This window comes from Miniopterus natalensis, chromosome 7, assembly GCF_054644295.1.
Source record: "Miniopterus natalensis isolate mMinNat1 chromosome 7, mMinNat1.hap1, whole genome shotgun sequence".
Lineage (NCBI taxonomy): Eukaryota > Metazoa > Chordata > Mammalia > Chiroptera > Miniopteridae > Miniopterus > Miniopterus natalensis.
Genome location: NC_142087.1, coordinates 79,276,527 through 79,420,705, shown reverse-complemented (window position 1 = coordinate 79,420,705; position 144,179 = coordinate 79,276,527). Strand labels below are relative to the sequence as shown.

General features: G+C 50.3%; 1 pseudogene; it reads left to right on the top strand.

The window, feature by feature from the left end:
* Positions 1–84,859: 84,859 nt before the first annotated feature.
* LOC107538075 (armadillo repeat-containing protein 10-like) lies at positions 84,860–142,687 on the top strand (annotated as a pseudogene).
* Positions 142,688–144,179: the final 1,492 nt, after the last annotated feature.

The following is a 144,179-nucleotide window of genomic DNA, read 5'->3' as shown; positions in this document are numbered from 1 at the left end:
AATAAATAAATAAATAAATAAATAAATAAATAAATAATAAATAAAAGCTTCCAGGTGATTCCAATGCACAACCGCATTTGGGAACCACTGGAAATGCATCATCATTTCTAAACCCGGCCTGACCCTCAGAATCATGGGAATGCAGGTTTCCAGGTTGCTCTCTTAGTGGTTCCCAACCTGGAGGTCTGGGTCAAGGGTCAAGGCCAGGGCATGTGTATTTTTAGGAAAAGTCCTGAGGTGAGGCTCTGAACACACCAGGTACTTTGGATGCATTTTCTTGCTTGCTCTTTGCGGGCAACTATGAGAAGGGTCTTTTCACTCTTTTTGTACTATGAAGAAGAGGGGCTCAGATAGGCAGAGGCGCTGGCATCGAGTCCCAGGTCTCTGGTCCCAGTCCCTGCTTGTAACAGCAGTGGAGACACCGGCGATGGGGGCGCTGGCTTTCCTCACTCTGTGTCCCTTATCTAGTCCAGACCTCTCCTCGGGAATCAGGGCGCCCCCGCTGAGGGACCTCCGAGGACAGGTGCACTTTCCTCAGTGGAGGCCAAGCTGAGCCTTGGGGAACTAGGAACTAGAAGCCACCCCAAGCCCGGAGCAAGGGCAGGGCTGGTCTCTGGGGGGCTCCCGCAGGCCAAGGACAGCTTCCCCGTCAGCGGCACCTCAACTCTGAATCTGGAAAGACCGATGTTCTCGAAGGTTCTGAGCACCCTCCTCTGGCTCCAGCCAGATCCTGGGCTGGGACAAGAACTAGGGGTCTTCCTCACACCCAGTCCTGCCCCACGGGATGGTCAGGGAGCTGCAGAAAAACCCTTGCTTGGCTGCAGCATTGACCGACCTCGCCACCAGGTGGCACAAGTGAGGTGTTCTGAGTTTTTCTTTGTTTTTCTTCTGTATCTTGATGAAAATCATTTATTTAATCCGAGCAGCACAGAACATATAAATGTGTGCTGTGTGTTCCATGGCCAATGGAGACACTTCGGGTACTATTTTTTGGAAACAATTCTTTTGTGTTTCTAGTTTGTCACTGCTTCCTGCTCTGCAGGTTGGTGGTGGCCCCAAGACCCTACCCTACAGCTGCGGCGCCTGGTGTGTAGTAAACGCTCAAATATATGTATTCAGGGAATAAGTGAACAGAGCTGTGAAGGAACCCAAAGGTGCTTCTCCCCCTTTCCTGGAACCGCCTCTCCAGTGCCTGTCCCATCGCTGGCTCTGGGGGCCAAACTCTGGGGGCAGGTTTAAGGTAGCGGGGCTCGCCCGCCTGCCCCCTGCCAGGTGCTCCTGTGAAGAGAGCTGCTTGAAGAAATCGGAGTGAAAGGGCAGCCCCGGGGAGCATCCACCTCGGCTTTGGCTGTGTTCCCAGGAGGCAGGGTCACAGGTGCTGAGTTGCCACACTTTCTCAGTGACGCGGGGTCGTTTCACTCTGACTGCCCCTCACCCCACCAAGGGGCTCAGGCCACTTCCCACCTGAGAGCTGGTTTAGCTCCATGTGTGAGTGGACAGTTGACCCTTGAACAACATGGGTTTCAGCTGTGAGCATCCACTTATACGTGGAATTTTTCAATAAATACAATAAATGTATTTTCTCTTCCTTATGATGTTCTCAATAATTTTCTTTTGTCCAGCTTACTTAAGAATACACCCTACAATACATATAACATGCAAAATACGTGTTAATGGAACTGTTCATGTTATTGGTAAAACTTTTGGTCAGTAATAGGCTATTAGTCGTTAAGTTCTGGGGGAGTCAAAAGTTAATGTGGCTTTTTGACTATGCAGGGGGAGAGGGTTGCACCCTTAACTCCTGCACTGTTGAAGGGTCAACTGTATGCAATATCTAATTGCCTCCCAGACCTAACACATCTCCAGTGGGACTTTCACTCTGGCTGCCCTCAATCCCTCTCCTCCCCACCAAACCTTCGTCCTTTCCATCAGCTAATCCCATCAGCTGCCTTTAAAACAGACCCAGGAAGATGGGCGCCTAGGACACTCTCTGGCCTTGTCTTCCACATGCCCCACACTCACACCCTCCAGCCTCCAGCACAGTCAGACCTGCTCCTGCCTCAGGGCCTTTACACTTGCTGCTTCCTCTGCCTAGAATGTTCTTCCCCCAGATCTCTGTGTAATTCCCTCACCTCCTGCAGGTCTTTTCTCAAAGTCACTTTTCCAGAGAGGCTTTCCTTGACTATCCTATTTAAAAATAAAACCTTCCCTTCTGACATTATTACCTCTAGTCAATTGTCAGAGTCACCCCACTAGAACAAAGCTCTCCAAGGGCAGAGATTTTTTGTTTGCTCTTTCCCCTGCTGTATCCTCAGCACCTAGAACTGTTCCAGACGCCTGGTACAGGCTTAGTGTAGCTTTTTAAGAAAGAGTGTATTCACGCATCCGGATCTCTGTCGGTGTCTTTCCCACTTTCACAGCCGTGCTCCTTCACTGTGCGGGGAGGTTCTGAGGCGGGGTCCCTGTTCTCTTCATTTCTCTACAGACACAATGAGGCTTTGATGCACTGGATAGAAATGAGTGATCGCCACGCTCAAAGGCAGTCTATTTGGGCAGAAGTGGTTAAAATTCGGGACTGGCCAGCCAGAGCCATGGGCTGGGTAGCCATCGCCTGTTTTTATGTAGCCCATGAGCTAAGAATGATTTTTACATTTTTAATGTAAAAAAAAAAAGAAGACGTCAGTCTATCAGGGAGAACCGTTGCCCATTTTTGCTTCTTAGCTGACAGAGCCTGAAACATTTCATGTTGGCCCTGTACAGGAAAAGCTTGCGGAGCCCTGGGTTAGGTGGCGCGTGGGAATGGAGCGTCAGGGAAGCCGCAGACGGGCAGCTGTGATTAGCCGCCCAAAATGGGGTCTTCCTGCGCCTTATGCAGAGGCGGGGTCGGCAATGGTGTCCCTGCCTAATCATTTATGTCCTAAAGGAGCCACACAGCCGGGTCCGTGGCCCTGTGAGTCGGGCAGAACAGGTGGAGAACACTGAGCGCCCGGAGTGCGTGGTCGGCGCTCTCCCAGCCTCCACTCTGGGCAGGCTGGCCCATGCGGCCACCAGGTCTGGCTTTGCAGGGGTCCCCTGGTGCTTATCAATGACCCAGATTCCGAGGCCACTCAGCCGCCCTGAGTCTCGGAGCATGGGGTATGCAAGCTGTCCTTTCAGTGTCCCAGACGTCTGAGCGCTGGGGAGCGTGCCTCCCACCAACTCGAGCCCCCAGAAGCTGCGCGCCGGAGTCTAGCCCCGGAGACAGCCTCATGGAGAGACGCACATCTGGGTCCTGAACACACCCGGCCTCAAACCCCACCCCTGTCTCTTCCTCGCTGCGAGTGAGTCACTTAAACTTTCCGTGCCTCTGTTTTTTCATTCATACAATTAGGAAATTTGCTGCCCCATAAACTGCTCCCTAGTGTAGGGATTAAACATAATCTTGCACCCAGGTTTCTTGTACAGGGAATCAGGGTTCAGAGGAGCTGGGTGGGGGAGGGGTGTTCAAAGACTTCATTTTCATCTAGAATGGTCTAACGTTTCCAAAGACAAGATTCGATGCAAAATTAAAGTAATAAAAATCATAAGATAACCTCACGCCCCTTCCTTTACCCCAGAAAATGTTGGACTTGAAACAAGGAGGCCTTTCCTTGCACCCTCGGGGTCCAGCTCTGAAATCCAGAGGGCGGGTAGGAGGCGGGACCCCCAGCTATCCCGACACTGGCTCCAGCAGGACAGCAGCGGCCTGTTATTAGACATGATTTATTATTAACCCCAACTTTGCTGTTTAATTTCCTACCTACCTCATGGCTCCGCGGAAGCACCCAGCAATACTTCTCCACAGACTCACTCATAAACGTCCGTTTACGGCTGCGCTTACATCATTTGATAGTAAATGTAACCGCCTGGGCCCGCGTCTCTGACATGCCTTGATGTGCAGCCAGCCCCTCAGCTCCCAAACCGATTTTATGAGATACTTTACCGCCCATTTCTCCTCCTGCCAGCTTCCAGCTGAAAGTGACGACCACCTGGACTGGGATAACTAGTAACTTTTCTAGAAACTCATGTGGTTGTTTTACGAATGGGCGGGACCAGCAGATAATCCTCCCCCAACGCTGGGAGTCCCTGGGGAGATGGCTCCACTGGTTTGTTCCCCAGTTGGCTGCTGGCTCTGCAGCGCACTCACTGGCTCCCTTGGCAAGGCCGCCTGCCCTGGGCCTTCCCCAAGGAGCCCCGCGCTCTCCTAGGACCTCCACGAGGACAGGTGAGCTTCCAGGACAGCCTTCTCACCTTCAGCCCCTCGTGGCCTCGCATGGTATCTACATTAATAAAAATGGGAGGTGCTGCTGGCACCCAGTGGTAGAACCAGGGAGGCTGCTAAACATCCTACGGAGCCAGGGCTCCCCACAGGGAGAAATCCCCAGCCCCAAGTGTCAGTAGTGTGGTGGCCAAGGAGCACAGGCCAAGCTCTGCTGTGGCTCTGCTTCTGTTTACTGGGTGACCTTGAACTTACTGTGACTAAGCCTTACTAACCCTCATTTTTCTCACCTGCAAATCGGGCTGGTGAGGTTAAATTTTTTCAAGGACAAGTGTGAGGTCTCAATGCAATTATGTACATCCAATGCTTAGCAGAGGCTGGCACACAGTAGGCCCTCAATAAATCCTGGCTGCGATCGCTCTGTCTACTCATCTGCATGACTGTCTATCCCATCACCTACTGAAAGGAAAGGGGTCTTTGCAAACTTGGGCTGGGTCCGACGTCAGAGCAGCGGCCCGACACGGTGGACTCCCACGCCTCTGGAGAGTCGCTTTCAGGATAACTGGTGGACATCGCTTACTTTTTATGAAGGTGCCTCTCGGTGCCTTGAACTCATTTAATAATTATCCCATCAAACATAACACAGCCTTGGAGCTGTCAGAAGCAACCACTAATAAAAAAGCAGGCATCTTTCTCTCCCCACGCCCTCCCTCCTCACCAGCCTCGCTTTGATGTGAGCCTATAACTGATTATTTAATGGAAAAGAGCAGAGCTCGGCTCTGGGCTCTCGTGAACATGCCAAAGCTGGAGAAAGGCACTGGTGTCAGACACACGGAACGAGACTGCTCCCTTGGGGACAGGAGACTTTGATGGGCAGCGGTGCCCACTGGTGGGTTAAGAATCTGACAGGTGGCTGTCGGGTGTGGCTCATTACCCAGGAGAGCTAGGCAGAGGGTGTGGGCAGGAGAGGCAAAAAATATTAATAGATGGTGTTGAAACTTATTTGGCTTTCAAATGATCTGATCCTTTTGTCTATGCCCATGACAATGCAGGGGAGAGGATTTCTCAATTAGAGGAATCGGGGGCCTCCCCTGAGGGACTGGCGTGGGATCCAGGACAAGAGGATGGAAAGGCTCCCAGTTTTCATGAACTGAACTAAGTGGGGTCCATGATGTGAGCCAAGTCAGGTGGGCCCTTTGCAGGAACATCATGAAGGCTATGTTTTAGGAGGGGGCTCCACCAAGTCTAAATTGGAATTCAGTGTCTGTTGGAGTCAACAGACAGGGTGCCCGAGTTTATGTGCAAAGGGACAAGGTGTCACTGCTTTGGGTGTGGACCCCTGTGACAGAGAGTGTCTGTCCTGCTGAGGGACCCCTGCAGTGAAGCCTCACTCTACTTACAGAGAGGGTCTGCAGGGGAAGCTAAAGGAATTGTTTTCTCTGGGGATTCTGACACTCTAAAACAAGCCTCATTGCTCTGGGGCCAGGTGACCAAGAACAAGTCACCTGGAGTTTAGGAGATAGCCATAGGCTGTGGTGGAATGTTGGCAGGTGGGTGATGCAGGAGCCTGTGACATGGTGCCCGGGGCAGGGAAGCAGGGCCCTCACACAGGCACCCACGGCGAGGCCAGTGAGGCCACGGGACAGGGAAGCAGGACGGAGCCGAGAGCTGGAGGGATCTCACTCAGCCTCATTTTATAAAGATGGAAACTTAGGCCCACAGGGGAAGCTTCGACGACAAGTCACCATGAAAGTTATATAAGACCTAGGCCAGGCCAGGCCCAGTCAGCACTGTGTGAGTATCCGCTCACTTAGTTTGCAAGACAATAACAATGGTCTTATTGCCCCCACTTCACAGATGAGGAAACTAAGGCCAGGAAAGTCAGAGCATCTTGCCCAAAGCCAGCAGTGGCACCATGGTGTCCCAGCCTAGGTGTCACTGAAGAACACACAGAGAGCAACTCCGCTCTTCATTCTGGAAGTTAAATTTTGAGAAACATCTCTTCTTGGTTCTAGTCTGCAATTTTAACCTATTTTATTTAGCAACCGACCCTTACCTCAAACACCCAATTTGGGAAATGGGTCAAGATAGAGCAGATCTGATTTTTTAAAAAATCAAAACGAAGATAAAATGTTTTTTGCCTATCAGATTGGCCAGCGCTGTAAAGGCTGGTGAATCCGGGAGCTGGGAAGGGTGTGGGAAAGCCAGGGCCTTCACACTAGACTGTGTGCTGGGGGCGTGGGTTGCTGCAATATTTTTGGAAGGCAATTGGGCAATGTCTGTGAACCATCCACCACCACATTCCCTCTCACCCGTCAATTCCACTTCTAGGAATTTGCCCAATGGGTACACTGACAAGAGAATTCCAAGGTATGCACAGGACTGCTCAACACAGCTTCATCTGCAGCAGCAAAGAAGCTGGAAGCTACCTGAGCCCCACGTGCAGAGGTGCGGGTAAAATCACGCTGGTCCAGCAGCCTTCTCTGCAGACGGCAGATGGGCTGAACTAGCCCTGAGCAGGCTGAGAGCAAACGATAAGCGTCAGGCAGGAAAGTGCACCGATCTTCAGCGGGAAGCCTGGGCAAGTCTCCCTATGCACACACCTGGGGAACCACGTTTCTGTCACCCCAGGAGGCTCCTTGTATCCCTTGCCAGTCAGTCACCCTCCAGCCCCACCAGAGGTGACCCGTTTTTGGACTGCAGGGGCCGTGGAGGGGTGCTTCCTGCTCTTGGACCTCATGGGAAAGGAATCACTTGATAGCCGTGACACCTGTGTTCTCCTATCTGTTTCTTTCACTTAGCGTAGTGTTTTAAAAATGAAACCATGTTGTATGTGTATCATTTCCTGTTCTTGTTTTGTTTCCAAACAGTGTTCCACTGGGGGAGATAACACAATTTGTAATCCTGTCACACATGACATTTGTTTCTCCTTCCTTTTTAAATATGTTTTTATTGATTTTTTTTTTTTTTTGAGAGAGAGAGGAAGGGAGAGGAAGAGAGATAGAAACATCAATGAGAGAAAAACATCATCGACTGGCTGCCTCCTGCACACCCCCTGCTGGGGATCGAGCCCAAGACTGGGGCATGTGCCCTGACTGGGAATCAAACCAGTGACCTCTTGGTTCGTGGGTCGGGCTCAACCACTGAGCCACACCAGCTGAGCTGTTTCTTCTTTATGACTAATGTCAATAAAGCTGCCCTGAAGATTTCTTGGAGAAATCTTTTTGTGGACAAATTGCTGAGTCAGTGGATAGGTATATGAGTAACTTTAATGAAAACAGCCAAATCACTTTCCAAAATTCGGCCAGTTTACGTTGCCACACCGGCAATGTATGAGAGTTCCTGTTGCTCAGTGTCCTTGTAACAGTTGGTATTGTTAGTTCCTTCCCCCCTATATTTATTTTAGCCATTCCAGTCAGTGTGTTGTGGTATCTCACTGTGATTCAAAAAGTATTTTTAGTGGAAAATACCAATATGGAAAATAATGGCTATATTATTGAGACGGGATAGAAAGAAGTTAGGGAAATCTCCCTACAAGTGGAATGACGACATAGGAGTGGACATCACAGGCCAATAAGCCACTAGGTCCTCTCACCAGAGCCCCCTCCTCCACATGTGATCAAAGGGAGATAGTTTATGGCAGGAAATTACTGAGGTGGTCCCAGAAGTCAACAACAAGAACTGGCTGAAACCAGATCAATCCGAGATGGAGGAAAAATTGACCCAAGAATGACCCCAAAGCTCATTATTCCATTATTATAATGAAAATTAACACCACAGGTAGAAGGGGGCCCAAAGGGGCTAAACGCCATGACACTCCTGAACAGACCACATTAGTAACAAGACCCCCCCCAACCAGAAGGCAGAGACAGAATTCAGCACCACAAAGTCCAGGAACAACTCATCCTTAGAAACATAAAATCCCCAAAACTGACCGACCATGTGCAAAACTCACTGGAAGTCTGCCTGTGTCCACTCGGACATGTACTCTCACTTCTTTCAGAGTGGTGCCCGTGAGACTTGCAACCAGGGGAGCCTCAGGCAGCAGCAGCTTTTCCTGGGCTCACCCCTTGGTCCTGGCTCCAGGAACCTGCGTCCTGGCCTCTTTCTACCTAAATAAAACTTGCTTTCACGCTCGGTCAGGCTCGAATTTGAATTCTTTCTTGCACGAAGTCAAGAACCTGGCATTCCTGTAGTGCAGTGAGGAACAGCCAGTTCTGCCTCCAGTGACACCATCCCTTCTGAGTAATATTACATGTTAAATACGTTCTAACCATGTCTACATATACTGTATAAATAACTTCACAAAGAAAAAAATTCTGAAATAATACATAAGAAAATGTTGCTGTTCATGAAGGGAATTGAAGTGGGGTAAGCAGGAAGCCTTCCCTTTCTGTTTATTCCTATAAGGCTGAATTATCTCATAGTAAATTCAAGTTCTGAGCAGGACATGGAAATCATTCTATGGTAAAATACAGGGTACAGGGTGCTTGAAAAACCACTGGAAGTTTGGGGAGAGGGCTCAAGACTCCAGTAGCATGCAGAAGTGACCTTCTATGGGGCCACAACCTCTGAGGCTGCCAGTGGGACCAGAGTTCAAGAGCACACAGCAGCACCTATTTCTCAACACCAGGGGAGCCGGAACTGGAGAGGGGAGTGCGGCTTCAGCGAACCCCACCTCTCACATCCAACAGGCACAGGGCGATGGGCTCTATGTAGCAGAGTTTGAAAACCTCAATTCTATGATATCTGTTGATAAAAAGTCATGCCTTCTAGTACATTAGGATTTAGGTGCCAGAGTCCTTCAGCATTCAGCCTGCATCCTGCTTGATGCCGGAGTCACGGCTGAAACACTGGTGTGGTTTATCTGTGTACCAAGAATCATGCAAGGAAGAAAATAGGTGGGAAAGCTCCATCATGGGTGTCTCGATTTTTACAAACCACGTACAGCAATCGGAAACCACCCGTCCATCCTTCTGTAGCCAGTCCTGAAGTGGGGGTGCAGACTCTGGAGGAGGTCAGGCTCTGTAGGAAGGAGATTTCAGGAAAGGAGCTCCTGAGCTTCCTTCCTCTCCTGGAATATGTGAATTATGTGTGCACAGGGGTCGGTTTGTGGCTCCACTTACAGATGTGTGGCCTTTGGCGGGTGACTATGTCTCTGGACCTCAATCACCTCATCTGTAAAATGAGGCTAGTTATAGAACTCACGCCACAGAGCCATTTAAAGATTAAATGATGACACGTATGTAAAGCCTGTGGAGAAGCGCTTGCTACACAGTAAAAATTCAACAAGTGTAAACACTATTGTGCGCAAGTACTAGTATCATTCACAAGATACATATCACTGATAGTAGCGTTCTGACTTCACTGAGCTGTAATTTGAATTTCACGCAGGGACAAGAGTCCAATGGAATACCCATTTGTTCATTCAGGTCATATTTGTGGTTTAACAGTTCTAAAGAATACCTTAGTTTAGCTCTGGCTTAAGCAAGTTCCTGAGTGATTTTAAAAACACTCAGTCAATAAAGTGTTCATTAGTAGTTGTTCTTTGCAACCCCCTAAAGAATTTGACATTCTTGTCATAACAAGCATGACTATTTATTTTACCAAAATAAGAAAATTAGAGAAGTGGACCCTCTATGTCCTTGCAAGTACAGACTCTTATCAGGAAGTTTGAGGGCCTCCTCTGAATTGGCTTCTCAAGACCCATGAGTAAGAATCTGCCCACTGCCCACATGTTCATAGCTCTGTGCTGGGCAGCAGAGAGGGACACGGAGGGGACATTCTCATGCTTGCCCTTGGGAGTTCCCCATGGAGCCGGCCACATCAACCAGTGACAAAAGCTTGAGCCCCTGAGAATCCTGAAGGGCCAATGGCAAGGGCAATAACTTGAAACCTAGAGGCACAGTTGGGGTGAGCCTGTCACCCCAATACTGCGATGAATGGCTGCACATCGAGGAGCCACACAGGGCAGTGGCAAAGAGCCTGGGCACTGAGTCCCCACGGCCCGGGTGCACAGCCTGACACAAACCACTGCCTATGGATGGCCTTGAGCAAACTTCATGACTTCCTGGGCCTTGGTTTTCCTCATCTGTAAAATAGGGACGATTTTACAGCTCATAGGGTTGTAAGTAAGATCATGTGTGTTATTAAAGAGCACGTTTTTTTAAAGACAAAATCATGACTTCCAAGTTAAAAAGAGAGATGTGTCAAGGGTTTTATTTAACTCCTTAATTATCAAGGGAACCACTAACAAGTTAGAAATGGCTCAAAGGATCATTCAAACACACCCATAAATACTCCATAGGCAACCAGAAATGCTGAAATGAATTTACAAATCCATGCAAAACTGGTCAGTAGTCACAGGGCAATAATCCATTGTGTTCTATGGAACCTCATTTGCATTTCTATGGACAGTCATTTGCATTACTATCAACAAAGACAAGGACAGGGGCTGGCCCTGACGGAGTCATAGACCAGTAACCTCTTCCTGTCCACTTTACAGTTTCTTCTGACAGTGGACACCATGCAGCACGTGTCAAATTCTTAATGAGCACCAGCTACACGTGCATCATTCTTACATTGCCTTTCCTACTCCTCCTATATTTTAGGGACAGAAAGGAGGCGGGGGCTAGGTGAGCAAGGAGAAAATCACAAACCAAGCCCATAACATATTCTGGCTGAGTCTGACGCACTTTGAGGTTCAGGGACCATAGGCTTTGCTTTGGGGATCTCCTCTGCTCCTGGGTCTGTGTGGCTACTGGGCCTTTGTTGTTAGCCTGAGGTGCCCCGGACTGGCTCAGGACTGTGGTCTGCACAACCACACACAAACTCTTCCTTCCGCCTGGCCTGTGGACACTGAGCCACAGGCTAAGGTCTCCTGTGAGAGAGGGGGGACCTGTCCCCGGCACATGGCACAGTCCCTTCTAGCTATGCCTTCTTTCATTTATTAAATATGCAGGGAGAGCTAGTGACATGCTGGACACAGTACCTGGCACAGACCAGAACACAGTGGACATGATCCTTGCCCTCGAGAACGCACACTCCAGCAAAAGAGAGCAAACCGATGACAGCAAACACGCATTTTGTGTGTTTTATGGTTTTGTATTGTTTTATATAATTTCGTAGGTAAGAGGTGGGCATCATGAGCACTTAAGGCTTAGGATCCTTAAAGGGCTTCATCCAGCTGGTGTTGGGTCACAGCTCTTCCTATGTCCAAAGGAGCTGCTGAGTGAGGTTGCAGGGTTGGCCTGCAGGAAGGTGGCAAATTCCGCAGGGCTGTAATCATGCGCATGGTGAAAGTCACAGCAGATCCATGGGCTGCTCAGTGGCTAAGAGAAGCCATAGCCTCAGGCCTAGCACCTGACCTCCTTTTCCCTCAGTTTCCCCATTAGGAACAGAAAAAAGGAGGGGCTGTTGAGATACATAATTATGATTTGTTTACTGTGAGCTTTGAGCTGCTGGGATGAAAGCCTTCATGTGCGAGGTCCGTTTTATTGTTATAATCACAGCAGGCCCTGGAGAAAATTCAAAGAAATGTTTTATAACCCAAATTATAGGAGTTTCTTCATTCAAGAGGGAATATCTCAGTGTAATTAGTGAGGAAACTGGGTAACAGCCCTGACAAGAGACTCCAGCTGCAGAGAGCCATGTAGACCTTGTCCCTTGAAGGCCAAGAGGTCCCAGCGGCCTGACTCCATGAGCCAACTGGAGTGACCCCACAACCCCAAAGGGCAGGTCATAGCCCACAGAGCACTGGGAGGGAGAAGCTGCCAGGCACAGAGAGTGAACTTGGACTCTGTGAGCAAGCTGGATGACTCCGCCTCCCCTCACCCCCATCACTCCTGGGACCTGGGAGATTCCCCAGGGGAGTAAGCTAGAGGATCCCTGGGGTTGATATATCCTTCGAGGATCATACCAACTCCAGTGGAAGTAAAGGGTCCCCAGAGAGGGCAGAGGCATCCCACACAGTGTGGGTGGTCATGAGGATGGGAGCTTTCTATTTGCACTTGAACCCGCCTTGCTGTGCCCGCCAACCACATCCCCAAGACAGGCTACTTAGGAAGGCTTTTCACCCTGATTCAGATAGGAATGCCTTGGGCTGCAAGTAATAGAAAATTGCTGTTTCTCACATGACAAAAACCTGGAAGAAGGTGGCCTCAGGGACCAGTGTGGTGGCTCAGATTCCGTGGCCTTTCCCTCATGGCTGAGATGACTGATGCCCTCCTGGGCATCGCTTCTGCATTCATGGCAGGGAGCTAGGAACTAATGGTGCTGGACACACCCATCCCCTTTGTCAGAAAAGCAAATGCTGCCCAGAAACTGCCTCAGGGCCTTTGCCAGTGCTGTTCCTCCTCTGGGAATGCTCTTCCCTTCCCTTCAGTCCTGGGCGTCTACTACTCACCCATATTGCTGGTTCCCGTAGGACCCCAGGCGTCCTCCAGGAGCGCTTTCCACCGCTGCAGCTCATCACCTTTCACCCCTGCTCCCCTCTGGGATGCACGACCGGCGGCCGCAGGAGCTCTGCTCGCTCTTATAACCCAAGCTGGACCTTACAGACGCTGGAGGATTCTCGAATGTCGGGCCAGGAGGTAGCTGAGAAAACCTGGTCCACTTTCATTCTTCCCCCAGGTGCTGGGAAGGCGCCAGCCTCCAGGGGCCGTTTCTGCAGGCGCACGGCTGCTCCCCTCACTCATCCCACAAGGGCACCATGCTGAGCCCCGCGGGGTGTCAGGTGCTGGGTGGCTGCCGAGGAGATGCTGATACAGGACATGGTCCCCTCCCCATGGGGCTTCCAAGCTGGTGAGATGTGTGCAGGTTAAAGAGAGTGTGAGAGGAGTAAACGGGAGAGGAAGGCGTCCGCACCTCCCCCGGATGTCAGTTTCTGGAGCCACAATTAGGACTAGGGCGAAATTAGCCCTGGAAGGACATGTCAGTCTATCTCAACTAAAAAGTTTAAAAAGTTTAAGGGACAAAGAATCAGAAGAGCAAAAATACTTCCTGTTGTCATGCTCCTCCCCCATCTGACCCCATCTGACCTCTCAGGCTCTTCCCCATCTGACCCCTCATGCTCCTCCCCCAGGTGACCCCCCATCTGACCCCTCATGCCCCTCCCCCATCTGACCCCCTGTTCTCCCTAATGGGCTCTTTAGCATGCTTGCCAGGCATCACGGGTCCCTGGGAGTGGGACCTATAGGAGCCTCTCTTACAAATACTTTCTGGCTTTATCTCAACCCTTGAGAAGAAAATTAGTGTCGTAAGTCACATGCAAGTCTTAAGACATTTCTATCATTTACTCCCCCGCACCCCACCCTCCACATAGAAGCTGACTCAGAGAGCAGAGGAGTCTCCCCTTTGGAGGTGGGGGATGGGGAGGAAAGTAAGTCTTCCAGAAGTTGGTGTCAGACAAACATTCTCACAGATATTGTCCCTGACACAGGACAGCTTCTGTGCTTGTTGTGAAATCCCCAGCCAGTGCCTGCTTTTCCTGTTGGCTCATTTACATGGAAAAGACACAGGTGAGGGAGGTTTGGAAACTGGGCTAAGGGGCCCAGGGCCCAGCCAGCTTCAGCTTCGCTCTCCAGCCCCAGGCCCCCCGCGGCCGCCCCGCTGTTAGTGACCCGGGTCACTTCTAGCCACCATGTTATGTCAGAACGACTGCCTCTTCCGAGCCCAAAGATGCTTTTACAACCCCTCTGTTCAGGACAGTCTGTACCCAGCAACATCCTGGGTTGTGCAACTGGTGGCCGATGCTATTGTTGCCCCAAAAGGCCTGCCTGAGTCTCATTAAGTGAGGAGCGCATCTCGAAATCTCCGTTTCCATCCAGCGGCATCGTCTCACCCAGCCCCGTCCACCCTGATTCAGTCTTTGCTCTTAGTGAACCTGTTGTTCAGATTGAATGAAGTTCACGCTGGTCTGAACCCTTGTCCATCTACGCCAGGAGGGGGCAGCGTTTTCCTGCCAAGCAGAGGGCTTTAGGAGCAGGGCGCTGGGGGCGGGGGGCTGTGCCAGGACAGCAGGATCTGTTTCAATTGTCCGCAGAACTGTCATGTGATGAAACGGTTTTCTGAACCCCACTGGATACTTCTGTTGACTCTCAATTAAGGGGTGTGAGTGGGGATCTGGGGGAAATAACTATAAAACCAAGGCTCCATTCGTTCCTCCAATTCCTTCAAGAAACATCTGTAAATAAGAGCCAGTGCCTCTACTGTTCCAAAAATGAAAAGAAAACCTTCCAACGCAAATGATCATGAATGTGTGATGACAAACTCAAAACTGATTTCCCAAAACCTCGAAAGAACCCTCCAGAAAGCCGACCCGAGCCCACAGGAGAGCTCGGGGAAAAAAGCCAACACTTCATTTCTTTATCACTATTAGTGCTCTTACTCCGTTTTGTCCCTAGCAGACAAGAGGGGAGACTCAGCTGGCCGCAGAGGGACGCAGAAAGGCTGGGCCTAAAAAACTGTCCTTCTGTTGTCAGTTTCTGGGGTTGCTGGTCTTTCATCTGCCCCCTCCTCCCCGCCATCTCAGCAGGTTCCAGAGCCCAGCAGTTCACTGTCCTCCGAAGCTGGTGTCTGCCAGCTCACTTGCATGTCCACTAATGTCAAGAAAGGAGAGATTTCCTCGTTACTTTATGTCTTCACCAGCAGCTGGGGGCTTCGTTTATATGAGAACAAGAGCTGCCTCCCCCCCCCCCCCCCGCCTTTTTAAGCCCAGGGAAACGGGGTGGGGCCATATGGAGAGAAAGTAAACGGGTGAGGAGCTGGCAAATTTGGCAAATTGGGTTCCTCCATCTGTGGCCCTGGGAAGGCTTGTGTCGGGCAGCTCCGGCCCTCCCTGCCTCCTGAGAGCAGTACGGGGACAGTGTGGGTGACACCCCTCTGCTCAGTCACCGATCTCCAGGACCCGCTCCTGTTGGCCCCCATCTGACAGACTGCACCGTTGGACACTCGGGTATCTAGGAAACGCAGCCAGAACTTTCTAAACTGCGATGAGAACACACATCCAGGCTGATTCCATGAAGCAGTGAGCTGGGGGGTTCTTTGGGGAAAGGAGATCTGGGTTCAAATCCCAGCCGGGTGACTGGGGCAGGTGACCGAATCACCCCAAGATGTCATCCACAAAATAAGGACAGGATTTCCCAAGATTACCACTGAAACATACACCCTAGGTGGGCAGGGCGTTTGCCTCTCTCCTTCCCCCTTTTATCCCCAGGGGCTAGCACGGAGCCTGGCACACAGTGGGCACACAATAAACTCATCTACTGAACAAGTGAAGCTGCCTGCTTTGCACAGTGGTTATGATTAGCTGGGACAAGACATGCAAACTGTCAGGGACTGACAGGTGTGTGGGAACTGTTTGTCCCCTTGGTCCCCTTTTGTCTAACCTTTTGGATCCTGCAATGCATTGCTCATTTCAGATGAGACTACGCATGTGAGAAAGCCTGGGGGTGAGCCGCAAAATGCTCTTGATCAATGTTTATAAACTCTAAAGTGTTCTTTCTAAATATTTCTACCCTCTAGAGCACTGGGCAGAAAAAGAAGTGTTTTCACATTGTAATATCATTTGGTCTTCATGACCTGAGGTGGGAGTGACTATGGAGTTTCAGCATGTCAAATTATCTCATGTAGACATACAGTTTTTCTGTATACTTTAGGAAGGCCTCTGCTCCGCGTGGTTCCTACATGGAGGGGGTACAGCAGCAAGAACAGCATAGCCGGGGACCAGCCTGAAAACCGACTCACTCATGGAGCCGGTGCCCAGTTTTTAAAGCGGAAGGAGCTTATAAACAGCATTGCTTTTTAAGTACATAAGAGATCAAGATGAAGTACTAATAAGATAGGAACAGAAAATGACAAATGAACTGGGGAAAAGATATTTAAAATCTGTGCAGTAAAGAACAGGATAGGAAGTCCCAAGGGCCAAACAAATTGCATAAAGAAAAAATAAGTTCAGGTCATTGGTAATTTTAAAATGCGATGAAAACACCAGCCAGGATTTAAAAGCAAAGGCAACGACCCCAGGAGTCAGTGAGCAAGCAGGGCCTTTCAGACTTGGCCGGAGGGGCTGGTAATCACGACAGCCATCCAGGCACTTGTCAGTGTGTATCGACAGCTTTAAAGATGCAGTCCCCTTATCCTAAGGAAATAACTAGAAACGGGAGCACAGAAGCATGTTTAAGAATATTTGTCATATATTGTAATAGAGAAAAATTGGATACAACACAAGTATCCAGAGAGGCTTAGAGACCTGAAAGCCAGTAAAAGTCATGGCTTAAAAGTAAATCTCTGAAAAATGGATAGAGATGGACAGACTAAAAATAGCTGTACCCAAAATATTATGGGGGATTTTTACTTTAGTATGATTTTCCGTATTTTTCTAATTTTCTACAGATTTTGTTTTGTAATCAGGAAAAAAAATCATAAGTTTTATTTTTAGAGCCATGCTGTGGGAAAGTATGGTTTTAGCAATTTATTGTTATTTATTTTGGTTTTATTGAGCAAGAGGGGAGAACTAACATTTGGTAACTTTTGGTTATTGAACCTCCCAGTCAGCTTCATCATCGATAAAATAGAGTTTCTAACAGTACCTACTGTATGGCATCTGTGTGTGCGTATGTGTGGCATTAAAGAGCCCTGATCACTTAAGAGCCCTTATCACAGTGCCTGGCAAACAATTAGCTATTATGATTATTGCCATCTGGCTATTGTTGTAGCTGTTTCCTGTGCAGAAAAGGGGACAGAAACAGTGAGGGAGCTCCAGGCTTAGGGAAGAATCTGCAAAGGCCTTGAGTGTCCCGAGGTAGGCAATGAAGAGGACCCTCCAATAGGGAAGGTCATGGGTCATAAGGGTAAACATAAGATTTCACAGAGGGCTGGAGAAAGGGTAAGAGCCACCTGCGTGGAGAACAGCCACAGAGGTGAGGACGGGCGTGGGTGGAAGGGATGCCAGTGCTCCGGGCTGCCCAAACCAGGCTCTATCCTGGAGCGAGACCAAAATTTGCACCTGGGACTCTCCTGCTCCAGCCCCACCCCAAGAAACTCGACCACGCCCCCAGCCCCGCCTCCAGCAACGCCCCAAACGGCCTCCAGGGCCCACAGCTGCTCTAAGCAGGGCGCTGAGCCAGGTGGCGGGTGTGCACTTCAGGTCCCCCCCAGAGACGAGAGCGGGTGGGGATGGAGGCAGACAGCATGCTCCGGGGTTGCTTGGGGTCCCTGGCCAACCGAGCCAAGGTGCAGCCGGAGATTTGGAGAACAGAGACCGTGAGGCGCCCAGGGAAGTCATTAGGTTCTATTAGGTAGAAATGATAATACTTAACATTTATAACCCAAGATAGTTTTTTCACAGCAAAACGAGAGCAGCAGAGGGGGGTCCCATGTGGCAGCAACAGCAGCGACCTAACATCCACTGAGTGCTCTGTGCTTCCGAGCCTGCCAGGCTCATTCACTCACCCACAACCCTCTCGCGGGTCCTAGCCCACGGGTGCTGTCAGCATCCCCATCTACAGCGGAGCGGACTCCCAGCAGTTAAATGCCTTGTTCAAGACTGAGAGGTGGCAGAGCAGGGACTGGAACCCAGGCTGGGAGACTCCAGAGCTTGTGCTCCTAGCTACCTCCTTACACTGCCCAACATGCAGAGTTAGGATACACCTGTTATGTGGGCCGGCATGACGACTGTCCCTTACAACCCAAAGATGCAAATCAAAGCAGGATGCACAGCAGGCCCGTCCTGAGACCCAGAGAGGGGTCCATAAGAGAGGGCGAGCGCCTCCGCAGCAACACACCTTCCACACCTGGTCTTCAGTGCTCAGCCTGGCGGGAGACTGAACCAGGACTGACGCCTGCGCTCCCCTGCCCTGTGCTGGCCGCTGGGCTCGGCCCGACCCTGAAGGAACTGACCGTGTGGTTGGGGAGGCCGGACGCTGGATACTGCCCAGGTTTTGTCAGGACTGACTCACTATGTTTAAGCACTAAATCCGAGTAGCTCAGACACTGTGTCAGGTTAAATAACGGCCCCCAACAGATATCAGCTCCTGACCCCTGCAAACCCGTAAATGTTATCTTATTTGGAAAAAGGATTTTCAGATGAGTGGATAATCCAAGATTGTGCAGGTGGGCCCCTTGTAAGAGAGAGGCGGGAAGATTAGATAAACTCTTACAGGAGAAGAGGCGATGCGAAGGCGAGGCCGACACAAGCCCAGGAAGCTGGAAGGGTAAAGAACCAGAGCCTCCGAGGGAGTGAGGCCTTGCGACACCCCGATGTTAGCCAGTGTGTTCGTCATGTTTTCTGACTTCCAGGTCTATGACAGAATAACTTCCTGTCGTGTTAAGCCAAATTTGTGGCGATTTGTTCCAGCAGCCACGGGGAGTGGGGGATGCAGTGGAAAGAGCAGGGGCTGAGGAGCCCAGGGGTGGGGGCTCAATCCTTCCTCTAAGCTCCAGGGGCCTACAGCAATTAGCCTCTTTTTGCCTCCGTCTTTTAACCCATGCAGTGGAGGGGCTGTTCCTTACATTAGTGGGAAGGAACTCTTTTAGTTGCACGTGGCAGAACTCCAACCCCAATGGTTTGGCTGAAGTCAAAGATGCCAAACAGGTTCATGAGAGGAAAGAAGAGAAATGGTCTAGCTTCAGGCTCAGCTGGATCTAGGGGTTCAAAGGAACTTCCTCTCTGCCTCCCTCTTCCCTCTCATCTCTTCTCTTGCAAGTTAGCCCAGTGACCTCCTTCTGCAGAGGCCACTTTCATAAGCCTCGAGACTTGTTGATGACGAGCTCCGAGCTCCGTCTGTCTACCTTCCCGGCTTAACCAGTTCTCTTCATTACACAAAGAGCTCGGCAAAGGCTCTGAAGGGCCAGACCCCTGATGCCTGCCTGGTTCCCGGGCCTGATCGCTGAGCCTGGGTCCTGGGCCTTCCTGGGGCACAGAGTGAGGAGTGGGCTGTGGGATTGGCAGCGCCCACCAGAACCACACTGAGAGACTGCAGAGAGCAGACCCCCCAAGGCAGAGGGGCCCAGGGGCCCTTACCAGAAATGGGAAAGGGCAGACACACACAAGGGGCGTCCCCCACATTACCTCATGGAGCTGTTGCAAAGCCCGAGTGAGACGACACGCACGAACCTGCCCTGTGAAGCGCAAGGGCTTTGACGTGTTCGCTGTGCCATCTGTGATCTCAGCCGCCTGGCTCCACCCACACGTGCCCAGGCCCTTGGTTTCTGCACTGTCACCCACCCCTTCCTCCTCCTCCCTGACCCCCTCCCCCAGGTCTGGCCTGTGAAGGGGACCAAAGTTTTGCCACCCTGAAGCTGCCTTTTGGGATATTGATTTTAAGCTGTTTATTAAAAAACAAGATTCAGAAAGAACCTCCGACCCTCCCCACTTTCCTGCCCGAGATTCAGACAGAAAAGCCTGCTCCAGGGAGGGAGCCTCGGCTTCGCCACCTTCAGGATGGTCACCTAGCTGCCGTCGGGAGGAGGCGTCGGCCTGTTAGCCAGGTGCCCGTGGTGCCTCGTCGTTTCTGAGTTCCCAAGAATTGGCCACCATGTGGGCTCCCGTCTTCCTCAACTACCTGTATGTCGCCCGTTCTCACTCCTTAGTCCCCAAATGTCATCTGCACCCAGTGTTACCTCGCTGTCTTTAGAATGTTCATGCTTCTGTGAATTCCCTGTGCACAGGTATTAAACTTTTATTTTCTCCTGTTAATCTGTCTCTGTTAATGTGATTATTAGCCCAGCCAGAACTTAGAAGGTGGGAGGAACGGTATTACTTTTTTTAGCCCTCACACCTGCAGCTGCTTTGACTAAACCAGGGCAATGGGAGGACTGGAGCCGGTGAACTGGGATGGGTTCTGGCTGTGGGAGGGCTTAGAAGCCCGGGGAGTTCCGCCTGAGCCCAACAGACAAGGGCCATTGGAGGCGATTGAGCAAGAGACCTGGTATTTAAAATGCAATGACTGGGGGACTGTGAAACTCCCTACACAGGACTCATAGCAGTCACTTAATAAAATCCTTTGAATGAGTGAGTCACTGCTTAAGTCCCAGTTGGGCTGCTGAGAAATGCTGCATTTGCTTCCTATTGGCTTTTCCTGCAGACCGTGCAGGTGAGCAGCTGCCTGGGATTCTAAGCAGCAGACTTCCATCATCTGGATGCTCCCAGCTTGGGAGTTACTGTGTCTGGAAATTCAGTTTCCACTCCTCCACTGCCCTCTCTTCAAGAGGGAGAGAGCCAGAGGAAGTAGCGACAAGCGGATCTTGAGCACTTGACGTGTGGCTGTCGGAACTGAGGCATGTGGTAATGTAAAATACACATCCAGTACCAAAAAATAGATATGAAATGTGTATTTTTTAATTGATTACATGTTGAAATGGCACTACTTTGAGCTAAATAAATTTGATTACTAAAATTAACATCACCTGTTTCTTTTATGTTGTTAATGTGGCGATGAGAAGTTACGAGCACGTGTGTGGTTTGCATGGTATTTCTACTGCATGGTGCTGTGCTCCAGGGCTCTAGCTCACATGCATTCTCTCACTGACAGTCAAAACAACCCATAGTGTAGACAGGGAAACTGAGGCTTGGCAAGGCTGAGAGATGGCAGCGCCACTAAGGGGCAGAGATGAGTCCCCAGATTGGTCTGGTTCAAAAGTTGATCATTTATGCTCTATGCCAAATTATCTATAGCATTAGTCATGACGCTCCAGGATGCAAATAACAGAGTCCCAAACTCAAATTGGCTTTTTTAAAATTGGCATTTATTGTCCCACATGGGCAGTTCCAAGGCTGGTTAAGAGACTTCACGATCTCATCCAGACCCCAGGGCTGTCCATATTTCTCTCTGCCCTCCCCCATGTTGGTTTTGTCCCAGGTCATCCAGATGTGGTCAATCACAGTTGCAGCTGCTCGCCCAACAACAAAAGAGAAGGCAGCTTCTCTTTGCGTGTGTCCCTTTCTACAGGGGAGGAAAACCCTTCCCAGAAACTCCTTAGGACCTTGTCACTCAAGGTGTGTCCACAGCCCAGCAGCATCACCTGTGTCCCACCACATCTCACCAAGATGCCCAGTAACTCCTGGACACATTCCAGCTTGGGCAGCCCCGCCCTAGGGGGCTTCCCCTGAAATCTGATTGGCCAGGGCTGCACCATATGCAAATGCCGAAAGCAGCCATGGAATGACCATATTGGTTTAGAGCATCATCACTCACATCCGGGGCTGGGCTGGGGGCAGCCCCTTCCCTGAGCACAGGATGGGCCAGGATCCCCAGGAAGAAAAGACCGTGTGTGGGTGTCTGGGAAAGGAGTGGGGTGATGATGATGGGTAGGCAATCACGAGGCAACAATTCCTTGAAGGTCGGATGTAAAGATAAATGAGATAAAGAGCATACACTGACTAACACATTCATTCATTATTCCATCGACACTTTTTCAGTACCAGGCACTCTTTGACCCTGAGGTTACAGTGGTTCACAGGACACTGTTCTTACCGGTGTGGGTGGAGCTCACATTCCAATAGAGGAAAAAAGAAGAGGAACTACAATAGCAGATACCATAAGGACAACTGTGGAAAGTGCCATGGATACAAAGGGTGCTGGACAGACAATGCAAAGTAGCACTCTCAGAAAGGGAGGCACTCAAAGAGAGACCTGGCCCAGCCGGTGTGGTTCAGCGGTTGAGCCTCAACCTATAAACCAGGAGGTCAAGGTTTGATTCCTGGTCAGGGCACATGCCCGGGTTGTGGGCTCGATCCCCAGTCGGGGGGCATGCAGGAGGCAGCTGATCAATGACTCTCTCATCATTGATGTTTCTATCTTTCCCCCTCCCTTCCTTTCTCTGAAATCAATAAAAACATATTTAAAAAATAAATAAAAATAGAGACCTGGAGGTGATGAGGAGCTCACCACTCCCTGAGCTAGGGAGTGAGAGTGAACTCCCCAGGGGGAGCATCATGTGCAAAGGTCCTGAGGCAGGAAGAAACTTGGCAAGTTTGAGAAGTGAAAGGATCTATAGGGTCTTGGGCCTTATTTAGTGCATGTGTCCAGCTGGGTTGTCAGGACATCTGTTCTAAAACTGCTCTGATTCCACTTTCGACCCTCACGGTGGAACAGGATCCCTGCACACTATGCCTGATTTTATGGTCCCTGAGCAGCAGTTATCACACAACCTGCTCAGGAGCCACTTGTCATGTCTCTGCTCCTCCCCCTGAAGAGGCGGCCTCTCTCCTCACTGCGAGTATGCAGCCCTGTCTCAGCATCACACCGCATGGTACCTGTCAGTCTCTCCATCTATTTCGCAGTCGGGATGGGCTTCCCTTGATACTAAAAATGTTTATTTGTTCTCATTTGCATCCCTAGTACCTTGCATGGTGCCTGGGACTTGGTAGGTGCTTATGTAAGTTTGCTGAGTGGGTGGATGGATGCATGGTGGGCAGGTGAGTTGAGATGTATAGAAGCTCGGTATTCAAGGCTTGAAGGGAGTTAAGGAGCTTATCTGGGCCTACACCATGTCTTTGGTTATCAACTCATTTGACAGATGAGACAGTGAGGATAAATGAGGCCACGGAATTCTCCCAGGCCCCCAGGTGATGAGGCAGTGGTGAAGGTGGAAAACACGGCACACCGAGCCCCGCTGGCTTGTGACAGGCCACACTGCTTCCATGTTAACCTCATGGGAGATTTTTAAATCTCTCTGCCCCACACCTTGGGGTTTGAAAAGGGCCTCTGCCTCCTTGCAGGGATGAGAGGCATGAAGCAGAGGCAAAGGAGCAGGTAAAACGAGCTCTTCAAAGAGTTGATCCTCTTGGTGACAGGCACTCATTACCGACTGCTCTGTAATGAAGTCCCCAAACCTTGGTGGTCTAAAACAACAATAAACATGTATTGTTCCCCCAGCTTCTACAGATCAGGGACTCAGGAGCAGGTCAGCTGTGCAGTTGTGACTGGGGGTCTCTCACGAGGCTACAGTCAAGAAGTCAGCCAAAGCTGCAGTCAACCGAAGGATCAACTAGGGCTGGGGGTCCGGTTCCAAGGTGGCCCAGTCCAGTGGCTGACAAGTTGAGGCTGCTTGCCAGTGAGAGGCCTCAGGCCCTCCCCACAGGGCCCCTCCATAGGCTGCTTGAGTGTCCTTCCAATGTGGTAGCAGGCGTCTCCCCGAGGGTGCAATCCAAGGGGGAGAGAGACAGAGGAAGTGACACTGCCTGGTGGGAGCCGGTCTCAGAAGTCGTGGCATCAGCCTTCCACTTCCACAGGGGGAGTGTCAAAAAACCTGAGAACAAGCCCTGGCCTGGGCCGCTCAGTGATTGGAGCGCTGGCTCACAGGCCCAACTGTGGGTCAAGGGCGCACACCTGGGTTGTAGGTTTGATTCCCAGTCCCATTCAGGGCACGTGCAGGAGGCAACAAATCAGTGTGCCTCTATCACATCGATGTTTCTCTCTCTCTCTCCCCCACTCCCTGAAGATGCATCTTGTGTCAACAAGTTCTTCTACCAAGTGCTTGTGAAGTGGGGCCCTCAGGTTGGACACCGTCCTGGAAACAGGAGGGAGCTGGGAGAGCAGGGGGGCTCTCCCGGGCCAGCTAAGGAGCTCTCCTTCCCCTCCCCCTCCCACAACCTTCCAGGCCAGGAGGCTGCTTTGCAGGGAAGTGACCTCTCTGTCCTCATGTCTTTTGGAGGAGACAGAACTGGACCTGGCACTTCGTTAGGAGAATGTGCATTTCCCAGACCGCCTCTGGCGTCGTCGGCTCTCCTGGAGCCCTGGTGAACCTTCACTGCTCCGTGGACCTTAACAATCAGGCACCATGTCAAGCTGGACCCGTCAGGCTACTCGGGGTACGAACTGACGCAACTCCAACGGAGGACAATTAGGCAATAGATTTCTTAGTTAAAAAGACGCACATCCTTTGGCCCAGCAACCCCACCTCAAATAGTTTCTCCTACAAACGCAGCCCGCCTGTGAGGCAGGAGGTGTGCACAAGGATAGACTCCGCAGCATTCTTCCCAGTAGCCAGACTGGAAACACTCTAACTGGGCACCATCGGGGCTGGTTGGACGGATGAAACCGCTCCACAGAATGCTCGGTGGCTGTCAAAAACAGGAGGCTCCCTCTAGACACCGAAATGGAGCAATGCCCAAGACACGCCTTTGCGTGAACTAAGCTTGCGGAGAACATGGCACATGATTTGCCATCGTTTAACACAGAGCCTCTTTTAGTTTATTAAATAACTTAATTTTTGAAAGTACAGACACCAAACTTCCATGTGTTCCCATTGGAAAACTTTTAAATGCTCACTTTGAATCGTTAGGTTTATGTAGTTTTTAAAAATGTCGCCAGCAGCCCTGGCCGGTTTGGCTCGGTGGTTAGAGCATTGGCCCGCGGACTGAAGGGTCCCGGGTTCAATTCTGGCCAAGAGCACAGCACATACCTTGGTTGCAGGCTCCGAGAGGCAACCAATCAATGCGTCTCTCACATCGATGTTTCTCTGCCTCTCTCTCTCTCCCCCTCTCACTCTCTGACAAAGCAACGGAAAAAATATCCTCTGGTGAAGATTAAAAAAAGAAAGAAAGAAAACGTCACTAACAAAAGTGTAAGCACAAGACCTAAGAGCCCTCTGAATGAAACACTGAATAATCTGTTTTCTAGCACGTTCCACACATTCTCTTTTCAGAGAGATTTAGAATGAGGCTGCCGTCTGTGTCGCCGTGGGGGCACGTGGTAAAGGGCCAAATTGGGACAACCCCCTTTTTGGCAGGGATGTCGGCATTTTGTAGCAAACATTTAAATGCTTACACCTTTGATCGAACAATTTTCCTTGGTCGGATCTGTCCTGTAGAAAACGCGAATATGTGTGTGCAGATGCGGGTGTGAATAATTCCTGCACTGATAGGGGGATAGTGGAAACCAGCCCAAATGGCTGCGAATGGGAGGCTCCTAAGTCCTGACACCCTGAGCGCTGGGGCCTGATGAAAAAGCATCGTGTGAAGCAGGTGTGTGGGAGCTGAAGGGTCGGGACGCCAGGAGGTGCTAGGACGTGGTGCTGAGGGACTAGCCAGCTAAAGAACCACACCGGCTCCGTCTCTCCAACCAGTGGTTCTCAGTCGGGGCGATGCTGGCCCCAGGGAACATGGGACAATGTCTGGAGACATTTATGGTTGTCACAACTGGGGGATGGGTTGCTACTGTTGTCCGGGAGTAGAAGCCAGGGGTGCTGCTAAATACCCTACAGGCCGCAGGGCAGCCCCCGCAGCAGAGATGGATCTAGTCAGCGGTGCCTGGGCTGAGAGACCCTGCGTGATCCCTGGCACATACTGGAGTCTCAGAGAATGTTTGCTGAATGAATGAATGACTAATTACTAAAAACACTGCACATCCCACCCCAGACAGTCAGCAGCACGAGGGGAGGAATAAAACACAGGCTTGGGATACTTCCATGACTTACCTAATTCACTTTATATCATTAGCTTTCTTTTAGGAAAAAAAAAAAAAACAAAAACCACAGCTTTTATCAGGAAGGAAGGGAAGGAAAACTGGCTGAAGCAAATCTTTGGCAAGTTCTCTCTGCTGTTCTGGCCCCATTTTCTCGGCCCTACCGGCGCAGCGCTGGCCTCACTGGGCTGCTGAGAGAATTAAACGGAGTCTTTGTTCAGCTCTGGGACTCGGAAAGTGCTCAGTAAATGCTCGTCCGCATCATTAAAAAGGCACCTGAATGGCATTTTGGTTTGTGTCCAGAATATTCTAGGGGCCCTTGGCTGGCTGCTCAGGTTCAAGGCGAGCCCTGGGTGTCCCCTCTGGTTTCTGGAGTGGAGTTTGTGCAGGTGCCTTTTATGGGCCAGGTGGGTCGCAGGGCCCCAGCAGGTGAGTGGTGGCCTTGGTTTGCCCACGCCTGTCATCTCTCCAGAGCTGGGCCAGGTGAGAGAAGCTGCAGCCTCCCTTTCTCCTCCTGGCCGCCATCTGCCCCTCGGGCCCACACAGGGTTAATGGAGCATAAATGCATTTGTGAGCAGTGGAGGGCTCCCCCAGCACACTCTGGCCACAGCGGGGTTCTCCCCAGACACCAGGAGACCTGAACCCACATTTTCCCTGCTCCAGGCCAGACGTTGACCTGGGTCCAGGAAACCCCAGTGGCTGCAAAGGCGTTTTTAATGGAGGAGCGTTGTCCTGGGAGACGGAAAGCTTTCTAATCAATGCAAAACGAAGCCAGAGAACAGAGCTGGACAAGAAGCCCATTACTCCCCACCCCCTACGTGTAAGCCCTATTTAGCAGCAAATCCTTAAGCCCGAGCTTGTAAAAAGCAGCCTGTTTGGGACTGACCTTCCATTCATGTAACGTGATATTGCACGCTTGGCCGACCTCGGCGAGCAGCTAAACATATGTCATCAGCTGGGCACTGCTGCCCCTCTATTTAGATGGGTCTGGAAGCATATGTGGGAATGGGCCTGCCCTGGGGACTCGGGGGGACAGGCAGGACACAGGCAATTAGAGGAAGCCGCCCCGACCCTGATGCTGGGCTGAGGAGGAAGTTCAAGGCTGCCTCTCAAGAGCATGGGAACAATTAGGGTCAACAAATAATCATTCCTTTTAAAAATAGGAACCTGGTTAAATGACCCAGTAAACACCCACCCCTGCCCCCAGCCTGCCCTCTCGGGGGCGGCATCTGGGCTTCACGTGCATGGTCACTCCTCCCCTTCTCTGGATAATGACTTCCCTTTGCAATTTCCTGGAGGAAGCTGCTGAAATGATCTTCCAGTGGTAAATGAGCGGGTGATGCTTAATTTCCAGTCTAAAGTCTCCTTTCCCCTTCAAGCCCAGCTCCTCATTAACCTGGGTCAGCAGCTTCGTGCAGAAGCCCCCGTGTATGTGCCCAGGAGAGAAGGCCAAGCTGAGGCTGTTTCTCTCCACGGGAATGGGGTGGGCTGGCCCTGAGCTGTTGCTGGGGGTGGGGCACATGACCCACCTGGATCCAGTCATGGTCAAGGTCAAGGTCAAGGAGGAGAAACTTTCCAGTTCCTCTCCTTCTGCTACTCCCAAGAACAACAGCAGCTACCACTTACAAAGCGCCTTCTAGACGGTCTTGGCCTGTGCTGTGCAACACGGTAGCCACCAGCCACGTGACCACTGAGCCCCTGACCACAGGGCTTGTGTAAAATGGAAAAGCTGAAATTGAATAGATTGGGTTAAATAAACTACAATACTAAAGTTAATACCAGTGAAATCTGTTGTGCAACAATGTGAGTGCATACAACACTGCTGAAAACTGCACACTTAGAAGTGGTTCAGATGGTAAATTTAATGTCAAATGTTTTACACCACAATAAAAAAATTAATGTCACCTGTTTCTTTATATTTTTTATAATGTGGCTACTAGAAAATGTAAAATTACATCAATAGCTCACACTACATAGGGTGTCCCCCCAAAATGTATACACTTTCACAGCTGATAACTAACTTAATTTTCACTCCTTTTCAGGTTTAACTGATTTGAAATAATGGGTGAAGCCAGACTAAGCTTTGAACAAAGAAAATTTATCCTAAAGTGCCACTAGACTTTTTTTTATGTGGATACATAAAAGATAAAGTTTATGGTATAAAACCGGCAACAGTCGATGAATTGAGGGCACATAAATACTGCACAAAATGATTCTTGACGTTTGCGATTCCATTGCTTCTCATTACCAGAAGTGCCTGGACCAGATCGGTCATCACTTTGAAAACAGGCATTGACCAAAAAAATTATTGGTTACTGTATGTTAACAAACACTGACTTTATAATCATTCAAAGCGCGTATACATTTTGGGGGACGCCCTGCATTTCTGCTGGACAGAGCTGTGTATACATGACCTCCTTTGGTGGCCTACAGCCTCCCAGGTAGGCCTGTGGACAATGGCCATCCCCGCGCCCCCTGCTTAGGTGAGAGGGGGAAGGAGCATCACTCCGTATTCATAGACTTGAGGCAGCCAAGGAAATATTTTGGAATGGGACCTGGAGGTCTGGGATGATAACTTCCCACTACCCCTCATCCACCAAACCCTCTCTGCTTCTCTGTCCCCGGGTGGGCGGGAATTTAGAGACTGGACACCTTGGCTTTGGGCTCAGGCACAGTGCATGCGATTTGCCCAGCCCCTGTCTGCCCAGTTAATCAAACTGGACTCTGCCCCAGACACTGGTGCCTGAGGGTCCTCCCCGCCATGTCCACTCCGTCTTCTCCACCGGAGCTGCAGTGAAACACAGAGCTGGCCTTTGAAAGGAAAAGATTCGCTCCTCCCCGGTGCAGTTTGGAGCCTCTGTGGGGGGGGCTGTTATTTCCCCTCCTCGGACCCTCCCAGGGCTCCCTGTGTGCAGAGCCGCAGGACCCAGGGCAGCAGTGTCCATCCTGGGCTCTGCGGGCCGAGAGAGGGAAATGTAAGCCTGTGCCCACGTCCCCACCATTCTACCTATGAGACCCTGGCCAAGCCTCTTGACCGCGCTAAGGCTCAATTCTTAATCTGTAAAATGGGAACAATATAAACACTTCCATGGGGTGTAAAGAAAATAAGTCCAGCCCTGGCCCAGACGCTGTGCATGTCCGAAGGCCGGTCTGTTGGCTGCAGCCTGTCGTGTGGGTATCGGCCAGGCCCCCGGGGCCAGCGTGGAGAGGACCTACTATTTGTCTAATTGCAGTGCTCGCTGCCCTTGCCCTGCAGTTTTTAATTCTTGGGAACCATTCACACTAGTCCCTCTCCGTTCACTCCAGCTGTCCCAAGTCAGTGGTTGGCAGAGTGCCGGGGGCAGGAGAGATGGTGACAGAGGTAACCTCGGCCAGCCATCCTTGTCCTGCTCTCCTGAAACCCCCCCCACACACACACAGAGGTGGCAGCCGTTGTAGCTGGCGTGAGACCCAGGCTGAGCACAAGACATGCCTGGGGTTGGGCTGCTGAGGCTCTGTGTGGCCGGCGGTGACGGTAATGCACTCTGGCAGCTGTCACAACTCTCTTTGCTTGGGTCACTCTGCTGTGAAGGCTCAGAGCAGAGGAGTGTCGACTAGGGCTGGGAACAGGAGGTGCCCAGGGCACATGGCACGCTTGGTTTCCACATCTATTCACTCACGCACGCAGCAAATGCCCGCAGACCCTGTGCCCTGCCCCAGGCACCAGGCAGGCAGGCTTAAGGACTGTCCTAGTGAGCAAGCTGATGGGATTCTTGCCCCCAAGGGGTGTACTTTCCTCCTGAGACAAGGGGCAAGCAGACAGGCAAGATCATTTCAGGTTGTGACAAATGGTCTGGCGGGGACAAGTAGGACAGGCGTGCAGGGAGCCATGGGGCAGGCCAGGCTGACCGGCATGTTCTCCAAGCTCTTAGAAGGGGGAGACTTCACTTGGACCTGAAGGTTGAGAGCTGAAAGCTGCCAGGGAAACGCCAGCCCTGGAACCCTGGGGAAATGGGGAATAGAGCACCGAGGGCCTCCCAGGGCCCGAGCCACCCCGGCTACAGGGTGGAGGGGGTGGGGGTCTGGATTGGGGGTTTCTCTGCCCCAGAAAACATTCTAGGAAGGCAAGGATTAGAGAGCCTCTGCTCTGTGCAAGTTTAGAAAACTGCAGTGCACCATAACCTAAAGCGAAGGAAGCCCAGCAGACATTTCTCAGGACGGCCAGTTTGATTCCTTTTGCTTCTTGAATATCGCTTATAATTCATGTCCCCCGGGTTTCTGCTCCATTTTGGGATGCCTCCGCTTTGCTGTCACTTCCAGTGTGTGCTGTGACGGGTGGCGCAGGAATCAAAAGCAGGGGTCAGTACCGAGGATGGAGTGAGAAGCGCTCCCTGTACGGAAGCCTGGGTGCTCGACTTCACACCCGAGCTGCTGCGAGCCCCACCGCGGGTGGGAGCTGCCACAACCCCGTGGGACCGCAATGTCATCGGTGGAACCTGAGGCATGTGGGAGCCAGTTCCCGCCCCACATACGGCGAATCATGCTCCCCTGCTGGCTAGACACCTGTCCCCACGTCCCCACAGTGGGAGATGGGTGGATGGGTGGCCATGACTGACAATTGCTATGTGGGGCAGTGGCCCCTGTCCCAGCTCATTCACAACACCTGTCATCACACGCTGTCAGCAGAGCGCTCGCTGATGATTTAATTTATGCCTTGAGTGTCAGAAGCCAGCACAGACCGTGTGGAAGCCATCACGTGGCCTCTGTTGTTGATGAGCCGCGTCTCTCCTGACAGATGTTGGGGTGGACTCCCAGCCCTTCGGTCCTGGGACAGAGGGTGGTGGTGGGTGACCCTCTCCTGGAAAGCGAACAGCAGAGCTGCTAAGGGAAAGAGGGAGAGAAAGGGCCACCTTGGGTTTGGGGGCATTCCACCCACCACCGGCCACCGTGTGACCCCAGGAAGTCAGTGACAGCCCCCTCACAGCCCAGAGGCTGCCCAGAACGATGGCCACCTCCATTCTCAGCCATTTGAGTGCGAATTTCCCTATTGTGCTTAAAACCAGATTCTCACCACATCTCAGCGTCGCCAGGAGGCTGTAAATAGTCCTCGGTGCGCTGAGATGTCAGTGCATAATTGATCTTTTGAGAAACGCCAGCCGTGGAAATGCATGATTTACCTTTGACAGCCTGCACCCGTCTGAAATGTAAAATAGGCGACCATGGGTCCTCTGGATGCGCGCCCGCCGTAGTTTGCAGATGTCGATGGAGGGAGAGTGTTAGGATATCATGGTTTTACAATTCTAAACAAAGCTCAAACTTTCTATGTTTGAGTTCATTTCCTTTCTCCAAGAGCCAATTTCCTGTTTTACATAGGGTACTTGGGGGCATTTTTTGTGGTTTTTTGGTTCAATATGGGAGACGAAGGACAACTTGTGCACCAACTAGCTGTCATGTGATGTTACAAGAGCTGTGTGCAGGTGCGCTCCATTCCTTACCATAGCCCGGGAGCATACAAACAAAAAGAGATGGCGATCTGGAAAACAACCAACTTACCCAGTGCCTCCTGTCCTATGGCTGCCCTACAAATTATGGCTGCCTTAAAAAAACACAGATTTATTGCCTGACAGTTCTGGAAGCCAGGAGTCCAAAACCGGTTTCCCTGGGCTCTAATCAAGGTGTGGGCAGGACTGCGTTCCTCCTGGAGGCTCTCGGGAATAAAGTTCATTGCCTTTTCCAGCTTCTAGAGGCGCCTGCTTTCCTTGGATAGTGGCCCCTTCCTCTCAAAGCCAACAGCGCAGCATCTTTCCAACCGTTCCTGCGCAGTCATGGCATGGTCCTCTGCCGTCTGCCTCTCTCTTTCACTTTTAAGGACCCTGTGATAACACTGGACTCACCTAGAAACCCAGGATAATCTCTGCGTCTGAAAGGCAGCTGATCAGCAACCTTAATTCTACCTGCAACTTGGACTTCCCTTTGTCAGGGAAGGTTACATATTCATAGGTTACAGGATTAGGATGGACTCCTGGGGGGGAGGGGGGGGAGTATTGTCATATTTTAAATAAGGTGGATTCTAACACACTTTCCCCAGATTGGATGCTAAGAAAGGACCACGCATCACCACCAAAAAGGTTTTCTATATTTCACTCTCTTGCCTTGTTACGGAGATGTGTCCACAGCAAGCCACAAGATACCAGCAGCAGTGACGACCAAACGTGGAATCCGCCCCACAGCGCAGTGGTGTGCCACAGCCTGCCCTGGGTGTTGTCTCGCACCGGCCACGCCTCACCACGTGAACATATGATCCCACTGCAGGGCCAGGAACCCGAGAACTGGGGAGCCCAGGCCCACAGCCCGGGCGCGAGGGGCAACGCGAACCTGGGCATCTCCGCACCTGTGCACTTCCTTCTCACCCTGTCGCCCTCGGGACCCGCTGTCCAGACAAAGTCAGCAAACTGGGTGTCCCTGTCGGGTCTGCTCTTTCAAACAAAAGGGGAAGGAAAATCCTGAGTTTGAGGACGGGGCTGAGAAACAGGCCCAGCCCTCCCTTTTTGCCACGAGTCCTCCATAAATGTGCTGCCTTTTTCTCAGAAAAACGCCCCTTGTAGAGTTCCTGTTTCCAATCACTGGGGACAGTCCAGCCACCAAGACTCTCTGCATCAGTTTCAGATGGACTATTATTTTTTAATGATACAGCTTGTCATGAATGTTATCAAGAGAAATCAACAAAAAAGTTGCAGTAAGCAGACAAGTCAGTTTGTTATTTCAAAGAAGGCTCTTTAGAACCACACAGAACACCTGCCTTTCAATGTCCAGAGGGCAACTTTCCCCTTGCAAACTGGCCGACTCTTGCTTTTCTACTTCCTTTCTTGTCCCAATATGAAGTCATCCTTTGGAAACAGAAACCGCCCTTTGTTTGGGTGCGACAGGCGGTAGGGCAGAATGCCCGTCGGGCCTTACCTCTACACCAGAGCACATCGGACCCGACACTGCGGGAGGCCCAAGACCCGCCCAGCAGAACCGAGCCGAAGCCACTCCCGGCAGGGGAGGCAGGAGGCGGGCTTCCCGGCTGCAAGGCCACCTTCGTGAGATCCGGGCTCCCTTCCTCACTGTGCGGAGATGACACACTCCTCTTCGACGTCGCCTTCACTATTACGAAGGAAGTATTCATGTACCTTGCAGACACCTTTTAAAGAGAATGATGCCACAGGGAGGAGCAGGTACAGTGTGGGAGGTTTAGAGCCTGGGTGCAGGGTCAGTTAGACCTGCATCTAGAGCCCAGCTCTACAAGTCACTGCCCTAAGCCTCACTCTTTTCGTCTGTCAAGTGGGGACGACAATGGCCGCTGCCTCCGGGCTTGGTAGGGAAATTTAACCAGATGATGTGCCTGAAGAGCTCCACCGTGGCCAGCACTCAGTGCAGAGCAGGTAACGGCTTTTATTCATGCAGCCATTCTCCTAATTTCCCTCCAGGGCCTTTTTAGCCACCCTTTCCTTCCTCAGCAGGCCGCTTTACTGGGGCTCAGCACAGTCACTGCAGCCTCGCCACTTATGCCTACAACTTCACAACCCACATTCTATAATTTAAAAGCCGGTAATGATTCGATGGAGCCGAGGCTGCGGGGGATTGGCGAATCCAGCTGAGGGGGGGGGCTGGAGAGGGCGTGGGTTTGGTTGGTTTTGCGTCTTTCGTTACATTTCTTCCAAACGTGTCCAACCAGGAACTGCTCTGACCATTCATGCCTCCAGCTTCAGTTTAAATACAGATCCAGCTGGATGGCCGCGCTCGGCGCATACGCACTGCTGGACCTAGAAGCCGCCTGCTGAACCGCGTGGACATTGCCCCGGGGCACGTTTTCCGCGGCCCTCGGCGGCGCGGCTTTTCCGGAAGGAGCACATGGAACACGCAGTACAGGGAGGTGGGATCCTGCCCTCTCAGGAAGGAAAAGTCCTGCCTGGGCGCCAGAAGAAGCGGGGTGGTAACGCTGGGTGGTTAGCACCATGGGAAAGATGCCCTCCTCCTTGTGCCAGGAAGAGAACACGTTTTTCTGTGTTAATCCTCACGCCAGGATGCTTCTTCCCATTGATTCTTAGAGAGAGCGGAAGGGAGGGCGGGGAAGGGAGAGAGAGAAGCATTGATGTGAGAGAGACATGTGGATCGGTTTTCTCCCGCACCCCCCCCCCCCAGCTGGGGCCGGGAACAAACTTGCAACCCAGGTATGTGCCTTGACTGGGAATCAAACCCGCAACCCTCCGGTGCACTGGCCGACGCTCTAACCATTGAGCACGCCGGCCAGGCGAGGAGGGCATTCTTATCACTGGAGATGAGACTCGGCATCGGGCTGAACCTGTACAAGCAGACCTACGAAGGGAGCCCTCCCCTTCCGTTAGTCCCCCGGTATCACCTAGCCCTTTCCCACGACTTACTGCCCTGTGCCCCAAACCCCTCTCCTTTGTCTTGATACCTCCCCACAATTTATTGTTCTTTCTCTCAATAGCATATAACCTAACTTCGTCCTATGAAGCCCCCATGCCACATGAAGGCAGCAATTACAAATAACATCTGTATGCCTTTCTCCTGTTAACCTGTCCTTTGTCAGCTCAAGTCACAGACCCCAGTCCCAGGACCTAATGGGAGGGAGACAAGTCTCTCCTTCTTGACAGAGGCCAGTGCCAGTGGGAACCAAACGCCAGAGATGGGCAATGGGGGGAAGGAGAGCACGCAGGCCTGATGACATCAGATAGCCAGCCCTGGGTGCAGCCGAGCCTGAAGCTGTCCCCGGGCTTCCCATCTCCTTGAGTCAGTAACTCCTTTTCTTGTGTTAGGCCCGTTTGCAATCACCGGAGTACTGAGCACCATTTCCCCCCTTTTTACAAAGAGGATACGGAGTTTGAGAATTTAAGACTCTCCCTATGGCCACAGTGCAACTGGCAAAGCCGGAATTCAACACCAAATCTGTGCAACCCTAAAGCCAAAGAGATGCCCATGAAAGGAAACCCCTTGCCCTCCCCAATGTTGTCTTCAGGGGCTCAAGGACTTAACAGGACAGCAGAGAGGCGAGCAGTTACTGTTGGGGAGAAGCGAAGGGTGGGAAGAGACGGCCGCTCGTCAGCTCGGAGCCGACCCCACGACAGTGGCAGGAAGCTGTGTCTAGAGTTTTTCTTTAACAGTTAGCTAATCCCTCCTCCAGGGGAACGCAGCAGTTCTAATAGAAATGCAGTTTTCTCATTTGGAGGTTTTTTTTCTTTACTACGACATATGCCAAGACTTGGATTTCTAGGCTGGTCATTAATGATGTAATGTAAAACCGGGGCGAGGCTCTGAAGCCAAACAGAATGTAATATTCTGCATTTTGATCACGTTGGCCTAATTGCTGCCTTTATGGCGATTAGTCCCAGTGGGCTGGTAGAGACAACTTGGTTATGACTTTGAAATCCTCCAAAATTGCTAGATCCACCCGAAATCTGATTTCATTTTTTTAAAATGCATTCCAAACGTTAGCCGTGACTTTTAAGAATGCACATAAATACTTGCAATCAGTATCGCTTGGGCTCTAAAGATAAACAGTCATAAAACAATATTGTGACCGCATTTTCCCCTCCTGCTAAACAACTTCCTCCGAGGGGAAAGGTTAGACTAATCAGAAGTAAATTAACTGCAGCTGCAGCCAGCCCTGCCTTTCTGAGGGAAAACGGTTTGCCACGAAAGTGCCCGAGTCCTCACTGCAGGGCTGCGCTGCAAGCTCGTCGGGTCCAATCCGCAGGAGGGTGAGCCCCGGGCCTCCCGACGTGCTCTCCCTGGAGCACCTCGAAAGGCCCGTGGTGGCTCTCGCTGCAGCCGACACCCAGGGGCAGGTGCGGGGCACACAGCCAGCAGCTCTCTCTTCCGTTGACGGTCCTGTGACGGGTTCCAAGCTCGATGTTAATTCAAGTGTATGCATGTTTAGAAATATTATTTTAAAAAAACAGCTTATTGTTTTAATTTACACAGCCGGGGGCTGCCAGCAGTCTTCCACTCTGCTGCCAAAAGAAATTTTAGCTTCCAGATTCATGACTCTGTTGTCTAGCTCACTGCAAGTGCTCGGTTGATACTTTCGAGGCAATGGGGCAGCAGCAGGCATGCTGTCCCCCCAAACTCGGGTGGCCTCAGGCTCCTGCTGCCCAGACGACTTTCCAACCCACTGTGTCCAGGCCGCAGGCCACCGCCACCCCCTCCCTCTCCCAGTTAGTGGCTGAATGCTTTCAGGGCTAAGGTTAAGATGATGCATTTGTTCATTCATTCAACAAACATTTACCCAGTGTCTGCTGGTCACCAATGTACCATTTGTGTGCTGGAGACACAGAACAGCAGGCACCTGCTCTCCTGAAGCTTGCCTGCCAGTGGGGAAGACAAGCAATGAGCAATCAGCACACCGTGTGTGTGTCTGGGGGGGGGGGTAGTGCCAGGAAGAGAGATGAGGGGGGGAATTTGGAGAGTAGAGGGAGGGAGGTGCCATTTTATTTTGTACTTGTTTGATGGTTAACACTGGGTTATAATAGCTCTGTTACTTGCAACTTTCTTTGTTCAACGGGCCACATTTTTCAGGGCCAAGGGGTTCCGATTAGTCCGAGTTCCAGAGTTCACATTCTGGAACCAGGCTGTGGGTTCGAATCCACCTGGCCACTCATGAACTAGAAGATCCTGGGTGACCTGCTTACTGCCAAAGCACCTTCGGTTTCTCACCTATAAGATTAGGGCAGTGACCAAATCCGCTTCACAAGTGGCAGTAAGCACAGCATGTGTACAGAGAGCCGTCATTGCAGCGTTTGCCACAGAGAAAGTATATGGTCAGCATCCACTGTTACTGCCACTGCCTGGAGCTCCGATGACCCGTGTCAATGACTGTGCAGCCTCCGGATGGGGAGACCCCACCATGTACCTAAGCTATTGCCCGGCCGATGTGCAGGGTGTGTCCAGGGCCCCCGGCGGCGCTGTGTGAACTCCGAGGCAGCGAGTGCATGCCTCTGACCCTGTATTTCTTGGGCCTGCTCCCCAAGATGAGGACAAGCCCGTGTTCTAGTGGGACCCACACCACTGTTTCCCTTTCCCCAGCAGTCAGGTATGAGGGTGCCCATTTGCTCATCCCTCCCTAGCACCAAATGTTTCTAGTCTCTGAAATTCTTGCCACTCTGATGAGTAAAAATTGACATCCAGGGTGTTCGATGGGCATTTCACAGGCATTTGGTGGGGCTGGACATGCTTTCATACAGAGGGTTCTGACTCTGCATCTTCCCGAATGAATAACCTGTTCGTGGTCTTTAACTCTCCCCTTTCCTCCCCTCCCTTTTAAACTAAGCATGTTTTCAAGATGAAAATGCCCAATGTGCCCTGGCTGGTGTGGCTCAGCTGGTTGGGCATTGTCCATGCACCAAAAGGCTGCCAGTTTGATTCCCAGGCAGGGCATGTGCCTGGGCTGCAGGCTCCATTCCAGGTAGGGGGGAGCAGGAAGCAGCCGGTGGATGTTCCATTCTCACATTGATGTTTCTCTCTCTCTCTCGCTCTCTCTCAAAATCAATTTAAAATCTTAAAAAACAAACAAAACAAAAGCCCCATGCATCAAGCCAGCACATTAAGCCACCCTGTCATGTAAAGAGGTACCAGCTAATCACCTACATTCTTGAGCTCAGTCTAGATGCCAGGTACCGGGTTAAGCGCATTCCATGAACTCACTTCAGCATCGCAGCATTCCCGTAAGATGGACATAATTCCTATCTGCCCATAAAGAGATGGGAGCACAGAGAGGCTCAGCCACCGCCCACGGTCACACAGCTAGGAGGCAGCAGAGCTGGAACTTGGACGCAGGCAAGTCTGGCCCCACCTCATTCACGCTTCTAAACCACCCCTGCAAAACCACCAGTGGCCCCTCGGCCTTTGGCTTTGGGGTTCTTATGAGCTGGGCCCACACTACCTAAATAAATGCTTCCTTCATCACCTGAAAACCCTCAAACAACACCCTCCTCCTGCTGCTTACCTGTGAGGGTCCTTGTTGGGAGGCATTAGCAAAATCCCGAAGGAATTTTGCAGCTCACAGATCCTTTTTGGTTGGAGATTTTGCTTTGTTTTGTCTTTTTTTAAGCCATAGCTCTGAGCATGTTTGACCCAATCGAGAAGCTCTGATGTTTCTTTGCAGGAAAAGAGGCGCTATTGTTAAGGCAAATATTGATTTATCAGTTGTAACTACTGACGCTGGAAAGTGGAAGAGGGTCTTTCTTTGCAAGTGTGTGAGCGGTGAGTGCACATTCGGGAGCAAACGTTCTGGCGGGTTTGCTATGCACCGTGCACCACGCCAGCCCCTTTACCGCCTCTCTTACTGACTCTGTACAAAGCCCCTGTGCAGCGGCACGGTGATTACTGCTCCCATTTTACAGAGCAGGAAACCGAGGCTTGGAGAAGTTCAGAGACTTGCCCAAATTCTCCTGGCCAGTGAGGGGTGGAGCTGGGTTTGGACCCAGGCCTCTGGGTTCCCACAGCCAAAGGGCAATCTTAGCCTCTGCCCCAGAGGAAGGCACTAGAAGGCCCCGCTGGGAAGACTGCAAGATATTTCAATTTTGTTCACTGCACTGACCAAGTTTCTGTTTGAAAGAGCACATGTACCAAAGAGCAACAAAAACAAAACAAAGCCACAGCTGGCCAGTCCATCTGATGGGAGATCCAAGTCACAGTGTCCTTGCCCTGCCTTCCTGACCTCGGGGACCATGGGGTGTCCTGTGAACATAGACTTTGAACCGACACTTTCACAGGAGGAACCTGGCCACTGAAAGATGACGCTAAGGAGGCTGCACTTTATACACGAGGAAACTGAGGCCTGGACTGGGAAGAAACTTCCCCGATGTCACACTGGTCTCTATTTGAAGTTACAGTGTGGTACGCAGAACAATGGCTCCCCAAAAATGTCTGTGTCTTAACCCCTGAACCTCTGTGGCAACAGGGACTTTGAAGGTATGATTAAGGACCTTGAAATGGGAGATTATCCTGGATTATCTGGGAACCCAAGGCAACCACAAGGGTCCTTGTAAGAGGGCGCAGGAGGGTCGGAGTCAGAGAGAGACTGGAAGATACTGCGCTGCTGACTTTGAAGCGGGAGGAAGGGGCCGTGAGCCAAGGAATGCAGGCGGCCTGTGGAACTGGAAAAGGCAAGGACCGGATCCTGCCCCGGAGCCTCCAGGAGCGCCGACACCTTGATGTCAGCGGGGCAGATCTGTGAGGGCTTCTGCGGAACTGGAAGATAACGAACTTGTGTTCTTTGAAGCCACTAAATTTATGGAAATTTGTTACAACTGCAATCAGAAACTAATACAACGGCCCTTCTCCATCCCCCCTGCAAATGCACATATTGTTTTTGGATTATTAAGACATGAATGGTTCACTGTTCCTAACTCATTGACTGTTTCATTGGGGCCCATCCACACCCACTCGTCAACGTGCTATCTGTGCTGTTTCCCTGCTGCCACGGTGAAGCTGAGCAGTTGCAACAGAGACTGGATGGCCACAAAGCTGAAAATATTCTCCGTCTGGCCCTTTACAGAAGGAGAGCTCAGACCCCTGCATTATCACACGAGGGAATCAGCCTGAGAGTGAAAGGACAATGAACGAACATTTCAGTTCAATTAGACAGTGACCTAAAATACCATTTTTATTTTGCTACAGGCTAGTTCTCTTATTGCCAGACAATTGAGAAGGAAAACTAGTCAGGGGCCAAAAGGTTCCTGTTGGCTTTTGTCAGTTCTTTAAGTCATAGCTGGTGACCAGACTAATGACTTTTGACTAATTTGGTCAACTCCAGTTTTCCCATGGAATCGCTTCTTGTTCAGATGTACACTCTTGTCTGTGAGGGAGGAGTCTTTGAAGGTAGGTCACTATGGGTTCAAATCCCCACTCTATCGTTTCCAAGCTGTGCAACCTTGAAAAGATTACTTCTCCTCTCTGATCCTCAGCTTCCTCACCTGTGCAATGAGGTTATTAATTGTACTTTTATTATTTGCTAATTACTAAGTGTACCTATTCAGCAAAACCTAGAGAAATGGGGTGTTGCTTATTAGGATCATCATTATAAAGCCCCTGATCTGATGCCTCGCCTTTACAAAGGGCTTGAAATGCAAATTATACCCTTTTAAAATTCTACCCTTTTAAAAGGTAGGTTTACAGTTGTTTGTATGGAAAATAACACAATAATAAATAATAATACAGGATAAACTCTGTGTTTTGTATACTCACAACTGTAGACCTACTTTTGCCCACCCCTGTATAACCTTTTATTGATTGATTGATTGATTGATTGATTGATTTGAGAAAGAGAGAAACATTGATTTGCTGCTCCCCTATTTATGTACTCATTGGTCAATTCTTGTATGTGCCCTGACCGGGGGCTGAACCCACAACCTTGACATATCGGGACAATGCTCTGACCAACTCAGCTTCCAGGTCAGGGCCACCTCAGTATAATCTTACTAGGTGGTTTATTACGATCTCAGACACACAGATGATAGAATTACAAGGAAGCAGGATTTATGATTCCTACCTCTAACCAAGTGGCCAAATTAAATACAGGACACCCAGTTAAATGAATTTCAGATAAACAGAGATGAAGTTTTTTAGTATAAATCTGTCCCAAATATTACCTGGAACATACTTACACTGAAAAAATAGTCACTGTTCATCTGAAATTCAAATTGAGCTGGCTGCCCTGTTTCTTTTGTTTGTTTGTTTCTTTTTGTGTGTGTGATAAATCTGATTATTTTAATTCTTGCAACATGGGAACAGCTATCTTCATATTTGCCTTTCTCCCCAGAAAGAAATTCTAAGAAATAATTGGTGAGAACTTTCTTCTCTTTTAGATCCTAAACTGGCTTTCACCTGGGCTTCCTGAAGAAGCCAGCACGTCCCTGCCTCCCCACCCCACCCCCCCATCCTTCGACGGGAGAAACGCTGGTATCAGTGCTGTTCTGAGTAACAGGCAATCCAAACAAGTCACTCGCCCTCGCGGCTGGCTTTCCTTCCTGTTTATGCGTCTTCTACCTGAATGAAGGCGGTAACGATACACTTGCTATTCTTGTCATTTTTGCTCTGTTTGATGCTTCGTGATGTGCTCCTCACAAATGGCATTAAGGAACATTCCTTGTCTGTCACGAGCGCCCGGAGGCAACAAGCAACCCTGCTCAGCCCTCAGAAGTAATTAAAAACAATCAGCCAAAAATGCAAGGGGTTTGCTGGGACCCTGGATTCCAAACTCCACCTACTTAGAGAGGGAGCCAGAGGCCCTGCAAAGATGAGCTATTTACATTTAACTCTTTGATGCACACGGGCTTCCAGACGCTCAAAGCCACGGAGCAGCCACAAATACCTGAGAGCCTGGCAAAGAACGAATACTTTCCTTTTAAGAGATGGGATGGGAGGGCGTCCAGCCCTGAACACCAGGACCCCTTTACCCCCTTTGGCTGTTTTCAGATTATTAATTTCTAGCTCCTTAAAAAGACTTATAGGCAACAATGAAAATAATGACAGTGTGAAATTTTTCTTAAGCCACAAGAATGGTATTTTTCTGAACAACAGCAGGTGAAATTAGATTGAGGGGCTGTCGCAGCAGAAGTTCAACAGTTTAAAGTATTTTTTTCATGGCATGAAGGTCTGTACAAACCTCCAAATACAGAATAATGTTCCACCTCTGCGTCGATTTCCAAAACTCGGGCTGAGGGTCATTTTCTCCGGGGTGAAAGGAGCTGCGATTCAGAGAAGGCCACTGAGTGAGAGCTCAGTTTTCACAGAAAATGCTGCTGGTTGGGCCAGGCACACAAAATTGGGTAGGAAATAACTTGGAAGCAAAGCATGAAGGACTCCAGAGTTCCCCGGAGGTGTGCATCTAAAGGAAGCAAATGCAGGAGGGCTGTGAGCAATGAAAAGGCGGAGTGGTGCTTTTAGCAGGTTAGAGAGCCGAAACGCCCACCGTCCCTCAGTCACGCCCAAGTCCCGGCTGGAGGAGTGTGTTTCACACCACACCTCACAGTGGGCTTCACAAGCTGCGTGTAGACAGCAATTGAAAGGGTCACATCACACACAAGAGCACCACCCACATCTCTTTGCTTATGCTAAAGGAATATGCATTTTTATTCATTTCCACTGCAGTCTGCCCTGTTTATTAATCGGGCCTGGTGGAGGCGGGGAGCCGTGGGAGCTTCCGGAGGCTTTGAATGAAGACCCTGGGTGAGTGTGGAGATCCAGCCCCCTCTGTGGTCAAATACGCCTAAGCAGAGGCGTCATTCCATCACGGCTGGTGCCTTGGTCCGGTCCCTGTCCCGGGTTTGACCTTCCAATACAGCCGGGCGGTGTTCCTGCTGCTGGGATCCCAGGAGCTCTGCCCCCTCCCACAGTGACGGTCAGCGGCAGGGTGACGCCAGCCAGAGAAAGGGACACACCCCAAACAAGGGCACAGGCCCTCCCCCATTCATGCAGGATAAACAACCCACAGGCTGGTTTCTTCTTCCCCATGGAGAGAAATTCCATGGGACCAACATTCCCTGGAATTCCTAGCTCCTGGCTCAGTGGGGGATCGGAGCCCATCTCTGCACCCTCCCTTTGAGACTGGGGTCCGATTCAAAGTCACAGAGGCGACTCTGCAATCAAAAATATCAGTCAGACATTTTCACAGATCCGGCTGACAGACTTTTTAAAAAGTTGACAAAGCACTGAGTGGGCAGCGACAGGCCTGATTTGGGGAGTGCAAGTTGAGTGGATTTCTTTGGAGGGCAATGAACCCACGCACAGCTTTTAGCCAAGCATTTCCACAGCCAGAATTAACAAACAGATCTACCTGAGCAGCAGGAGAAGAGTTCTGTTTGTAATAACAAAAGACCGAGCCCAACCTAAGTGTCCCTTATCTGGGTACTGGCTAAGCTGGTTAATTCACACCAAGGGATATGGAGCCAGATGCTGCAGGGAAGGAGCAAAATGCAGAAGGATGCGTCCTGCACGCTAACTTCCCATCTGAAAGGCGAGGTGCCTCCACACAGACATGCCTGCGAAGAATATGGAAGGGGGTGCCTCTGGGGGGAAATCCAGAAATTGAAGGGGTGAGGTGGGGGGGTGGAGGTGATGTGGAGAAGAAACTTTTCACTGTTTGTGTTTGGAAAAAAATGTTTGCTATGTGCATTATTGTTTTATTAACATTGAACTGAATCTTAAAACACTGAAATACCACCTAATATTACACTTTTGTTTTCCGTTTGACGGTGACTTTATCCTGCAGACCGGACTCAGTTGGATATCATCGGCACGATCCAAGACGGGGTCTGCACTTAATTACGGCTGACGGTTCCATTTCATCAGTTCTAGATATCATTTGCTGTCATTTGCTGTGTCGAGTGTTGCTTCCAAGTCTGGCTTTGGGACCTTCAGGTAATCAGTGCTCAGCTCATCTGTGAAAGGGGATTGCTTAAATAAAAAAGAGCTCCATGCTGGAAGCGGTCGGCAACCATTCACTAGCAGAATGTACATCAATACCACTGATACGGAAAAAAGTCAGTGAGTGTGGGTTACATCGGGTTGTAAAATACTGCGTATCCTATGATCCCTGTCATGTAAAAGCAGGGCTGTGTGACACATGATATGTGATGTGTCATACAGAGTCTAACAGAGAGAACACACACATACCCACAGGTCTGGGATGGGGGTGGAAGGATTATTACTTTTCTTGTTACCCTGTTAGTATGGTTTACGTTTTCTAGAAACAGTGTTTTTTCTTTTTTTACTGCAAGAGAAAGGGGGTGAAGGAGATACTCCAGGCTGCGGGAGTGGCTGCCTGGAGGGGGCGGCCGCCGGCGGGAGGAGGGCCCAGCCGAGAGCTAGTAACCTGCTCTGCGCCCAGCTCTGCGTTCGCCCCTTCACTCCTTCCTGCCACAGACATTCCCTGCGTGCCTCTTCCGTGCCTGGAAGGCCCGGGTGAAGCTCTGTGTCAGTCCTAGGAACTGAAAAGATGAGGGTCCCGTGTTTGCAAAATCATTCACAAGGACCACGTTTGCCCCAGGAGCCGGTGCAAGCAGGGTCGCCTTAGGCTGAACCCCAGGAAACTGCCAGCTTCGGTGGGCAGCTGCGGTCGGATACCGGCAAAGCCCTGTGGCTCAACATAATCCGCTGAGCGTTCTGGTGAAATGGCGAATATCCAGTTCTTTCTCCCTCTTCCCTCCTCCGAAATATTTCGGTGGGGCTGCTTCGGGGCGCCCTTGGCAGGGGCCGAGTCCGCTCACGGGGCAGCGCACAAGGGCCTGGAGGGGAGCCGGGCCAGGGCTGCGGGGCTCCTTGGGCGCGATACTCTAGCAATTAAGAGGGCAGCTTTTGGAAAAAGTGGAAAGCCACCCTTCCTCCGGCCGTGCCCGGCGACTCCCAGCTGCCAGTCACACGCCCGCTCGGGTCCGAGCCGGGCCGCGCAGAGGGGCCGGGGCGCAGGGCTGGCCCGCCCGCGGCCGGCGGTCCATCTGCCGGGAGAGGGCCTCGGTCCCGCCAGCCCCTGACCTCCAATCTGTCACTCTCCCCGCTGAAAGGCGACCGCGGAGCGGGGCGCCTCCCGCTCGGCCTATTCAGAGCCTGAATGCAAAGTGGTCCAAGTTGACCCGCCGCCAGTCTCCGCGGCTCCAAGTCGCCGAGGCACCCCACAGTTTACACCGCCCGGCCTCAATGCAGCCTCGAGGCGCCCCATTCAGGCGGGCCTGCATGCAAAAGAGCCGGCCATTAGATCATCGTAATTATCCCATTGACATCGCCCGGGGCCCCGGGGGGGGGCGGGAGCCCATCAAACGCGCCCCTAATGAGGCGCTCCGGGCCCTTTGTGCGCCCCGCGCCCCCCTCGCGCGCCGCCGAGCCGGCCGCAGACAGGCGGTCCCTTTCAGGCCGCTCGCTCCCCCTGACCCCCGACCCCCGGGGTTATGACATCAGCAGCCTGATTTGTGATCATTTTTATTGGCACACACTCAAGGCTTGTTTCCTGTGTTCCCCTGCGCCCCCGCCTCCCTCCGCGCCGCCCCCTCTCCGGCTAACTTATTGGAATCTAATAGGCATATGCCCAGCACCACAAAGTGAGCCCGCAGCGTTCTCACAGGGCCCGGCCATTGTGCCAGAAACGACAACCAGGGCCTCATTATCTAGGTGCACGGACCCGCTAATCGCCGCCACGCTCGACAATCCCCAGCAGATGTCCACAACTTTATGAGTTTTAATTAAAATGTTCTACTTATTTTTATCAATGCACTTCCCCCCCACCCCTAAAATTTAAAAGATGTTACTCCCTGGTCGTGTTTTGCAAATTCCTTCTCCATCGCCGTGATTGAAAGACCCTTATTTGGAGCTAATCAGGGGGTTTTGCTCCTGTTTGAAAGTGCTGCTGCTGATTTTTTTTTTTTTTTTTTAAAGAATTCATTGAACTCGACGTTTAAAAAGATTCTGTTTTCGTATGTCACAACAACTCCATATAGCAGCGGAACTGTGTACGTTTCTTCCTGCTGATGCAAAAGATGGCAATTTACACGAATTCCTTAATTTCAAACGCAGTTTCACAGAAAAACTCGACTTAGTGTTTTCAATTCGTTTCCTTCCAAACTGTTTGACTCAGTGAAGGACGTTATTGTTGCTTCTTGACTCCAAGTTTATGAAAGATCCACTTAAAACAGAGCCTTTCGGGCTTTTCAAAGTATAAACTCGATACTCTCCACAAAACTTCTTCAGCACATATGGTTTTTAATGTAATTTTGTTTAACCGCAACCATAATTTAATTTGCCATAAAACTGAAATGAAAGGACATTACAAACGAGCTTTTGACTTGAGTGTCAGTTAAAATAACCATTTGCCGAGAGGCCAGAGCTTAAAGAAGGCATCATTTCATTGTAAGTAGGGCACCAAAATTCAAAGGATAAAAGAAAAGAATTTTTTTTTAAGGTAAATCATCATCTGTGATTGCAAAACCTTAGCCTGCATATGAAATAACATCACGACTCCAGGGGTACTGCCCCTGTGTTAAGACCCTCGGCCCTGAGTGAAAATTAATAAATTTTCAGGAAGACGTCTCAATCGGGAGAATATAACGTGCACTCTAAAAGTCATGGGTAACAATTTCCAGTTGTTAAAAATCACTACCAATCATTGCAGGAAGTGAAAAGTAAAGGAATAGGAGACTTTTCATTACAACCCCACCCCCCAAAAATTTCAAATAACCAGCTTCAGATGATGTCTCCATTAACAAGATTCTTGGGTTCTAACATAAAGAATCTTTTTTCGTAGCCACTAAATTGTTTTACCTTCTAATTATGAGTTGGTTTAAGTCCTGCAAGTTTTTCAGAGCCCTCGTCTTATTTGTGCAACCTGAGAGTTTGCAATCTGCAGTCCTACAGATGTCTTCCATTATCAACTGCCTCCAAGTCCCTCTTTCAGCACTCCCGATTTTTCCAAAAGTCCCTCTCCTGTGACCCATCTCCATCTACAGTCACTTCAAACGGGGACTCAGTGTCACCAGCCTCCCTACATGAAAACATCTCCCTTGGGAACTGGTAAAACAGAAAACTGGCCACAGAGCAAACGAATGAAATTTGGCAGCTTGAAAACTCACACACACACACAATTCTATGTTCTTATCACAACCCACAACAAATGAGTTTTCCTGTCCTTTAACATCGAACCAAAATTTTCATTAGCAGCAATTTTAAATCCTGCGCTGAGTCCCACTGGAGGGAGTGAGTACTGGGGTGCCTAGCCTAGTCTTAGAGTCTTTAGCTTTCCTAACTTTTCACTCCACAGCCAGGTTAGGAGAGTAATCGAATTTGACCATTAAAAACACCACTATTACTTCCAAAACTACAACCGTGGGGGAACGCCCCAGATCAGCCCCTGCCCTTTGCTGACCCTTGTGGCGGGTTCCCACCCAGATGTGGCCTAGGACTTCAAGGAGATGTCGTCAAATCTTCCTTATGGGGGCTCAAGGATTAAAGGCAGTTGAAATGGAAACCGTGTGCCTTGCCGTGATTCGGTTTACACAAAATCCACAGGCATATTGGAGCTGTTAGAAATGAAACCTCAGAACGGTAAATATTTAGCCATGCAAATCCCTCCTCAGGGTCTTCGGGGAATAGGTTTTCACGGTGGCACCCCGGAGCTCAGCGGAGTCCCTCCGGCAGGCCACCTGCTCACTCCCAAGCCAAAGATGTTTAAGTTCAAGCCTACAAGATGCTGTGGGACAACGCTGTCCAACAGAAACACAGCAAAGCCATAAATGGGAGCCACATGTGCGATTTTAAGTTTTCCAACAGCCATATTTCAAAAGAGCCGGGTAAAATTAATTTGAACGATATATTTTATTTCACCCAATATATCCAAAATACTATCATTGCAACATGTCGCCAATATAAAAATGAGTCAGTGGAGTATTTCTGTTCTTTTTTTGGTACTAAGCCTTTGAAATCAGTGTGTTTCACATGCAAGCACATCTCAGTTAGGACCTGCCACTTTCATGTGCTGAAGAGCCGCGCGGAGCTGCGGGCTGCTGCAGTGGACTGCGCCCTGCAGCACAGCGGGTGACAGGTGGCATGGGGATCTCACTGCCCAGGTTTAAACCCTGGTGGGCCACCTACCCGCTGAGACCCTGGCAAGCCACTTGGGCTTTCTGAGCCTCAGTTTCCTCACCTCCTAAGTGTGTCTGTGTGAATGTGAGTGTGGGAAGGGGGTGATGTTGATGAGATGGTACTGACCTCACAGTGTCAGTGTGAGGATGAAAGCAGAGGACACTTAGAACAGCCACAGGCACAAGTCTCGTTCAGCCCCCAATAAATCCTCCTGCAGATTCAACAGATACTCAGTGAGCATGGAGTAGGTGCCAGGTGCTGTCCCAGACATAAAGACTACAGCAGAGGGCAACAGATAAGGGCCCCGCCTTCACAGAGCTGGCAGCCTAGTGAGATGACAGATAATAAACCAGAAGAGAGCAAAATCCCACGTCAGGTGTTGCTATAAGATATAAAAGGGTTATTCTTTTATATAGTTGGACCAGGGAAGGCCTCACAAAAGGGTGACACTGAAGCAAAGACATGAAGGAGGCCCGGTTGCTGGGTACATGGCCATCAGCAGGAAGGGCATTCGAGGCAGGGGGACCGGCCAGTGCAAAGGCCCTGAGGCAGGAACATGCTTAGTGTGCAGGAGGAGCAGCTGGGAGGCCAGGGAGGCTGAGGCCGGGAGTGATGGGGGAGGAGTATGAGATGAGGTCGGGGAGCAATGTGCAGGCTGGTCGCAGAGATGCTTGTCCGTCTCGGTAAGGAGCTGGCTTTAACTTGCAAAATGGACAATCATGTCAGGGCTCTGAGCAAAGGAGTGGCTTGAGCTGTTCTGAGTTTTCAAGAATCCCTCTGCTGCTCTGTAGATGAGAGATGGTAAGGGGGCAGACACCGGGGAGGGGGCTCTTGAAATAATTGTGGCTTGGGTAAGAGTAGTTGCCACAAAGGGCATATGTTGATGGTAGAGCCAACAAGGCTTTCTGATGGACTGGGGGAGAGTGGGGGATAGAGGGGTCAGGGTGACGCGGATCATGGCCTGCACACTGGCTTGTGGTGTGCCAGTTAGTTAAGACGGACGACTTGTCACGGCAAAATCACTACCACCAGGGACTCTGCCCAGTGTTTCCTACGAGGGTTATGAACCCGGCAGCACTCATCTGAGGCAGGCGCTGGGGTTGCTCCCATTCCACAGAGGCTTGAGAGGTGAGACCACCCACCACACAGCCAGACTCCCTGAGGTCAAATACAGTTGTTATCTCCAGAGGCCTGAAGTCTCTCCTCCACACGCCCAGCACTCCTGCCCCGCCCAACATCTTACAGAGGAGAGTAAGGAACCTCATTCCTCTGCTTTTCTCTCCCAAGAACCCCCTGAGCAGAGAGCTGAGGGGGCTGCTGGGGCAAGACCACTCTTCCTTGGAGCCTTAAAACCTCCAATGCTGGGCCTTGCCTGAGAGATTCTGGAGCCATCACTTGGTACTCTGGGCGGATTTCCTGCTTCCTACAGGACACAAGACCCTGTCGCTGTAGTGACCCTTTTGCAGACCACTGTGACTCCTCCAGAGCGAGGACCCCACCGGGGGAGACACACACTTGAGGGCAGCTGTGATAGGCTGGTAATGGCCTTAAGATACCGAGGTCCAGGTCCCTGGAAGCTGGGGGCTGGGACCTTGCGTGGCAAAGGCACTTTGCGGGTGTGGTCAAGTGAAGGATCTTGAGACGGAGGGTTACCCTGATTGCCGCATGGGTCCTAAATGCCATCACAGGCCGGAGGAAGGCAGAGGGAGGTTTGACTACACGGAAGAAGCCGATGTGCCCCAGAGATGCTACGCTGCTGGCTCCGATGATGAAGGAAGGCCCACGAACCAAGGAATTTTTTTTTTAATTATTGAAAATTTCAAGAGAGCAACAGCAGAGCACTGAACCAAGCACCGGGCCCTTTTGCGTGTGCGCCGCGTGCAACTGCCTGGGTCACGCACCCATGAGGTCGGAAAAGAGAGGAATCCGCCAAGAGGTGCAGATGGAAAGCCCTCCCCCAGCTCCAGGCCTTCCAGTGAGGCGGGGATGGATGGGGGGTCTTGGGGACCTGGGGCGATGGAGCCAGGTCACGAGAATCCAAGAAGCATCTTTTCAAACAATTCAGCCCTGCGTGGGCACAAGGCCTCAGAGAAGCTGTCCTGGCAACTCGTGCTGCATACAGACCTCTGCTTCCATGACCGGGGGCAGCACCCGGAGAGGCACCATCCTGCCCAAGGTCACGATGCTGGTGACAGAGCAGAGCCCAGGCCCCGAAGGCTGGCTGGTGGGACAGGGTCACCGGCAGGTGGTGGGCTGGCCCCTGGAAGAGAGTGTGGGGTAACTATGCCACCTGCCCTTCCCCACGCTGACAGCATCACCTGGGCATCAGCCGTGTGGGCTCAGAGGACGCCCCAAATAAAGGAGCCCTGTCTGTCTGCTCGTCCCTGTTGTGTGTATTGTCCCTTACGTGCCTCGGCTCTGGCGCTGTCCACAGATCCTAGAGCCCTCCGTCAACCTGCATCCCGGCAGGGAGCCTGGGGCGCCCACCGCCAGACCCTGCCTGCAGACATCAGAACCCCCCAATCTGCAAAACTTCACTCCAGCCTAAACGAGATGCAGAGACTGTCAGAAACGCCCAGCTCTGAAGAGACGAGGGTCGGGGGAAATGTGCAAATGAGAAACAACCGTGCGGGCCGTCACCGGGAGCCCTCCTGCAAGACGCGGGCGTGGGGCTGTCCCAAATGCCAGCAGTGTGAAAATAAATATTGATGTTAATTCGAAGGAACAAGGTTTTGTTTTATTTACTTTCATCCGGAGCAGAACATTTTCAACATAAACGCATCGTCCCGACCACCACAAAGCTAAAGCATTTTCCCACACATGGCCTGGCCTTTTTCTCTAAGAAGGAGCGGGAGGGGGAGCATGTGTGGCTTTCTGTGTGCTTCTGAAGGCTGCTTTCAATGAGGGCGCTGGCAGAGGCTGGCAGCTGGGCGGCAGCAGGTTTGTGTGAGGTCAGGGGACTTTTCGAATTCGTAAAGCGCTGGAGGGGCAGGAAGAGAGAGGAACAGGCCTGACCGATCTGAAAGAGCCGGGGTGTGCCTGCCAGATAAAAATTAAGGGCTTGAGAGGGGGACACACAGGATTAGCGTAACAAGCTCATTCAACAAATATTGAACAAGCTCCTAGTCCATGGAAGGTCCCATAGAGCAGGTCCCTTGGGGAAAGGAAGACGAAATCCACCATCTGGTGGTTGTAATGGGCTGTTCACTCCAAAGTTGCAAACGGGAGCCTGGAGGGTGTTTTGCCTGTTCCACATGGTATTGGTACTTTTTAGAAAATAAGTAGTTTGCAAATATTAAATACAAAAAGACGTTCTGAGGAAGTGGAATACTGAGGAACATGAGACTGCCTTCCCACAGGGTAACCGCCGCTGAAGTTGGCTTGAGTGGTGGCTGCTCCCTGTAGACCAGTGTTTCTCACCCCTAGTGAGAAACACTAGTCTACACCCTCTGGGGACATTTAACAATATCTGGAGACATTGTTGTTTGTCACAAATTGGGGGAGGGTGCTATTGGCATGTAGTGGGTAGAGGCCAGGGAGGCTGCCAGACACCCTTTGCTAGCCATGTCAGCACCCCCAGAACAAAGAACATACAGCCTAAATGCCAACAGTGACGCCAAGAAGCCCTGCGGCAGACAGGCACGCACGTTCACCACACTCCCCACCACTCCCTATTGTTTCCCAGACAGGAAGCCAAGAGTCGGTTGTCTTTGTCAACTGACATGGCCCTTCATTGGTTTTCCTTACTGTCTGGCCCCACGGGGCCCTATCCTAACCGGCACTCCTGCCTGTGGCCCCCTGGCCGGCTCCCACACATGCCCACCCGCTCCTCACGCTGCAGGCGGCGATCTCTCTGCGACTTCAGTCTGATCCGGTGAAACCCTCACCCTTCAGCAAAGACTCTGAAACCGCTGCCTCCTATTGAAGAGGGAGGCGAAAAGAGAGAAGGGGCCCTGGGTTCTGACATGATCAGCCTGAATGACTACACTAGGCTACAAAAGAGAAAAAAGTTTCTGTGTGGCCTCAGCCACCATCACGCTGATCTTTGTCACGGCAGCTGCAATAGTCACCTAATAAGGTAAGTGAGTGCCAGAGGTCCAAGGGACCCAGGTCATTACCAGGACCTGACATCAGCTCACGGCGTGGCCTCAGGCAAGTCCTTTGATTCACATCTCTGGCTTGAGTCCCCCCTGAAATGGAAGCAGAGTATCTGTGTCCTTCCGCGGGTCCTGTCCCCACTCAGTTTCTAGGTCCTGGTTCATCGCCATTCCCACCCCCAATTTTCATAGAGACGCACTGAGTAGTGTCTCCTGTCTTAATGGGGTCTTTTCCAGGCACAAAACTTTGTTTTTCTAGTAACAAAGAACACAATTTGGGAAGCGATGGGCTGGATAACTTCTTCCTTCTACGCTCCTAACCCATCTTCCAAGGAAACCTGGGCAGAAGGGCTGCACTGGAGGCTTCTCCAACTGGCTTGGGGTCCTGTGGAGGCGGTTCCGCCACAGGAAGTGAGAAAGTTAGTGACACTCTTTCATGTATTCCGGGACAGAAAGGTATGGTTTGAACTTGAAAGACTGCCTCAAACTCTGATACCTGCCTGGAAAACCCAGACATGCCCAAGCCCGGGGCTGTGCTTTGCAAGCTACCAGTGGCGATGGATCACTCTTTATATCTGTCAACACGTTGCAGCCAACATGTGCCCTGCTGTGCATGGCTGGGACCCAGCATGCACCACATGGGCCCTAACCCTAGTGCTGTAAACTAGTTCAGTGGGAAGAGATGCCGACTGTCAGACGCTTGGCCGTGACTCAGTGTCAATTTGCTGTAAGTTTCTCAGCACACAGTCCCAAATTCCTCAAAGACAAGTAACCACCATTTCACAGGTGGGCGCTGAAACTTCAAACCACACTTTGAGTGGCCAAGGTCTAGGGCATCTGCTTGTGTGAGGGTGCGGCTGGTCACAACAAGAAGGTACAGACTGGGATATAAGCTGGGCAAGCTGGAGGCTGTGACTGAGTTAACCATCTATAACTTACATCCCGATACAGAAGAGCGCTGTATCGGATGGAACATGTTCCCCACAAGGAACTTACACCAACCTGAGCTTAACCAAAGAGACGACTGATCTTAAGGATGCGGTGATCTCTGGAAGATCCCAATGTCTGGGGTGCAGCCAAGCCTTGGGGAGGGTTAGAATAGGGTGTAGATTCCCACCTTTCTCTCTCCCTCTCTTTCTCTCTCCCTCTCGTGCTCTGTTCTCTCTCCATCTCAGATCTGTTTTCTGTTCCCTGTCACTGTTCCCTGCGGCTTCTCCAGATGACTGCCCAGCCTCTCTTTCCAATTACTTGTACCTTTGTGAGGCTGTACCTTTAAAGGGAAGAGACAAACTCTCCACTCAACAAATAGAGTTTGATCAAACTGGTGAAAAGGAGGAAACTTTCTTCTTTTAAGGGGCTCATGTGATTAGAGTGGACCTATCCAGATAATCTCCCTTCTGATTAATTCAAAGGCAACTGATTAGTAACCTTAATTACATCACAAAATCCCTTTTTTCATTTCAATAACACAATCACCGTATGCTATCTCAGCACAGTCACAGTTCTAGGATTAGGGCAGGAGGTGGCAGGGCCACTTTGGAATTCTGCCTACCACAGAAGGACATAACCACACCATCAGAGAGGATGGGTCTCTTTTTTACTGGGAGGCAGCAACAGTGTCTGCCACACATGCTTCGAACAACAGTCTCTGTCCAAATCATTTCCTTCAATTTGTAATGAAATGTTGATTCATTTAATCCTTTATTGTCTGTGGTCCCCCAAAGACTGGTCTTTACCTGTGAAAGGCTGCCTAAAAATCAGTACCTGTTACTCATGAACAAGGACCTTAATACCCACCTCCTCCAAATGTAGGAGGAAAGTGCTCTGAAATGTTGGCGCTAACTTGCATCAGTTAGTTAGCCTTTGCTGCGTAACAAATGATCCCAAGCTTTAGCAGTGGAAAACAGCAAACCTGCTCTTTAAACTTCTCACAACTCTGTTGGTTGGCTGGGCTGTCTTTCGGTCTGGGTTGGCTCAGTGGTCGCTGGCTGGTCTAGAACGGCCTCACTCACTGCTCTGAGGTCTTGTTTGGAGGGCTGGGCCGGTCACCATGTGCTTGTTCTCATGGTGGCAGAAGGGTTTCCAGCAGGAGCAGGGACAACAAGCCCAGTGCAGAAGCACTTTTCAGTCTTCTGCTACTATCATGTTTGATAAAGTCCCAATGGCCCAAGCAGTCACATGGGCAACCCAGGGTCCAAAGGGTAGACAAATAAACTCTATCGTGATCAGAGAAGCTGTAAAATATTGTGGCCATTTTCCCACCTCAATGGAGTGCTAACCCAGCCACTCAGTCATCTGGCCCCAATGGGAATGGCTCTTGCAGAACTGCATGGTGGGAGCCAAAAACACTCACATGGATTTTCCTAGGACAAATTCGATTCAGTTCCAATCACTTCCACTCAAGTTTTCCACTTTGGGGAAGATCCACTTTACACCCAAAGTCCTCACGTCTCAACATTCCGAAGTCACTACTGTTGACAACTAAACTTCTCACAAAACATAGCCGTACATATCTGTCAGGGGGAACGCGTCCTTCCAGACACCTTGACCGCCTTTCATCACAAGCTGCAGGCATCTGTCAAAATGCACTGTGCCTTATAAATATGTATTGTGCCAGTTCTCATATTTTGTGCTGGGAGAGGGTATCAATGCTACAATTAATGAGCCTAATTTGCATTCAAGACTATACATAATTAATTTCTTCATTAAAAGCTTTCAACATTTCTTTGCGGAAAGTGCAAAAGATCATTGATGAGGTTTGAAGAAGCAATTAGTAATAAAATACGTCAATGCCAGGATGGGAAACGGTACCACGGTAACCCATGCCACTCAAAGCCAGGATGATCCTGGGGCTTAGAGACTCTTGCTTTTCATATCTGTTCCAGACTGTCATCTGCAGGTAAAGACAATGCTTCTTGTTTACCCTTCCTCCCTACGCTGTTTCCCCGCTCCTGCACTCGCTGTCTATGAGATCCTGGAGAAGAACCCTAATCAGAAATATCCGGCGAACAGGTGGTTCTTGGCCCGTCCTCAGCGTTCTGATGGGCAGACTGCTGGGAAAACCAAGTGTATTCCTCCTCGTCCAGCCACTACAATAACAGTGATAAAAATAATAATAATAATGAACATTTATTGGGTGTTTGCTATTTCCCAAGGACTGCTAAAAGCTTTATATGCATTATTTCATTTAATGCTCACAGAACATTCTGAAGTTACTACTATTATAAATCCCTATGTAATGTTAGGACAGGAGTTTAGGTATTATGGCCCACGGGCCAGATCCAGACACACTCATTTACTCACCCACAATGACAGAGTTGAGAAGCTGAGCTAAAAATATTTACTACCCTGACTTGTATTAGTTTCCTGTTGCCGCTGTGATAAATTACCACAAACTTGGTGCTTTAAAACAACACAAATGTACAGTTTTAGAGGTCAAAAGTCTGAATTGGGTCTCACTGGACTAAAATCAGGCCAGGCTGTATTCCTTTTGGAGGCTGCAGGGGAGAATGTGTTTCTTTGCCTTTTCTGGCTTCCAGAGGGGGCGCCCCTTGCATTCCTTGGCTCATGGCCCCTTCCTCCCCCTCCAAAGCCGGCAGTGGCCGGGGGAGTCTTTCTCACACTGCACTCTGACACTTCTTCTCAGGCTCCCTCCTCCCCTGAGAAGGGCCCGTGTGATTACACGGGGACAATCTGGAGAATCCAGGATAATCTCCCCACCTCAAAATCCTTACTTTAATCACACCTGCAAAGTCCCTTCTGCAGCGAAAAGAAACATATTCACAGATTCCAGGGGAGAGGACATAGACATTGGGGGCCGCTGTTCTGCTGGCTCTTTGCTGGAGAACCTCTTGATAAGGAAGCTGTTTAGCCAGTTGACAGTCTTACCTTCCAGGAGCACGTATCTCCTGCAGCAAGCAACTCTGCTAGTTTTGCTTGGTGTCTGTATTGCTTAACACAGACACAGGGAGCCCTGTCGGTTTCAGTTCTCAAATGCCTAGTGCATAGTAGGTGTTCAATCAATATTTGTCGAGTGGGTGGGTGGGTGGGTGGATGGATGGATGGATGAATGGATGGATGGATGGATGGATGGATGGATGGATGGATGGATGGATGGATGGATGGATGGATGAATAGGTGGATGGATGAATAGGTGGATGGATGGATGGATGGATGGATGGGTGGGTGGATGGATGGATGGATGGATGGATGGATGGATGGATGGATGGATGGATGGATGGATGGGTGAATGGATGGGCTCTTAACCAGTTCACACTCTTCAATGTCCTTACAGCTGAAAGCCTGTTAGAGTAGAGGGAAGGCAATATTTCTTCCTCTCCACCTTCTTACATTTACTTAGCATTTATATCTGAACTATTTTCTTATTTAAAACTGCAGTGGACTGGAATTTTGCTGTATAGGCTCATAGACAGTCAGGAACAGCATACATTCCCCATAAATGCTAAATTGTTGTTAATTAGCTCACTTCCGCATTACTTAGGGCAAAGATGCCACCCGGACTAAATGACGCCATAGAACTAGAACCAGGAAGATGTGATCTTGCCTGTCGCCCTCTGCCCACTTGCCTCCTACCCCTCCCCTTCCATGCTTTGGTCTAGACTGTGTTGTAGCAGAACCTCCAAACAGAAGATGGTGGCTCTGTTATCCTCTTTGTTCAGTCAACAAACATTTGTCCCATGGTCAATACATCACCCGAGAGAAATGGATGTTCAAGTACCTCCTTTCTATTTTGATGGCGCCCACAGCACACTTTCCTCTCCCAATGCCCACTTATGGGAGGGAGAAGAAAGGGCGACTGTCCTGTACTCTCCTAGAACAGGGTCACCTGCTGCTCGTCAATTGGAGAATCTGCCTGAGCCACTTGTCCTTCCTGAACCTTGTTTTCCTCCTCAGTTAAACAGTGATAACTGTATCTCGTAGAGCGGACATAAAGGTACCCTCCACACTCCATTCTCAGTAGGGGTCCCAAAGACAAGGGCTCTCCCCGGACCTCTTCTCGTTCATCTACCTACAACTAATCTCTGACAAATACGTGAACTGAATTCGACCTACCCTTTTGCCCATCAGGGAGGCAGCTTTCAGAGCTGGATCACCGAGAGAGCACGCCTAGGTGCAGCCAGGCTTTGCCTGCCTCTCCACGACCTCCATGTCCCAGCCCTAGACTGTGCCTGGCACGCACCAGACACTCAACAAAGATCTGTTGGATGGCTGGGTGGGTAAATGGATTCCTTCAAAGCGGGAGGTAATGTGACATTTAGAAAAAATGAAATTGGAAAAACTGGAGTTTAGAATTTTATGCATCAGGAGGTTCGGGGGATAAAGGTGACCTTTGATAAAAATCTCTTGGACGCCTGTGCAGCTGAACTGAAGAACATGAAGGAGCTGGTAAAAGGGCGGGCGTGTCTCCAGCTGGCGGTCACACCTTTCACAAAACCCTTAACGGTTTGGCTTTTTGACTGACGGCCTTAGGAGAACCCTTCGTTTCCCTTCGCAGCTTAGGGGATTAAAGGGCCCTGTTCAAAGCCTCGAGGCTTCGCCCTGGCTCGGTGGGCCTGGAGCCCCAACTGCCATTAGCCGCTCTTCGTAAGAGCTGTTCTCAAAGGGCGCAGGAGGACCTGGGGTGTCGTTAGCCACGCAGGCAGGAAGACTCTCGCTCCGAGAACATGCTGGAAGGCTGGTGCTTGGGCAGGCGGTGAGGGGTGCTGAGAAGCGGGAAGCGCTGGGGCCAGACCATCGGGGCACCTGCCCCCAACACGTGCCCGGCCTGTGTGCATCTTGGTCCCTCCTCTGCGTGGAGTAAGAGGCTCTCATTTGTTGACTCACCGAACTGCACTGGCCACCGGGTTTGGGGGAAAATAAAGACGATTAAGATACAGTCTCTTCCCCAGGGAGGAGAGGCAATTTAGAAATGTTTAAATGTTTATTTATACAAATGTCCTTCCATTTCTGAAGTTTTCCCAAGTTAAATAATCTACATGGAAAGTTTTACAGCCCAGCCGGGCGTGGCTCAGCGGTTGAGCGTCGGCCTAGGATCCAGGAGATCGCGGTTCGATTCCCGGTCAGGGCACAGGCCCGGGTTGCGGACTGGATCCCCAATTGGGGGCGCGCAGGAGGCAGCTGATCAATGACTCTCTCATCATTGATGTTTCTCTCTCTCTCCTTCTCCCTTCCTCTCTCTGAAATCAATAAAGATATTTTAACAAAAATTAAGTTTTACAAATATAACAAAAAGAAAATCACAGTGGGCGGTGGGGTGAGGCTAGAAGGGGGTATCGTCTAATAAAGTCTAGGGCAGACATGAAAACCAAACCGCAGTCGCACCCCACCCCCGCCATCCTAAATAAAACAGCAAACAGCCACAAACCACATAAAACTGAGAAGCCATGAGTTTAAGTCCTGGCTCAGTCAGAAGAATGTTCCAGAAATTATCCCCTAGCGCAGCTTCTCCACTGGGGAGAGGAATTATTGGGTGGGAGCTTTATTGCACCTCACTGTCTCTGCCCTCCAAGGCAGAGGGGAGGGAGCCCCAAAGCATACGCTGTGCAGACTTTGTCAGCAACTCCATTTGTATCCCAAACACAACAGAATGTGCGAGTTCAGAATTTAGCATCCCTGAGTAGATCAGAGATGAGGAACAGCTCTCCGTGATGCATAATTAACCACGATGTCCCAGCTGGCAGAAAACCCACTGAAACAATAAAGGAATTTACTTTAGGCCTCAGAATCAGAAAAGTCAAGAATGTCGTTAGTTTCAGGCAAGGCTTGATCCAGCAGCTCACACCATATTACCAGGGATTTTCTCTCTCCCTCTTCTTTCTGCCTTCTGCAGGTTAGCTTATCCCCAGGTCCTATATAGCGACTACTAGCAGCTCGTCTTCCCCTCTTGGGCAGCAAAATGGCACACTCAGTTTTAAACTCCATAGGCTTATACTCTACACATGATGCAGCACAAGGGAGTTTTATTTTATTTGTGATAAGAAGGACTCAATAAATATATCTCCATATCAGTTGTGTTAAATAATATTTTTTAAAACTTTAGAATAGTTTCAGATTTACAGAAAAAAAAATTGCAAAGATAGTACAGAAAGTTCCCATATACCCCACACCCTGTTTCTTCATATTAACATCTCAGATGAGTATGGTACATTTGTCACAATTAATAACCAATACTGATACATTATTATTAAATGAATTCCAAAGTTTATTTAGATTTCCTTAGCCTTTACCTAATGTCCTTTTTCCGGTCCAGGATTCCACCCATGACGCCACATGACATTTAGTTGTCATGTCTCCTTAGGCTCCCCTTGTTGTGACAGTTTCTTAAACTTCCCTTGTTTTTCATGACCTTGACTGTTTGGAGGAGTCCTGCTCAGTATTCCCTAGACTGTCCACCCTTCAATTAAGATTTGGCTTGTATTTTCTCATTAATATCCTGGGGTCATGGGTTTGAGGGAGGAAGACCCCAGAAGCAAAGTACCCTTCTCATCACATCATATCAAGGATACATACGATCAGCATGCTTATCACTGTTGATGTTGACCTTGATGGCCCAGCTGAGGTCATGTCTGTCGGGTTTCTCCCCTGTACAGTGACTCCTTTCCCTCCTTTCCATATAAGCTCTTTGGAAGGAAGTCACTAAGTGCAGCCCACACTTACTGCATTGGGGGTAAGTTATGCTCCACCTCACTGAGGGTGGGGTGTCTACATAAAGTATTTGGAGTTTTTCTACACAAGAGATTGGTCTATATTTATTTATTTATATATGTATCCATTATTGAATTATTTATTTATATTCAATTATTTGTTTATTTATATGGATCCTACATATTTATCTTAGACTTTGGGCTATAATCTGTCACCACCTTACTTTTCTGCTCGAATTGTTCCAGCTTTGGCCATTGGGAGCTCTTTCAGTTGGCCCTGTGTCTCTTTTATGTGCCTCCATTATTGTGGGTGTTGTCTTTCAAATCAGTCCCTTCCTTTCTGGCATTACAAGATCCTGCAGGCTCATCTTGTGTATTACCCACCCCGGTCCTGGGACCAGCCATTTTTCTGAGGAGCCCCGGTTCCTTTCATTCGAGGATGGTGCTAGAAACTAAGACCTGGGCTCTGGATGTGCTTGCTGTTACTGGGGTGTCACTGCTTCTAGGTTCTCTCAGATGACAGAGCAAGGAAATACGTGTCAGTCGGGTCTTTTGGATGTGGGTTTGGCAATGTGCCCATTCACAGAGCCAGTCGCTGTGTCTTGGGGGGTGGAACTGGTTTTAGCCAGTCAGGGCCCAGCCTGAGGCAGGCAATGGGATATATCTTGACTCCAAATTCAAGACTAAGAATAGAGGAGGTGTGGTTTCCCCAAGAACACTCAAGGTGCTATCAAAGAAGAGGGGAAATGGGTGCTCAATAACAAGGACAGATACATTCGCCACGGGGGGAGCAGTCTGTAACAGACCAGAAAGAATAGCAAAGCTCCTGAGCCCAAACAGTCTGTAAGTCCCCAAGCCTTGGCGTGCGTGCTGGGCAGTAAGTGACTCGGGAAAATGATAAATTCCTCCAGCTTCCATTCCCAAAGTCACATGTGCATTAATGAAATATTTTTAATCTTGTCCTTCAAACCAGCTGGCTTGTCTCCTAATAGGTTCCAATTAAATCCCTTTTTAAAAATTACATTGTTGTTAAAGACTTTGCTATCTTTACATGATTTCCCCCCACCCTTTTCGGCCCCAACCCTCTCAAAATTGCCTTGCCATCCCCCTTTCCTATTAAAAAATGGAAAATTGCACCTAATTAGTCAAATCTGAATTGTATGTGGCTATCACAGCCCAATGGTTGAATTTCACACACCATTTGAAAAGATATGGTAGAAATGTCACTGCTGATTTCCTCCCACACTTCAGTGACACTATTCAATTACGAAAGGAATTATTTGGCTTTCTGTCATTGCAATGCTCTAGCAATATGCCATTAACCTTTATTGATTTTTGCTTAAATATATTCAAGATGGGTACATTTTTGCAAATCTAATGCGCTGGTATTTAAACGAAAATATTTCATTAAATGGATTTTCTTTTTAAATGAAACTTGCCAAATGATTATAAATGACGGGAGCTGAGTTTTGAACTTGAGCAGGATGTTGTGCAGAGATTCTAGGAAGCGGGTATTCTGCGCTGCCAAATGGGCCCGGGAAGTCAGAAAGGGTTTGGAAGAGAATGCGTGTGGCATAGAAGAAAAATTCCTGCCCTGACAGACACCTAGGCCAGTGATGGGAAAGCGGGTCCCCCGCAGGTTGCTGAGGGGCTTGGAGCGGGCACGGGGAGGGGTGCGGAACAGTGGCTGGCGCAGTGGCCGCCAGAGGCTGAAGGGGATGAGCACTGGCAGGGCGCAGGTGCCAGTCACTTGTTTATCAAACGCTGTCCCCATTACGAGACACGCCACAGTTCGAGGAAGCCTCGCAGAAGCGCTGCGCAGTCTCGTGGGGCGAGGGCCTCCTTCCTCTCCACGTCCCACCCTCCCTCGTGGCCTCGATTTACATTTACGAAGACTCCTCTGCTTTTTAAGAGGTTTTCTTCTTTGCCTTTGCTTTTGTTTTTGTGGTCAGTTCTGTACATTTAGGAAATTTCAGCTCAGCCAACCTGGGTGTGGAGGGGACACAGTAAAATATCCGGCGGATTTCACCTGAATATGCACCTACGTACATTTTAAACACACTGCACCTCTTGATTAGCACCATCCAGAGAGGGCAACATTTGTATGGAAAACTGCAAACACCCTGTTAGGTTTGTCCTTGGAATCGATTAAGTCTGAATGGGGCTGGAGAAGGAGCTACTTCCCGAACTGCTTTGGAACGTGCACAACTTGAGGAATATTAAAGCTGGTATTTACGAAGTCAGGAGTTGCAAGGACACCATCTTGGACAACTGACAGCTTTCAATGTTTTCCAAGAAAGTAGAGTTTCTGTAGGTGTGGACACAAAGTGATTTCCTCCTAACAGTAGGCTCCTACTTTTCCTGCTCGATGTCTTTATTTAAACTAAAACCCCTGCTTTCCTCAGGGCTGCCCTGGCCTACCAGTGAGCTGGGGCTGGAAGGAGCCTCTTTAAGGTCACTCACTGGCGATCACCATCCAGTCCTTCGTGCCCTGGCCCGTGGAGGGAAACGGTTCCACTTTCACCTAGTGAAACCCAAATCTTCGAGTCGCCACTGACTTCTCCCTTTCTGTGCTTTACCCCGCCTGTCAGCAGCCCTTCTCGGCTACATCATCAGAGCGGAAGCAGGGTCTGACCACCTCTCAGCACTGCCACCCCGGCACCCCTCTCCAAGCCACCCTCACTTCTCATCTGGACCAGGTGGCCTCCCAGCTGCGCTGTCCGCTTCACTGGACCCCCACATGCCTTCTCCGATCTCGATGAGTCTCCAAGTAAAGCAGATCCTGTCATGCCCTGCTCAAGCCTCCAGGGGCTCCCCATCCCTTGGGGGGCCAAAGGCAAGGCCAACAGAGCCCCTCTTCACTGTCTGCCCTTCTCCTTTCTCCTCGGTTGCTCTCATTTTGCTGCCCAAGCTCTAGCCACCCCAGCCTTGAACTTGAACCTGACAACCATGATCTCGTTCGGGGCTTTTGCACGAGCACCTCCCTCTCCCGCCAGAGCCTTCTCAACCCAAATATCCACATGGCGCCCTCCTTTCCTCTCATCACTCCCCTGAGAAGCTCTGCCCATCCTCTCTCCCTAAAAGTTCTCAGTTTGTTCCCCTGCTGTGTCCTGATAACAACAGCTCACCCTTACACACTGCAAGTCACAGGACATGCACCTGTAACTCATCTACCATTCACACCGACCCGTGAAGCAGGTTGTCTTACCACGCCCACGTTACAGGTGAGAAAACCAAGGCTTGGAGAGGTCAGGTGCTTGAGGAGGGTCCTCCACTCAACGAGCATTGAGCTACAGTGTCTGCCCCAGGAACCACTGAACACACCACACATCTCACTGACCCACCTTCTCGTCAACCCATCTGTGACTGGAGGGGGCTTCGTCGGCTTTGTTCTCAGCTGTACTCTGGAGGCAGCGCTCAGGGCACAGTAGGTGCTCACTAAATGCTTGTTGAATGAATACCAGACACCATGCTAAGGGCATGACACATACTAACTCATTTTATCCTCAAAGCAGCTCTTGAGATCTGACCGTCAGGAGGGCCATGGCTGGTTCTTAGAATAGCCCCCACGCAGGGACATTTTTTAAGCTACTGCTTACTGAGCACTGATCAGGTATTTTCCGTTCCTGGCAATAAGTGCTTTAGACAAAGGTGAGTGCTGCGCTGCACCAGGGCTAAGCGCTTCAGGAGTGATCATAGCCCAGCTAGGAGCCCTGAGTGCTCCTGTGCTCGAGGCCCTGGCTCCCGGCACTGCCTGTTCGCCCCTCCAACCTGAGAGCGAGCCCTCCCAAGACAGAGCCACAGCTCCCTCGGAAACCAGGGTCCTGAGGCACGGCCAGAGGAGCTGGAGGACCGCCGAGCAGGCAGAGAACCTGAAAGGTTGAAACAGGCAAGATTTTTACAGGACAGGATAGTTGGCAGGGCAGGGAGTGGGAGTCCGCCCCATCGGGGTCCTGCTCGCTCCCCGCTCTGCCTCTCATCAGCCATTCGACCTTGAGGACCTGGAGCAAGTCGCTGGGCCTCGCTCAGCCTCGGGTTCTGCACGGCGAGGGCTGGGCCAGGCGCCTCCTCCAGCCCCTGGTACCAAGTCCGCTGGTGCCATTGTGCCCAAAAGCAGCCGACAAAGCCCGGGCTCTGCAAGTGGCTCAGGCCAGTTCGGGAGCTGGTGCCGGTTCCAGTCAGCACGCTGCCCTGATTTAGAGAAGAATGGCCCTTAATGATTATTTTTAAAATCCGAGGAGAGTAGCAATCCCCGGTGCAGCCCCCTTGGAGCAACCATGCCTCCACCGCAATTTTGTTTCCGTTTCATTTCTAAGCCTCCCCCCTTCTGCCACCCAGATTATGGCCCCAAGCCTACCATGATGCTGGCTCCATCTTGTCACCCGTCGGGAGGCATTTTCTCTCCTGTCCCGTCCCCTGAGCAAGCATATAACAGGGAGAGGCAGGACGAGCCAGAGAGAGAGAGGAACAGGGTGGCGAAGCAGCTGGCGCTGGAAAACCAGACCCAGCTGGTGAGGCATCGAAACAAACTAAACAACCACAACAACTAAAACTCGACTCGTTTTTAACCCGTACGTCATTTCTGGCTGTTAGAGCCACAGGGCAGAATTGGGCGTGGGATGCCCCCCGGAAGAGCAGCTCACCACGCTCCGGGAGGGTTCCGGCTTGAGGTCCACGTGGGGAGGGCGCTCAAAGGCCCTGTGGGTGCGGCTCCCTCGCCGTCCGCACGGGGACAACTCCGCCCTGGAAACGGCGAGCAGTCACAGGTCCCTGCAGGTCCAAGCTTCCTCTCTCTGCCTCCAGCTTCACTCCCCTGCAGTGTCCCAAACAAAACACAAGAAGCCAGCTAAATTGGAATTTCAGATTAACACTGAATAAATTTTTAAGCAATATTTTGGGACATACACAAAAGATTTTGGCTTAGTACAATTGGAGCTTAGTGTAGTAACTTCAGAATTTTAGTAGAATAATTTTGGAATAATTTTTAATATAAGTATGTCCCATGTAATATTTGGGGCATACTTATACTAGAAACTTATCTGTTGTTTACTTAAAACTCAAGTTTAAGTGGTGCCTTGGACCTTTATTTGTAAGTCTGGCAACTCTCGGCACCATGCACAGAGGGGGCTTTCGCCGCGTGTGCTAGGCCTTCCCACCTCCTCTGAGGGGGGCAGGCCGAGCTCAGGCCTCCAGAGCCATGCCGTCTCCCCCTGGGGAGGGGCATTTTTCCAGGCCGAGGCCGGGGCAGTACTAGCCGCCTGCTTTAGCGGCCTGCAGTGCGTGTGCCTCATCCAGGCTGGCCTGTGTACTCAAGGTATCTTTCCAGAGCACCCTCTACCCAGAGTACCCTCTACAGGCAGGGAATCTGGGAGAGGGTCTCTGGGCCAGGCCTGCAGGCCTTTCCTCTAAAGGGCCAGGCAGTAAATATTTTCGGCTTTGAGAGCCACATGGTCTTGTTGCAACTACTCAGTTCTGCTGTGGTAGCAGGGTGACAGCCACAGGCAATGACTCCAAAAGCAGCAGAGGTCAAGCCTGGGTCCTTGGGCCATAGTCTGAGCAGTGTGCTCTACAGGCCCAGGGCCCGGGTGTGCCTCGGGGGCTTGAAGTCAAAGTAGAAACATAGAGTGAGTGGAATGGAAACCTCCTGCAAGTTTTTAAGGTAATCGGTACATTAGCTCAGACTAGGAGTGCTTACGATATGCAGGCCCTGTCCTGTAGTGGTCAAATTAGCCTGGATCAAATTCCCATTCTCCCATTTTCTAGCTGTGTGGCCCTGGGAAGTCACTTAGCCTCTCTGAATCAGTTTCCTCATTTGTTAAATATAGCTAATAATAATAGTAATAATAACTCCTACTTCAGAGAGTTATTGTTAAGATTACATCCGTTGGCAAATGTAAAGAGCTTTGAAAAATATTCCACAGCTCTGCGAGCTAAGGAAGGAGGGAAGAGGGAAAAGCTGAGACTCAGGCCATCCATCCAATTCTGAGCTGCAAAAGTGATCCTTGTGGTTGGGGTGCACCTGGGGAGGGATGGGGGCAAGTGCTGGGGTGAGCACTGAGGAGCTAAAAAGGACAGAAGTGAAGTGCCTGTCGCTTCTCTGCTCGTGTCCTTGCTTTCTCCAGGCTCACTTGGCTCCAGCCACGCTGGCCTTCTCCATGTCCCCAGGCTGCTCTGGCCTCCAGGTCTGCACTCTGGCCATCCTTCTACACAGAAAGCTTTTCTCCAAAAAGTCACAGCCTTCCTCCCTTACTTCATTATTATTATTTTTTAATATGTCTTTATTGATTTGAGAAAGAGGAAGGGAGAAGGGGAGAGAGAGATGGAAACATCAAAAATGAGAGAGTCATTGATGGGCTGCCTCCTGCATGCCCCTGACTGGGGATGGAGCCTGCAACCCGGGCATGTGCCCTGACCGGGTCTCAAAATGCGATCTCCTGGATCCAAGGTCGATGCTCCACCGCTGAGCCACGCCAGCCGGGCCCTCACTTCATTCTTGCTTCTTCTCAAATGTCACCTGCCCAGACCACAAACAAAAGTCACTCCCAGCTTACAGTCTTTCCCATTGTCCTCTTTCATGTTCTTCGGTGGCCTATTGTTGCCCATGGGTATCCTGTTTATTGGGTTGTTTGCTTGCCTATTACCTGTAAGTGCCCTGAGTACAGGCACCCTGTCGAAGCAAGGTCACCAGGACCTAGCAGTGCCTGGCGGGACACGGGCACTCAGACAGTGTTCCCATGGAGAGCGAATACCCGAGGGTGAGGCGAGGGCGAAGGGGAGAGCTGGAGCTGGATGCCAGGCCCTCACGCTCCAGCGCGTGGCAGGGGGCAGTGGGCCCGCGTCTCCCCTCTGAGCTCAGCTTCCTCATTGCGTGCAGAGTGCTATGCGTGTGGAACAGGTGGGGTGATGTCTGGCTCCTGGTAATTACTACAGATGCTGGACTAAACATAAGTGACAGTCACAAAGGCAGTGGGCAGTGGACAACAGCAAGGAGACTAGAGGGGACTGGCAGTGGAACGGCCAGGCTGTTTCCCATGTTTTACATTTGGGGGTGAGTCCCAGTCTTTGCCATCCAAAGCCCACAGCCTCCTGATCATAAAAATTACTGGAGTTCTTGGCATGTACTAAGCACTTTCCACGCATTAGCTCAGTTCTTACAAAACCTCTATGAGGAAGAGCCTGTTGTCCGCGGTCTTCGAGGGGCACTGCTAGGGTCGGGCCAGACGGGTAAGCTTGGGAGTCTGGGGCTGAGCAGGAGTGCTAGCACCTACGAGTCCTCTTAGGCCTCTTTTCTACAGTCTGGGGGGACTAGTGTGCTCAGTGAATGTCTCAGTCTGACTTAAACACCCTCTTTCTCTGCCACTCCCAGGAAAGCTGGGCACCCCCACTCACGGGAGCAGCCTATGGCTGCTTATTCTGCAGAATCAGGGACCCGGAGGCCAGGCGGCCTCTGAGTCAGAGTGGTGCCTGCACAACCTGCAGGGCAGCCACAGCCCAGGCTCCTGAGCTCCAGGACCGCTGGCCTCGCCCTGTCTGCAACCCCTGGAGAGAGCCCCCTCATCCGAACTCCTGTGTGGAGACGTTGAGGTGCTGAGATGTCGCAGGGCCCTTCTCCGTTCTGTCGGGGCTCCCTAAGGCAAGCAGGGTCGTGCGGTGTTTATACGTCAGATCAGCCTGAATTCAAATTCTGCTCCTTCCAACTTCTGGGCACTGGGAAAATCCCTTCACCTTTCTAAGCCAAGATATGTCCATCTGCAAAATGGAACAGCAATGAGAGAACCTTCCCCTTGGGGCTGTGGCGAGGGTCAAACGGGATGGCGCCCCCAGTGCCCAGCACGCAGCTGACCATTCCCCACCCTCTTCATTGCCTTCCCCACACCAGCCCAGAGCAGACGCTCTGAGTTCCCTGCCCAGAACCCCTTGCAGGCGACACAGCCGCTCCAGCAGCCGTGAGGGCTGTGACTGCTGGCGTCGTATGCACCCTTCTTGAGAGAAAGGCCGGGGTGGCGGTGCTGCCGGCCTGAAGACGCCTGGAAGAGGCATTCCCACCCTTCATTCCTTGCCCAGGTAACAGCCAAAGTAGATATTCCTGATGGCCAGTGGCTCTCCCTGAGGCAGTCACGAGGGATCCCGGGCTCCACCCTGTGGCTATGCAATCAGCTGGGAAGATGCCGACACCCCAGTGCAAACGGCAGGAGAGAGGTGGGGAGGGCCCACACCGCCTCTCAGAAGCCTCGGCTCCAAAGTGACACTCTCACTTCTGCGCCTGTTTCTTTGGGGAGAGTTAGTCACCTGATTACAATGAGTTGCAGAGCAGGCTGGGTAGCTGGGCTGCAGTCATCAGTCTACACCACTGAGAAAGAAAATGAACTCCAGGAGACGGTCAGCCTTCTCTGCCAGGTGACCGCCCTCCCTCCTTAAATATTTATTGAGCTTCTATTTAGTACCATACACTGTGGTAGGTGCCAGGGGCACACTGCTGCCCTGAACCAGGCTGGGTCCTGTCCTCACGGAGCCTATGGTCTTACTGATCGGTGGGGGCTGCCTATGACCTTCTACTGAGTTTGGAGGGCACATCTGGGCTTAGCAGAGAGTCTTCTTGGGCCCATTAGTGATGTCTTCTTGGGCTCATTTAGCGAAGAGCCCGGGAGTGGGGTGTGCCTGAGGGGCTTGGTTTAAACCCGACTCCCTCGACCCTCCACCGTGCGACTGTGGTCAGGTTCTCTGCTCTCTTTGCACTTCGGTGTCCACGGGGCAAGCACTTAGCAGCCTCCTCGTGGGGCTGGCTCACAGGGCGGCAGGCAGAAGGTCTGCGCGCTCAGCGCGTGGCCCGGCCTCTGTAAGGACTGCAGCCCAGGAAGACAGCGAAACCGGGGAGCAGGGTCAAATAAGATGAAGCTGAGAGGGGCGCCGAAGGGCCCGGGCTCCGGTGTCTGGGCAGAGGCCAGTTCCTGGGGAGCAGCAGCTCTCAGCCCAGCGCCGCGTGCCCGGGAGAACCAGGTCCCCTGGGCCACCCCTGGCGGAACCTCGTCTCTCGGAGAAGTCACGCTCTTGCGCTCCTTTCCAGGGCCTCCTGGGACAGCCGCGGTGCGGAGCAGAGGGGGGCAGCGAAGGCCGCAGGGGATCTCACAGACGGTGCCAAATCGGGGTGTCACACAGAGCCACAGAGCCCCGTGCTTGCCCTTTGCACAGACTGAGGTCAGCTGTGAGGGCGGCAGCCGGTGGGGATGTTTTTGAAATGACTGTGGCCACTATCGAGACAGGAACCGTAATTACAGTGAACGCTGCCCCTTCCCGGAGGCACCTGGGCTCAGTCGAGTGGCTCTGGCCGAGCTGAGGACACGTGTGTCATCTCTGTGTGGGCCGGGCTGCCCTCGGGAGGAGCTTTGGGGGGAACCAGGCGGTTCATCAAAATGGAAGCAGATGCCCCTCAGGAAATAAGGCACCGTGCACCCCACACCTGCGTTCACGACATGCTCCCAGAAGGAATGTCTCCCCCGACGTGTTTAAAGAAGCATCTTTCAGAGCCCGAGCTGTCTCTATGGTTTATCTTTTCTTAAAAACACACACACACTTAATCTGTTAGTAGCGTATGTACACAGGATAAAATCTCCAACGCAACACAGAAGGTTATGTAGGGAAATGAAGCCTCTCTCACACCCTGGAGCCCCCGAGCTTCTTGGCTCCATTTCCCAAAGACAAGCTAACCACTGTCTCCGAGTTTTTGGATAACCTGAGTTCTCGAGGTTGCCTACGTTTCTTGCGGACACACGCACTGATGTGCTACTTTCCCCTGCACGGCGCTTGTGTGGCACACACTGTTCTGCATCTGGCTTGTGTGCTCGTCGGCAGTCCTTCTGAATCAACAGAGCGTGTCCGCTCTTTTCTAGAGCGGCCCGGCACTGCCCGCCACATGCCCATCACTTGTGTGCCCTAACGTAAGCACACTGCTGGACATCGGGGCTGCTCTGTTACACTTGCTGTTAAAAGTCCTGCTGCTGCAAGTCACCTTGCACACATGTCGTAGTCACGCCTGTCAAAGACATCTGAAGGGCACTATGGCTGGGTCTAGGAAAAACTATTCACTGGACACCCAGAGATCTGCAGATATAGAAACAGATGTGGGGATATTACCCACCGGAGGTAATACTCCCTCCCAGCTACAGCAGGTGCCTCTTTGAGGAGTTCTATTTGGGCAGCCAAGACAGGTACATCTCTGGAGGCCAGTGGAAAGAAGTCCTGAAAAGGGGCAGTGTGACGGTAGGGGCTATACGCCATTACAGCTCTGCCACTGACTGCTGTGTGACTCCGGGCAAGTTACTGAGCCTTTCTGGGCCTCAGTCTCCTCATCTGTACAATGGGAAAGTGATACCACCTGCTGCCTTGGGTGACAGTGAGGAGGAAATGGGTTAGTCCAGGTAAGGTGCTGAGATCAGGTGCTTGGCAGAGCCGGGGCTGTGATATTGGCTCTTCATTGTTGTTGTTGTTAGGATTGTGCACATAGTTATAGGATTCTGTGTCGGGTATTGGACAAGTCACACGTCATCGCTTTTAGTGAACTCACTTCTGCCATGTGTGAATAGATAACAACTAAATCTGACTTGCTCATGTAGGGAGGCCTGTGGCCGTGTGGCTGACTGTGGTTCAGAGAAGACTGGCATCACCCATCAAGGGGCAGAGCTGGGGTAAGGGGTCCTCCTCCATTTCCTCCTCCCTCTAACAGGGAGAATCTCTCATCTCCTTCCCTCCCAACACTGATTCCTGTTTTTGCTTAACTGTCAGCTCCTCAGGAGGCCTCCCTGTCCAACCCCTCTGGCCTCAGTCAAGGTCCCTTTTTTAAAGCTGACCACCTGACCTTCTCCTACAAAGGTAAATGGAGAGGTACCTCAAAAGAAAAATTAAATATGGTAAATATTTTAAGTTTAGCTCATATTTATCACCTTTTACTGCACAATGTAGTGTTCAGTGGACACGCCCCTAAAGTCAAATCATTTCTTTTATATGATCACGCTACAAACACAATGTGTTCAGGACCGTTTTCTTGCACACTGCAAAGCTGGCCCCAGTCTGAACTGCTCAAGGCACATTTGCCTCTATGCTGTTTTTAAAAATGAGTTTCTCTTCTGTCACTAACCCCAAACCCTTCTCTGGTGGCGACTGCAAAAGTGTTGAAACAACCAAGACCCGGCCGTCATCTGAAAGCTAGCTGATTTCACGCGCAGTCTTCAATACGCGGCGTCGGATCACGTGGACTCCAAGTTCTCCAGGTTCGGGAATCGCCTTCCCTGCCCATGGACTGGGAAACTGCTGACTGATTCCCAAACTTGATTTCCAATGGCCACACCTTGTTTCTGACTGTGCCTGCACACGCAGATGGGGTTGACGGGATGCCTCGCATTCCCATAACTTGTTCTGGCATTCTGTATAGCCTCAATAAAAAATATTTTATAAAATCATTTGAATAGCGACAAGTTGCCTTTCCTGATTCTTCTTGGCATTTGTTGTATTTACATAATATTCCCATCTGTTTTCCCAGGGCAGATTCTGCGTCTGGCAGTAGAGTGCCTACTAGCCTTTTGCCAAATTAATTTCCATTACTTTCCACTTTAATTATAAATTTCTATCTCATCTCTGGGACTGAATCAACTTGGGCTGGTCTCTCAGGTTGTCTCAGACAGAAATGAAATCTGAACAGCAAAAATCTTACCATGAAAGGAAAAAGTCATGTTTCAGATAAGAAAAAACAGGCTCAAAATGACCAAAACCGAAAGACAAGCCACAACTTTCCTGGCTGGGCACATCACTAGGGGTTTTGTCACTAACCAGAGCCATCAATTGATTCTCGCCCAAGCAGGGAGAAAATGACTTCAGCGCATCTGATGGGTAAACACCGGTGGTGGCCAGCCTCCAAGGCGGCCCTGCGATCCTTGCCTGCTGGTGTTCTCACCCGGTGCAGCCCCCCTTCACGCTGAACCACATCTGGCCTGCATGGCCAGTAAAATACTGTGGGAGTTTCTGATTTCTGAGATGAGATCACCAAAGGCACCAGGGCTTCCAACTTGTTCTCTGGGATCACTTGCTCTGGGAGAAACGAGCCACCATATTATGAGGACACACAAGCATCTCTGTGGCGAGGCCCACGTGGAGGGAAACTGAGGCCTCCTGCCAACAGCCAGCTCCAACTTGGCAGGGGTGTGTACGTGCCACCCAAGAAATGGATCCTGCAGCCTCAACCGAACCTTTCGATAACCGCACCCACGTGAGAGACCCAGAGCCAGAGCCACCCAGAGCTAAGCTGCTACCACATTCTTGACCCAGTAAAACTGTGTGAGATACTTAATGCTTATTGTTGCGGAAAGCCACTAGGTTTGGGGATAATAGGTAACTAGTATAGAACCTTAGTAAATTATGAGACTTCTATGAATCATATACAAGGAAGATTTCCCATAAATCTTAGTGGGAAGGAGGAACATGGAAGGAGTGGAGGGGGAAGGGTAAAATATAAGAAAATAGAAGTTTTTGCTCTGTTTCAATACTAAATAATAAATGACTTCTTGAGAGCCTTGCTTGGTAGTTTTTGATCTATCTGCTTCTTGGCTGTTTCCACCTCACTTTGCATTTGCTGTTCCTCCACCTGGAACAGTCTCCCCAAATCTTCACTTGGTTCCTTCCCTCTCACCTTTCAGGTTGGGCTCACCTGGCACTTTCTCCCCTGACTGCCCTTGCTGAAGTGGCTGTGCCCCCTCCCTTACCCATAGCCCTCTCTGCCTCCAGGCTACACTTATTAGCATAGCACACCTGCCCTCGAGGAGAACGGGACCTCCACGGGGCCAGGGTCCAAATCTCCCCTGTTCTCCACCATGGCCCTGCCCAGCACAGAGGGGATGTGGTTATTTATGGCACGTAGTTGGGGCTTTCTTTGGCCAGGCATCAGCTCTAGCATGTTACATGCATTATCTCATTTAATCCCCCCAAAAGCCTGAGAATCAGTCCCATAATTACCCCATTTTACAAGTTAAAAAAAACAAAACCCTGAGGTTGGTCGTACAGCCAGTAAACATTAGAATTGGGACTCTAACCCCAGCCTGCTGGTGTAGAGGGACGTGCCCGTGGAAAGCGGGCGGGCTGAGGGCGGCAAGGCGCTGCGGGAGGCTGTGTCTGGGCTCAGGGAGGGCTAAGGCGGGCTGGCAGGGTGGACATGAAGAATCATGGTTGTTTCCTTTGTTATCCCTTCTACAAATCTCCTAAAATTCTGTGCATTAGAACGCTTTCAGCTTAAAAGGCCTAAAATGGGTTTTATTTCCTACCCTGAACCCCAACAAATACAGTGGGTGTCAGTAAATACAGTTCATCCCTTCAGTCAGTCATTTGCTGAACATCTGCTGACTGCCAGGGACAGTTTGAGGGGCAAGGGATATATCAATAATCGAAGAGAAAACATCTTCCCTCGTCTACACCTCTGGCCTTAAGCGGAGCTGAAGGACGTGTCCGCTTCCCCCACGTCTTCTCCTGGCTTGACAGGTCCCTTCTCTCATTGCTGAGTGACACTCCACTCCTGGCGGTGCCCCAGCTTGTGGATCCGCCGCGCAGTGTGAGAACCAGGAGGAGCGCCGGTGGGTTGCTGTCCCCTGGGACGCAGGGGCGGGCAGGCTGAGCAGAGGGACAAGTCCAGCGGCCACACCCGCTCCGGTCCCCCGGCGGGGGCCCCTCCCACCCCCTCGCGCTCCCCAAAACCGTCCCTCCACAGGGTGCAGCCCGGACCCCGACTGATGAGCCCCGGTTCCCACAGCCTGACCTCACGAGCCCCCCGTAATGACAATACAATGAACAGAAAAGCACAAAGGGGTTCTCCATGACGAAATCGCCCTCCAAACCACCGCCACAGTCGAAAATAACATTCACAGTCAGTTTTTCCACTCTGGTTCCCTGCCCGCAGTCCCGTCGGCTGGGAGGGAGCAGACGGCCTTTGAAGATCCCTCCTCCCTCTCCTCCCTCCAAGGGTGATGCGGGGCCGGGACTGCGTGTGAGCTGCTCGCAGACGGGCCCCCAGAAGCTCCGCATTGTTCTAGGAGCCCCTCAAGCTCAGGCAATAAATCAAACTCGTCCAAGACGCACGCTGGGAAGGGCCGACCTGAGGGGCTGTGCTCTTGGTGCTGAGCAGCTCTCCTCAGTGTTTCGGATCAAGGGAGGCCCAAAGGGGGCTCGGCTGCCCTGGCTTCTCTGTTGCTCAATCCATGTTTTCGGCTCGGGTGTTTGCCACCCAGGCTGGGAAACAGAGCAAGAACCGGCTAATGAGCAGACAACAGGCTCCCGGCACAGGAAGCGGGGAGGGACTGCCCCAAATCTCAGGGCTCCGGGCCTGCAGACGGGGAAGAGGCCTCTGTGGCTGCCATAAGCGCATCACAGCTCGGTGGGGGCTGAATCCCAGGCAGGGAAGCGGCCTTGAGGAACTGACTGGCCTCTCCCAGGCTTGGCCTGCGAGTGATGAGGGTGGTGCCTATCTCTGGGGGCTTGACTGTTTTAGAAGGTGGACTTTACCCTTTCCCCTAAAAAAAAAGTATAATTAAGATGCCATAAAATTCATCCATTGGAAGTCTACAGTTCAATGAGCTTGGGTTCATTTAGACAACTGTGCAGCCACCTCCCAGTCCCATTTGGATCACTTCCATGGCCCCAAAGTTCCTCCAAGCCTCTTATCTGTCAATCCTTATTCCCACCCCAAACTGAGGCAGCCACTCTGGAGCTGGGTCCACAGGTAAAATGAGCAGGACCTGGCCCAGGCTGTTCTGTGCAAGTGGAAGTATCTAGAACCGGCAGCATCTCGCTTCAGGCAGGCCCGTTCACACTGTAGCCCTAGGTCTGCGCCTGCACCACCTGCACAGCATCCAGAGCAGCCCTGGCGGTGCCCCGGCTACTGGCAAGGGTTTTCCTAAGGGTTGCATTTCCAGGGGCAGACGCTCAGGACACAACAGAAAGTGAAATGGAACAGGGAACTCTTAAAAAGTATGGTCTTATGGGTGTACACACACACAAATGAAAGGCTGGAAGGAGACAGACCAACCTTTTTATAGTAGTTCTCCTGAGGTGACAGGTTTAGGTAGGACACTAACTTTCTTTCTTTTTGCATTCACCAAATTTTCTACAAGATACATGCAATATTTATAATGAAATGACTTATTTGGTTGGAAAATGGAGGTAATGCATACATTTTCTTCCAGTTTTTCAGTACAGGTAGGCTGATTTCTATGATGACCTAGTAAAAAGAAAATCTTTCAAATCCTCACATCAATTTTGTCCTTTGAGCAAAGCAAGAATAAATAAAATAGTGCAAGCCTGTGTTTTGCACATGTACATGCGCCCATGCGCCCATGCACCCATGTACACTATATTAAATAAGACTTTTTACATGATTCCCTGAGCTTGCCCAAAGGAGTTCCTGCAAGACAAATCTCTGCCCAGTTGTATTCAATGCCCTTTCCTGTATGGATTCTCCCAAACAAGTCCAAGGACAAAAGGTTCCTCATTCTCCCAAGGAGGCCGCCTCTCCATGTGCAGGAAATTAGGAATCGCTCCAGTCCGAACTCCTGCCCATGGTGCATCTTCATAAAATCAGGTGGCACTGGCTGAAGAAGATGCCTATTCTTGAGCTGTCTCAAAGGCCGTCATTTCCTGTGGGGATTCCCATCTGTGAAGCTCCAGGGCAGGTCTTAGATGGCTACTTTCTAGTCAACAACAGTCACTTTTCAGGTCTGTTGGGAAAGCTCTTTCCAACTGATACATAACAGTATACTTCAGTCAGGAAACTGGTCATTTAAAATAAAAGGAATAAAAACCTTAAGGTCCCCAAAGCCCCCTTTTTTGGTTAAATACAATTAGTAACACAATAGTAAATGTAAGGCAATGCTAATTGCAATTAATTGTAATGGATGTGAAAATATAAGAACACACAAACAACAGCCCCATGGCATGTCACATTAGCTGTATTATTACTGCTAGTCCTCTTGCTTAATTAGCTATTTTCTTAAGCAGGACCCTTTAAAAACACCATCACATAGAGTCCAGTATCATAAACTGTAGCTTAGGCTCTGTTTATGCCTGCAGACATGTAAGGATTCTCCTTTCTGGAACTTTCTAGAATGGTGGTTTCTCCATAGATAGTGATTTTTCCCTCTAGCGACATTTGTCTGCAGGCTATTTTGGTTGTCATGGCAAAGGGAGAGGTGTCTGCTGGCATTTGATGGGCAGGGGCCAGGGAAGCTGCTAAACCTCCTACAATGCTCAGGATGGCCCCCAGCAAAGAACTATCTGGTCCAAATGTCAACACTGCTGAGGTTGAGAAATCATGTTCTAGAACAAATAAAAACTAATATTGCAAAAACCATTAAAATATTCACAATTTGACTGCCAGCTTGCCAATTTCCTGGAAAACAAAAGTTTATGCTCTTGAAAAACATCAAAATGGCAACTAATCTGTTTTGGGGGAGGGTCAAGTATGCCCCGGGGGACTCATTTTAGCACTGTTCATTACCTGGTTGCAGCTCCAACTTCATCCAAGTTCTCAAAAAACAAAACCAAAGCCTCTACTCTCCACTCCTCACCTCTCCTCCGCCTCCCAAACCAGGTGCAGCTGCCAAAATGCTCAAGACAAAACCACAGACACAGAGCTGAAATCAGGAGCTGCAGATCCAACCCCCCACTTAGGGGTGACTTGAGCTCAAGAGGCCCCAGATGTCCTTTGTCGTGCCTGGAAAAGGGGCTATGGATGAAGTTGAGTTTTGCCCTTCTAATTACCTGCATTTCCTAAACTGGCCACCACAAATGTGTTACTTCATGAAAAAGAAGGAAAGCTGTTCATTAACTTCCACCCAACCCTCCGACTGCTGTAGTCTCCACCAAGGGCCCTTTCCAGCTGACACAAGAAAAAAGGAACGCCATAAAAAGCTGTCCCCAGCTGGGTAGCGCGGGGCTTAATCTCCTCTTAGGTGATGGGGTTAGAATTGGGGGAATTTCGAATTCAGCTGTGAGGGGCAGAGACCCAGGCTTTGCCATTAAGGTCACAAACTAAGGAAAATCTGAAGGCCACAGGAGCTTGGCAGATCTTTTTCCTGTCTTCCACTACCTTGAGAACCAACTCTGATTTTTGCACAACTTGGGCCCCTGCTCCATGTACTTCCTAACAGAGTTCTTTTAAACCCACTTCTAGAACGTTGATAAGACAGCCTCACCTCACACACAGGCAGAAGGTGAATCTGGGTTTTGGGCAAAGCAGTCCAGAGCAAAAAAATTTTTTTTAATTTTTTTAATATATGTTTATTGATTTCAGAGAGAGGAAAGGAATGGGAAAGAGAGAGATAGAAACATCAATGATGAGTCATTGATCGAGCCCGCAACCGGGCATGTGCCCTGACCAGGAATCGAATCCCGATCGCCTGGATCCTAGGTCGACGCTCAACCGCTGAGCCACGCCCGGCCAGGCCAGAGGAAAATTTAAATGCAGGCCCTTTGGACAAAACTTACTAAGAATTCCTAGACAAAGACAACAAAGCATTGAATTCATCTCGGGGTCCTTCTGAGCAAGGGCCCCATGTAACTGCCATGTGCCTTGTCCACAGAGCTGGCTCTGGGTACCACTTCCCAGAGTCTTGCAAGCTCAGGAGTCTGTTTCATTTTAAGGGTTACAGGAGCCCTTAGAGGAGCTGGGAAGGCAGAGGCAGTCCTGACCTGGCTTTTAAACCAGGAGAGCGTCAGCTTTTGCATGGTGAGAGGTGGCAATAACCTTGACTTTGACCTTGAGCCCACTGGCATGCCACACGAATCAACAAGTGGGCTGAGTCTGTGCCATGCTCAGATGTGCTTGAGGACGGAGCTCTTCTCCACACAGCACCTCAAGGGACCACGGTTCCACAGGGCACACTTTGGGAAACCCAGACTTGGCACATTAGTAGTAAGAAACCCCTTAAAGACCAATACCTGCCATATCATAGAGGGGAAACTGAGGTCCAGAGAGTGACTGGAGGTTGGCCAAGGGTACAGAGGTGAGAGCAAGGTGGTTGCCTTCTGGGTCCCCACTTGGTGTCTTTATTGAGCCCAAACCCAGCATCCACAGAGCATGTGCAGTCACAGGGCCTGGAAACCGACCAGGTGGCCCCAAATGTCACACTGCATAGGCCATGCACTCAGACAGGGAGAGGGGCGGGGGGAGAACATCTGAGCTTCCGGACCTCTGAGAACAGACAGATGCAGGAGCTCTATTCAGAAAGAGACTCCGGCCCGCTGCTTCTGAGCGAGCATGGGTGTGTAATTTAAATCTTATTAAATCATGAATCTGGGTCAGTGGTAATTTATAGATTACCTTCATTAACTGGATAAAAATAATCACCAACTCAACAGTGAGTCATAACAGCAATTAAAAAAAAAAAAGCTACAGCTTTGTACTGGTTGGGGTGTGAGGACATGTCTCCAATTATTTCCCGAAGATTCTGGAGATTGGGAAAAATCAGCACGCATTTGGCCTGAGACAACTCCCTTTTTTCCCCTTAATTTTTAAGCCCTTCGGGAGAAATTTAATCCATATGTTTCGGATTCGTTTACGTTTAAACCATCCAAACAGTGTTTGTGAGGAGCATTTGATGTCCAAGAGCCCTGTTTTCCCTTCTTTCTTAAGCCTTTGGTCTTTGAACCAGGAAGTTGTCCTGTGCAGAGATGAAATGGGGCTGTCCTGGTAGGAAGGCTGAACGGGTGCCCTCTCCCGCCCTCCCACCCGCCCTCCTGCCCTCCTGCCCTGGGGTCTGCCAGGTCCCCGTGAATTCTCCTCTTCCCTGGGAACCACCAAGGGTGGGAAGGCAGCCCCAGAGGAGCTGGTCTCCACAGAAACGATCCACTAGGCTTCCATCCCTGATGTAAGAATGGCAGCTTGAATTTATTGAGCACCTACTAAGTGCCAGGCACAGTATTGAGCTATTACCAACAAATCAACGAGGCAGGTGCTTTCATCACCCTCATTTTATAGACTGGGAAACTGAGGCCAGTAGGGATGAAGCCCATGAGCACAAAGCTAGTGTGCGACCTAGATGAGAGGTAGAAATCTCGAGCAGTTTGGATAAGAGATCTGATGCTCCGAGTTTACTAAAACTGCCGCTTGGAGAGGCATGAAGGAAGTAAAATACTTTGGAAGGTATTAATTGCTATACATGCATATGATGAAATACTATTACCACTGTGACTGGAGGGCTGGCCACTGCTCCCTCTCTCCCCTCCCTCACGCAGATATGGCTAAAACCCCATTTTACAGGCGGGAAAGCAGCCGCTTGGGGCAGAAGTAGCCTGCACGAGCCACACTGCCCGAGGTGGCTCAGCCAGGGGGGAGGAGGCGGGGTGCTAATTCCCTTTCCTGAGGCTGCCGAACAGCTCCGTGGCTGAAAAAAACGGAAGTGTATTTTCTCACAGCCCTGGAGCCCAGAAGTTTGAAGTCAAGGTGTTGGCAGGATTGGTTCCTTCTAGAGGCTCTGAGGAGACTCCCTCCGGCCTCGCTGGGGTCGCGGGCTTCCTGGCCTGTGGACACCACTCCAATCCCGGCCTCCGCTGTCACATGGCCTTCCCCCATGCCTCTCTGCTTTTTCTCCTTTTCTGTCTCTTATAAGGACACTGGTAACTGGATTTAAGGTCACTCTAATCCAGGATGACCTCATATTGAGATTCTTACTCTAATTACATCTGCAAAGACCTTTATTCCAAATGAGGTCCCACTCTGAGGTTCTGGGTGGACGTAAGTTTGGGAGGTACCTCTCAACCCACTAAAGTTGCACTGTTCCAAAGGGGGGAGAGGGGCTCTTGGAGGAGGGGACAGTTTGGCCAAGACCAGAAGGATAAGTAGGGTCTTGGACTGGGGGACAGGCATGTCCTGATGTCCCTGCTCTTCCCTTACTCAGCTGTTGATAAACTGTCCCACTGCTTATGCAGGCAGCTCATGGCTCTGATGGTGACGCTGAAAACCTGCCCACAGCTCAGCTGGGTGATATTGTCCCCCACAGGACACCTGACAGTGACTGGAAACACTTTTTGCTGTCACATTTGAAAGGGTGAGGGGGTGAGAAGGATGTCACTGGCATTAGTATGTAAAGTCCAAGGACGCTGCTAAGCATCCTACACCAGACATAGCCCCACAAGAGAAAATTATCCAGCCCAGTGTCCGCAGCGACGAGACTGAGAAACTGGGCCCCACCCGCCACTGTTTTCTATGCCTGCATTTTTAAAATAACAAAAATTAGCCCTGGCCGGTGTGGCTCGGTTGGTTGGAGTGTTGTCCAATAGACAGAAAGGTTGCAGGCTGGGTCCCCGGTCACAGCACAGACAGAAGGTAACCAATCGATGTTTCTCTCTCTCCCTCTCTCTCTTTCTCTGTCTCCCTCCCCCCCTTCCCTTCTGTCTAAAATTGATAAGCTTATCCTCTGGCGAGGAATAAAAACAATAATAAAAAAATAATATAACAAACATTACATCATATAATACATATAATTTGTAACCTGCTCTGTACATGTGATGATATATGGGGAATTATATGTATCAAAAGAGTGTGTTTATTTTATAATTCTTTAAAAGCTATACAATAATCCAGGATATGCAAATACTGTAATAAAGTTCGCTGATTTTCTGTTGATGGGCTTTTAGGTTATTTCCAATTTTTCACTTAAAAACAACCCTATGGTGATACATACTCTTGTCGCAACTCTGTTTGCCCATCCATCATTTTCCTTAGCGCCAATTTGACACAGAATGGTTGGGTTTCTGAGCAAGCATGCCTCGAAGGCCTTTTTTTTTTTTAAATGTATCTTTATTGATTTCAGAGAGAGGAAGGGAGGAGAGAGAGAGAAACATCAATGATGAGAGAGTCATTGATCAGTTGCCTCCCGCACGCCCTGCCCTGGGGATCGAGCCTGCAAGCCGGGCATGTGCTCTGATCGGGAATCAAACCTCTATCTCCTAGATCCTAGGTCGATGCTCAACCACTGAGCCGCGCCCGGCCTGGCACTTTGAAGGCTTTTGCTGCAAACTTTTTGCAAGGTTCCAGAGCAGATAAGCAGGTGGCCTTGTTGACAATACTTGACCTTGAGCAAGTGACTTCACCTCATTGTACCTTAGTGTCCTCCTCTGTGACATGAATTAATAACAGTTCCCATCTCTTCAGGCAGTTATGAGGCCTAAACGATGAATGCAGGACTCACAGCCCAGTGACTGGTATCCAGCACCCATGGGACACCCAAGTAGCACTCCAGTAGCATCCTCCCACCCCATTCCCACGCTCAAATCAGCGGGGACCAAGACAGCCCTATTCCCTCATATCTGCCAACATCAGGAATTAGCAAACGCTTTCATCTTTGCCAATCACATCACCAACACATATCACAGGGTTTTAATGGGCACGCATCACAGGATGTCTGCCAGTCATGTGAATAAAGTGGTCATTTGCCAGCCAAGAAAGGGGGGGTCAGTGCAGTAATGTTCATGGAATGGGCAAATGACAGAGGGTGGCTTAACTGTATCGTCTTCAAGGAAATGCCTTAAAAAACTCATCTTTCAAAAATGCAGTGGCATGTGACCACATCCACTGACTGGTCATTATATATACAAATTTATTACATACAGACATTAGGCAACTGAAAAGCTGAGCTGCCCCAGTGGACACTGCAAAGCTGGCGGCTGCCTCTTTCAGTCAAAGCTACTCTCAATGAGTTCTATGGAGAAGGTACAAATAGACCTAGAAAAAAAATAAAATGAGAGTCCTGCCTCACACCATATGCTAAAATTGATTCCTGGTGGGCCAAAGATTAAGATGGTAAGCAAATAAATAAGTAAAGTGATGAAATTGAAAGGACTAAATAAATAGGTGTAACTATTTTATAATCTCAAGGATGGAAAGGATGTCTTAAGGTAGGGCACTTTAGACCGATACCATAAGAACAGTTATAACTGCTCAAAAATTAAAGAAAAAACTGAACAGCAAATAAAATAAACAAGATGAGAAATAACAAAATTGGGAAAATATGTAAAATGTGACAAATGTATGGTTTAGAGTCTTAATATATAAAGAGTAATTGTTAATAAGGAAAAAAAGGTCAAGTAGTAATAGGATATAAACAGGCAGATATCTAAATTAAAAAAGCAAAAACAAAAAAAAAACACAAAACCACTGCATCTAGTCAGTGCCTTCCACACTGTAGATGTTCAGTGACATGGTTGTTTGATGCCTAAATCTGTCCTGAGTCATGTCGCAATAGCTCCCCAAGCCCGTACCAGGGGATCCAGGGAGTGAAGACAAACACAGAACTCAGCTCTGTCCCCAGGCCTGCAGAAGTCAGTGGACGCGCAGCAGCCACTGGGGAAGTGCCTGTCCCTTACGAGCTGTGTGACTTTGGCCAAGTGCCTTAACTTCTCTCTGTCTGACAAGCTGAGAAAATGAGAATAAACGAGGACAGCATTAATGCCTGCCTCGTGGGACTCTTGCAAGCACTGAGCAAGTTAATACACGTAAAGTACTTAGAGCAGTGCCTGCCTGGCTCATCGTAAGACTCAACAATGCACTTCAAAGTTCAGAAACTAAGCTAACACAAGCAAGGAGACGCCCACCACCGGTTGATCTGTTCACTCAGAGATACCTAGTCAGTGCTGAGAGCATGCCAGGCATTGGCACAGTGATGACAGATGCTCCCTAAACACTGAGGCAGGAACGGAAGCGGTCACAGGAAAGGGGAGGTGATCCGTGCGGGATGGTCTATGGCAGGGCCCACGGTCTAGCCGGTGAAGGGACCGCGTCTCAGCTGCCCGGGGAAGCTCTCTGCTCAGCCTGGAAAGCTGAGCAGGAGTTTCCTAAGCAAAGCCTGTTCCAGGCAGAGAAAGCAGCCACTTCAAACTCTCACTGCCCAAGAGGATGCAAAGTCTCTTCCATCCGTATTTTCTCACCATGTAGCCCTGTCGCGAGGGAGCAGGTTTGGGAGCCTGCTTTCCCATGTGTGTGCGCCCGCGCGTGTGTCTCGGTCTCCTCACCTGTGGGATGAAGACAGAAGTGGTGTTTCTCATGCAGTTGTGGGAGGTTTGGGGGTCGGGCATGGAAACTCTTATCAGAAGGCCAGAGTGTTGAGAAAGCACGCTCGGGCAGGCCTCGGCCAGAAACCTCTCTCTTCAGATGGATTTTCAATTGGTCACACAACAGACCCCTAAAGGCCCTTACTCAAGAGCTAAGACTTCTGGCATATGAAGCTCGCCGTCACAGCCATCTTCAGGGCGACTCTAGCGCAGGTTCCTCACTACCGACACTTGGGACCAGGTAGCTCGCTGCCATGGTGGGAGGGAGGCTGTCTTGTGCGTTGCTGATATATAGCAGCATCCCTGGCCTCTGCCCACTGACAGCCAGTAATAAACCCCCCAACTCACCACCACCACCGCCCACTTTTGATAAACAAAAGTGTCTTGAGACATTGCCCAATGTCCTTGGGGGACAAACTTGCTTCACTGAGAACAATAGCTCTAGGCCAATGAGGGGATTTCTGGGAACAGCCCAGCCTGGTAGAACAGGCCCTTTCCCACCAGAGAAAAATCTACACTCCCCTGGGGTCCACAGGCCAAATTCCATCCTTGGGTGTGTTCTGTTTGATCCAGAAGACACTAAATCTCCCTGATGAGCTGACAATGTAGGCTCTTAAAAATCAGGACCTTTCGCAAAGTTTCTGCCTTATCTTGAAAATTGGAAATATCTGGTAACACTGCGTCTGCCTTCCAACATGCAGCAAAGCAGTTCGAGGGAGCTGAGCCACATCTGCCAGCTTCAGATGGGCATGGGCTTCCATGTTTGCTACAGTCTCCACCACTCTCTATTGTCCCCTAAATTCCAAGGGCCAAAGTCAGCTTCTATCTGTCCCATTTCATTTTCACAACCCTGCCAGCCCCAGAAGATGTTTGAATTTGGAATTTGATTCAATGTTCTTGCACAAACACACAACACACACAGAGATACATGCATATACAGATACACATTCACGCATGCACACAGATACACAGACACAGACGTGTACATGCACATGCTGCACGCACACACACACACTCCCCCAGCTCACCTGTGCCCATCCACCGCAGCCCAGGGCACACAGTGTCCCTGATGCGCACACCTGGCTGCGAGGCTCTGCCCTTTGAAGTCATGCCTTCCTCCCACAGGGACTCTTTGGGTGTCACACGGATTGATGGATGGGACAGCTCAGCTCAAAAACTGCCGCATGTGTTTATTATGGCGATGAGTGTGGGCTGGGCCCTTCTGGCTTGTGTAAGTGTCAACCGGTGACATGTGCTCTACAGAAGGCAGATGTCAAAGCAGGCTGGGCAGGGCGGGCGCACCGAGACCACCCAGGGGTAGCGCTCACGCTGGCCTGAGCGCTCATGGGCCCTGGTCACCATGTTGCGTCCCTGGCCTTTGGTGAGAGGACTAGCGGTACAGAGAGTGACACTGGCCACCAGAATGGGTCTGACAGGATAATGGAGCCCATCTGGGTGAGGGCCGAGAGCAGCAGACATTGTCCCTGTCACCATTTCACCAGAGGAGAGAGCACGGCCTGCACAATCCTTCCATTCTCTTCTCTCGGGAAGGTTCCCAGACCCCCCTCCAGCCCCCACGGAGGCCACGGGCTTAGACACCAATCAGCAGAACAGTTTCCCACCTCAGTCTGAATCATAATCATGCGCTGAGGTCTGACCAGGTACTGAGCACTTTCTAGTCACTGCAGACATATTATGTTACTGAATTTTCACCCCAACATTCTGAGGAGAATAAGCCTATTACCCTGATTTTGTTGACGCTCAAAAGTCTGTATTAATAGCTAAGATTTATTGAACACTTACTATGTGCTGAGCACAATGCTAAGCATCTGACATCCTATCAATTACTCTTTCCTACAATCTTACAAAAAAGGTTCTCTTGTTAGTCCCACTTTATAATTAAAGAAACTGAGGCTCAGAGGATCTCTCTCCTCCTGGGGCTCCTCCCGCTCCTTTCTCCTCACTGTCACTCCTCAGGCTGAGGCTTACTGAGCCCTCATATGTGCCAGGCACTGTGTTGGGCACGTGACTGCTGCCATCCCCATTAATCCCCCCAATAGCCCTGTGATGTAAGTGCTGTTGGCACCAACGCACAGATGGAGGGGCCAGCCTCAGACCCACCTGGGACTCAGGATCAGATGTGGGCTCTCAGCAGGAGTGACCAGTACAGTGTCCCCTGGACCAGAGCCAACCGCAGGGCGCCCACGCCCCGCAGCCAGGAGTGCCCAGCAGAGGGGACAGTGCTTGGGCAGCATCAGGCTTCCAGGAGGCATCTGCACTGTGTCTTAGACTGGGATTTGGGGGGCCTCCACCCTGGGACTCTTTATAAGGTACTAAAACCTGCCTTGCAACTTCTAATCTGTGAAATTCGCCCTGGAAAATTGGGCGGCTACAGAGATGCTGGATGCAAAGCAATGGAAAGAAATAAGCAGAAATAACAAGAAATTCAATGACACTTGTTATCTTAACGTGAGGCATTTGGAATTGCCCGATGCACCGGGAAGCAGGAGTTGCCAGGAGTTGCACACTGCGTGCCTGCCTTCGACTTTAAGGATGCTGCTCAGACAGCTCTGGGTGCAGCCAGATGGCCTTACCCCATTTTTCCTGCAAACCTATACAGTAGCTTGGCTGAAAGCAGCTCTTTCCAGAGCCTGAAGTCAGCCAGATGTGGGCCTGGACCTCTGCCTCAGCACCCACTTTCTAGCTGTGTGGACTTAGCAAATTATTCAGCTTCTGGAGGCTTCAGTTACTAAATGGAGCGAGCGCAGGATGATCTTTAAGACGCAACAGCTGACGGAACCATTGAGAGCGGGCCTGCCCAGGAAGCGGTAGGTGTTTGCTGGCGATTCTTTATGCTGATCATGTTTTCTTCCTGGCTGCCCCCTCTGTCTGTAAGAGGCCCTGGCAGAGTCCACGCTTGTTATCTCAAAGGTGAGCCTGTCCCGTTTCCTGCATCTTTCCTCTATATCTAGAGACTTTGCAAAAGCCCAGTAGCTTATCATTTTCATGAATTCTACAAACTAGAGTTTAAACTTAGGTTTTTGTTTTTTTCAAAGAGTCTAAAACTTGCGAAAAGGGGGGACGTTTTTCCTGAAACAGAGAGGTGGGCAGAGGAAACTTGAAAGCTGAACTTCATCCCTAATTGAGGCAGAACTTCCTCAGCCTCGTAGATATGTATCAGATAATTACAGCGCCACTGCTCTCATTCAGCACCTGGCTGGGGTGAAATTACCTTCTAATGCATCACCCAGGCTGTTTGATGTTTCCTATATGCCTGGATGTCAGGCACCAGGCAGAAGCCTCGCCCGTGCTCCTAAGGCAGCTGCTGCAGCTGAGCCGAGGAGGCTGGAGGCCGCTGCCCACCGGCAGGATGATCGGCTACGTGCTGCCCAAAGGGGACAGCTCTGCGGAGCCTGCGCGAGGCGACCACCAGCCCGGAGACCCTGACCCTGGCCGCCCCCCAGACAAACGAGACCACACTGTACCCGGGGCGGCCATGCAGCCTGCTAAAAAATCACATCTCCCGGGCAGCTAGGGTGGTCATGACACAGTTCTGGCCAAGGAGATGTGAGTAGGAGTTGCAAAGAGGGCTTCTGGAAAAGCTCTTTATTTAAAGGGGGCTAATCAACAAGTAAGCAAATACATAATGATAACTTGTGATAACTTATAACTTGTGAAGAAAGGGGTAAGAGGAAGCAGGGAGTGGGGGCACCCACTTGGATGGGGACAGTAGGGAAGACCCCTCCAGATATAACAGGCGAGTAGAGACTGAAGGACACAAGGTCACAGGCGAAGGCCTGGAGGCAGGAAGCACGTCTGCGAGTTGAAGATGCAGAAGGAATCCCCGTGGCCGACACAGGGAAGCAGGATCCGAGTCCCACCAAACTTGAAGGTTTGGCTTTGAATTTTGGTTCTGCCACTCAGCGGCTGTGTGACTGTGAGTAAGTTGGTTAACCACTCTGAGCCCCGATTCTCTTACTTGTAAAATCATATAACTATAGGGTGTGTTTGAGGCAAAAAAACAAAAATGTTAAGCGCTTGGCTTGTCGAAGATGGTAGCTATTGTTACTGTCAACCCCTGAAGAGGAACTGTTTTCCCACGTGATCATTATTTAATCAATGATACCGAGGAATAAATGACCTGGTTTTGAACACAGCCTTGCAGAAACCAGAGCAGTCTCCCAAAAGAACTCTCTGTAAACGTGGGGCCCATTATTCCAGCCCTGGCAGTGCCTCCCGGCTCCTCCCCCCTGCTCTGCCCGTCATGGGAGGGAACACCTGAGCAGGTAATTATAGCTCTGCAGACAAAGGGAGGACATTGTCTAGTTTCTGGAGTATCTCCCCCACCCGCTCGTAATTCACCACCGTGGCAGCAAATGGTGCATTTTCTAGCAACCATTAAATGGACACAGGAGAGGCCAGGATGTCACTGCACTGAAATCTCTGACATCCTTCAGCCAGCCCAGCGCAGCCCCAACCCCACAGCCTTTGGTTTCACAGACACGACTGCACCGTGCGGCTTCTCCGCAGGAACCAAGCACCCTCCTCGCAGTGTTGCTGGGCAGTGTGTGACCGTGAAGTCTCTGAACTACATTGTAAGCCCAAATATGCTCTAACACTTTCTCCATAAGGGGCTTTAGTAATCATCTCTAGAAGGGTCCATGTTGCTTTTTCACCTACAGGTTGGACCTCGCTTTTTGAGGGAGGAGAAGCTTCTGAGGCACCTGATGGAGACCAACCCTGACAGTGAGCCCACCAACACTCAGAACTTAACTATTCCAACTCCACGTGCCTTTCTCCTCCTCGGGGCACCTGTCCCTGGCCGTGACCCGTTCTCATCGTGTCCCTGACACCTGACTTGCTATGACTATGCTTCCAGGAAGACCGATGTGGACGTGGGGGAGCAGGTCCGGGATGGGAGGGAAGTAAGCTATGATTTCAGGCGAGCGGGAGGGTGCCTTGGGCCTGATCCCACGGGGAACTATGGAGGGTAAACTACCCCAGGGGCTCTGTCTGGCCTGGTCTGGGTTACCCAGTGTTCCAGCCCCCACCATTCCGAAACCTGGCCGAGGGCCATCCTGGGCGAGCACACTCCCAGGAACTTCCAGATTGCTGGGCCTCCCAGCATGTTTCCAGGGGTCTCCAGGCACCTCTCTGGAGACTTGTCATTGGGAACAGAAGTGAGAAGGGAGGAGCACACATGTCCACAGAGACCTGACTGGACTACCTCTGTGGGCTGCAGCCCCTCTCTTCCATGGGCATTTCAGGAGAGAACAGCCACTCTCACCTCAAGCAGAGTCCAGCCCGTGAGTGCCAAGCTTACATCAGACATACCAATCTTCCCCATCCCAGAGCCGAGCTGACCTCAGTCTACACTGGATGAAACAGGAATTAAACATTGAGGGGCTAATCACGTGACTGGCCAATGTCAACGGCCTGTGCCAGTGGGCCACAGACTGTCCCTGCTTTGGGATGTCCCCCTCTTCCCAGCTGCTGGACTCAGTGTGCTCTTGTCCCACCTCCTCTTCTCCCCTAGTTTCACAGTTGGATGGTCAGAGCCTTTGGAGAACACCAGACCTTATGTCCCTCTAGCTCCCAGGACTAGCAGTGTCAGCATCTCCTAAGAACTTGCTAGATATGCAAAATCTCAGCCCCACCCCAGACTACAGAATCAGAAACTCTAGGCATGGGCCCAGAAGTCCAGGCTTTACCCAAACCCCAGCAACTAAGGGCCACAGCTCTAGGACACCTGTCAGTTGTGCCCCAACCCCCTAGGACTGGGGACAGAGGGTGTATTTTCACTGAGGTGTCTGCAGTGATGTGTGGGGCAATGGCTCCTATTAGACCCTGCCTTTCCACATTGCCTCCAAGGCCAAGGCTTATCTCACCCACTATTCATTCATCCATTCATTCATTCATTCTGCACTTATTCCCCTACACCAGGCCAGCTCCTTCCTGGGTGCTGGGGCACACAGAGGTGACCAGCACGGGATCTGTTCCAGGTGTTCTAGTCATAGTGATTCTGGAGGAGGAACCAAAGCCACTCAAGCCAGCTCAAGTTAAAAGGGAGTTTGTTGAAGGAATATGTAGGACTCTCTAAGACACCAAGTGCAATAACTACACTGGGCCTCGGAACTGGGGCTGGGGCCCAGGAGCCAGCCTGCACCCCAACTCCAAGAGCAACACACTCTCTTGGCTCTGTCCATTTCTCTCTCTCTCTCTCTGAGACCCCTGTTCTTTCCATTTCTCAGCTCTGCCAGCTGTGAGGTCTTGGCTTTGACCTCAGACCATCTTCCTGGTGGTCATAAGATGAACATCACAGTGCCAGTTTCTAGACAACTACATCCATAGGAAGGAGGACAGCTGCTTCTTTGCATGTTTCCAGGAGCACATGATGCTTTCCCGAGCCCCACAGCTCCTTGGCAGGAATGGATGGCACATGCCTTCCTTTCCCATCCTCGCAGGGGGCAGCAAGACCACGGCCAATCTGCCACAGACCCATCACCTCTGTCTAACTTTCATACAAGGGACATTCCTGAAGCACCCAGCTCAGGTGATCAGGGAGACTGTGCTACTGGCCCCACAGGAAACCTACTACATAGGGCTACCCTACCAAGACTAGGAGACATAGCGGATCTACCTAATACACAAAAACAAATATGGAGAGGTAGCCAAAATGGGAAGACAAAGAAACACCCCCCAAGTAAAAGAACAGGAGAAATCCCCATTAAATAAAACGGAACTAAGCACCCTACCAGATACAGAGTTCAAAACAATGGTTGTAAGGATGCTCAAGGAACTGGGGAAAAATGAATGAACTCAGTGAGAACTTAAGCAAAGAGAGAGTAAGCATAAAAAGGGACATAGAAACCATAAATAAGAATCAGTCAGAAATGAAGAATACAATATCTAAAATGAATAAACACTAGAAAGAATCAATAACAGATCAGAGGAAGCAGAGTATTGAATCAGCAATTTGGAAGACAAGGTAGCAGAAAACACCCAATCAGAGCAGCATAAAAGAAAAAAGAATTAAAAAGAATGAGGATAGTTTAAGGGACCTTTAGGACAACATGCAGTATAACAACATTAGCATCACAGGGGTACCAAAAGGAGAAGAGAGAGAGCAAGGGATTGAGAAACTATTTGAAAAAAGAATGACTGAAAACTTCTCTAACCTGATGAAGAAAAAAGACACATAGTCAAGGAAGTACAAAGAGTCTGAAACAAGATGAACCCAAAAAGGCCCACACTAAAACACATCATAATTAAAATAGCAAATGTCAGCCCAGTCAGTGTCACTCAGTGGTTGAGTGTCAGCCCATGTATCAAGGGGTCATCAGTTCGATTCCAAGTCAGGGCACATGCTCCGGTTTTGGGCTCAATCCCCAGCAGGGGGCATGCAAGAGGCAACCAATTGATGTTGATATTTCTCTCTTATCAGTGTTTCTGTCTCTCCCTCTCCCTTCCTGTTTCTCTGAAATCAACAAAAACATATTTTTAAAAAATTAAAATGACAAAGATTAAAGACAAAGAGAGAGTCTTAAAAGCAGTAAGAGAAAGACAGTTAGTTACCTATAAGGAAGCTCCCATAAGACTGTCAGTTGATTTCTCAACAGAAACATTTCAGGCCAGAAGGGAGTGGCACAAAAATATTCAAAGTGACAAAAAGCAAGGACATACAACCAAGATTACTCTATCCAGCAAGGCTATCATTTAAAATTAAAGGAGAAATAAAGAACTTCCACGACAAGGGAAAGTAAAGGAGTTCACCACCGCCAAACCAGTATTACAGGAAATGTTAGAGACTTCTTTGAGAAGAAGAAAGAAAAAGAAAAAAAGAGAAACCTAAATATGTATATAAAATGGCAATAAATACATACCTATCACTAATCACTTTCAACGTAAATGGGTTAAATGCTCCAATGAAAAGACATAGGGTAGCTGAATGGATAAGAAAAGAAGACCCGTATATATGCTGTCTACAAGAGACTCACCTCAGACTGAAAGACACACACAGACTGAAAGTAAAGGGATGGAAAAAGACATTTCATGCAAATGGAAATGAAAAGGAAAGCCAGGATAGTAATACTTATATATGGCAAACTAGACTTTATAACAGGCTATAACTAGAGATAAAGAAGGGTGCTACATAAGGATAAAGGGATCCATCCAACAATAGGATACAACCCTTGTAAACATTTGTGTACCCAACATAGGAGCACCTAAGTATGTAAAGCAAATATTGACGGGCATAAAGAGAGAGATTGACAGTAACACAGTTATAGTAGGGGACTTCTTTAACACTCCATTGGCATCACTGGATAGATCTTCCAGAAAGAAATTCAAGAAACAGAGGCCTTAAATGACACACTAGATCAGATGGATTTAAATGATATTTTCAGAGCATTTCACCCTAAAGCAGCAGAATATATATTCTTTTCAAATGCATATGGAGTATTTTCCAGGATAGACCATGTTAGGACACAAATCTCAATAAATTTAAGAAGACAAATCATACCAAGTGTTTTCTCCGACCACAATGGTGTGAATTCCTGACCTGAAGAAGAGTAAGTGTATGATGTCATGGTTCCCAACACATAGTAGGTTCTCAGTACATTACGGATCACGCCGCCACACCAGAATAAGCCCGGGAGGTTAGGAGTGGGTTTTATCTTCCTTCCAGATATACAAAAACTGTTCCCTTGGCATTTATTGATTGAGCGATTCTTCACAAGGAATGAGAGCCATAGCTCTCTGCCCTGCTAGAACTGAAGAAGAGGCTATAATGAAATGGTAGTTGAAGGGCGCCCAGTCCACTTTCTAGTTACCAGCATAGAACAACCAGCCCCTATGGTGCCCTGCCAATGGCAGCAGGACCAGAAGTATCTCTTCACTGGGCATCAGGAAGCAAGAGAGGATGTGGTGGGAACAAGCCCTAGATTATGATAATTAGCTCCCTGGCTTTGGGCAAATTATTTCAACTTCTGCAAACTTCAATTTTCTCATCTGTCAAATGGGGATAAGTGAGGGTTGCTCAGCCTGCCATGTAGCTCAGACAGGTGTAAGAAAGATTGCCCCAGAAGGTGGAAGTGAAAGCATTTTGGAAAATAAATGTGTTGACAAATGCCCTCTACCATCAGTCACCTCTGAGAGAAAGGCAGGGACCAAGTGGCTTCAGAAGGGTTATTACACTGATCCGCTTAGTGAATCTCTATCCTTGTACATGTAGGACTTGGAAACGTAACAGGAGTCTCCGTGAGTCGTGCCAGAGCCTAGCACTGTGCCTGGCATTGCTGAAGGAATAAAATCTAATAGCAAGGATTCAGCGCAGAGCAGTGAGAACCACCCAGCACCTTTGAATGTGTCTGTTCTGATGTTCTGGTTCCCCTCTGGGAGAAACGTAAACCCAGAGCAGTTACGGGCTTACTCAGGATGATCCAACTTGATAAAGGAGAGCTGTTGCCAGCAGCATCCTGGCACCCACATGGCTTCAGAGCCAGAGTATTAATAATGATGATAGTAACAGATAGCTTTTAACCAGGGTCCACCAGGTGGCCAGCATGCTGAGCAGAGCGCGACATGAGTTATCCCCTTTAGCCCTCAAACCCCACTGTGAGACAGAAACTGTTCTTATTCTCACTTTACAGGTAAGGAAACTGAGGCACAGCGAGGTGCCTCTACCCATTCTCTGCACTTCCTTCTTCCCGGAGCCAGGCGGCCACTCCGGGCCAGGGTGAGACCCTCCGAGTCTCCGCAACCTCACTTGTAAAGACGGGGAATAATAATGCTCCCATATCGAGGCGGCCCAGCACCGTAGCCAAAGGCATGGCACCCAAGCTCCACGCACTGGGATCTAATCCCAAGTGCTGCTATTTAGTGCTGTGTGACTTTGGGCACAGAGCCCAACCTCTCGGAGCCTCACTTTGCTCCTCTACAGAAGCGGAAACAAAAATGAGTGTGTCCACCCCCTGGGCTGCTGTGAAAGTGCGGCAGGATCCTGCCACATCTAACACAGCAGCCTGGTGGCCAGGACACAGGCAGGCCGTGCAGCCAGCATACAGTGGTCTCGAGAGAGAGAAAATGTTCGCTGCAGTCTCCTCTCACCTTCCCAGGCCTCTCAGCACCCTGCTTCTTTCCTTCCAGCACCCTGCCGCCCTCTGAGCCTGAGAAATTCCCACCGACCTCTTCTACTCAGGCTGTGGACGTAAAATGTGCATTACTGCTGAGCAAAAACGCACTTTCCCACACGGTAGACTCGCTCAGCATCTTCACTGTAATTGTTTCAGGAAAAGCTAACAGTCAGATGACTCTCTGCTCAGAATACAGGCTTTTTTAATTGTTAAAAATTTTTAACATATCTACGCTGTTCGATTGGCCAGGTAATTTTAATTGTTTAAGAGAAAAACAAAATATTTTGCTTAAAACACAGTGTCAGGGAACCAGAAGACGTCATCTGGACTCGCTTCCATTCCAGCAGAAGCAGCGAGTGCCTCCTGGGAACGGCTCTCCGTCCCACCGCCCAGCTTTCTTCTAATTAGCACCGAATAACAAAAGTATAACAGTAGCACCTCAGCGCCCAACTTTTCTAACAGCCTGTCACAGACAGAACAGTGTGAAAACAGCTTGGTTTATGAGCGACTTTGTCATTTTTTTCTGTTTGGATAAGACGGTTTCACTGCAGGAGAAGAGGCCAGGGCGGCCGGGAGGTGCGGGAAAGGCAGGGACACAGGAGGCGAGGCCGGGTTCACCTCCCAGATCCCGTCAGAAAATGCAAGTAGCTGCGTGACCTTGAACAGGTCCCTTCTTTCTACCAGGGCACTGTCCCTCCTCTGGAGAGATACCTGTGCCTGGAGGAATATGACGCTGGGACGGGTCAAGCCTGGAGCTGGGATGGTGCAGGCCCCCACCCCCACCCCAGCATGGGAAAGGGTCCTGGGAAGCTGGAGTTTAGCGACAGGGCGGGTTGAGTGGCTTCAGGTACTCGTCTATAGCATGAAGGTTTGTCTTCTTGCACCTTCTCAAGGAGACGGTGGGGACAGTCATCATGACCACATTTTACACTCCAAGAATTCAAATGGTTTTTCTGAGCTAATATGGCCAAGAATGGGGCCGGCAAGGGACCAGAAGCAATTACTCTCGCTCCTTCTTTCCCCCAAGTCAGGGGGTCTGGAGGACGGGGTGGGGTGCGAGGTACAGTGGTGGATATTGCCTTCCAGGTAGGGTTGCCATATTTAGCAAAAAGAAAATACAGGATGCCCAGGTGGATTTGAATTTCAGATAAACAAAAAATAATTTCTAAGCATGTTCCAAACAGTGCATAAGACACACTATAGAAAAAAAGTATTCACTGTTTATCTAAAGTTTTCTATCTGAATTCAAATTGAACCAGGCATCCTATATTTAATCTGGCAACTCTATCCCCAGGGACTATTCAGGAATATCTGGAAACATTTTCCATTGTCATGACTTGGGAGGTGGGGGGGTGCTATTGGCATCTAGGGGGCAGAAGCCAGGGATGCTGCTGAACATCCTAAAACGCACAGCAAAGAATTCTCCTGCCCATAGTGTCAACAGCGCTGGGGTCGAGAGACCCTGCCCTAGGCTACGGCCACTCTTTATCTCCAGCATTGCAGATGTAAAGGCGGTGGGCAAAACAGCAACTCTTGGACAACCTAAGGCACTCACGCAGGCATTTGTGTGAACACGGTGCCCACAGTCAGCAATTAATGAGACAGGAAGGAGGGAGGCACAGCCTCAGCCCTCAGCCTCCTCATGAATGGGACCTTCGGTTTCACTATCTAGGTTGCAATTTGGAAATGCTCGGGGGAAGTAACAAGAATCTTTGAACTGGGTTTTGGCACCCAACCCCAGGCAGGCTGAGATAAATGATCTGCTGATTCTCACTGGAGAAGGCAGAACATGAAAAGGAAATAAAAAAGTTGTGCTTTTCTATTTGTTGTCAAAATCTCCAAGAGACGGCTCTGAGATGAATCACCATTTGCTGCGGAACGTGCCCCAGCCTCTCCCTCCGGTGTTCAGCACAAGCCTGGTCATCAGGATGGACGTGCAGTGCCCTGTCCCAGGCTGTGCCACACAGGGGAGGTGGCAGGTGAGCATGGTCGGGTCCTCCCTCCCCACCCAAGCCACCTGGCCAGCTCCGCTTTGGGGAGGAACAAGGCGGCCAACCTCGAGGCTGGGATGGCGTCACTCTCTCAAGGGCTGGAGAAATATTTATCAGGTCTCCAATCAGGCCTACTAACTCTGCCCCACGTTTCACAACGCACCATGCCACGTGCTGTAACCTGGCCTGCGACATCAGGGGTCACAGCCAGTGTTTCAAACCAGCGGAGCCGTCCCTGGTTGCTAACTGAACTTTTATTAGTTTAGGTCTTTTTGTTTTGTGTCGGGTTGTGTTTGAGGAGGGTGGGGTGAGGGACATATTGGTTCTGTGTGTGTTGCATGAATGTAGCTTTCGTCTTTGAAGTTTAAGACCAGTTGTAAATTCCTTGAAGTTCGTCCTATTCCCTTTTATATTAGCATGTTAACAAGCTTTGGAAAACTGACAGAGCTTACAGGAAAGCACAGCTGGGCCGATCCTTGAGCCGAGGTTTTAATTCAAACCAGAGCGGCCCGAGCGCTGCGGCCTGCGGCTGGTGTTTACAAATGCAGCGGGAGAGCCCGCTGCCGGGGCGAAGCACCCACCGTGAGCGCACGAGACGGAGCCCCAGTTGGGTTTAATTAGGAAAGGAAATGCCACGATGCTCTAAATGACTTCTCTAGAGGAAACCTTTGCACCAGATGAAGTTCAACAACAAAAAAATTGGAAGGAGAAAAAAAAACCGGAAAAGAAAAAAACACCTCCCAGAAATGTGTTTAATGTAAATTTAGGTCTTCATCAGTGGGGGCAGCCAAGGAAGTCAGGTTCCAATTCCTGGCGTGGGAATCATGTGACATTTTACACGTGGCTGGGAAGGGGAAGCACTGAGCCCGTGCAAGGCTTTCACTAACGATGTGGGGCAGGTCTCCTTGTGCGAGAGCGCACGGGGACTCTGCTCATCAGAGGCACGCTGGTGGAGGAAACCGAGGTGTGAAATCTTTTCACCACATAACACGTCTGAAGGAAGCATCTTCCCACCTGAAGACCACGGTGCTCTGCTGACACGGCTGGGGGCCTTTTGAGAAAAATGTGGCCCCACTCACTACTGACTATGTGCACATGGCAGGTCTGATGGCGCTGGAGATGGGCAGAGACGAGTAAAAGTAAAGTAGGGCCCTGGCAGGTGTGGCCCAGGTGGCTGGGCATTGCCCCATGCACCACAAGGTGACGGGTTCCATTCTCCGTCAGGCACGTGCCTGGGTTGCAGTCTTGATCCCCGGGAGGGGGCGTGCAGGAGGCAGCTGATCAATGCTTTGCTCTCGCATCAATGTTTCTCTCCCTCTTCCTCTCTCTCTAAAAATCAATAAAAATGTATATTTTTAAACATGAAGTAGGTACCATGGCTGCAAAAGTTAAAGGTCAAAATTTAAGCAAGGCTCACAGTGTGGTTTCCATAAGAACTTGTTCGACTCTGTTTGAAACTAAGTCTGCTCAAATGAGCCAATCTTTAGACACATGCTTTCCTGTCCAAAGGACATCTGGGTTAGATAAAAGGTCCCTGTCCGTCCCTCCCGCGATGGCCTGTCTGCCCCGCCTCACCCCACCATGCGCTTCCACTTCGCTGCTTTCTGTCCCCCTAACAGGAAACGATGTCCAGGGCTCCTCCCCCACATCAGAAAGGGCTTCCAGGCAACATGGTTGATTTTTATTCTGATGGGATTTCAGAAAAAATAAATAAGTAAAACGTAAACACTGATGACGAACGTATACTTTCCACACTGCCCAACCTTAGCCAACATATGCTGAGTTTTCACACACCCTTGGAGTTTTTGATTGTTACCAAAATTCCACGTGCACCTAGTTATGGGACCAAAATACTCTGCCAGAAAGATAAACAATGGCAGTGGAGGTTCGAGCTCATTGGAACCATCTTGTTGAACAGGGACCTCATCTGAGGGGACCGAGAGGGAAACTCGCGTTCAGGCGAGCAGCTCCCCTCGCACGGCCTTCAAGGAGTCGGGGGTGAGCAGTCAGGCTGCCCAGCCCACCCCCCCCACCCCCCCGGTCAAGCAGCTCTGGATTAGACCCGCTTCCCTTACTGGCGGGGTGACCAGTGGCCTCATATTTAGGAGAGTGGTGATGTCATCACCTACCTCAAAGGATTATTTTGAAGACTAAACGAGGGCATGTGTGGAGTCTTTCCTGGGACCAGCCCCGAGTGAGTGCCCAGCAAGTGGCAGTGACTGCAAGGCAAGCCACCCAGAGAGCTGGACAGTGATGGAGTCCAAAGACCCTTGTCAAGATCAGACTTTCTAGAAATAATGCAGATTTGATGTGCCCAGCAGCGGGGGGGGGCAGAATTATAATTCTTCCATGCCTTTGACTCTGAATTATGGATCAAGGGAAGCTAATTGGGGGCTATTTAAGCAAAATGAAGTCGGAGCAGCTACTGTAGCCTCCTCCTGCCTGTCATGGAGTTCTTTTTCACTGCATGTGCGCGCGTGTGTGTGAGAGAGAAATATCTTTATTGAACTCTGTATTGTAAAAGTCTTGTGTGTGCAGAGTAAAAATTTCAAAACATTATAGAAATATAAAAGATTCCCTCCTACTACATGTTTTAATCCCAAACCCTCAAGATAATCTCTCATGGGGGAAGGGGGGCATCTTTCTGGACTCTGTCCGTACTTACATAAACCCTGGCCTTGTTGTTTTACAAAAGTGGGATTACTGTTTCATTCAGTCACATGTTTTAAACAACCTTCACATCCATCCATAAATTTCTACCTCATTTCTAACAGACTTTATTTTTTGGAACAGTTGTGGGTTTGCGGAAAAATTGCAAAGAAGTACAGAGAGTTCCCATATTCCCCACACCCAGTTTCTCCTATTAGTAATTTATGTTAGTGTGGTCCATTTGCTGTAATTAATGAACCAACATGGATACATATTATTAACTAAAGTCATGTCTTATTCAGATTTCCCTAATTTTTCCCTGGGTCCTTTTCCTGGTCCAGGATCCCACATGACATTTAGTCGTCATGTCTTCCTAGGTTCCTCTTGCCAGTGGCAGTTTCTCCAACGTTCCTTGTTTTGATGACCTTGGCCATATAGAGGAGGACTGGTCAGGTATTTGGTAGGATGCCCCACTGTGACAATTTGTCTGGTGTGTTTCTCATGATTGGACTGGGGTTATGGTTTGGGGGAGGAAGCCCATAGAGATGACGTGTCCTGCTCATCGCATCATATCTGAGTACAGGCTATCAGCATGGCAACACTGTTGATGGTGACCTTGGTCACCTCGCTCAGGTCTACTTTATTTTTAAACAGCTGCAGAGTGCTCCCTTGTTGGGAAGTATAACCATTTTTCTAAGCCAATTGATGATAACTGTATACATATATGTAATATATACATACATAATACATACTCTCTATATATCTATATATATCTATATATAGATATATATAGATATATATACATATAAAACCATGGCACAGTGCACATCCGTGTAAGTACCATCTTTGCTCAATATTTCAGATGCTTCTGGGTTGTGATTCCTGGAAGTCGATCGCTCAGTTTTGAAGGATAAGCTTCCTTTACATTTTGCCGGATCCTGTCAAACTGCCATCGGAAAACAGTGTTCCACTTTACCCACCCATGAACAGGTGCCAGGTCCCCACATCTCCCCCAGTGACGATCTTTGCCATCTTTTTCATCTTAGTCAGTGTGGTGGGGAAATAAACATTACATTGTGGGTCTGTTGGCTCTCCTGGAATTTGGCTTCTTAGTTGGTACCTCCAAAGTCTAATAATTTCAGAAAAGGTAAGTTGCTAGAGCCAGTCCCCAAAGAAACGCTGCTTAATGCTCAATATACCTGGGAAGCAATGGAGAAAGGTGAGAATTCAAATCCAACTGCGTTTTAGCTTAAAATTTCCAAGCATCAGGTCTCTGTCCAAGCGTCCCTGCTTTCCTAACAGGAAGATGTTGCACGAGGCACCTGGATCTCCTTTCATTACCCGAGGGAGCTTTAGCTTGTCTCCACTTTGAAATTAGTTCCCATCTGAGAGGTTTCTATCTTTGAAACCCAGGCCAACCCTGATGTGGAGAGACCTGGTTTTCCATGTGTGGGGCCCCTGCTCTGTTCTAAAATTTATACAAATCACAGGGAACTGGTCTCTCAAAATTGAAGATTTGACAACTATTTACATGCTGAAGGAGAGCCAAGCTATATCCGCTCTTAAATGTTTACACTGGCTCGACAGCTGCTCCACAGCAAAGGCAACGTGGGCACCCGCGACCCGAGCCGAGCCCACCAGCCCACGCCGCGGCCGCAGTCCAGCCTCCATCATCTCCCTCCTGGCCTACTCCTTAGGCTAAACGAGCACCCGCCATCACCCTCCAGCCTGTGATACTTTCCTTTACAGCCCTTACTGAACAAGATGTATTATACTGAATCTCTTCACTTGCTTATTTGATTATGGTCTTGTCCCTACCAGAATGTACGCTCCACGAGGACAGGGACTCTGTTTTGTTAACTTGTGTACCTCCAGTGCCTAGAACAGTGCCTGGCACATACTAGCTGCTCGCTTAACACATGCCCTTCTCCAATCCATCCCACGCTGCGGCCAGGTCTTCATTCCAAAATGCAAGACTGACTCAAGGCTCTCCCACTCGGCTCAAACACTTCGGGCGCCTCCCTGTCGCTCTCTGAATTCCAGTTCCTGAGCCTGACTCTGGGTCCTGTGATAGGGACCCTTCCACGTCTTCAACGTCCTCACTCCTCCTTTGCATGCTCCAAACGCAGGAAGCTCTCTGGGTCCTTGGAGGTGAAAGGCCCTCTTGCTTCTGGACCTCAGCACTGGGCCCGGCTTCTGCATGGGCCAGCCCCCTGCCCTGTGGATGCCAGAGAGGAAACACCCCCCCCTTCTGTCTCCCAAGGTGCCTCTCCCACTCCTGCCCCTTAGCCCTCTCCAGGTAACCAGGCTCAACAGAGGGCGGGGACCAGGCGGTGTTTCCCTGGGACAAACCTGGGATTCACGGGAGGCACTAAAACGTGCAGACGGGGAGTTAGAATTTGGAGTTAGAACTGGGCTCAGCTCGCACAACCCAAGCCACTTTTTAAGTCCTCTGAGCCTGTCTTTCCTCATCTGCAAAATCTTTCTTGTAGAATTATCAAGATTAAGTAGTTTGGGTTTTTTTTCCAGGTATTTATTTCAAAACATCCAATACACACGGTGGTGGACGCCTGCCAGGGGGGCGCGTTGGGCCCGCCTCGCCCTCGGTGCCCAGCCACCTGCCCGCTGCCTTCGGCCACCAGCACCCCCCCCCAGCGGTTCAGTGACAGGCCCCGCCCCGTGACACATGACTCGGGCAGGACCAATCAGAGTGGCTTATGTCGTGGGCTTGCTATTGGCTCAGGGATGTGCATGTGATCCGAGCAGAGCCAATCAGGGTCATCCCCTGGGCAGTGGGCCCTGGGGCTGGAAGAGGAGCTGTTTTCAAAACTGTGACCGCGGTGGCGGCGGCGTCTGCGGAGCCGCTGAGCGGGGCGGGGGCGGCAGCGTCATCTCCACGCCAGCCCTTTGCTCTCTCACCTGCCCGCCCCTCTCTTTGAGCCCCTGAGCCAGTCTCTGTGCCCCTTGGGTGAAGCAAGCTTTAAGTTCCCCACGTGCGTGACTGAGTCCCAACCCCCCGTTATTTCACGCAAGTCGCTCTGAGGCTCAGTTTTCTCATCCTTAAAATGGGTACCAGTTTTTAATTCTAAACATGACTCTGCAAAGGTTCCTAGAGAGAAGCTGGGACGAGGGTTCATTTAAAATAATAAATATTAATTTATTATTTTTATAAGATCTGAAAAGCCCACATGTGACCTTAAAGACCTGTTTTGCTGAATTAAAGGGGGTGGGCAGGAATGTTTTTCTCCCTCATGAACAATTTAATGGCACTGGGACACTTTGCAAAACTATTTTGTAGTTTCCACTGGAACTTGGATTGTCTCTTTGCTCTGTGCTCCCAATCACCTTCGGCTATGAATTCTAGAGACAGACCCCTCATGGCTGCCATCTGATGGGTGAATAATTTACTGAAAGTCCGGCAGGTCAGGGGGCGCTTGGCCAGCGCCACCCATGCTCACATCCGACTCCCTGACACGGTGGGCTGTTAATTATAGAGAGCAGGGCTTCTCAACTGGGAGCAGTTTTGGACCCCAGGGGACATCGGCAGTGTCCGCAGACACTGTGAGCTGTCACAAGCAAGAGGGTGATACTAGTGTCTCTAGGAGATGGAGGCTAGGGATGCTGCTAACATCTTCCAGTGCACAGGACAGCCCCACAGCAGAGATTTATCCAGCCCCAACCATCACTAGTGCTGCGCTTGACAAACCCAGTGCAGAGCATCCTGACGGACAAACGTTGTTTAGCCTTAAAACACCGGCCATCAGTTAGCTAATCACAACAGGAACCGCCAGGATATTTCCAGTAAGCATCGTAGCAAGTGGGGGAAGCTGCTTATCCCAAGACACTCAGAGCTCTGAAAGCAAGTATAAGCTAGATGCAGAAAATAAAGCCAGACAAGGAATACAATCTAGTCTGGGGAGTGTTTGCCATGGCCAAGGTAGCAGCCTTTCCCGGGCGGCAGAGCTCTCCCACTAGGTGAGTGTAATGTGCCAGCAGAGGCTGGTCCTTGAGAACCGTGGGGTTCATTTCACAGATGTAAGTGAGAGCCTGCTCTGCATCAAGCTCTATTTCCCGAACTGATCTGGCAGTAAAAACACCAGGAAAAGTCCCCCAGTCTGACATTCTTGTCGTTGATAAGTGTTTGGGGGAGGGGAGAGACAGGACGAGTAAAATGGACAGTCGGGGTAGGTGGAGGTGGTCAGCAAGAGCTTCCCTGGGGACAGGAACAGAGATCTGAAGGGGCAAGCCATGTGGATGTTTGGGAGGAAGGTTTTCCAGGCACTAGAACAGCCAGTGCAAAGGCCCTGGGGCAGGGTTGTAGGATACAGTGGGGGAGAGAGTACACACACTGGAGGGGAAGGAGTGCAGGAGGCACAGGGCTGCTGTGAGGCCTCTGACTGTTACCCTGGGTGAGATGGGAGTCACAGGAGGGTTGAAGCAACATGTCAGGAATAACTTACATTGTTTTAAAAAGGTCTCTCTGGCTGCTGTGTGGAATAGCCTGTGACATTTTTGGGGCAGGGCAAAGCTGGGAGACTAGGAGGAGGTACTGTAGGGGACCAGGTAATGCAAAGGTAGCTCTGACCAATCAGAGAAAGTGGTGACAAGTGGTGGAATTCTGCACATGGGTCTCAGTACAGCTGGCAGAATTTGCCAAAGAATCAGGTGAGGGATGTGAAAGACTGAAAGGCATCAGGGAAGACTTCATATTGTTGCTAATTATTAAAGGAACACAGGAGTGTCTATTTTGTTCACTCTTGTATTCCTAACACATGGCACAATATTTAGAACATCTTATGAAAGTCCATTTGCTTTATGCTGCCTGGAATGTGGGTGTGATGGCTGGAGCTCCAGCAGCCATATCAATCATCAGGTGATGTAGCTCAGTTGTCACAACTGAAAATGAGGGGTGGCTACTGACATCTGGTGGGTAGAGGAAAGGGATGCCACTAAACACCCTACAATGCATAGGACAGCCCCACAACAGAGAATCACCCAACCCCAAATGTCAATAGTACAAGGCTGAGAAGTCCCCTGAGGGGGCCAAATAAAGGTGTAAATATAATGGAATAATGTGTCCATAATGAGAAAAGCACAATAGACTGGGGGAGTGGGGGTCAGGTGGCACAGAGGAGAGGCCCTTTTTCAGTGATGTCTGTTCTGAAGCCAAAAGAATACACAGTGACGGAGGGCAGAAAGGGAACAAAAAGAGTGCCGCAGGCAGGTGGACCAGCATGTGCACAACCGAGACGAGAGGGCTGGTTCCCTTGGAGGAACCAGAGGGGACTCCGTGCTTCTGGAGTGGAGAGAGCAGGGGAAGAACGGGACAGCTGAGGTCAAGAAGAGATAACCAGAGGCCATATCAGTCATCAGGTGATGTGGCTCAGCTCAGCTACAGCACCTGATGACTGATAAACACATGTAATGTAGTTAAGAAGCCTCACTTGGTCTCCAGGGCAGTGGTGCTCCATGGACGGTTCTGAAGCGGGGGAGTAACGCGGTCAGATTCGCCTTTTAGAAAACCAGGCAAGGAGACCCTTTAGAATAGGGGTGGGGAACATGCAGCCGCAGGCCCTATAGGGCCGTCGAAATCATGTGGTCTGGCCTTGTCAAATTCAATAAATCTAGGAGCTTTTTTCATAGCTAATTTTTAAGTTGATAATTTTGTATGACCCGCGAATGATGTTATAAATATCCAAACGGCCCCTGGCAGAAAAAGGTTCCCCATCCCTGCTTTCGAAGGTGGTTGTGGTCATTCAGCAGTACTTAAAGACCTCCGAGTGGGATGCAGGGGGTCACAAACCTCCAGTCTCTAATCCACTTCTTCCCGTTCTGCTGCTACTGATGTTTTGGACCTAGACAATGCTGTTTTGTTTTTAATGTTCATTTGATGCATTTGACAGGACATGAGACCTCACTCCCCCTAGGGTAACATGTGACTGGGTCCCCTGAGGCTTTCCAGTTTGCATTTGAGGAGCTGGGAAACTTGGAGGGCACTTCCAACAGCCCCTCCTGGGGGCAGGAGCCCGGGCTGCCCCCTGCCCCTCCTCCAGGCCCCTCTGCAGCCCGGCTAGGCTTATTGCTAAGCCCATCCCTCAGGAGGCCCCAGCCTCAAGAACAAAAGCCCCAAACCATTTCCAGTAATGCAATTTCATGCTCCCAGGTCTTTTGCCACCCTCAGAGCCTTTTCATTCCAAAAAGAGTATGTTCTTGGGAAAGACGAAACAAAGTTCAGCATTTCTGTTTAGTTCCAGTAAGCGCTTTGAAAAGTCCCAGCCCTCCTTTTGACAACTGTGCTTCCTTTGTGAGCTGCTGCCACCAGACCTAATTGCTTTTTATTCCTCTTAAAAATGAGTTTCCTTTGCTGAAAACTTTTTTTAAAATTATTACTCTGGTCCCCCTGTCCCCGTCCCCTTCCTCATCACTTCTAGTCCAGCATGCTGTGCTGTGTGTGCTGTGTGTGCTGTGTGTGCTGTGCTGTGTGTGCTGTGCTGTGTGTGCTGTGTGTCCTGTGCTGTGTGTGTGTGCTGTGCTGTGCTGTGCTGTGTGTGCTGTGCTGTGTGTGCTGTGTGTACTGTGTGTGCTGTGCTGTGTGTGCTGTGCTGTGTGTGCTGTGTGTGCTGTGCTGTGTGTGCTGTGTGTGCTGTGTGTGCTGTGTGTGCTGTGCTGTGTGTGCTGTGTGTGCTGTGTTGTGCTGTGCTGTGTGTGCTGTGTGTGCTGTGTGTGCTGTGCTGTGTGTGCTGTGCTGTGTGTGCTGTGCTGTGTGTGCTGTGTGTGCTGTGTGTTTTGTGCTGTGCTGTGCTACTCTAGTTTGCTCCTGCGACTTTACTTTCTGAAGCCGAATAGCTGGGCAGAAAGGCATGGACAGAATGCTGGCAGGGGTGTCATGCTGTCTATTTCAGGCCCCGTTCTAGAGTCACCCGGAGCGTCCCCTGCTGCTCTCTGACAGCCCTTCTCACAGTGAGTAAGACCTTATCACTAAGGTGTACAAGGTCCTGGGTACAAGTGTGGCTTCTGGAGATGGGTGGCCTGGGTTAGAATCCCGTCCCTGCTACTCACCAGCTACGTGACCCAGGGCAAGTCATTCCACCTCTCCCAGCCTGTTCCCTAAACAGAGGTAACAGTGACCAGCCTAGCTAACTGGGCTTCTGTGCAGATTAAATGAGGTGCCCGAGGTCCAGCACTTAGTTCCTGGCAGGCGGTGAGAGCCCAGTTTGCCCCCATTGTTTGTGTGTTTGATGCCTCCCCCCTCGGCAAGCCGGGTGACCGCTGAGTTAGCGGCCTCGGTGTTAATCCTGGCTTGGCCCAGCGGCCCACATGGTGTCAGCAGTCAGTATCTATTAAATGAACAAATACTTCTACAGCAAGAGTGGATCTTTTTCCAATGGAAATGACCTTGGACTTGACTCAAGGACAAGCCCAGATGAACAGAAATGGTAAGACAATGGAGTCGTCTCCAATGTGTGGATTCTGTGCCTTAAATACACAGAATACACGGAACATGGACGGATGGAGGGTGCGGCTATATGTGAGGGAGGCCAACCGCTCGGCCTGGGGAAGGGACAGTGGTGGGTGGAGCCAGAGGCTGAGAGGCAAGTGGAGACTCGTCCCTACTCCGTAACCTAGTGGACCTCCCAAGCTCCACCTCTGATCTCATCTCCTTAAAGTGGGGGACAGGAGGTGGCTGGAGACCTGAGGGTGAGGGGCTTTTCCTGCCCCACCCTAGCCCCTGACCAGCACACAGAAGTGATGGTACAACACATCTACCAGCCATTAAATGAGGAAAGAAAGCCACTGTCACCAAAGGAGCTATTCCACCAAGGGGAGGTTTGCGAAAGGGGCAGATAAGTATCTGAGCAACTTATGCAGAATGATGTGGAAAGCAACTACTCCTACCAGGCTGCCGCCACCCCTCCTCCCCACACACACCTCCCTGTGCCAGCTCTGATGGGCACCGATCAGCCGTGATAAAGGCTCCAGAGGAGAACAGGTAGGGGAGGACCTGGGACCTGGGAGGGTAGGTCAGCCCTGGTGCAGGCCTCAGAGGTTGTGAAGGAGGGACCGTGTGTCCCTTCTCTGAGTCAACGCCTTTAATTTAGCAACTACTGTGTGCAGACACTAGGGACAGTGTTACGGGTGCACAAGGTGCCAGGGGGAGGAATTAAAGGCCCACTCCCACGGCCTGTGGCAATCTCAGCAGGCCAGCCGGGTGAGAGTTAGGAAAGATGAGCACTCACCTGTCAGAACCGAGCGCCCAGCCAGGAATAACTGTCCTCCCCTCTGCCCCAGCCCGCGCCTCCCGCCGCCCGCCGCGGCCTCTCGGTGTCTTAGACAGAACCATCTGGAGTCTGGAACCTTCCCTGTGGACCGCTCCCCTCCGCCCCGCGGAGCAGGAAGATGTTAACCGCCTTCCGCGGGAGGCAGGAATGAAAAGCAGGGGCTGTGGGGTTGGGGCGGCTGGCAAGGCTCCCTCCGCCGCCTGCACCGAGCCCCCCCTCCCGGGAAGGTCCCCCTAAGCCCCCGGTGCGTGCGGGAAGCGGCTGCTGCGGTCTTGCTTGCAGGCGAGTAAGCAGAGCCTCGGTGAGGTGAGGAAGTGATTTGCGCAAAGGTGCAGGGATGGTTTGTGACCTCACGTCAGGGCAGGAATTTTCCCCTGAGGGACTCAGTGAGTCCTGAGGTCACTTGGCGGGAGGGGGGGAGGAGGAGATGGAGGCTCCTGAGGTCAGGTCTAGCCAAAGGGGGTGCAGAATTCCTCCAGAGGACGGGGAGCTGGGTGGGCCAGTTTTTTACTTAGAGAGCATGTTCCTTAATGGAGGCTGGGGGGAGGGTCCCAGTGGTGAGTGTGTAAGGTGACAGCCACAGACTCTGACACAGCCACAGGCTCGGGACCAGGGAGTGGGCATCTTTGGGGGACCTTATCCTTTCCACGGCAGTGATCAGAGCTATGTGTACATCTCCCCACTGCCCTGCTGGAGTGCTTTTATGTGCTCCCTGTGTTTTCCTATTTGACTAGCAGGTTCTTCCTTCTGTCCCTTTCTCTGGGTGCAGGGGAAGAGCCCGTGAGCTGGCTATACGATGAGCGCCCCAGGCCTGTCGCTGAGCTGCCACTCACACTACATCCACGCCCTTCTCAGCTCCTCTTGTTCCACCCGCAGAAGGGACCTCAGCTGCTTGGTCCGGGTACTCACAGGAAACAGAGGCCTATGTGCCCACTGCCAGGAAGAGAAAGTGCCCCCGGCTGAGGTGGCCGCTTCCCTCTCAGCTGGCAGAAAGGAGAGCCCCAGGGATGCAGCAGTCACACACCTTGAACTCCAAAGCCCCGTGGGTCACAGAGTCCCCTTCGCTGCAGAATACTAATATTTTCACAAGGGAAATACAATGCAGATGTGTCTCAAGTCTGGAGCTGTAATTCCATTCTCCACACTGAAGCCAGCAGGGCCTGTCAACAGCACATTGGCTCACATCCTTCCCCTGATGAAATGTCTTGGCACCCCAGCACTCTCCAGATAAACGACTACATCTCCAGTGTGCTGTGAGTCCAGCATGCCCCACACAGGGGCCTTCCCGCCTCTTGTCCGGTTAGTAGTGTCTCCTTACACTCTAAAATTTTCCAGTCTGCACCCCCCCTACCTAGTTCTCAGGCCCCTTCCCCCTCCTCAGCCCCCTCCCAAGCCTCTCTCTTTCTATTGACACCCCTTCCCACCCTCCCCAATGCTCCCTCAGTTCCTCAAGGATCCTGTGCTTCTTTCCAGCCTCTGGATGCTCACACACACTGTTCCCTGGGTCCAGCATGCCCTTCCAGTTGTTAAGTCACCTGGCTAACAAGAGGTTGTTCTTACAGAAGCCACCTCTGACCCACAGTAAGGGGGCCCCGCCACACCCTCTAATCACAGCAGCAGGGGCCCTCAGGACATTCTCTTGTTCAACATCAGTCTCCACTGGATACCCGCCGGATGCCACAAGGGCGGGAAGTGGCCTGGCTGTCATTGCTGCATCCCAGCGCCAACACGTGGGGGGTGGAACTGAGGAATCATGGTTGTCGGGGTAAGGAGAGAAAAAGGGGAGTGTCTGGGGGCCAACATTCCCCTGAACGCAGGCCCGACTTTTCCTCCTGCTGCACATCCCACAGAGCCGGTGCCCCTTCTGCTCTACACTGAAGAACTTGCCTCTCTTTCTACCTGTTGGGGTCACCTAAAAGCTCTTCAGCACCAAAGTATTGAATGCCTACTATGTGCCAAGCACACAGCTAGGCTCTGGGAAGATGCAGAGGGGAACAGACATGGTCCCTGGTCTCAGGGGGCCTACGGTTGGGCAAGAAAGAACAGATTAAAGGGATAAATGTCCATGTATATATAAAGCTGTAAGTTATGACAGGGTACTATGAAAAAAACAAGCAGGGACAAGCCTCGTTAGCCAGGATGTCAATGCAGGCCTCTCTGAGGTGTGTGCCAGTCAGCCGGGAGCAACGTCTGAACCGGGTGGGAGGCAGGGTGCTGAGCTGACAGAGCACATGCCATCTGCCAGGAGCTGTGCTCAGAGCTTTCCATGAATTCCCTCATTAAATCTCACAGTAACTGGTAGGTACTAGCATTGTCCACAGGCTGCAGATAAGACAAGCACAGAGAGGTTAGGCAATTTGCCTGAGGTTACCCAGCTTGTGAGTGGCAGAGGGAGGATTCACACGCGGGCTGCCTGGCCCCACGTCATCCCCGGGAACTGGGCTTCAAGCACATGTCTCGGCAGGAGCACAGGCCCTGAGCACCTGGGGGCCGGCTGCTCCCTCACTCCCTGCTCCACTGCCCTAGAGAAAACGAGACAAGGCCTCATCTTGGGTTTGAAGGCAGCGATCTCGCTGGTAAAGAGGGGAGAGGATCATTACAAACGGGGAAACTGAGGCCCGAAGAGGACACTTTACCTCCCCGGAGAGTTTGGAGTTGGGTCCTGACCTTTCCATCAGCCTGCACTTCCCGCCTCCCCAGCTCTCTCTCTCCTTGTTCCCCGCCCACCAGGCCCCACATGGAGCCTGCAAGCTGGTGGAGGCTCCTTGAGTTCAGCTGCAGTCAGGAGACTCACACTGACTGTCACTGAAGCTCACCCTGCCCCTGGTGCCAGGCCCATGAGGTTTTCCTCAGCTTTGACCACGAACCCCACACACCCACATGTGGTCACCACTTCGAGTGCGCGTGTGTGTGTGTTCATGTGCGGGACCCTGAGTGAGAGTGGCAGTGTGTGTCTGTGTGCACATGTGCCTGAGGGCACTGTGTGAGAAAGGGGTAAATGTGTGTGTGAGAACACGTGAGTGTGTGCACATGGGCCTGAGGACACTGAGAACGGGGTAAATGTGTGTGTGTGAGAACACGTGAGTGTGTGTGCACATGGGCCTGAGGGCACTGTGAGTGTGAGAAAGGGGTAAACGTGTGTGTGAGAATGCCTATGAGTATGTCTGTGTGCACATATGCCTGAGGGCACTGTGAGTGTGAGAAAGGGCTAAATGTGTGTGTGAGAATGCCTGTGAGTGTGTGTGTGTGCACATGTGCCTGAGGGCACTGTGTGAGAAAGGGGTAAATGTGTGTGTGAGAACACGTGAGTGTGTGCACATGGGCCTGAGGACACTGAGAACGGGGTAAATGTGTGTGTGGGAGAACATGTGAGTGTGTGTGCATATGGGCCTGAGGGCACTGTGAGAACGGGGTAAATGTGTGTGTGAGAATGCCTGTGAGTATGTGTGAGTGTGCACATATGCCTGAGGGCACTGTGTGAGAAAGGGGTAAACGTGTGTGTGAGAACACGTGAGTGTGTGCACATGGGCCTGAGGACACTGAGAACGGGGTAAATGTGTGTGTGGGAGAACACGTGAGTGTGTGCACATGGGCCTGAGGACACTGTGAGTGTGAGAAAGAGGAAATGTGTGTGTGAGAACATGTGAGTGTGTGAGAACGCGTGAGTGTGTGTGCACATGGGTCTGAGGGCACTGTGAGTGTGAGAAAGGGGTAAATGTGCGTGAGAATGCCTGTGAGTGTGTGTCCCCCTGCGCTGCAGTCCTGTTTTCCGGGACTAAGACAGGTCTTGCGTGTGAATGGGCCAATTATTAACCCAAAGGAAGAGATGAGAACGGCCTTTTGCCCTGTACAGAGTCTGCCACTAGGAACTTAAAATTCTAAAGAGGGAGCTTGGAGGGGAAGGCTCTCCCCTCCCCGCTGCAGCCGCCTTGCCTGTCGTTTCACCGTCAGTGAGAATGTGGCTGCCTTGGAACTGACCCCACAGAAGATGAAATGTTGTTTTCTAAACTCTGATTGATCAAACCACCTGTGTTTTAGCTCCGGCATTATTTCCTACATGTGGAAAAGCAGGCTTTTCTGGAAGTGGGAGCGCGAGCTCCGTTCCAGTGTAGACAACCATTACGACTTTGATGAGCAAGGTTTAAATAAGCAAAATCATAGAACAGGTCCAAAAAAAGGGCAGAAAAAACAGAGGGCCACGGGTTGACAGAGCTATTAATCAGCAGGTTCCCACTGAGCACCTACAGGGATGGTGTGTGTAGGGAGAGAGCAGCTGAATTATTACTGGGCTACAAAAATCAACAGTGGTGATGAGTGGTGAGTAATAGACTGAAGCTCTTTGTCTGACATTGGTGCCCTCTTCTGTGATGTGGGGGAGCCGGTAACTTTCCACAGGGCTCTATCGAGTCTTAAAAGAAATATATGGAGGGTTGTGTGTGTCTGTGTGTACACATACATACAAGCATGCAAGCCAACTGGCTGCATAGCAACATGCCTGGCTTGCAACAAAGTCTTCACAATCAAGGATTGTTATTTCTATTAGAAAAATGTAACTGGCACCTGAAAGCGTGGGTTTGGAGTGCTAATGTGTTTTCACTAATATTTACTTTTCTGAATAAAAAGTGTCCATCCAGAAACCACCTAGAATCACACTGCGGTTACCTGGTGCAATCTGAAGACCACACCTGGGGCCGGGCCTCTCGGGAACCACTGGCCCTGGGAGGCAGGAGTCCGGCCCCAGGACGCTTTGGCAGCGCCGCCCTGGAGGGTCTGGCCTGAATCCACTCGACGCCCCTCATCAGGCCTGTCCAGCTCCTTCCTCCCCTGTGCAGCCCCCAGCCCCAGCTTAGCATTTCCTCTGTCGCCCGGACGCCAGAGCAGCTCGAGGCCCTAACGGTCCCTTTCCCAGTACACTGAACAGGAGGACGGATCGCTTCTGATCCCCCCGCTCCCCGGCAAATCAGCTGTCAGCACTCAGCTCAGAAGCTGCCAAGGGGACCGTCCACAGGGAGCCAGGTGCTGTCAGGGCACAGAGCCTGTTGCCAAGAGGGCACCACAGTCCCCAAACCCACCGGTGGGCTCCAGCCCTGGCCCCCAGCAAAGGGTCTGGCCAATGGGCTCTTTTCCTTTGGGAAAACTCGATGGGGACATGACATTTACGTGCACAGTGTGGTGCAGGTGAGTTAGCCTCGTGGGGCGGAAAATTCTTCCCCATCACTGGAGCAGAGACTTCTAATTCACTCCCTCCTTTGTCAAACAAATCTCTTCATGTGCCTTGAGGTCTAAAAATCACATTTAAATATTTGATTCATAGCCATGAGCTGAGGAGAAAAACTTCTACTGATGGACGGGCTGACGAGCTATTTGGGGAATGTCTCCCTGCCACTCACCCGGCACGACTGTGGCCGGGCCTCTCCCACTCACACACTTTCAAGAAAGTAAAACAAATACATGCCCAGGAGCCCAGAGCGCACGGGCTGGTGGTGGGGATTAAGGTGTAGAGTTCGCCAGGAAGTCGCTGAATGATCTATTTTATCCAGATTGTGTCTGTTGATTTTACTCAGAGATTTTTTTTTTTCAGTAAACATCATTACACGGCGATGTGTGTTTTCATTTCTTTCTGGAGGAATGAAAGATGTTTGTAACCAAAGAGATAAAATGACCAGGTCTTTTTGTTTTGTTTTGTTTTTAAGCACCAGGAACACAGCCAGAGAGAAACAAAACCCCAATGTCACAGAGGTCCCTACAGCTCCTCATCTCTCCCGGGACCCACAATGTCCTGTCCACCTCTCGAGAAGAAAGTTTTTAAGTGGCCACAGAGCCAGCTCAAAGCCCTGAGTGAGACCTCGGAGTGAGATGCCACATCGGGCACCATCCACCAGTTGGCTTTCTCTTCATTTAATCCTGGTGGCCAAATGTCAAATTTCTGCTTTCCTCCACAAAGGGTCAACCCAAAGCATGTGGCATTATTAAAATTCCACAACTGACCAGGAAATCTGTGGGGAAAGCAAACATTTGTTTTGCCTGTATGGCGTGTGGCTGAAAGAATTTGTCTTCTTTTCTTTCTGATTTGATTTTTGATGCTGAGGGCCATGGGGAACTGGGCCGTGCCCTGGAATGAACAAATGTCTGCATGGAGTGGGCAGAGGATGGCTGTGAAGTCCCTTAGTGCCTATGGTGGAAGGCAGGTGCCTGGATATACCGTCTCCTTGAAATGATGCTGGAAATGGGAAACAGACGCTGTGGCTCCAAAACAACTAGCATCCACTCCAAGTACCAAAATGAACCCCCACTAGCAACTAGCATGGCAGCCACAGTCCTGTCCCCAAGCAGCCCAGGGGGGACTTTGTGTTCCCAACACCTAGGATGGTACCTGGTCCTTAGCGTAAGTGCTCAGTAAATATTGGATGGATGGATGGATGGATGGATGGATGGATGGATGGATGGATGGATGGATGGATGGATCGAGAGATGGACAGAAAGATGGAAGTCTGGTTCCTAAGTCCCTTTTGAAATGAGAGGGGAGGCATCAATGATTAGTTATGAAACGGACGAGTGTAGGGAGATGAGAGGCAAGCCTGTGTGACCCATGAAAGGACATTAGTAAACAGACAATTAGCAGAGAAAGTGACATGCTGCAACGGAAGGGTTTGCAAAGGGCTTTGGGACCCGGAGAGAGTGCAGTCGGGGTGATCCCCAAGACTGGAAACGTGAGCTCGGTACCGAGATGCTAGCAGTAGCTGACCTGCGGTCAGCATTCCACTGTGTGCTGTATCAGTTTCCTGTTGCTGCTATAACGAATGACCACAAAAGTGGTGGTTTAAAACAACACACGTGTATTACTGTTCTGGGGGTCAGAAACCCTAAACTGACCTCACTGAGCTAAAACCAGGGTGCTCCCAGGGCTGTGTTCCTTCAGGAGGCTCTAGACAAGAATCCATTTCATTGCCTTTTCCAGCTTCTAGAGGCTTCTGAATTCTTTGGCTTGTGGCCCAAGTTTCCATGTTCAAAGTCAGCGGTGTAGCATCTTCAACTCTCTCTGACTCTCACTTTCTGCTTCACATCTCTCACTCCGACCTCGTGTCCCCCGTCTTCTCTCTAAGGGCCTGAGTGTCTACACTGGGCCCACCCAGATCATCGGGAACGTCTCCCAGCTCAGGGTCCTGTACCTGACTTCTGTTCTCTTTCCTCTCTGAACTGAGTCAGCACGGCTTCGGGGAAGCCTCTTCTAATCTCCCTGGGTGATGCCCTCCATGGTGATAGTTGCAGTTCTAAATTTACTGATGACTTGGATGCTGGCGTCTGTCTTCCAAATTAGACTGCAGCCCCCAAGGGTGCAAGGACTGTCCCCATTTCCTGTTCCCCTGTGCCTGCAGTCCCCCTCACCAACAGGCGCTCCACGAGGATACAGAGTGAACGCATGATGCCACTTTCAGTCTCATGTGAAAAATCATAAGATGCAAGGTAAAGTAACTGGATCAATACATGGGCAAAAAGAGGACACCTGAAGTCCCCCCGGCAGGTAGGAGAGCGAGGAGGAGGCAGGGCCCAGCCTTGTGTTGCGGGAACCTCCATCCTCCCAGAGCCCAGGGGCACCCCGCCAGGTGGCTGGTTCCCAGTGCGTATCTCAGAACTGATCTGCATACAAGCTTCCTCTCCTTATCAGCACGCAGCCGACAGAGGTGCAATTGAAACTGCGGTGGACCCGGTCCAGAAACAGGCTGGGTAGAAGACTGCCAAGCAGGGCTGATCACTGCTGGGAAAGCAGATGACTAAAGGAGGCTGTCCTCCTCCCAGGGGGCAGGAAAGGTCCTGGGCCATCAGGGTCAGGCCCCTCTGTGCTCTGGGAAGAATAATTTGGCAGCAGAAGTCAATGAATAGTTACTGAGGTCCTACTATGTACCAGGCACCCTGTAAGGGGTTGGAGAAACAGCAGAGAACTCACTAAGCTTGCTGAACTCCCAGCCAAAAGAAAGAACCAGATGCTTGTCAATCAGTTATACAAGTAAATTAATTAATTAATTGTGATAAGGGTAAGAAGGCGAGGTATAGGGTAATAGGAGAGCATATAATGGGAGTATCTGACCTGGTCTAGGCAATCAGGAGAGGCTTCCAGGAGGAAGTGACTTTTAAGCCAACACTTAGCATTCCCAGCCTCTTTCTCCTCCACTTACTCCCTCTATCAAGGATGCAAGAGTTAAATACTTACCTTCTCAGCCTTTGCTGCAGCTGGGGTTACCATGGGGCAACTGTGACTAATGAGATGCAGGCTGGAGTCTGTTGGCCCCACTGCCCTACTTCTTCCTGCCTTAAATGGGGATGGGACATCTAGAGCTGAGGCAGCCATTCTGTGACCCTGAGGAAAGGCCAAGGTCATCCTAGAGATACCAGCCCTGAGTCACAGAATCAATACCCAGAAACCAGCTGCCTCCAGTCTTCTTGCTACGTGATTAAAATATGTCTGTTTTTGTTTAAACCATTATAACTTGCAGCCAAAAGCATCTGTAACTGAAACAGTTCTCAAAGATGAATAAGTGTTAACCTAGTAAAGAGCAGCAGGAAGTGTTCAGAACGAAAAAACAGCAAGTGCAAAGGTCCTGGGGTGGGAAAGTTCATTGGAGAAATGCTGAGGCCAGTATGCGGCTGAAGCTTAGAGAAGGAGGAGGGTGGATGGGCGAGCCTGGAGGAGTAGATCTGAGGGAACATGGGACCACTATAGAGGTCCAGAAAGAGTTGAGGCAAAGAAGTAACAGGAGATCAGATTTGCTTTCTAGAAACTCTCTCCAGCAGGTTATGGGAATTGATTGGAAGGAATCAAGAGAGGGACTAGAGAGGCCATGGAGAATATTACCACAGTTGTGGAGGAGAGAACTACAGGTCCATTTGTCCTGGGCGCCAATGGTGGTAGGAGAGGTGGTGGGAGGGAACAAAAGTGATGCCTCCGGACACTGTCAGGTATTGGGCATAACTGCCCCCAGTTGAGAACCATTAGTTTGAAGATTTGCATTCTGTTTTTTTGTTTTTCGGGTTTTTTAAAATATATCTTTATTGATTTCAGAGAGAGGAAAGGAGAGGGAGAGAGAGAGAAACATCAATGATGAGAGAGTCATTGATCAGCCGCCTCCTGCAAGATCGAGCCCGCAACCTGGGCATGTGCCCTGACGGGGAATTGAACCCCCGCTCAACCGCTGAGCCATGCCCAGCCGGGCTGCATTTTGTTTTTAATTTGAGTTAGAAGGCCTTAGGAATGGTTCCAACCCCACAGTTCACTGAAGCCCTGGGCGTTTCTTTGGCTTTTAGTTATTTAAGTTACCTGCCTAACCCCTGAGGGCACTATGTTTGCTATCCCAGAAGTAGGTTTATGGCTGTGGGTTCCAAAGACTAACTCCATCTTACTACCTGAATGCTTTAAAACTTGGCCACTGGATACAGTGGGACCAGTGTCCCTCTTGGCAACTCCAGCCAAGGATAGAAGGATGTATCTAGATAGAATCAAATAGGATGGATGGATGGATGCTGGGATGAATGAAGGGAGGGAGGGAGGGGTAGATGGAGGTTGAAAAAAAGATTATCAGGAGTTTACCAGGATGAGGCCCTAGAAGCAGGAAAAATATGGGAAAAAAATACAAATAGGATGTGTTTATGGCATACACAGGACTAAAAGGAGGTGGAAACTTTGCTGTTTTGTTTTATGTTTAAAATAGAAATTCTCTTGAAAATAAACCTCCGGTCGGTTTTGTTTCTGCAAAACAAACAACAGGCTGCTTACAACCTCATTACAGAGGGAGCCCACGCCACCCACCCTCAGCCTCCCAGTCCATTCGGGAGATCCGGACCAGCAAGCCAGGGGCCCAGAAAGGGCACAGGGAGTGCGAAGGGGACAGAATCAAAAGCCCTCGAATAGCTAAAAACAAGCTCGAGGTCCCGGGAAAGTAATCATCCTGCAATCGACTGTTTACTAATGGAATCTATTAATTTATAGGCACAAAAGAATCAGCTAATTTGTGGTTAATGGTGTTTAAAAGATAAACAACACAGATGAACTCCATGGAGCACAACCCAGTTCTCCGGGATCTGAATGCACGAGACAGCTCTCAGTGTGGGAGGGGGAGGACTGGGGGGGAGGTCAGGGAGGAGAGAAGGGAGATTTGGGAGGGAGCAGGGAGTCCCAGCTCCAAAGGAGCCTTAGTCACCCTCTGCAGTTTCCTTTCAAATGGCACATCCTGCCCTCCAGGACCCAAATCGTCCCTGCTGTCCCCCCACCAGCCACATCAGCCCCACTCTGGGCCTTGATTCTCACTGTGCCTTGAGCACCTTTCCTTCCTTTCCCCTGAATATTAGTACAAATTATTAATAGCTACTGAGCAAACATCCACTTGCATCCGAGGGCACACTAGTGTTTCACATACAGTATCTGTTTCAAAGATTCCTCAAAATCCCCTACGAAGTTGGTCTCAGTCTCAGCTCCGTTTTACAGATAAGAAAACTGAGGCCTGGAAAGGTGAGCCAACTTGCCCCGCTTCACTGCGGATGCATGGTGGGTCTGATGCTGGAATCCTGTCTGTCTGATCCCAGATCGAAGCTCAAGGCCAGCATTTCCCAAACCCTACGCATTCTCATATCTATATTTTGGCCATTTCTGCAAACTACCTTTATTTATGATATTTCTTTACATTGACTGCTCCCCCTTCTTTATATTTTTTAATTTTAGCTTCATCCCCAGCAATACCACCCGAGTCTGGTAAGTTAAGAATACATTTGTTTCTAAGACGAATTTGGAATAAATACCTGACTACTAAATTACACATCTCCCTGTAACCCACCTTATAATCTTGTAAACCACCCGTGCTACAAGAACTATACAAATTCTAACCATGTATCCCGAAAAACCATAATCACACGGCTGCGGGCGCAGTTACCGCAGCGGGCATCCTACGTGCACGATCGCGCTCACCCTCCGTCAACCCTTCCTGATACAACCACCCTTTGAAATGCGCTGCAAGGCCTCCCGGACTCCGCCAGCCCACGGACATCCTTCCCTTTGTGGACAGAAAATTCATGTCATTAGCAAACCACAAAAAGACAGGATGAAAATAAGGGTATAGGATTTGTTTCCTCAAGTAGATTATAAGATCCTTGAGGATTAAAAGCAAATCTCCTAGGTCTTAATGGCTACGTACGCTCTGTGGGAAACAGAGCTCACAGGAGGTGCCCAGTAAAGCCTGGGGAAGGGGCCTGTGGGGACGCGGTTCGGAGAGGTGGGGAGATGTCACTGTCGTGGCTGGGTCTGGGCCAGCCTGAATCCATGTTCCTTGCTTTGCCAACAATGCTCAGAATTGACCTGGGAATGCCCTCTCCCTTCTCCCAGCCCAGCGCTCCAGTGTGGGCCTGTGACCCCCGCCTGGCCATAGGTGCTAGACATCCCCCAAGCCACTGCAATTGGTTCAGAAATGGATCCATTCCCCAAACTTGACCAGGGTGTCAGGCCCAGCACTTTTGTTCAAGTTTCTGGGGAAGGAGCAGTTCTGTCCTCCTGAGCTGGACTCAGAGGGCATGGTCCTGGAGATGCGGGTGGTCATCTTGTTCCCGCAAGGAGCCTGAGAATTAAAACCCCACGGAAGAGGCAGGCACATGGAGGGAGGGCTTGATGACACTGGTTGGGAACCTGGATCAAGACATTCCTGAAAGAGGATCTACCCTCAGATTTTTCAGTCAATAAACCTCCTTTTGTCATAAGCCTTTTTGAACTGGGTTTTCTGTTACTTGCAACCAAAACACCCTGGAGGAACCCTTGACTAAGGGTCAGGAAACCAGACTCTGACTGTATCTCATATGACCCTGTGAGTCATTGCATCATGCATGACCCTGCCTCAAAGGCACCTTCCACTCTCTCCTCCCCCATCACTTCCTGTCCCCATCCAGCCCTATCACCCCCTGACATCTCATTCTATGTTCATGACCTTGTTTGCTAGCCATCTGTCTCACTGCTGTACTCCCAGTGCTCCCAACAGACCTGGCACATGGGAAGTCCTTGGTAAATATTTGTTGCATGGACCTGCCTCAGTTTCTCCACCTGTGAAATGGGAGGGAAGTTCTCCATTTTCTCTCAGGATCCTTCTGCTGAGCTGTGCTTTGCTTCCATCGCAGCTTCCCAGACCTCAGAACGTGCGAGAGAGTGTCTCCAGCAAACTACCCTTTACTCACAGGGAAGGAGTTTGTATGATTGTTCTCCTTCGCTCCTTCCTCTGCCGACACAAGCTCACTAACCAGGAAGTCCCTCTTGATGTCTAACCCAATCTTTCATGCTGCAACTTGAGTTCAGCAGACATTCCAGGCCAGTAAGAGCAGAGGAGAACCAGTTTAAAGTGACATGAAACTATCCTGTGAGAAAATAAAAGCTCAAAGGTGCCTTCATTTTCTTCCACCTCAGAGAAACCCTTGTTTTCTTCCTACGACCAGTTTCTGACTTTGCAGAAAGTTCCTTTCTTGTCTGCACCTAGGAACAAAGCTCTTCTGGAGACCCGGGTGCAAAAGATGAGAATGAAATAAATGAACTATGTGTTTAATCATTCCTATTGTCAAAACAATGGCTGAGCCAAAATACCTATTCTCTGATTCATCCCAACTGAACCCCTCCAGAGGGAGGTGGCAGGAGGCAGGAGAGTCAACATTTCTCAGCCCATTTTCCAGATGAGCTCAGAGGAAGGGGGAGGTTCTGCAGTGAACACACCACAGTAAACAAGAGAAGCGAAACCTTCCTTTCCAGGGTCAGGGCTGCCTCCTCTCAGTTTAAAGGAAGGCCCCCGCCGCCTGAGACACAGGGTTAGTCTCCTTTCATTCCTTTATCCACTCTCTCTCACTCAGAGGATGAAGAGTCTGGCCTGGGGGCCTCCCTGGGCCCCAGCTCGGTACCGGGCCCCCTTCCCCTCCCCCAGCCCTCTGAGGGAGGGTGTGCAGGAATTCTCTGTCCCGTGACTGGGTGGGGAGGTTTAATGAGTTAATTGTTTAAAGTACTTTTCCTAGTTTGTTCTTTGTCTTCTAATTGTATTTGTGGTGTTTCTTGACGTCCTGGAATTTTTAATGTTTGTATGGTGGAATCCTTTTGTTTTTCTTTGGGGTGTCCTGTCTTCTGGGCCTAGAGAGGACTTCACTAGAGAGTGTTGTTAGGGCCCTATTTAAGGTGACAGGTCGTGCTCGGGCAGGAGCGAAGGGGAAGATCCTCGGCATTGCTTTGCTTTGCAAATGAGGAAACTGAGGCTCCACCCGCGTAAACAGCAGGGCCAAAGTCAGCAGCCCAGGGCTCGCCCTGCTCCGTAGCTACATAAAGATCAGGAAAGACACGGGGGTCTTGGCTGCCTAGGGTGCACTGCCCGGTGACCCACAGCCCCTCCGCGCACACGTAATGCCACTGAGTTCACCCTGGACGTCTGTCCCACCGTCCGTGGCAGCGGCGAACCCCCAGATCATTCCCCCGAAGGCCTTTCCAGGCTTGTGAGGGCAGACACCACAAAGGAAAAGACAAGATGGCTGAACATAAACACAAAAGATCCCTGGACACCAAGAACCACAGCTGATTCCATGAAAAGACACAAGACAACTAAGGAAAATATTCCCGCCCGGCCGGGCGTGGCTCAGCGGCTGAGCGTCGACCTAGGATCCGGGCGATCGGGGTTCGATTCCTGGTCAGGGCACAGGCCCGGGTTGCGGGCTCGATCCCCAATGACTCTCTCATCATTGATGTTTCTGTCGGTCTGTCTGTCTCTCTCCTTTCCTCTCTCTGAAATCAATAAAGATATATTTAAAAATATATATACTCCCAACATTGATGACAATGCGTAGTCAGACTCTTAAAGTATACAGAGCTGTTCGGGAGCCACGCAGGAAAATGAGAGCAAGTCACAGAAGTGGAGATGCACATGGGCAAGCCACTCAGGAAAAATGTTCAAACTCATTAGAAATCAAAGTAAAGGAGATCCCTCCTCAGGCCTCCCAGAGCAGCAACGTTAAAAAAGAACGGCGTTAGTGGGATGGGGAGAAACGGCACCTCACAGCTACTGGGGGACACACGTGGATTCAGCTTTTCCAAATCTCATAATACACATTAAACTCCTTAGAAATGTGTGATTTTTGCTCCAACATTTTCATTTCTAAGGAATTATTTAGAAATCATGTCTAAGGAAATGTATTCCCGTGCCATTTACGTGGGAGAAGTTAGTGTGCTCGAATCTTTTCGTTTTCTTTGGGGTGTCTGGGCCTATGGGCCTCGGGAGGACCCCATTAGGGAAGCAGCTGGAAGCGGCCTCCACGCGGGCGTCCCGGCTCAGTGGGACCTTCTCCCGCACCGCCTGACGAGGGACCAGGACGCAGCCGCGGGAAGGAGCACGCGTCACAGGAGGTGACAGCACGTGGTTAAACTTAAAAACCGGGTAAGAAGCATCGCCTGCGTACGCAGCGTTCTGGCTCCACAAACACGCACACACGAATACACGCGCACAGGAAACCACCTGGGAGAAACACGCACCGACTGATTGAAAGCAGTTTTCTGCAGGAGGCAGAATCTTATTTGCTTGGGTGCTTTCCTGAGTTTTGATTGCTCTGCGCCAGGACCGTGGGAGAGCAGACGCTCACGCCGCTGTTGGGAACGTTTGCTCACAGGCTTCCCAGGCGACCAAGGCGGTACTTATCAAAAGCCTCAGTATGTGGCACCAGTCATTTTACTTCTAGGAATTCACCCTGAGGAAATAATCAGAGATGTGCGCAAGGGTTTATGTACAAGGATATCCACTGTAGAGTTATCTACAACAGCAAAGAGTTGGAATCAGCCTAAGTATTCGACAAGGGGGAGCTGTTTCAGTAAGTGGGTCTTTCCTACGGAAGGCTACGCGGTCGGGTAAAGTGATGTGGAATACTGAATGAGACAACGAAATGTTCTGGACATAAAGCAAAAAAGAGTTTAAAATGGCAGGGACTGTTTGATAGCAATACTGTGGCATATTATACACAATAAATTACAAACACATACAAAAGAAGGTGGAAGACAGAATGTCTGCAGTGATCATTACTGCCTAGCGGGATTCCGGGATTTTTTTTTCCTTTGTGTTTTCCTACATTTTGCAATTTCGATACAAGAAACCTGTTACTCTCACCGTCATATTTTTTTAAGGGGGTAAAAATCCCAGGAACTTTTACAATAAAACAAACTAGTCATTCATGTCTGTAAATTCCAAGTTCCCAGGCAGGCTGCTTGGTGTTTACAATTGAGTAGCTACTCAGGGAATCAAAGGCCAGGTTCATGATCAAAATATGTCCCTCTGGACATCCTCTCAGTGCCACCTAGAACAGGTCCTGCCCTCAAAGCCATGCCCGGCCAGTCCGTAAACCTTTCTAGGGCTGCTCTGAACCTCCAGGGACAGACTGCGGTCCAATCCGGTTGGTGCCGGCTGTGGCAGACACTTGCTCAATCCTCCCCCTGTTGTGTAACGATGAATTCGTCCTATTCTCAGAAGCCCATTGTCAGGACAGGATGGAGGTTTCCAAATATGTGTTCTGGAGCTCGTCCCTTTTCCCTCTGGGGTCAAGCAACCCATGTGCTCAGGATAATTAAAGTCACCAAAAGCCTGCAACTGCTCCCCTTTATCTGCCTTTATGTCCCATAGGGTCCTGGCTCAGGTGACTAGATTTAAAAGCTAACTGAACCTACCTGCTGATGAGGACCATGAAGGGGCAGTCTGCAAGTGGAGAAGCTCCAAAACGAGGGAGTACGTGGCTTACCTGCGAGCACTCGGCCGGGGAGGGTGGGAGGAGACCCTGCTGGGAGACCCGGGGGCCTGGTCAGGGAGTCAGGGACAGTGGACACCAGGGGCACCTCCCAGAGGAAGGAGCTCTCCCTGGCAGCTGCCTTACATACTGGGCTTGGGAGGAGAATTGTGGGCTCACCGATGGGTGTTTACAGCCCTATCAGGCCAGCTCCCAGGAGTGCAGACCCTGCTTCCAGCACCCAGTCTGTGTCAAGCCTCTGCTCAGTGTTGCACTTGCAATGATTAGCAAGCCCAGACAGACGCAGTCAGACCCCTGCTTGTGTGGCACGTACCATTTAGCAGCCCCATCCTCCACTGTGACAACCACAAATGTCTCCAGACTGCCAAATGTCCCCTGGGGGAGGGAACAAAATTGCCTCTGGCCTAGTGGCCACTGAGGGGAACAGCACAGATCTAGCCGGAGAGACAGGCAATGAGATGAGCAATTGCAACACTCTGGGGCAAGTGCTAGGATGGGGACATTTGGGCAGTGTGACATTAGGAGGAACAGCTCACCAAGGCTGGTCCAAGAAGGCTTCCCAGAGGAGTAGGGTCTCATCCAAGACCTTTCCCAAGGGGGACATCCCACACACAGATTGCTGAGCCGAGAACCCCAGTGTTCCTGCCCATAAAATGGGGCAGCAATATCCACCTTACCAGCCCTGGCCGGGTAGCTGAGTTAGTTAGAGCACTGTCCCAATACACCAAGGTTGCGGGTTTGATGCCTGGTCAAGGCACATACAAAAATCAACCAATGATGCAGAAATAAGTGGAACAACAAATCGGTGTCTCTTTTTCTCTCTAAAAAATCAGTAAATAAATTTAAATATATATTTTTTCTAAATCCATCCAACCTACACCGCACCTATGCACCGGGGAGGAGGGGGCAAGGCAGAAGGCTCACATGCAATTTTGGATGCTAATTGGGTAAGAAAGGCTAAAGATGTGCTTTAAACAGAACGCCTCGGCACCACTGCTCTCAGGGGATTCGCACACTCCCTTCTCCGCTTCCTCCAGAGTTCCAGGACCTCGCTCATACGGGGGCCAAGGGAGCACCCGGACAGACCCAGACTTGGGCCTTTTTGAGCCACTACGGCTTATTAGCTGTGTGACCTTGGGGAAGTTATTTAAGCTCTCTGAGGCTGTCACCTCACCTGCGCTACCAAGTCAACAAGGGTACCTACTGCAGAGGCTGTCGCAGAGTTAGAAGGAGAAACGTATGCGCAGGGCTGCTCGGAACACCAGGCAGCTAACAGGCCGAAAGCGCAACCAGCCCCATTCGCACCAGATGAGCTGAGCCGATTTCCACGCCGCTTACCCTGCCGTCATCACTGACCATTCACCGTGCACTGCAGCTGTTTCAGGCACTCCGGGTTTCCTGAACAGACAGGTTTCCTAAAAATGGAAGTTTGCTTTGCTGGGGTAGATCAGAAAATGCACAAGCAAAGAAAGAAGTACATCAAATAATTTCAGATGGGTCATGAGAGAAATAAAAATAAAAACAGGGTCATGAGAGAGGAAGTGGCAGGGCAAGGGGTAGTCAGGGGCCTCCTGGAAGAGGTGACCTCTGGCCCGGGGAGGGGGAGGGGAGCCTGCCTTGCAAAGACCTGGGGCACGTTTCTCAGAAGGAGCCTGAGAGGGCACAGGCCTGGTGTGTACCGGGAAGGGCAGGCAGGGCCGGGCGGCCGCAGCCGAGTCCGGGGAGAGGAAGCAGCGAGGCCCGCGAGGCGCGCAGGGCTGTCTCCGGCAGGGCCCTTCCACGCGGCTGCTCACAGCGACTTACGGAGTGCGCACTGCCTGCGGCGCTTAAACGCACTCGCTCGGGTCATCCTCAGGACAACCCTCTTAGGGCGGTACGACCGCCGTCTGCTTTGCCAGTGAGGAAACGGAGGCTTGGACAGGTTAAGTGTCTTGGCCAGGGTGGAAGAAAATGAGACTGACTGCAAGCAGCCCAACTCCAGTGACTGGACTCTTGTTAAAAATAGAACAAGGCAGCCCTGGCCGGTTTGGCTCAGCGGTTAGAGCGTTGGCCCATAGACTGAAGGGTCCTGGGATCGATTCTGGCCAAGGGCATGGACCTCGGTTGCAGGCTTGATCCCTGGCCCCAGATGGGGCATGTGCGGAAGGCAACCAATAGATGTGTCTCTTTCACATCTCTCTCTCTCCTCTCTCTCTGTCTCCCTTCTACTCATGGAAAAAATATCCTCAGATGCAGATTAAAAATATATATAGAATAGAGCAACAGGAAGGCACTGGAAGGTCCTTCTGCTCCCACTTTCTCCCCCAAAGCAGTCTGAGCCTTTGATAAGCAGATGCTCCAGCTGGTGGTGGACGAGGCTGGCATTACCCATCCTCCCTCCATGGCACCCAAAAAGAAACATTTATGTCTGGAATTGGGCTTGAGAGTCCAGGATCCTCAGCCTCCTGCTCAAAAGGGCAAATGCGCTGGAGTCAGCGAGTTGCATTTAAACCCAGAGGCTCCTGTCCCTGGAATGAGAAAATCAGGGCAGAGAGAACCAGTTAGATTCCTGAGTCCTAGTCCAGACCTGGGCCTGTATCTGTCACCTCCAGCAGAAAAGATAACAGCACTGGTGGCTTTGCTTGACCTGAGGCCCCACGTGGCAGAGGGACAGGGAGGGAGAAGCCCAGCGCCATTCTCTGCCTTCGCTTCTGTTCTGTTCAGACAAAATTGAAGTCTGTAGGGGGAAAAGGTAAAAAAACAAAGATGTCACACCTGTCAGAGCCAATCTGGGTGGACGCAGGTGCTGTGATGGGCAAGGGAAAGTGACTAATCAAAGGCTGGGGTGACAGCTGGATTTGGAGGTGCAGGGACTAGCTACCCTCCCTGAGCACATCTCTACAGGGTTCAGGGCCTGTCTCCCCACCTGCGGAAGGGGGTAATAATGCAGTCGCCTGACACAGTGGCCGGGGGCTTTGCCTATATTAACCCCTTTAGCTCTGACAGCAGCTCTGCCAGGAGAGTCTTATTTCACTTGCAGTTGGGAAAATTCAGTATTCAAATATTTAGAGTTCAGCTCCAGCTCGGATGGCTGTGGGACCTGCTTGCTTCGCAGGCCTCTGCTCTGGCACCCAAGAGCCTCCCACGCCGGGGCCCGCACTGCGCCCCAGCCCCGGCAGCAGCCTGGGCAGCCAGGACTTGGGCCTGGTCCTCGGGCCGCGCCTGCTTTGCATTTACAGGCTGCTGTGGGGCCAGGGCTTTGGCTGCGTCCTGCCTGGTCCGCAGAAGACTTAACCAATGCTTCCCAGGATGGCGTCCCAAATGCTGGCCACGTCGGGAACTCCTTTCTCTGCCTGAGTCCACTGAGGACCCTGTAATTACTGAAAGAGCTTCGGTCACTCTGGGCAACAATGCAGCATTGTCAGCTAACCAGGTCACTATTCGGGAATTGGGTGGTATTCTAAATGTTGGAAGCAAAATCTACGATCTGACCACAGTATTAAAGAGAAGGCTTTACATGCAGAGTCACGGGAGTGTGAACGTTGAAGATCGAATCGAGATAAAGGTATGCGTCAGTCAAGCCTGTGAGAATGTCCTCTCTGGTCCCCTGCACCATCACCCACCCCCACAGCTGGCCAACTGAGACTGTTAACAAACATGACAGTTACCAATAACCACCATCACAGGCTGAACTACCTTACAGGCCTGTGTCGGGCGGTGCTTACAGGAAATGGAAGCACCAAGGTCCAAGTTCTGAAACTACTGTTGAATTTGTCTGAAAATCCAGCCAGGACAGAAGGCCCACTTGGTGCCCAGGTGGGTTCATGGTTCCTTTCCCTCTGTGGCGGCCGCACAGCAAAGCGGATTCTTCTTCGAGGTCTTACACTATTTGGGAATATAAGTAACTGCCTCAAAAAGGAAGGCCATTAGCTATTCAGCCTACTTTCACTAAAGCCCGCTGTTTGTCCTGCTGTGGAGAACGTGCCCAGGAAACATGCCATAGTCATCACCATGATGCGGACGTGAAGGCAAAGGTAACAATAAGACCCAAACTAACTGGCAGGGTCATATTTTTCCAAAGAATAATGCAGTCTGGAAGTAATGCATGTAAACTCCTTTTCCATCTCTACAAAGGGATTCTTTCGGCTGCTGAATTTAAACAGCAAATATCAGATTTCATCATTTACACAGCTATAACTCGCCATGGTCTTCTGGTTTATTTTGGACAATTTTATTGATACCAAATGAATATAACAGCTTGTTCTGGAACATTTATTTCTTTTCATTTTGCTATTTGTTGAGCTGCTTCAATTATTTCCTCAACATGAAGGGACAGTGACCTTTTTGTGTTAGCTGCTCTTCTGCTGTGTGCTGTGACTGGCAGTTCCTCACCTGAGAGAGCAGCGGCATGCGATTGACTCAGAGCTGCCGTAGGAATGACGCTGGTCTTTGAGCAGCACTGAGAGCCTACGCTTGAGCCCACCTGCCAGCCTAGCTGTGCTGCTTTCAAAAGTCTATTCCAATCATCAGAACCTATTCTAGTCAAAGAAAATGGCAAACTTTTAGGAGAAATGTTTCCTAGTACACATCCACCCCATTCAGTGTGCCATGTAAAGTTGCTGTGCATAAATTACTGGCATCAATAAAAAGTGCCCACATAGAGGCAATTGGTTAAATCAATGATCTGTTCTTAAAGAGCTAAGCAGGTTTCAGTTTTTAAACCTGATTCATCTAGCACCAGCCTTGCATGCCTTCGTTTCCCAACACTTATAAAATACTCCAAGCCATCTGCGACAGTACCTCAGTGAGCCCCAGCCAACACCCTGATTGGAGCCTGTGAGACTCTGAACAGGGAACCCAGCTGATCTGTGCCTGGAATCCTGACCCACAAAAACAGTGACATAATAAATGGGAGGGAGCACTCAGGTGCTGATTTAAGTCACTAGGTTCTGCATGAGAACTGTCAGGCAGCCACTGGAAACGAGCACACTGCTTGGTGGCCATTTTCCAGAGCTCACTGTGCCAAGCGCGGTGCAGGGGTCTCCACAATTGTAGGTTCCAATGACATCCCGATTTTGCACATAGAGAAACTGAGACCTACAGAAGTCACAGTTGCACATGGCCGGTTGGCAGTGGTGGGAAAATCTAAATCCAGCTAGTCTGCCTCAGGGCCGGCTCTCGGCTACTGAGGATTGTAATATTTTAAATACAGATGAAAACATCAGTGTGAAAATCTCTGAAAGGGTACATGTCTCCACATTGGTAATATGGATGGTGAGATGAGAGGGGGTGTTTTGCTTCTTGCTTTTTCTATGTTTTCTAATTTTTTTTATAGTATTATTTCTTAACAATCAGGAAAACAAAAGATAAAAGAACTTGCATCCATGGTGACAATCTGAGCAGTGGGGTTGCAGGCCACTTTTTAAATTTCTTTCTTTTTTTTTTCATTTTCTCAATTCTGTAAAGGTTGGTGTATTTTGAAAACACACATGCCATCGAGAACAAGGGAATGCGTTTCAGAAGGGTAAAGCAAAGGAGAAAAGGTATCAGAGCTGGGGGCCTGAGCATGAGTAAAAATAGTGTCTTGTTCTAACAAAAGCAAATTTGCTGGCAAACTTGAAAGGTAGCTTCAAACCTTCCAGAAGAGGTAGCTGTCTCACTCTCCCAGCAACTGCGCTTTTATTAAACATCTGTAGCTCTTCTGCAAATGTTGTCACTTGAAACTTTGCTATTTTAATTGGTAGCTATTCCTGTGGGCTCGTGCTTGGAGAACAAAAGCTGCTAAGAAATGAGAGCTCTCGGCAACTTTCCTTCGACTTTGGGAAAGAGAAGGGAAGGTGGCCTCACCAGCCCAAGCTCGTCGTGGAGAGTGTACATTTTGGTTTAGCACTAACCACCGACTAGCGAGTGCTCAGTGTGCACCGAGCTCTGTGCAGGCCCTTTCTGTGGAGTCTCTCGTTTCATCACCCCACATCTGTATAGGTGAGCACTGTTTCCACTTTACAGATAAGGAAGTGGAGGCCTAAGGAGATCCAGTAACAATAATAATAACGTATTTCATTAAACCTAAGACATTCTATAATTTTATGGGCCACTAAGAAAAAAATACAGCCAGCTATCATTGTAAGATAGTACAGACTATAAGGTAAACCCTGATTCTAGAGCTGTTAAAATCTGCATCTAAAAAACCCAGGGCTAACCCGAAACACCAACCAGAAAGAACTGATGCACCCCCATGTTCAAAGCAGCACAATTTGCAACAGCTAAGATCTGGAAACAGCCAAGTGCCCATCAGTAGATGAGTGGATAAAGAGCTGTGGGACATTCACACCATGTGGGACATTCACACCAGGGAATACTACGCAGCTGTAAAAGAGGAGGATCCTTACCCTTTGGGACAGCCTGGAGGGACCTGGAGAGTGTCATGCTGAGCAAAATAAGCCAGGCAGAGAAAGTCAAGTACCGTATGATCTCACTCACATGTAGAATCTAATGAACAAAATAAACTGATGAACAAAATAGATCCAGAGACATAGAAGCATGGAACAGACTGAGGGAAGGGGGGCGTGGGGGAGTGGGGGGGAAGGGTTAACCAAAGAACTTATATGCTTATATGCATAACCTATGGACACAGACATTGGTGTGGGGAAGGCCTGGGGGTGGGGTGGATGCAGGGTGGAAGGGATCAATGGGGGGGAAAAGAGGACATCTGTAATACTTTCAACAATAAAGATAAATTTTAAAAAATTTAAAAACCCAGGGCTAAATACAATCTGGTATCCTGGGTTGGATCTTAGATCAGGAAAAAAGGACATTAATGGAAAAACTGGTGAAATCCAAAAATTCATAGAACTATATACCTAACAAGGGTGGGTTTTGTTATATGTAAATTATTCCTCAATAAGCCTGACTTTTAAAAAAATGTCAGCCCCAAGTGAGATCCAGCTTGTAATTGTGTGTTATTTGGACCATAAAATTACTTTGGGGATAAATTGGAATTCATTAACCTCATTTAACAATCAAAAGATTTCATCTAAAACAGTGTATATATACTTTTCTTGAAAAAAATCAGAGGCTCTGGTAATGCTGGGCTCCTCTTTCTCACATGGTGAGTATAAGCTGATCTGACTGGCAGCTCCCTGGAGATGACTATGAGCTCTCCAGTTTGCCCCAGTCCCCACCACTCCCTAGTGCCTCATTGCTGCTGAGCCTGCCTCATTCATTTAAGGACACCTGCCCGTGGGTATGTGACTTTCGTGACTCTTACTTTAAACTCTATACGCATGGTGGCTTCAGAAAGAGCAAAACAAAGCAAACAAACACACCCCGTGGTGCAGACTGCTGGGTGCCTGCCCGTTACCCAACCTCCTCCCGCTTCTCTAGCAGGAATCTGGACTCACTGGGGCTGAGATGAGCTGGGCTAAAAGACCACATCTTGGTGCCTCCTTCGCAGTGTGTGGCCACTGACATGCGAGCAGCAGTCAGGGAACGTTGCACTCAGGGGGGTTCTTTAAGGGGCTGACTCAGCTGGGAGGCGGACCAATTGCCCCCCTCTATCCCTCACCTTCCTGGCAGGAATGTGGATACCACGGTGTTTGGGAACCAGGGTCAAGGGACAGAGATTCTTCCCATTCCCCTCAAGTACCAAAGGGCCGATTTTTCAGTGTCCTAAGCCAATCTATTCCTTCTCTTGTTTGTTTGGTTTTTCATTGCTTCCTTCCAGTTTTATTGCAATATAATTGACCTACAAGCTCAATTATAAGCTTAAGCTGCATGACACAGTGACTTGACATGTGTATATATTATGAAATGATTTCCACAGTAAGTGTATCTAATATCCGCCACCTCATTTAGTTACGAACTGTGTTTCCTTGTGATGAGAACTTTTAGGATCTGCTCTGTTAGCACCTTTCAAATATATCACAGAGCCATGTTAACTACTGTTGGCCTGCTGCACACTGCAACCCAGGACTCTAATTTTATAACTGGAAGTCTGCCTTTTGACCCCCTTCACCCATTTCCTCGGCCCCCTACCCCTTGCCCTGGCAACCAATCTGATCTCTTTTGCTGTGAGTTTAGTTTTTTGAGATTCTACATTTAAGTGAGATCACACAGTATTTGTCTTTCTCTTAATTTATTTCTCTTGGCATAATGCCCTCAAGGTCCATCGACGCTGTCACCTTCTTTTGTTCATTTGTTTAACCCAGTTTGAGATTACTTTCTGTCACTTGCAACCACGAGCCTTGATTTGGTTGACTTTTTGCAACTCAGCTAGATACCCGCCACCTCATAGTGCAAATGCGTCAACATGCTGACGCTCTCGGTGCAGCCTTCCCCTCCGCTGGGCCGCGGCTCTCCACGCCAGAGTCAGGAGGAACCGCATGCGGCCAGGAGGGTCCTTCTCATAACCCCCTAAGGTTAAGGACCAATTTCTGCAGCATCAAAGCAGAGACTGCAACCAAATGGGCTAGATTTTGCTTGAGATTCCTCCACGGGCAGGAGCAGCGAGCCCTCAAACAGCAAACTCCCTCCTGTAAGAGGTCACCATGCACAGACCTGCCTGGACAGGCTGCCACTCACCGAAACACTGGGCTTTTCAGGCCCTGAATAGGATTCCTTTATTCAAGGCTTTTTGAGGAAGACACGCCCTTTTCCTTCTGGCTGCGCTCTTACTTGGATTAAGTCCCTTGGCCAGCTTTGCAGATGGAGAAGCAAAGGATTATGCCTGTGACTTGGCCCAGCTCTGCTGGAGATGGACTGAGGGGTGACAACTGCTGTGCTCTGGAACAGCCCACAAATGACCAAGTCCCTGGTCCACATGGGTCGGAGACCTGGAGCAAGTGCCAGCGTGGCGGCCCCAGTCAATCCCAGCGTAGTCCCCGTTAGGTCAGCAATGCCACTCTTAAGTCTTTACATTTGAGGCCAGCATCCAAACACGTGAGATTTCACACAATAATCTGTAGTCCTGCTCTCTCATAAATCAAAGACCCGGCAACATGCCCAGGTGGCAGCATCTTCCGGGGCAGACTGCCCCAGCTGCCACATCCCCCGCCCCGCCTCTCTTCCTGCCTGGCGTGGAGGAGTTTGGACCCGTGGTCTAGATCCAGCCCGTGCACCCCAAATGCACGAGGCTCAGTCAGTCTTCTCTGCCCTCTTCCTTCAACACACCCGGTTCTCTGCTACCTCCAGGGCCTTTGCATGTGCGCCCCTGCCTGGGCTGCTCACCCCGATGCCGTTTACGGCCCGAACAGGTTTCTGCTTAAATGCCATCTCCTTGGAGTGGCTCTGACTCTGTTCTTTTCTTCTTTCCCTTTTTTCTTTAGTTTTGGTCTTCACTCCTTTCTCTCCCTCCTTTTTCTCTCTTCCTTCCTCCCTCCCCCCCCCCTTCTTTCCTTCCTATTCTTTCTCCTCAGCATCACTGTCAGAGGCACATTCACGTTAGCACACTAATGAAAGACTCGGCCATGCCCTCCTGCCCACCCACATTCGTCTTTTCTGACTAATAAAACCAGCAAAATCTTCTTTTATTTAGGGAAGTTCCCTTTGCAAAGAAATCATCTGCTGTCGTCTGAACCATTGCCAACTCCCACGGGCACCCAGAGCCTCCGGCCTCCCCAGTCCTGGGGTCAGGACCCCGAAGAGGGGAGGCCTCCTGGAGACTTCAGCGCCTGAAACGAGGTAAAGGACACTGGTGCCTACAGTCACCTCCGTGCCGCGCTCCCTTCCACCAACCACACACCCCTCTGGGTAGTCTTCTCTCTGAAAATAGTGTGTGTGGCTCCCAGCTGCTCTCCTGTCCTCACCTCAGGAGATGGGAAGACCCACGGGGCTGGCATGGGTGAGGGTGGCAGGAGGGGGTGTCCAGAGTGAGCCGGTGGAAGTGGGGAAACCCCCTTTTCAACAGAGCTCTGTTTGTTTCACTCTTAAGAAAGGGTGAGGGGTCACCTGGCAACCTAACCTCACAGGAGCAGGGAAGCACCCCTCTTCTCTGAGCGGCACGCTCCCCTCCCGAGGCGCGCACCCTTTCCTGTCTCCGAGGCAGAGTAAACTTGGGACGCTGGGCCACATAGGCGCGGGCCTGCCCAGTCCACGGGGACTCCAACGTGCCAGTCCCATTCTCCAAAGCTGGCTCGGCTCCTCCGCGTGTCGCAGCCTGCCCACAATGATGGCAAACTCCAACCCTCTCCTCCAGTCTTTTCTTTAAGGGAGGAAACGAAAAGCGAAGGCCGCCCACAGGCCGACAGGCCTCCCCTCGCCCAGGCTCGGAGGCACATGTGCTCCATGGAGATGGGGCGGAGGCCCTGGGCTGTGTACTCGGGCAGCCAGGAGCTCTGGGGCTGGGTCCGCCATCCGCTCCTGGCCCAGCACACGCCAGGACGACTCCCAGTGAGTCACCGCCCTTGAAGGTTCAAAGAGGACAAGTCCACCAGAACTCTCGCAGCACCGAACAGAGCTGCTATGACCGCCGCTTGGCGAACACTGCGAATGCAAGGGGCCTGTCCGCAGTGCTGGGGGCTGGGGCCCTGACAGGGGGCCGGGCCTGGCATGTCCATGTCACTTCCCTGGATCCCCCACTGACCTACCTCAGTGTAGTGAACTGAATAATGTCCCCCCCAAGTTTATGTCCACCTGAGACCTCAGGATGTGACCTTATTGGAAATAGGGTCTTTGCAAGTATAATCAAGGTAAAAACAGAAATAAGATCATCCTGGATTGTGGGTGCTGTATCAAACAGAGTGTCCTTATACAGCGTGAGACAGGGAAGGACACAAGGAATGAAAGGCCACGTGAAGACAAAGGCAGAGTCTTGGAGATGCGGCCTCAGGCGAGGGGAGTGGCACAGGCAGCTTCTCCCACAGCCTCTAGACATAGTCAGCACTGCCCACGCCTGGACTCCTTACCTCCAGAGCTATGAGAAAATTAATTTCCTTTGCTTTACGCCACCCAGTTAGTGGTAACCAGGTATGGAGGCCATGGGACACTAATACATTCAGGAGCAAAAGAATATTTTCTGTGGTGCAAGACATGCCCTTTGGAGGGCAGATGTGGGTCATCAGAGTTAGAGTTAGAAACAGTCTAATATAGTTTGACCTCATCGTTACTCTCCTCATCATCACCATCATCTCTTTTATCACCATCGCCACCATCATCACTGTCACCATTATCACCATCATTACCATCACCATCATCATCATCACCATCATCCTATCATCCTGTCACCAGCATCACCACCAGCATCACCATCACATCATCATCACCATCATCAAGTGTTTTACCACAATCACCATCATCATCACCATCACCATAATCATCACCATCATCACCATCACCATCATCATCACCATCACCATAATCATCACCATCACCATCACCATCATCATCACCATCACCATAATCATCACCATCATCACCATCACCATAATCATCACCATCATCACCACCATCATCATGAGCATCACCATCACCATCATCCCATCACCAGCGTCACTATCATCATCATCATCACCATCATCATCACCATCATTACTAGCGTCACCAGCATCACCACCATCATCATCACATGTATCATCTAGCAAGCATGTAATATATGCTGTGTACTAAGCACTATATATTCCTTCACCAATCTTCCCAACAATACTACAAGGTTGCTTTAACTGCTTACATTTTCCAGACGAGGAAACTAAGACCTGAGAGAAGAAATAACTTGCATTGGATTTCTGAGCTCAGACAGCCAAATCCCCACTCTATATGGTTACTAGCTGCATGACATCTGGCAAATTCCTTACCTGGCTAATCCCACACAAGGGTGCCCCCTTCACAGAGTTCTCATGGGGGTGAATGAAATGATGGATATAAAGCATTTGGCCATCAAGAAATGATCCAGGCATTGTTGTCATGCTTTTGTCCTGTCAGCTGCCAGAGGAGGAAGGGATGTCCTTTTTGTCTCCATCCCCAGCCACACTATTATCTCCCTGTCCGCCCCTGGAAATCTCATGAGTGCAAGAACCAGGGGCTACAAAGCCCCCTAGGTACCAGGTCATTTCCAGTGCTCTAGCTCATCATAAATATCCCAGTGCCCCCTGAGGCCCTCCAAAGGAAAATAAATCCAAGCAAGTCCTGTCTACAAGACTGGCTGCATAATTTGCAGGGCCCCACGCAAAATGCAAACATTAAAAAATTATTAAGAACTTTAAGAATTTGACAACAGAGCATTAAATCAAGAGGGGGCCTTTTGTGCACAGGGCCCTGGGTGACTGCCCAGGTCACACGCCCATGAAACCGGCCCAGCCCAAGGACTCTGCTGACCTTCATGGTTACCCACCCAGGCCCTCTGCTGTTCAGCTCCATGTATTTGGGTAACACCTGCTTTCTCCCTGTGACCCACCCCACCTCAGGCTGGGGTCTGTGCTGATGAATGCCCTGGTACTGGCTGAAAACAAACCACCTGGAGTGGTGGAGAGCTAGGTCTCTGGCCCAGAGTCAGGCCGTGGGAGCTGGCATGAGGGCAGAACCATTGATGAGCCCACAAACCCTCAGCAAGCCTGCCACACACCCTATTGAAAAATGTAAGTCAACACAGATCGGCCTTCTCTGCACGGGCCTTCAAGTCGCAGCCTGCCCAATCCTGTACTTGATTTGGTCTGATTAACCTGATCTGACACACAGAGAGGGACAGTAGGCAAACCCCAACCCAACCCTGCCCCTCACGGGGGCCACAGTAAACCTTCTATGGAAGCCGTATAAGCAGGTAGCCAATATGGGTTCCGCAGTTTTACCGAAATAAGGAGCATGGCTGTTAGGCAAGCAAATAGAAAGGCAGGAAGTTTGGGGCTCCCAATTAAAGCTCTCAGCCTTGGAAGATAGTAAGAGTCAGGGAGGGGACCATTTGTACTACTATTAGTAAGCTTCAATCTAACGAGCTCCTTCTATTTATCCAGGCTTTGAGCTAAAGAAGGAGCAGGCAAACTTTTTCTATAAAGGGCCAAATAATCAATATCTTAGGCTTTGCGTGTCATGTGGTGTCTGTTGCAACTGCTCAACTCTGCCATTGTACAGCCAGCCTGCGGCGCTACAGACAGCATGTAAATGAGTGGCTGTGGCTGTGCTCCACAGCACTGGAATCAGAAAAGCAGGTGGCGGGTGCATTTGTCTCATGGGCCACAGTTTGCCAAGCCCCGGACTAAGTGATTTAGATACGACCTGTCATTTAATCACCTGCCCAGTGTGTGCTCCCACCTCCTTGCATCACGAACAACTACCCCTGTCTGCCCCAACAAGTTTACTTGTGGTAAACCCAGCATCTAGAAAAACAGATTCTCAATAGGACTGATTAAATTAAGTATTTCATCCCCGCTTGCAGATAAAAAAAAACTGAGGTTTAGAGAGAAGTAACTTGCCTCAGGTCACGAAGCTAGATAGAGACATGGTTCTTCAGAGATTTTGCTCAAGGAATTTGTTGTATAATACAGGGATTGAAAAGGCAAATGTTTACAAAGGTCAAACAGGTAATGGGAACAAGTGACAGGGGAAATAACTGGGAGTGGTAGAGACTGTGGCAAACTAGAGTATTACATTCTGTCTAAAGAGGTCGCTGCTCCTCAGTTCCAGCCAATTGTGGCCATGTGCGAGCCCAGGGCCAGCATGGCCAGATCTTCTGGTTTTCCTAGAGAAGCTGGAGATCCATGCTTTCATGTGAAATACTGCAATTCTTAAATGTTGGCAAGCATTTGGTTTTCTTTTTTCCTAAAGTCTGTGCTGGCCAAAGAAAGCATGCCATCACTTTGTGGCCTTTGGCTTAAAACGATTAAATACTTGAAAAGTTTTGTCCCTGAACCTTTCTTCTTCAGTGGAGCAGTTGGTCAAGCTACATACCAGCTTTTGGATCACTGGATACACAGAATTAAAAAATGCAACAAGATTGAGCCATTTGTTCTAGAACATTCTCCCTAATTTCTTAACATGTAGAGAAATCAGAGCCAGCTCACGGTCTGGTCATGGACACAAGTTTCTCTTCTCATTTTTAGCACTCTCCTGAGAAGGCAGATAGGGCCCCTGAGGCTGCGGAAACCCCTCAATGTCAGTCTTTAAATGAAGATCAGGGCCCATACCTACCCGGGGCTAACACCACAGGAAGATACTGGGCACTCCTCATTTCTCGAGTGAGAACACTTCTCCTGGGTGGTGGACATCCGTGGTTTATTTCTGGCCAATGCTCCTCCCCTACTCTGGGTAAGTGACCCCCTCTTACCTTTGGGGAGCTGCCCCTCCCCCATTCGATTCCGATGGGGCTGTCAATCACACACTTCCCCATCACCAACTTTAGAGAGAGGTGCAATCCAGGTGGCCAATCACACTGCTCCATTTCTCTACCCATTCTGATGGGCCAGGTACATGCACATGATCCAGGATGGACCAGCAGAGCCCTGCCGGGGATTTACAGGCAGACCCTGAGAAATCGAAGCTCTCTAGTGCCTCTGTGCTTGCCATGGGCAAGGGTGCCTTGTGCGCAAGCCTGGCTCTGTCGATGTGTGCATCCCTTCCCACACTCTTCCCAGCTGCATAAAGGGAGTCCATTTCCAGAACAGCAGGAGGCCAGACAGAGAGACAAAGAAAGGGAAGATTCAGACAAAAAGAGAGTTCTGATGACAACATATGAACCCACAAAATCATCTTTGTGCTCCCCAATTCTGTGAGCAAAACATTGTCTTTTTGTAGCTTTAACTAGTTTCGGTTGGAGCTTTCTTCCAGAAACCAACAATTCTGCCTCCTAAATGCCTCACTGGTGTTAAGCATCGCCTAAGTCTAGCCACTCTCTCAGCAAGTTTGAGATCAAAGTCACCTCCATCCAGAGATCAGTCTCACAGGAGAAATTAGAGAGATGGCCAGTTGCCTGGGTACCATTCAGGGTTTTAATACCAATAGTTCATAAATGTGTCCACCAAAATACTCTGAATTACAGAGAAAAAGACAAGTTATCTGAGGGTCCGGATGATTTGGCTGAAACAGGCTTGACATTTTTTTGGAAATCCTGTGGTTTAACTTTAAAAAAAATCTATGAAGTTTGTCATTCTACTCCATGATATACTAATAGTTACCTTAATTTGTCTTAAAAGGGCTTCTCACCAGCTTTGAAAACATACCAACTTTAAGCTGCAGCTTCATGTACCCCCTGGCACGTCACAGTTTGCTCCAGACATGACCCCTTGGGAACAGGCTAAAAGTTCTGCTGGCTTTCAAGCTAAGAGGCAATACCAGAGGAGACCCTAAGGTTTGCCCTCTAAAGCAGTTCGGTTCTGGCCTACACTCGATGCGTTGCTTGGCATCCCGCAGTTCACGGGCACACCCTCCTATGGGGGTGGTCTAGTGAAAATTATTCTTTGAGGAAAGGTCTCATCATGCCAACCTAAGTTAGCGTCCTAGGGATGCCAGCAGCCTCCATGGCGGCTCAGCTGGCCCAGCCGCTAATACCACTCTGCCCTCCAACAACCTGCGTGCCCCAACTGCATGCACCTCTTCCTCTTCCCTCAGGTGCATGACACAAAATCCCACCCAAACGGCACTCACTACTGGGTGCTGTCTACGTGCATCGATGCTATTCCATCAACCCTGCTTGAGTACCTCCAATGCAGAAGGCGCTGGAGATGCCAAGGAACTGAACACGCTGGGTCTCCAGTGAGATCCCAGGCTCCCGGGCCAGTGGTGGCCCTGCTGGAAGACGCATGGTGGACACAGGGCAGGTTTAGTGCTGCGGCTCCACAAGGAACCGAGGAGCCCTCGCATCCCATTTGCTGAGCATTGTATGTATTGGAGACACAAGATTGGGACAGGAACGGCGCCTACTTAGGGGCAAGGGAGAGGGGCTGCAATTCTAGACTCACCAGAGTGCTTGGCACATAGAGGGACACAGGGTCCTCCTCCATCTGCACAGAGGCATGAGATTCATTCACCACCTTCCATGTCGTTTATTTGACAAAGCTGGAGATACTGAGTACCTATTATGTGTCCAGCACTGTGGTAGACACTAGGGATATAATGGTGAATAGAACCAAGTCCCTGCACTCATAAAAAATACTTTCCAGCACCAAATAAAACTACACTGCCCACAATAATATAATAACACTCATGTAGGGCTCACCTTGCACCTGGCCCAGTTCTAAGTGCTTATTCATTTGGTCTTCACGATAACCATGTTTTACGATCATCTCCATTTTATAATTGAGAAAACTAAGGCTCAGAGAAGTCAAGTAACTTGCCTAAGGTCATAAAGCTGGTCAGTGGGAGAGCCAGGTAACTGAACTTAGAATGTCTGGCTCTAGCATGTACCGCTCATTAATACTACTACTACATTAGGTATTATTAATACGAATAATTTAAACTTCATGAACTGTTGTCAAGTCCCAGGCACTACCTTAAGCACCATATGTATATACAAACATGTATCACCCTGGCTGGTGTGGCTGGTGTGGCTCAGTGGTTAGAGCATTGGCGCCTGCACCAAAGTGTCGCGGGTTCAATTCCTGGTCGAGGGCACATACCTGGGTTGCAGGTTCAATCCCCAGCCCCAGTCGGTGCACATGCAGGAGGCAACCAATCAATGTGTCTGTCTCACATCGATGTCTCTGTCTCTATCTCTGTCTCTCTTCCCCTCCCTCCCTCCTACCCACTGTCTCTAAAAATCAATGGAAAAAATATCCTCAGGTGAGGATTAACAGAACAAAACAAAACAAAAAACATGTTCTGACCATCCGCTATTTGCACAATTGAGAAAAGTTCACTATTTCCATTTCTTATGCAAGTAAACTAAGGCTTTCAAAGGACAGGGACTTGCCCAAATTCTTAGCACTGGTAAGAGGCAAAAGACTGAAACCCAAGTCTTTCCGACCCACGCACCCGGCTGTTTAAATAGGTGCTCTACTGCCTCCCCAGGATAGCATTCTGGTGATGTGGAATGTTTAAACAGACCCAATGAATATTTAAACAAATCATCCATATTAAATTTAGGGTTGTTGCCCTTCAATTATTGCACCTCTCTGCCCTCCCGTCCCGGAAACGGATATTTCATTTGCTTGCCTGGAGGGCCACTAAAATGCAGATCAACAGCTTGGAGAGCAACTATCAGTTTTCACTTTTGGAAAACAACCTGACATTGCCTCCAGGATAAGGCGGTGCCTTTTGCTCTCAACTGGAAAGAGGAAAAGAAAGCAGAAAGAAAGCACCTTATAAGTGACTACTCACGCTTTCTCTGCAAAGCGTGCTCTGCTTCCCTCCGGGCCCAGCAGCGGGCCTCCTGGGTTGTTAAGCCTGAGGGTGCAGGCAGCCGGTAGGCAAGCCCTAGAGTCCCCAGGTGAGGGAGGGCACGGGGCACACCTTCCTCACAGCCACCTCCTTCCCCACCCCTAGGGCAGGGTGACACCCACAGCCCCACCCCCTGCAGGCCCAAATGACCTTGCTCCTGGGTCACTGAATGGGCTCCCTGGGTCACAGGGCCAGAGACCACTGAGGCAGACCTTCAGATGACGTCATAGCTGACGGTGGCGGAAACTTCCACGGGGCTTAGAGGCATTCCGGGCGTGACAGATCATACAGTTCTTTCTTCCAAGGGCCCTTTCCCCGCCCTCCTTCCTCTTTCCCTGGCCAGCTCTTGCTCCTCCCGTCCCAACACCGGCCCTCTCCTCTCCCCCGCAGCCCTCTCCCGGTCTCCCAGGCTGACTCTTTCCCATCCCCCAGGGCTCCACTTAAGAGGCGCCTCCCCGGGATGACGCCTCCTCAGGGCACCTCCCCAGAGAGGGCCTCCCTGACCCTACCAGAAGTCGTCTTCTCTGGCCCTTACCCTGCTTTCTTGTCTTTTTAACATTTATCCCTGGGTAAGGTTATCTTGACAGTGAGGTCTGCCTCTTTCTTCCCCAAGCCCAGGGAACTTGCCCATTGGAAAGGTCAACTGTAGTCTGCTTCCCTTTCATCTAAAAAACCCAGGAGGACAGGTGACTCCACACTCACTGAAGTCAACTCACTTTGGGAAAGAATCCAGGGAGTAGGAAAAAAAAAAAAAATTCCCCTTCTCCAGCCAGCTTGAAACAGTCCTATGTGGACCAAGTCAAAACCCAGCAAACTGGAAACCAGGAGGCTCTGTCTGCCTTAGGCCCCACCTCACCCAGAAACCTCACCCTGCAGACCGTCTCAAATCCCAGATCTGAAGAGAGGCAGTGAAGGACCGTGGGCAGGAAGCTCTGGAGAAAGAAACACAGGCCGGAGGGCCAGCCCCACAGCTCGCACGCAGCGTGCAGGGCCGGCCGCCGGCTTCCTGTTCTGAAAGAGGCCTTTGGAAGGTCGGTAGGTGGTAGACAACGCTCTTAGCCCAGTGCCCAGCACGGAGCAAGTGCTCAATAAGCCGCGGTGCTGAAACTATTACTAAAATCTCTGCCTCAGAAGCCTCGAGGGATCCTGTCCCTGAAGAACTTCTCTGCTTCTACCCTGCCTTTGGCTCTGCCTTTATGAGAAACTGAATTCTAATGCGTCTGGTTGCCTCCCACAGAGCTGTCCCAAGTCTAGTTTGTGAAGAGCTACGCTTTGTAAGAAGTATAGTTTGCTACTGGAGTTCGGATTTGGGCTTTTATTTTTATGAGTTCTTCCCCCTTTCTTTTTCCCTTCTTTTTCTTTTTAAAAATAAGTCCTTTTGCCTGGCCCGGCGTGGCTCAGTGGTGGAGCATGGACCTAGGATCCAGGAGATCGCGGCCCGATTCCCGGTCGGGGTGCATGCCCGGGTTGTGGGCTCCATCCCCAGTGGGGGGCCTGCAGGAGGCAGCCAATCAATGACTCTCTCATCACTGATGTTTCTCTCTCTCTCTCCTTCCTCTCTCTGAAATCAATAAAGATATATATATTTTAAAAATAAGTCCTTTTATTTTCTTAGAAGAGAGAATTCATGTTTTGCCATGGAGAAGAAAAAACAAACCCATCTGGCCCCCGAACTGTAGCAATGAGGGTTGTCCCCTGAGCCAGGAGACACGTGGGCTGGGACGTGGCGTGATGCTAGCTTGAGGATGCGGGCTGGAGAGGCAGAGGGCCCGGGTCAAGGCACAGGTGCCCCAGACCCCCGAGGTTCTTCACTCTTAAGGACCCCTGTGGCCCACACAGGGCGGTAGGCACAGCCTGCCTGCCAACGCCCTGCCATTGGGTGGGGGACTCTACAGGCCGGCAGGTCCTAGCTTGGCTCCCTCACTGCAGCAGCCTCACCTGCTTAGTCAACCAGGGCTCTCCCTGTCTCCACTGTGATTGGTTCAGGCAACTCAGACCTGAGCCAATCAGCACGTGGTACCCCCCTGGCCGCGGGTCTTGGACAGAGGTAACCCCATCAGCGCAGAGCTCGGAGCTTTCACCCCAAGGCTGGAGAGACTTCTTTCTCCCTCTCTCCCCTTCTTTCTGAAGATCACAGACTTGATAAAAATAAAAAAGGTAGGCTTCAGACCCAAGTCCACATAAACTACAGTGCCCACCACATCAACGTCACAATTACACTTGGCGCAGACATGCTTTGGGACCCAAAAAAGAAAGACACACCCCAAAATGATAGCAGTGATTGTATTAGCTTGGTGGATAATGGATGACTGGTGTGAGCCTATTTTTCTATATAGTTTCAAAGAAACAGTCCGGTCACCAAAAAACACAATTGAAAGTAACTGCACACTTCACAAGCCTCTCTTGAAAATGCCCAAGGGAGGGACAGTGTCGGCACTGAGCAAAAATCTCCGACATCCTCTCTACTACCTCTGTGCCTCTCAACATTCTCCTCTCTCAGGATTCTCCTGGGTCTATTGGAAAGGAGAACCCATCTTTCCCTTGAGGTTGTAAAAAAAGCTCTATGAGCTGCTGAGGCCGTCTCATAGTCTAGAAAGCAGAGCAGAGAGAAAAAACTCAAGGGAATGAGAGAGAAAGCATCAAGAGTGAGCATCAAGGAAGACAGACAGAAAGCTGGTGGCACCACTTACGCCTGGAGACCAGACGTGACTAGGATCAAGGCAGGCCTCCCTCCTGGGCTTTCTTATTTGTGTGACCCAATGAGCTACCATTTTTGAGTTGGGTGTTAGTTACGAATCAAGGAAAGGAGAATAGCCCAGTGGGCAATAGCAGGGCTTTCCTCAGCCAGCTGTGATATACAAAGAAGTCACGAATTTTCATATGATATGTTGTTTTTCCAGACACATGTAAAATATGATTTCACCAGTTTATACAACAAAAACATCTTTTCTTTTTCTTAACCTAGAAAATTCCTTTCTTTGGAGCAACTGGCTTTGGGAGCTCTTTCCTGAAAGCCTGGGGCTTGAAGTGTTCAGAAACCATCTCTGTTGCAGGACCTGTCCCCGAGCTCCACATCTCAGGGTTTCTCCAGCCTCAGTTTCTCCACCTACAACAGAGGTCCTAATCCCTAAGAGAGATGGTGCAACCAGAGGCTTGGGAAGCCTCCTGAATCCAAATTAATTAAAGCGTGGAGCAAGCCACAGATGAAAGCAGCTTGTACACCTCTTCAACAATCCTAATAAAGAATTTCCCCTTCAATTACGGGATAATTTTCTTCTCACGGCATCTGCAGCCATCGCCAAGCTGTGTCCTGGGCCGCTTTCCACGTGGCTGGACCAGTCTTTCTGGAATCCCTGCATTTTTTTCCTGTTAGAGATTCAAAGGCAGGCAGTGGGAAAGATGAAAAGAAAGGAGGGCAGTGGGCACATTTTAGAAATGGCTATTTTACAGGATTTCAGAGGCTGCAGCGAACAGAAACAACTGAGACAATGCGCATCACTCCAGCGGATAGGTTCCCTGCAGGTCCTGGCGGAGAAGCATTTCCTTGGGCTCTGTGCTGCTTCTCCCGCCTCCCGCACCACTCTGGATGACCCCCTCGTGGCTTGCACCCTGTTCTTCCCTGTGCCTAAAATGCTTCCCTCCTCCCCAACACACGCTTCACCAGGTAACTCCTTCTACTCCAGACCTCAGCTAACAGTCCTTCCTCAGCCCTTCCCCGGCCTGCCCAAAATATTTTAGGTTCCCCTATCCTGTGCATCCACAGCACCTTATACCTCTTCACAGCACAAAGCACACTCCTAATCGATTACATTTCACTAGTCACATCTTATCTTTGTCCCCTGCCAGCCTTGAGCCCCATGAGGACAACTTATGGCTGCATCTCCAGGGCTTGGAGCATGGCAGATGGCTAGCAAATACTCGAAAAGGTAGGTCTTTAAAGTAATGTATTAAATATCTAGTAGAAGACAGCAAACTTTTTTTAAAGGGCCAGATAGTGAATATTTTAAGCTCTACTGGCTAAGAGGTAACTTTGAGGCTGTTATGTAGGTTTAATATAACCATTTTAAATGTAATTATTTAAAAATGTAAGCGCTCTTCTCAGCTCATGGACTGTAAACAGGCAGCTGGCCAGATCTGGCCTGTGGGATGCAGCTGGCTGACCTTGATTCGGTATATGCCAGGCCCTCTGCTGGTTTGGGGATGGGGCGGAGACTGCTGTTTGTTCCTTAGTGTCACCATTCTCCTCTTCTGCAGGAACAGAACCCCTGCACTTCGGGTTCAGGTGGGCTCACGGTCTCTCGGAATAAAGACTCCGTGTCTCAGCCTCCCTTGCAGCTAGGCATGGCCATGCGACTGCTTTTACCCAACGAGACACAAAAGGAGGCACAGTGTGAAGCTTCTGAGAATCTTCCTCAGAAGGCGGCCAGCACACAGCCTCACCCGAGTTTTTCATTTGTCCCCTTCTTTTTCCTGGTAGTTGGAATGTGGATGTGATAGCTGGAGCTTCAGAAGCCACTTTAATCCATGTTATCCTCAGAAATGGGAGCCTTGTGTAGCAGGGGGAAATATAGAAAGGCAGACTCCACGGAATGGGGTGCTGGCACATCAGATCTGGACCCCATTGCTGCTGACCTTTCAAGCGTGCGAGAGAAATGAACACATCTATTGTTCAAATCTCTGTGAGTTGTGGGCTTTACATTCTTAGCAGCTCATTCTAGTCCTTATGATACGGGGGCAGGGAAGAAGGTTACCAAACTGAGTAAGAAACATTCCCTTCTCCGCTCATAGTCTAATTAAGAAAAGGCAGACAGGCCCCACCTCTAAAACCAGTGGCCCAATCTACCATTACAAAGCTCCCAGAACAAGTTACCAGGTCAGCTCCCAGGGAATCAGGGAGGTTTCACAGAGGAAAAAGTCAGGCAGGAAATTCCCTGTGTCAGATGGTTTAATGCAAATGTCAAAAACCAGGGGCTCTCTGAAAAGCAATGGAAAAAATATCCTCGGGTGACAAAAGAAACCAACCAACCAGGGGCTCGAGCGCCAGGTCTGACCTGCAGCTTCGCTAAGGGGGGAGGGGGGGAGTTGGGCCATATGTTTTCCCCAACCTTTTATTTTGAAAAGCTGCCAAAAATACACACACACACACACACACACACACACACACACACTGAACAGTGAGCATTCATACACCCGCTCAGATTCACCTCTTGATACTATTCCCTCCCGCTGCTGACACCTATAGACATACGGCTGATGTACACGTCTCCTAAGGACATTCTCTTACATAACCACAATTCAGTTTTCATACTTAGTGTGAAATAATATCTATAACACACATATGAGCATGAGAATAGCACACTGTTATATTATTAACATACCAACAGAATAATACACGTACTCTTACCTAATATACAGTCTACATCCCCATGTCCCCAGTTGTCCCAATAATGTCCTTGGTAGTCCTTTGCCTTATACTCAGCCATCATCTCTTTAGTCCCCTTTTGTCAAGGACTATTCTGCTGACATTTTGGGGGTTTTTTGTCTTTTATGACACGGATATTTTTGAAGAGTCCAGGTTAGTTTTTAGTAGAAAGACTCTTAATTTTGATTCATGTTTTTCAAAATGTGAATTGGTGTCACCCTTTAAAAGTCTGACATTTATCTTAAAATCTGCAGGTTTGCTGCTGGTGAGAAGTCCAGAGGGTATGGGGGGATCAGAGGGGCATGGCCCCATAAGCAGAGCGTGGGCTTTCCTGGGAACTCCACCTGGCCCCGCTGCCATTTTTCCTTCCCCAGCTCCTCCTTTGCCAGTCCCGTACTTGCAAACCCTGCTATAAAGGAATGGGATTTGGTTTGTGAACATGCGTGTGGAGACCTGCAAGTCTGCGAGGGCCCCGTCTTCCCAGAGGAGGGTGTCCTGACCTCAGGGTGGCTGGAGAGTCAGCTCTGCAGGGCCCAGCGCAAAGTGAAAGTGTAGGGTTCCTGG